This window comes from Phoenix dactylifera, chromosome 3 (assembly GCF_051530095.1).
Source record: "Phoenix dactylifera cultivar Ajwa chromosome 3, Ajwa_hap1_PhDact_Kaust_v1.1, whole genome shotgun sequence".
In the NCBI taxonomy this organism is placed as follows: Eukaryota; Viridiplantae; Streptophyta; class Magnoliopsida; order Arecales; family Arecaceae; genus Phoenix; species Phoenix dactylifera.
The window spans coordinates 5,131,765-5,275,943 of NC_143192.1; positions in this window are offsets into that span (position 1 = coordinate 5,131,765).

Genomic DNA, 144,179 nt, shown 5'->3' on the forward strand with positions numbered 1-144,179 from the left:
TAGGTTCTATTCTGTCTGGTAGTGAGATATATTGCGATCTCTATCACAATATCATTGAAAACTCCTTTCAATGGGTTGGAACAATTCCAACTCTTCTCATTCGGGTTCACTGATCACCAAGTGAATGCCTTTGAGTCTCACAATCCACCAGTGACACCTAGCAGCATGTAGTGGCAACCCAGCAGAATGGAATGATGAACCTCTAGGTGTAGTTAGTGTATGATACAATCCCTCTATCGTAGATCCCGACAAGACGGAGGTCATGGATAACTCGTCAAACCCCTATCGTCTGTCATATGTCAAAATTTATTCGACTTAAGTTCGAGAGTGGAAAACTCCTTTTTCACTATACATACTACCCCGGCCGAGGATTTACGAACTCAGTCTCATAAATCACATAGGATCTCTCTTAACCTATCAAGGTCGATAGATTCCATCTAGATGCACCCCTACTCCTACAATAAACCTACTGCAGCCAATCTGCACCACAAGAACCCAATTGGCTAGGGCTCATGTTTATGTGCTCGTCAAACTACAGCAACCTCACTGTGAATAGCCGAGGCATCGCAGGTCAAAGGACCAGTCATACAACTGCAGCATCAAGTAAGTCACTGACGAGTGGATAGACATCCAAGTGACTACTTGCTATGGCCACGTTCAGTACCCTTGTTCTCTAACAAGCACTTGCACAATTGCTCCAGTGTCGCCTGTGGACTCAAGACTCGTCCATCAAAGAAAGCGATCTGTGCACTAATCTCAGTGGATCGATCACCGTCCTCGTGATGATCCATCGATCAGGAGCAATTCAGAAATTAATCACCAATGACACATGCCTCAAATTCTCAACTCTTGAGAATATGCGTCATCATCTTATTAATTTCTTGGACGATTCATGGACACATAAGAACATGAATGAAAAGAATTCCCATTCTAATAAATTCATTATTAGGTCAAGTACAAATTTATGTCCCAGAACTAAATAATGTGTCAGTCAAATTGGCTTCTAGGGCATACTTCTAACAATGGCTATGTAACGCGATCCTCAACATGATCATCAACATAATCATCTTCATAGTGTGGTCTAAAGAAGTTCGATCCTCGACAAAAGCCAAATACATGGTCGAGAGATCTACTTACCTTATCAATTCTTCTATCTCAATATCTTGGTATTCATTTCATCAATGTGGCTCTTCATGAACATCAGCCCTAGACTGATTCTAATTTTGGTTCTATCTCTATTTCTTCTTCCGACCACCAGCCATCTATTTATATCAAAGTTCGAGTACCATGAAGCAATGAGGCTTCAACACGAACAATGCACACAACAGTCGTAGTTATATAGAGAGAAGCACAATGAACAAGAAGAGAAAAGTGTAGGATAAACTTCACATAGTCTTTAATGGAAAAGTCATTGGCGAGAAGCTAATATTGCTGTGATCTTCATCTATGAATGCATTGGCTCCTACGAGGCTTGGTGTGGTCCAACTGATTGTACTTGCTAGGCATATCCTTCTCTACAACAGAATAGAAATTGGAAGGGAGATGGGAGCATTCGAAACTTTTATTCTAAAATCTGCGTAATGGTAGAACAACAAATATAAAAAAATAAATCAATAAAAAAATAGAAGATTTTAAAAATGAGGAAAGAAAATTATATACTTCTAACAAGATAATGGTAGCCTTGTATATTATAATACCTATCCTCAAGTCTACATAATTAGTCATATCAATTTGTATAAAGATATGCACATTGGACAATCTGCCATTATGTTCAGAACCATGTTCTAGGAGGAGGTTATGGGTTCGAATTTTAGGAAGGTTGTATTTTAAGGATTTTAACTCATGATTTCTAGAAAATCTAAAGTTATGATACCATGATAACAATATGTCAGATTGCAAAAGCTTAAGCTAATAGCAAAAGGGTCACCAATGTAAATTAGACTTGATAAACAATATTATACAACTGACAACATTTTCTTAGCAATCCATATGCCCTTGTAAAAATCCAGTAACTCGATCATAAGGACTTCATAATCCACCAAGTGGTTAAACTAACAAGAAAAATCAGAACCACCAAAGAAAAGAACTAGATCAAAAGAATGAAACAAAACAACATTCATATAGTCCAATTTCATACATCATTGATACATCAAATCATTGAAAACACAACACAAAATGATTGATAAAACTAAAATAAACTCTAGAGTTAATTAGGTCTACACCAAGGAGGGGGAGGAAAAAGAGAAAAGTAAAAGATAATGGATAGATTTAGAAGCCTTGTCCATGTTGTTATCGATATCAATTGTCTAGTAGATAGTGCATCTAGAGCCTGAATAAAGCTTTCTTTCCCTTTTTATAGTAAAAGGGATACGCAATTGTAGAAATGACTATCTTTGTTAGTTAGTAACAATGGTTCTCGATATGACTATCTTACTTTTAAGTGTCCAAATTACTACTAATAGGAGTTAATTGCAGAAATAACCTTTCTCGAAAACTTTGGCCAAAATGCTTTACATTCTTTTTGATAGTGTTGTTAAGAGTGCTGTATAGGGGCCTAGGCGGTCTACCTATGCACTTGTAAAGCATAGATTACTTACATAGTAGCAGAGTAGACTTATATTAGAAGAAAAAAATAACTTTTTTTTGATTTGTACTTTCTTTCATTACCTTATTTTCACTATTATACTGAAATAATTTTTTATTTTACATAAATTGAAAGTGAAAATACATAACTTACAAGATGCTTTTACTTTGCTTATTCCTTTCCCTATTTCTTCTTACCTCGGAACCTCCTCCTTCGCATATGTATCACCAACTGGAGGCTCTTATGAAGCTTTCCAATACCTATTCTACTACTAGCAAGCCTTCAATATGCTGCCTAGTTGTTCAATGGCCCACTCTCATGTCATTCCTCTTGTTCTTGCTCTACTCATTGAAAAGATCATTTTCTTCTCTTGTCATGTTATTCCTCTTCTTCCCTTTTTATCCTTCTTTTTTGTTCATTACCCTTACAAAAATAGCTTATTGTATTTCTAGCCTTCGAAAATTACTATTTGCATATGTATCTCTTAAAACATCATATTTTTGCATGAATACATAAGCGGATATATTTTTAGTTGACGGTATTGAGAAGTAATCATTTTAAGAATAAAATAATTTTATCACCCCTGATGACCCAAAGATTGATTTAAAGATTGATTTTGATGATCACAAAACCTTGAAGTATAAATACTAATGATTGTGTTGCAAGAAGAAAAATAATTTGTTTTGCAAGGAACATAGCAAGTTGGAAAAATACAAGAAGGCCTCAAAAGCTCTCAAGAAAAGTTGGAAGAAAGCTACACTTTATTGACCCAAGTTTCAAGTTCAAATGATTCAAGTTAGAGGAGCAAATTCAAAGAAAGATTCAAAAGAATAGTCCTCGAGTCGACTTCTGAAAGTTTAGAGTCGACTCTGGCACTCTGGAGTTTCAAGAAACAGTGCTCGAGTCGACTCCGATACTCTACGAGTCGACTCCGACTGAGAACAAACAAAAAGATAGAGAGTTGATTTTCAGCGCTATAGTGCTCGAGTCGACTCCTACTTCAGCGCTACAGTGCTCGAGTCGACTCCTACTTCAGTGCTACAGTGCTCGAGTCGACTCCTACTTCAGCGCTACAGTGCGGAGTCGACTCCCAGCTACAGTGCCTGTTAGGGTTTCCCAGTGCCCTAGGGCGCAGCGGAAGATACGGGATTATAAAATTTTCTTATAAAACCCATTATATGAAACCCTAATAAGCCAAGATCACCTTAATAGTATAACCAAATAATGTAGAAAATATAATCTTGGTATAGAAGAATACCTATCACGCTATATCCAATATGTCTGAAGATGTCCTAAGGTGCCCAAATGTTCACCCTCCGATGTTGATCCACACAGGAATGGGTTCAAGACTCTAGCTCCACCAAAACTTGATTCTAATTGTTCAATCCTTCCAAAGGATTTAATTGGCTGATTTTCCTTCACTTCTTCCTTTCTACCTCTAAAACATTCACTAGCCTTTTTGTCCTAAAGAAGACCCTCTTGTCTTGGGTTAGGACAAAAGAGAGAGGCTTGTAAGAAAGAAGGGATAAGGGAGAGAGAAGGAGAGGCTTTTTCTTGGATGATCTTTAGAACCCCAAGGCACCTCCTATTTATAAGAGATGGAGGGATGCATCATAAAGGGATGCATCCCATCCACACACCTCATCATGATGAGGCATGTGCCAAGAGATGCATCCCATCATGATGGGGTGCTAAGGAGAAGGGTGTATCAACTTCTTTCTCACATCTCCCTCTTAAATCCTGATGATCCAAGGGCCCAAATGCAGTGAACCAAAGCCAATGGTCCAGATCTAGGTGCCATCTAATGGTCCAGATCAAGACATCATCATCCAGGGTGCCATCCAATGGTCCAGAAGTAAGATGCCATCACCGATGGTCCAGATTCAGGCGCTGAGCAACGGTCCAGATCTTTCATCCAGAGAGCCATCCAGTGGTCCAGATTCAGGCGCTGAGCAACGGTCCAGATCTTTCATCCAGAGAGCCATCCAGTGGTCCAGATTCAGGCGCTAACCAGTGGACCAGATCCTTCATCCAGGAAGCCATCCAATGGTCCAGATGAAGGCGCCAACCAGTGGACCAGATCCTTCATCCAGGAAGCGATCCAATGGTCCAGAAGTGAAGGCCCTATCAAACCCAATCCAATTGGGTTTAACCAACTTAAAGAAAACATTAAACCTAATCAAATCAGGTCTAATTAAAGCCAAATGGGTTTCAACTCTTGGCTAACCCATATTAGGTCATGATCTAATCATATTAGATCAACCTAATCTAAGAATCATATTCGAATTTAATTCGAATCAGGAGCTAGGGTTTGCAACACGTGCTAGCATGTTCATCTTGCAAACATGATCTAATCCAATTAGACCCTTGATCAATTCCCTTGTGTGTGACCCATTGGGTTCCTTATCTTAGCCAGCAGTAGGTGCAGGTGCAAGTTGACCTAACCTGATTAGAATACCTCTAATCCAATTTAGGTTCAATTTAGTGCTAAACCTGACTTAGCAATCAGAACCTTTCTGATGCTTTGATCTAATCAAACTCTTTGATCCGATCAACCCACAAGACATGATTGACGTCTAGCAACGTATCATGTCTACCCGGAAGATGAGGAATGTATTGGACAAATCCAAACATACCCTTCAGTGGAAAGTTACTGTGCAATTCAATCCCTCAGTCATACTACATCCTGAATAAGTGCTCGAGTATGGATCAATATCAAACTCAATCACTTATTCATGTCTCTCTCAATCTTTTATATGATAATTCAAACAATGAAACATTAGAAACTCTTTCTAATATTCATTTTGCTTTGATCAAAGGCTTCGTGAATCATCATAAGATTAGAGTAAGTAGGATGTTACCTTCTCTTACTAGAAGTGACTGATTCCTTGTTGACCTACTCACAACCTTCGTACAAAATCCACCATATCCAGAATACCCCGTACACAACGCAATGTCGTGAATGAGGGTAAACCAAAACATAGCTTCAAGTGCACAAGGTACCATGGTGATCTCAGGTCTAAGGATCACTTGCACAACTCCCACTATGAGAACCATCTTTTGATAATTAAGTAAGAATCCATAAGATGTTCTCATGGCTGGTCATTTCAGTGAACTCATTCCTCTAATGAGCACCCACATCTTTGTATTAGTGTCTCACACAAGTGATTGTGAGATCAATCACCCTCTACATTGAGCATACATAAGATGTGCCAGTCTTTCCGGTAATATTGATCCCCGACTCAATATACCAATTTGACTGGGAATATTCTAAATTAGGATTTTAGGATTTTAGGTCTCACTGGTATAATCTCATCATAACCCTAAAATCAATGTCCTAATTTATGGGGTTCATCATCCAATAATAAAATAGATAAGCAGCAAATGATGAAACACAATGCCTTTATTGATATATATCGAGTGTCAAAGTACATGATTTGGAGGATTACAAAGAGAAACCCATCAAATGATTGGCTTATAGGGCATCTACTCTTTCAATCTCCCACTTGCACTAAAGCCAATCGCCCTTATATTTTAACCCCATACAATCGAGGTGACGATTGAATTGCTGCTGTGGTAGAGCTTTAGTAAATGGGTCTGCTATATTGTTCTTTGTGTCTACTCGTTCAATCTTGACGTCTTGTCTTTCGATTATCTCTCGAACAAGGTGGAAGCGTCTCAAAATGTGCTTGGATCTATGATGAGACCTTGGTTCCTTAGCCTGTGCAACTGCTCCAGTGTTATCGCAATAAACTGGGACTGGTCCGACAATCTCAGGAACTACACCCAGCTCTGTGATGAACTTCTTCATCCAGACTGCTTCCTTAGCAGCTTCACTAACAGCTATGTATTCTGCCTCAGTGGTTGAGTCAGCTACAGTTTGCTGTTTGGAACTTTTCCAACTCACAGCTCCACCATTCAAAGTGAAGATATATCCAGAGATTGACTTGCTATCATCTGGATCAGATTGAAAGCTAGAATCTGAATAACCTTCTAGTTTCAATTCTGATCCTCCATAAATCAGAAAAACATCTCTAGTCCTTCTCAAGTATTTGAGAATGCTTTTCACAATTTTCCAATGATCCTCCCCGGGATCTGCCTGAAATCTACTTACCATACCTAAGGCATAAGCTACATCAGGCCTGGTACATAACATTGCATACATGATCGACCCTACTGCTGAAGCATAGGGAATAGAACTCATTCTAGTCCTCTCTTCAGATGTCTTAGGAGACATCTTCCTAGAGAGTTGTATGCCATGTCCTATGGGTAAGAAACCTTTCTTACTTCCATCCATGCTGAACCTCTTCAGCACATTATCAATGTACCTAGACTGGGACAAACCTAGCATCCTTTTAGATCTATCTCTATAGATCCTTATACCAAGTATATAGGATGCTTCACCCAAGTCTTTCATGGAAAATTTCTTTGATAACCAAGTCTTGACCGATTGCATCATTGGAACATCATTTCCAATGACCAATATATCGTCCACATATAATATCAAGAAGACAATAGCACTCCCATTAGTCTTCTTGTACACACAAGGTTCATCTATATTTTTAATGAAGGCAAACTCTTTGACTATCATATCAAAATGGATGTTCCAACTCCTAGATGCCTGCTTTAATCCATAAATGGATTTCTTAAGCCTACATACTTGATTTGCTCTCCCTTTTGAGACAAATCCCTCTGGCTGTGTCATATAAACCTCTTTCTCAAGGTGACCATTAAGAAAGGCGGTTTTGACATCCATCTGCCATATCTCATAATCATAGTATGCAGCTATAGCAAGGATAATCCGAATAGATTTGAGCATAGCTACTGGCGAAAAAGTTTCATCATAATCAATGCCTTGTTTTTGCCTGAAACCTTTTGCCACTAGCCTGGCCTTGTAGGTTTCTACTTGGCCATCAGCTCCTATCTTCTTCTTGTATACCCATTTGCACCCTATTGGAATCACTCCCTCAGGTGCATCAACCAAAGTCCACACTTGGTTTGTATACATAGAATCTATCTCGGATTTCATGGCGTCTAGCCATCTGTCAGAGTCCCTACTCTTGACAGCTTCCGAATAGGTCAGAGGGTCATCGTTATCAATGATGTGGGCTTCATCATTCTCAATGATAAATCCATACCTCTTAGGTGCATTTCGCACTCTTTCTAACCTTCGGAGAGGAGTAGTGTGTAGTGGTTGTACCTCTTCCATGGGTACATCTGGTTGAGGATTATTATGTGTCTCACCTTGTAGGTCTTGAACTTCATCAAGTTCAATTCTTCTATCCTTGCCTTTTTCTAAGAAAAACTCTTTTTCCAAGAAAGTGGCATGCCTAGCAACAAATACCTTTTGTTCGGTAGGATCATAGAAGATATATCCTAAACTGTCTTTAGGATAACCTACAAATATACATTTGTCCGATCTAGCACTTAGCTTATGTCCAAAATTTCTTTTGACATAAGCATGACAACCCCATATCTTAAGATACTTAAGATTAGGTTTCTTTCCTTTCCATATCTCATATGGAGTGCTAGATACAGACTTAGATGGTACTCTATTTAATAGTAATGCAGCAGTTTCTAGGGCATGTCCCCAAAAGAAAATTGGAAGATTTGTGAAGCACATCATGGACCGTACCATATCTAATAAGGTACGATTCCTTCTTTCAGCTACACCATTTAATTGTGGCGTATATGGAGGTGTCCATTCAGAGAGTATACCCTTTAATTTAAGATAGTCTAAAAATTCACTAGAAAGGTATTCTCCTCCTCGATCAGATCGAAGGATTTTAATACACTTTCCAGTTTGTTTTTCGACCATACTTTGATACTCTTTAAATTTATCAAAGGCTTCGGATTTATGTTTCATTAGATACACAAAACCGAACCTTGATAAGTCATCAGTAAATGTGATGAAGTAAGAGTATCCATCTCTAGCTTGAGTTGACATAGGACCGCACACATCAGTGTGTACGAGTTCTAACAACTCACTTGCCCTTTCTCCATGTCTCGAGAATGAAGACTTGGTCATTTTACCCATAAGACAAGATTCACAAGTTCCTAATGATTCAAAATCATAAGGGTCAAAGAATTTATCTTTATACAACTTATGTAACCTTGTCTCACTAATATGACCTAATCGGTAATGCCAGAGGAGGGTATTATTAATATTTTCTCTTTTTCTTTTATTATCTTTGCCAATATGAAACATAACATTATTAAGACATAATACTAAAAGACCATTTTCCATAGTGCCATGACAATAATACTCATTAGATAAAGAAATAGAGCAACCATTGCTCTTTCCATTTATTTCGAATCCTTTCTTAAGCAACAAAGGAATTGAAATTACATTTCTAATGATTTTTGGCATAAAATAACAGTCTTCTAGCTTCAAGAACTTTCCGGAGGGTAGCTCCAGTATGTAGGTGCCAACAGCTTCAGCCTGGATGGATTCTCCTCCAGCGCCATATAGCTCGAAGTCACCTTTCTTCAGTCTTCTAATTTTCTGCAGTCCACGCAAAGATTTGCATATGTGAGAACCACAACCGGTATCCAATACCCATGAATTAGAATCAGAAGAACTTAATGTCATATTGGCATGTAATAAAAACATACCTTTTGATGCAACACTTGCATCGGGCTTCACACTTGCAAGAAAGCTCTTGCAGTTCCTTTTCCAATGCCCCGTCTTGCCACAGTGGAAACAGGTACCGGGTCCAGAGATTTTCTTTCCCTTCTTCTTTTTGATGCGACTCTTAGGGTTTAGTTTTTTCTTTGAACCCTTGTTGCCCGACTTCTTCTTTGAGCTCTCACCAACAAGAAGGATCGGACCCTTGTCCTTCTTGATGTGAGACTCTGCTGTTTTCAGCATATTTAGAAGCTCAGGCAGGGAGGAATTCAGTTTGTTCATGTGATAATTCACGACAAACTGCGAGAATGAGTCGGGTAGTGATTGCAGGATCAAATCCTGACTGAGCTCACTGTCCATAGCAAAACCAAGTTGACTTAATCGAGTGATTAAGTCTATAACCTTTAAACAGTGGTCTTGCACAGATGATCCCTCGATCATTCTAGCACGGAACAACTGTTTAGATATCTCATATCTAGCAGTTCTGCTCTGCTCACCATATAACTCCTTTAAGTTAAGGAGTATGGAGTGAGTATCCATGCTATCATGCTGCCTCTGCAATTCATTATTCATAGAAGCAAGCATGATACATTTGACAGTCAAACTATCATTTTTCCACATACGATATGTGGCCAATTCCTCCTCAGTTGCATCTTCCCCTGCTGACCCTAGGTCAGGGGTTTCAAGAATGTAGGAAAGTTTTTCTTGTGTGAGAACAATCTTTAAATTTCTCAACCAATCCACATAGTTGGGACCAGTCAATTTGTTTGTATCTAAGATACCTCTAAGTGAGAGTGAAGATGCCATTTTTGCAGAATTAATCTATAATTACAAAGAACACTAATATAAGCAGACCAATCATGATGACATGTATTCAATCAGACAAGGACTTCTATCTAATTGTTACTCCCACTATTTTTATCGAATGTCATAACCCTCAAGTATGATGAACGAGAAAATACTAATTTTCTTAGTGGGGTTGAGATCCAAATTCCTTATAAAAGACCTTGTGGGAATCACAACAAGCCCTTATAAGTTCAAAGGTAGGAAACTCTTTCCAATTGTATCCCATGCAATTCCCAACTTTATTCTGTCCTCTAGCACACATATAGTCTTGTGGGAATCACAACAAACTATTGTGTCTAGTTAAGTCAAACCCTTCATTTTTATACAGTCATATTTGAATAATGCTGCCCTTGTGGGAATCACAACAAGGCAACATATTAAAATATGCCATATGCATCATATGCACCAAGATATTACAATATCAATCCCTAATACTAGCCTTGTGGGAATCACAACAAGCTAGCGTAGATATTGACATAATAATATCTAAGCATGAAGGAAGGACCTTTATAGTGTTATATCAGCAATTAGCTTTTCCATGGAGGTCAATCAAATAGTTGGCCAGGTAAGCAGATGGGAGGCTCTCCTTACTTAGTAAGGTCCTAATTAAATAACCACCTGTAGCCTCTTTCCTAGACACCAACTTAGTCAATTGATTCAGAATGGCTCAGCTTAAAACAATTAACACTACGACTTAATTATGAATTTAGTGAGGGCTTTCAAATAATAGTATCTTACTAACATTAAGCTCAACCATAAAGGACAATCAAATAATTGGCCAGGAAAGCAGGTGGGAGGCACCCCTCACTCAGAGAGTGAGGTCCTAATTAAGTAACCACCTGTGGCTTCCTTCCTAGACACCAACTGAGTCGATTGTTCCAGAATGGGTCAGCCCAAAGTTTTCATACTACTATATTGGTCTCATTGCATATTCTATAATTTAGTACTAGCAATTATACTGTGCTACAACATGAATATAACACTATCTCATAGCATAAACTAATCATGCATACAAACAACCTAGCTATCTCATAGCATCAAGATAATAGCATGTATTATCATTTGGTTAAACTGATTAAGGGTGGCTCTGATACCACTGTTAGGGTTTCCCAGTGCCCTAGGGCGCAGCGGAAGATACGGGATTATAAAATTTTCTTATAAAACCCATTATATGAAACCCTAATAAGCCAAGATCACCTTAATAGTATAACCAAATAATGTAGAAAATATAATCTTGGTATAGAAGAATACCTATCACGCTATATCCAATATGTCTGAAGATGTCCTAAGGTGCCCAAATGTTCACCCTCCGATGTTGATCCACACAGGAATGGGTTCAAGACTCTAGCTCCACCAAAACTTGATTCTAATTGTTCAATCCTTCCAAAGGATTTAATTGGCTGATTTTCCTTCACTTCTTCCTTTCTACCTCTAAAACATTCACTAGCCTTTTTGTCCTAAAGAAGACCCTCTTGTCTTGGGTTAGGACAAAAGAGAGAGGCTTGTAAGAAAGAAGGGATAAGGGAGAGAGAAGGAGAGGCTTTTTCTTGGATGATCTTTAGAACCCCAAGGCACCTCCTATTTATAAGAGATGGAGGGATGCATCATAAAGGGATGCATCCCATCCACACACCTCATCATGATGAGGCATGTGCCAAGAGATGCATCCCATCATGATGGGGTGCTAAGGAGAAGGGTGTATCAACTTCTTTCTCACATCTCCCTCTTAAATCCTGATGATCCAAGGGCCCAAATGCAGTGAACCAAAGCCAATGGTCCAGATCTAGGTGCCATCTAATGGTCCAGATCAAGACATCATCATCCAGGGTGCCATCCAATGGTCCAGAAGTAAGATGCCATCACCGATGGTCCAGATTCAGGCGCTGAGCAACGGTCCAGATCTTTCATCCAGAGAGCCATCCAGTGGTCCAGATTCAGGCGCTGAGCAACGGTCCAGATCTTTCATCCAGAGAGCCATCCAGTGGTCCAGATTCAGGCGCTAACCAGTGGACCAGATCCTTCATCCAGGAAGCCATCCAATGGTCCAGATGAAGGCGCCAACCAGTGGACCAGATCCTTCATCCAGGAAGCGATCCAATGGTCCAGAAGTGAAGGCCCTATCAAACCCAATCCAATTGGGTTTAACCAACTTAAAGAAAACATTAAACCTAATCAAATCAGGTCTAATTAAAGCCAAATGGGTTTCAACTCTTGGCTAACCCATATTAGGTCATGATCTAATCATATTAGATCAACCTAATCTAAGAATCATATTCGAATTTAATTCGAATCAGGAGCTAGGGTTTGCAACACGTGCTAGCATGTTCATCTTGCAAACATGATCTAATCCAATTAGACCCTTGATCAATTCCCTTGTGTGTGACCCATTGGGTTCCTTATCTTAGCCAGCAGTAGGTGCAGGTGCAAGTTGACCTAACCTGATTAGAATACCTCTAATCCAATTTAGGTTCAATTTAGTGCTAAACCTGACTTAGCAATCAGAACCTTTCTGATGCTTTGATCTAATCAAACTCTTTGATCCGATCAACCCACAAGACATGATTGACGTCTAGCAACGTATCATGTCTACCCGGAAGATGAGGAATGTATTGGACAAATCCAAACATACCCTTCAGTGGAAAGTTACTGTGCAATTCAATCCCTCAGTCATACTACATCCTGAATAAGTGCTCGAGTATGGATCAATATCAAACTCAATCACTTATTCATGTCTCTCTCAATCTTTTATATGATAATTCAAACAATGAAACATTAGAAACTCTTTCTAATATTCATTTTGCTTTGATCAAAGGCTTCGTGAATCATCATAAGATTAGAGTAAGTAGGATGTTACCTTCTCTTACTAGAAGTGACTGATTCCTTGTTGACCTACTCACAACCTTCGTACAAAATCCACCATATCCAGAATACCCCGTACACAACGCAATGTCGTGAATGAGGGTAAACCAAAACATAGCTTCAAGTGCACAAGGTACCATGGTGATCTCAGGTCTAAGGATCACTTGCACAACTCCCACTATGAGAACCATCTTTTGATAATTAAGTAAGAATCCATAAGATGTTCTCATGGCTGGTCATTTCAGTGAACTCATTCCTCTAATGAGCACCCACATCTTTGTATTAGTGTCTCACACAAGTGATTGTGAGATCAATCACCCTCTACATTGAGCATACATAAGATGTGCCAGTCTTTCCGGTAATATTGATCCCCGACTCAATATACCAATTTGACTGGGAATATTCTAAATTAGGATTTTAGGATTTTAGGTCTCACTGGTATAATCTCATCATAACCCTAAAATCAATGTCCTAATTTATGGGGTTCATCATCCAATAATAAAATAGATAAGCAGCAAATGATGAAACACAATGCCTTTATTGATATATATCGAGTGTCAAAGTACATGATTTGGAGGATTACAAAGAGAAACCCATCAAATGATTGGCTTATAGGGCATCTACTCTTTCAGTGCCGACAGACTATTATTCACAAGTGACTCCTGTTTCAGCCGAGTCGACTCCTACTTCAGCCGAGTCGACTCCAGCACGCTGGGAGGCATAACGGCTAGTTTTTTCTTGATTCCAACGGCTCTATTTTTGTCTCTAACGGCTAGATTTTTGTTTCCACTCCCTCTAAAGCTATAAAATCAAGAGGAGAGCTAGGAAAGAAGGTATGGAAGTGGGAGAGAATATTTAGGAAAGAGATTTCAAAGAGATTACAAGAGAAATCTTCCAAAAGCACAAAAGGGCCATTCAAAGTAAAAGAGAGAGAAGAAGAGCATCCAAGTGAATCCCAAAGCTTCCTCTCCAATTGTGTGCTGCCTCGGTGATCCTCTACTTCGTGCAAAATCAGAAGAGGGTCAAGTAAAGAAGAAGCCGAGTTCCTTCATCTACAAATTTGTTTTAGGGCTTCTTCTCTTTACTTTGCTTGTTTATATTTGCTATATTTGCTTATTTGAGAAGCTTGTATCTGATTTAAACTCTTGTTCTAATATCTTGTAACTTGATTCAATCAAGGGATTGAATCAAGGGGTTAAGGTTTGTTGGTGAGCCAAAGGAAAAACCAACGTTGCAAGGTTGTGGTTGGTGAGCCTTTGGAAAAACCAACTGGGTTGATTGTGAACCCGGAAAACAATCGTTGTAAGGTTGTGGTTGGTGAGCCTTTGGAAAAACCAACTGGGTTTGATTGTAAACCCAGAAAAGCAATCGGTTGGTTCTAGTCGGTGAGCCTGTGAAAACCGACCGAGTTCGTTGTGATCTCGCAAAACAACAAGTTGGGTTGTGAGCTTGTAAAACAACCGGCTGTAATCTGAGGGATTATAGTGAAATTTCCAAGAGGTCTTGGGGAGTAGATGTAGGTGCTGGGGTGCACCGAACCACTATACATCTTTGTGTTTGTGATGCCTTATCTCTTGTATTTCATGCCTTACATTCATTCTTGATTGTGTAATATCTCTAGCTTTGTTTTCTATAGAGTTATAAGTGATTGTTTAGAATTTGCTTAGCTTCCTCTCCATTCTTACCATACACATGGATTAAAATTGATCATACAACTATAAGTTAATTTTAGATCAATTGCACCCTAAGGCCATAGTATAATTGCTCTAGCTTAATTTTTCACTACTTTACTTGTAATTGCCTAGAGCTTAAGTAAATAACATCTTATCATTCCGCTGCATTCAATTCAAAGTAAAAATTAGAGAACATAATTTTTAGAAAATCCAATTCACCCCTCCTCTTGGGTTGTCACCTTGGGCAACAAGTAGTATCAGAGCAGGTGCTCTTCTATTAATTATAGTCTTAACCGACTAGAGCTAAAGATTATGACAATCCCACATAATACATTATTTGCCGAGGGACTTTCCATAAGCAAACCTCCACCTTTTGATGGAACTTACTATATTCAATGGAAAGCTAGAATGAAAATTTTTGTTCAATCACAAAACTATAAAATATGGAATATCATTATAAATGGCCCTCACACACTCTCTTAAGCTGTCAATGAAAAAGACTTAGCACAATTGAATACTAATGCTATGAACATTCTATATTGTGCTATCCATGAATCTATATTTCATAAGATTTCTGCATGCTTATCTGCTAAAGAAATCTGGGATACTTTAAGAAATATTTATGATAAATCTCAGATTAGTTCACATGTGCTTCAATTGCATACTAACAATGAGACTGCAGAATCTTCCACATTAGCCGAGTCGACTCCCAGTTTGTCCGAGTCGACTCCTAGAGAAAAACAATCTGAAAGGCAGAGACTCAGTCTTGGAGATCCTGTGAACGAGTCGACTCCCAAGTTAGCCGAGTCGACTCCGAGGCAGAACAGTTCAAAAGATAGAGAATTATCTTTTAGGCCTCTGAGAGCGAGACGTCTCCCGAAGATCTCGAGTCGACTCTCAAGTCAGTCGAGTCGACTCCAAGTAAACCCGAGTCGACTCGAGGAAGAAAGAACAACAAAAAAATTCAAAAGCTTCCTAAAGACAAAGAAGAAGAGGAAGCTAGATGAAAGAAAGAAAGAGTCAAACAAGAAAATGAAAGCTAGGAGCAACAATGATGATATTAGCTCCAAAGAACTACAAGAGGTAACTAACTTGTGCTTCATGGTACAAGAAGATAAGGTAAAATCTGAATCTACCTTTACATCAAATGATTTTCAAGAAGAATTTCCTTATGATGAATTATTAAATGCTTTTCATGATTTGTATGGTGAATGTAGAAAATTAGCTATGAAGAATAAAAATCTTAAGAAACTAAATCTGAAAATTTCAAAAGAAAGAAATTCTAGTGATGAAATACAAGATAAACTAAATTCTGAAAATGAAAGCTTAAGGTTAAATTTAGAACAATTGATTCAAAAAAATCAGAGTTTAATTAAAGAAAATCAAAACTTAAGTAAAGAAATTAACCAATTAAAATCTTTTATTAACAAATTCACTGTAAGTTCAGAAAGATTAAAAATGATGTTTGAAAGCCAATATGTTGCTTATGATAAATCAAAACTTGGCTTGACACCTTTACTTAACAATAAATCTCTAGAGAAAAAGGTTATCAATTCACCAAGCAAACCATTAAATAAGATAACTTATTTTAAACATGAAAAGAATGGGCATAACAACTTTACCTATCGTTCTAACATAATCAAATCAAATGGTAAAGTTATTACAATTAAACAAATTTGGGTTCCAAAAGGAACTATATGTTCTAACTCTCAAGGACCCAAGCAATCTTGGGTACCCAAAATGAAAATATGAGGATGTAGATGTAGGTGTGCCAAGATACCCATGGAACAAATAGAACTTTCATACAAATGGGTGTTCTAGACACACGTCAAAAAATGAAACTTAAAATATACTTATGAAAAGTAATTAAAAAATAATAATAATGAAATCAGTAACCCTTGCATCTCATCATTATTTTTGCTTTAGTATTTGATTACAATATGAATTGCAAGTATTGATCAATTTTGTGATATAAAAAATACTTTTAGAAATATAATCAAATCACTTCATTTTATAGTATGCTTTACTCACTATTGAATAAGTTGCTAAATGATTAATCAATTTATTAAGAATAACTCTATGAATTCTCTATATGCTTGATTGAGAGTTTTTATCCATGGCATTATTGTTTATCGATTATAGATATGAAAATGTGTACTTGGTATGCCTTTGAATATATGCACTATGAATACCAAGATTAAAGAAACCATCTTTGGCATATAAAATCAACTCATGCTAGTATGTACTTAATCTCAAAAGATCTTGCCATTGGCTTACTTAGATTATCTTCTGAAAGGTCAAAGTTTGCTATGCATGTTAACTAAGGAAACAACCAAAAATCAATTTCTAAATCTAAAGATGTTGTTTCCATTACTAAGTTTTCAAAAGCTTACATTAGTTTTGTTCTTGGCACTCAAATTGAAATATTTTCTACATTGGCACAAACTCACAAAAAGGGTTCAAATGAAAAAGGTTTGCAAACTATAAAAATAAAGAAGTATCATGGCATAGTTTTGAAAACCAATTTTGTATTAAGCCGTGCACAGAAAATAATAATGAATACAATTGTTTCTGCACCAAGAATACCATGAGTAAAATAGGATTAATAGAATCCTTGAAGAAATGAAAAAGGCAATGTTGTATGATGGTCATCTAAAAGCTATCATCATTGCTTGTCATCTATATGGTTTCTATTAGATCTATTTTTTGATGAAAACTCCATTTGATCTTTTGAAAAATAAAAAAAAATGATCTATTGCATATCTGTCATATTTTTTAGTAGTATATGTTATGCTTGATATGGTTTCTTGAAAATAATGCCAAATCTGATAAAGATATTTCTATCTTTGGATATCATTCATCAAGCAATGCATATAGAACATTCAATGAAAAGATTCTAGTTATAGAAATATCAATTCATTTTATTCTTTATGAGACTAATGATTTAGTATCAAGATACTGAAATCAAATTATATATGTATATGGTTAATCTTTTACATATAACAATCTGAAAACTTGTTAATAATTAGAACCAAATTGGATTTTTCAGAAATGCACTTAATAAAGAAAAATTGATGACTACTAAAGGACTAAATCAAGAAAAGATGAAATAGATCTTGATGAAATTCTTGCATGATTAGAAGTTAAGATCACCATTATCATTTGCTTACTTTATGAGCTTTATATTTTGTCAAATGAATGTGTAGAATGCACTCCTATGTGGTTATTTCATTAAAAAAAGGGTCTATGTAGAATAACCACCTTATTTGAAAACACTCATTACAAATATGATAAAGCAATATATGATTTGGAACAAGCATCAAAAGCATGATATAAAAGCTTGAGTAACTTTTTGATAAAAAGTAATAAATCTATACATTAAAAAGAAGAATTTGTGATATCTTGCTTACTCAAAGCATACATTGATGGCATCCTTTTTGGTTCTACTAATGAAGATTTATATGGAGATTTTACTAAGCTCATGCAAAGTGAGTTTGAAATATGTATAATGAATAAATTAACATTTTTTCTTGAACTCCAAATTAAGACAAACAAGAAAGGGGATCTTCATTGACCAAAGTTAGTCCACAAGAAAACTCTTATAGAAGATTGGCATGAAGAAGGTATGTCTATGACCCCATCTTGTAGAATTTGAAAAGGATGAGCAAAGTAAATCTATTATTTTAAAGCTATATTGAAGCATGATAGAATAAGTATTTTATCGTACAGCTAGTAGACCAGATTATATGCTCATTATGTGCCCTTGTGCAAGACTTCAATCTAACTCTAATGAATCATATTTTATTGATAACAAATAAATCATAATCTGAATTTTGATAGAAACAACTGTTTAAGATAAGTTGATTAAAACTTAGCTAGCGTGTCTTATTGATAATTATCTTAAGCAAATAAAATCTAAACTAAATTGATTTTGAAAATAAGAAATTGATTTGACCTTGATGAATCTTCCTATTGCTTCACATGCTTGTCCTTGAACCATCTTGGTTAATGAAACTATCTCTTTAGTTCAAGTGACATATGTTTGCTTATATTCAGGCAATCTCTTGAGTAAAGTGACTCAACATTCAATTATTATCATATCTTATGTTGAGTCACCTAGTTAAGAAATATGCTATATGAATGTTTTGTATCTCAAAGAAACTAATGACTTTCTTTCAAAAAAGAAAAGGATTTTGTTGATAATGCAGGATCTATGAGCAAGAAATAAGAAATTTCAACTTGAAGGACACCTCCATGAAAGGTACAATAAACATTCACATGCAAACAAGAGAGAGGACTTTCTTCAGCTAAAAGGTTACACATAAGAAATCTAGTAGGTATTCGACTTGAAGAATGCAGAATAAATCAGTAATTTTAGATACCTCTCTCATAAATTAGCTGAGCAAAGTCAATAACTTAAATCTTATTGTGGCATGGTTAAAATCTTTAATTATTAATTTCTTGATATCATGTCTATATATGTATTAATTGACTTATGCTTTTAGAAATTGATTCATGGTTTGCTCAAACTAAAATATTCCTTTGCCTATATCATAACCATGAAATACACAAGTATATGCTTAAAATGCTGATTTAAAATGACTTGTGAGAAGCTATGAATTCTTGAGCATAATAAAAATGTTGTTTGCATGATATACATCTATATGATACATAAGATTATTTCTTTATTCTGCTCTTTCATGTAAATTACTTGAGAATAACAAAAAGAGAGAGATAAAGAAAAGAAAATGGATATTATTCAAGAGAAGTAAAATCTAAGTAAAGGCAAATACTCCAATCTTAAGGAAAAGCAAAACAAGCATAATATATTCGGCACATTTGTGAGACTTGTGTGAGCATTCTTTTGGAAGGGATAAAATCTGTAATTAATTACACTTAAACAGGGAGAGTTTGAAGTGAACATTTTAACCTTTCTATATTGCTCATCATAGGGATGGTGCCAATGGGGAGGCTAGTGGTAGTACCCGGCACTATTTGACCCAACTATTCGGTGTAGGGTATATTAGGGACGGCACAAGAGGGAGGCTAGTGGTAGTACCTCGTGCCCCTTCCAACTCCACCGGATAGGGGGCAAATAGAGTATAGAGCATAAGAAAGTAAAAATGAAAGACAAAGTAAATGAAAGTAAATAAGAAGAATCAAGTCAAATTTTTAATCACTTAAAAACACACTTTAAGGATGAAATCAGTGCAAGATTATATTTAAATAGGGGGAGTTTATTTGAAAAGAATTGATTTTGATCATTGACATGCTTGTTCTTAATATTTTAATGCATGACTTAACACATAATATATTTTGCATGTGGCATGATGTCTTGAATTATGGGTTCTCAATATTTTGTAATGCTCCATGCTTGGACAATTTGATTAAATATTTGAAATACTACATAAAATTTTTTTTTGGTATTATTGAAATGAAATTTCAGATTTGTCGTTCATAATCATCTTTAAAATCTGAAAGTTGAATAAATTTGTAAAAAGGAGAAGAGAAGGATATCTCTATGTAGACAAAATGAATTGATTTTGTTTTATCCTTCAACTTGCCTAAATTTGGTATATAATGTTCTATTTCGTACCAAAACTCAACATTAAATACAAAGATTCTGAATATGCTCTAATATGTTTGAAATATGTGTTTTCAATCGTAATGATTTAAGATGAGCTACAATGTGGAAGATACATATCTCAAATTATGATTTTGAAAGCCTCTATTGAAAATCTTTATGAAATTCAGAATCTGATTTTGTATAAAAGCTTAAACTCAATATGATTTCTAGATAAAAACTACAGTTTAAGAAAAATAGAATAATTCTGATGCCTTGATTATTTGCCCCGATACGCATCTGAAACATATCATTTCTTATCTTTAAAGTGTACTAATATTGGTCTAAATGATGTGTCTTTCGATGATCTTGATTGCAAATAAATATTTTTAAATATATTATTTTATTTTGATATTGAAAAGAGTTATTGTGCTTCATGTATACATTGCTGAAAAACTATGATTAAGAAATTGAGTTCTATAAATATATATACCTCAATGATCATCTATATATTTTTCTCTCCTACATTCTTAAAGACTTCCATCAAAATATATATATAGAGTGAATGATCTTAAAGCTAGAAATATTTCAGCTCACTCAAATAATTCTTAAAAGAAAGAAAATGTAAATGCTTTTGAAAGAAATTGAGCTTCAAATGAATCATTTTCTGATTAATATTTCTATACATTTTCTCTAAGATTAAGAGAAAGCATAACTTGTTCTTGAAGGATTAGAAAGAGTAATTGCTACAAATTTTGAATAATTCTAGATCACTCTACATTCTCGATATCATAGAATTTCAGTTCTATTCCCGCTTATCATCAAAATCTGAAATTCAACAAAGAAAAGAATGATTAAAGAAAAATGCATCTTTTGAGGGGGAGCTTTAGATATTCAATCTAAATGCAAAAGGTTACATCCATTTGATGAATATCTTGAATGTTTTATGGATTGATTTTGATAAACCTCCTTGTGTTGCCATTGCTTGCCTTGAGTTGAGTTCTATAAAGGTTGTCTTATCTCAAACCTTGGGTATTATGAAAATATGCTGAAACTTATAGAAAATATATTTTCGAGATTGACAATTTTATTGAACATTATCTTTAAATTCTAAACTCTTAAATAGGAACGATCAATTAAGGAGGAGAAAGAAAATTTCAGAAGGAAAGATCATATGGAACTTAATCGCATAAATTCATAACTAAAGGAGAGAGAAAGAATACTAAATGAAAAGTGATCCTAATACTCTCCAATATGTATCATCTGAAATTTAATCTGAAAATCTTTACGATACACCTTGAGGCTTGTTATTTGGTTAGTATATCTTATGCATCAATCATAAACCAAATTGCAATTCAAATAGTTGATCTTAAGAGCCTCTAATTTAATGAAAAAGGGGGAGAATAATGTGTTGAATTTTCTTGAGTATCCCTTAGAAAATCTATTTTGAAATTCACTAATGAGTCCTAATTGGCTTGCTCTTTAGAACTTCAATTTTGTGCCAATTCATATTTTTATGTATCAAATTGTGCTTATTTTCTAAAGGAATAAAAGAAAGTCTTTAAAAGAGCTCTAAGATGTATCAAAAATTGCATGAATCCATATTTTGGTATTTGTGCCCCAATGCTCTTATTACCATAAAAGAACTTTGAAGTCATTAAGAATTAATGATCCAACATGATGATATATTTTTCAAGTATATAAGTTTTGATCTTATACTCTGAAAATTAATTAAATTGCTCTCATGTTGATAAAATACTTAATATATTGGGCAAAAGATCTTAAATGAACAAGCTTTCATACTTATTATTGAAGAGAGGTTAGATTTTCATTCGTGCTTTCTTTGAATATCATTTATGGTACTTCTTGAATTAACTTAAGAAAGATTCCACCTACACTTGATTTGAAAACTATCTTTGGAATCACATTCGATGTGTTCTCCTCTGAAATTATCTTAATTGGCTCTGGTCTATGCTCATTAATCTTTTTCTAACATTATTGTCTTGAGTTATATGATTCATATTCTTGCAATAATTTGACATGCAAATCAGAGTACAAAAAAAAAAAAAAAAATATTTGAGTATTCTTCTCTTTGTGCTTAATGTCTCACTATCTTTTTGATGTTGTCAAAAAGGGGGAGAAATATCTAAGTATATGCTCATAATGCTTTATATGTTGATTATGTTAAGTTGATTAAATCTAAAGCATTATCATGAAGTATATTTTAAAGATATATATTTTCTACTTCAAACAACTTAGCTATGCATTACTTCTAGAACACAATATATTTTATATTGCATATACTCCAAGTTTTGTCATCATCAAAAAGGGGGAGACTGATGACCCAAAGATTGATTTAAAGATTGATTTTGATGATCACAAAACCTTGAAGTATAAATACTAATGATTGTGTTGCAAGAAGAAAAATAATTTGTTTTGCAAGGAACATAGCAAGTTGGAAAAATACAAGAAGGCCTCAAAAGCTCTCAAGAAAAGTTGGAAGAAAGCTACACTTTATTGACCCAAGTTTCAAGTTCAAATGATTCAAGTTAGAGGAGCAAATTCAAAGAAAGATTCAAAAGAATAGTCCTCGAGTCGACTTCTGGAAGTTTAGAGTCGACTCTGGCACTCTGGAGTTTCAAGAAACAGTGCTCGAGTCGACTCCGATACTCTACGAGTCGACTCCAACTGAGAACAAACAAAAAGATAGAGAGTTGATTTTCAGCGCTACAGTGCTCAAGTCGACTCCTACTTCAGCGCTACAGTGCTCGAATCGACTCCTACTTCAGTGCTACAGTGCTCGAGTCGACTCCTACTTCAGCGCTACAGTGCGGAGTCGACTCCCAGCTACAGTGCCGACAGACTATTATTCACAAGTGACTCCTGTTTCAGCCGAGTCGACTCCTACTTCAGCCGAGTCGACTCCAGCACGCTGGGAGGCATAACGGCTAGTTTTTTCTTGATTCCAACGGCTCTATTTTTGTCTCTAACGGCTAGATTTTTGTTTCCACTCCCTCTAAAGCTATAAAATCAAGAGGAGAGCTAGGAAAGAAGGTATGGAAGTGGGAGAGAACATTTAGGAAAGAGATTTCAAAGAGATTACAAGAGAAATCTTCCAAAAGCACAAAAGGGCCATTCAAAGTAAAAGAGAGAGAAGAAGAGCATCCAAGTGAATCCCAAAGCTTCCTCTCCAACTGTGTGCTGCCTCGGTGATCCTCTACTTCGTGCAAAATCAGAAGAGGGTCAAGTAAAGAAGAAGCCGAGTTCCTTCATCTACAAATTTGTTTTAGGGCTTCTTCTCTTTACTTTGCTTGTTTATATTTGCTATATTTGCTTATTTGAGAAGCTTGTATCTGATTTAAACTCTTGTTCTAATATCTTGTAACTTGATTCAATCAAGGGATTGAATCAAGGGGTTAAGGTTTGTTGGTGAGCCAAAGGGAAAACCAACGTTGCAAGGTTGTGGTTGGTGAGCCTTTGGGAAAACCAACTGGGTTGATTGTGAACCCGGAAAACAATCGTTGTAAGGTTGTGGTTGGTGAGCCTTTGGAAAAACCAACTGGGTTTGATTGTAAACCCGGAAAAGCAATCGGTTGGTTCTAGTCGGTGAGCCTGTGAAAACCGACCAAGTTCGTTGTGATCTCGCAAAACAACAAGTTGGGTTGTGAGCTTGTAAAACAACCGGCTGTAATCTGAGGGATTATAGTGAAATTCCCAAGAGGTCTTGGGGAGTGGATGTAGGTGCTGGGGTGCACCGAACCACTATACATCTTTGTGTTTGTGATGCCTTATCTCTTGTATTTCATGCCTTACATTCATTCTTGATTGTGTAATATCTCTAGCTTTGTTTTCTATAGAGTTATAAGTGATTGTTTAGAATTTGCTTAGCTTCCTCTCCATTCTTACCATACACATAGATTAAAATTGATCATACAACTATTAGTTAATTTTAGATCAATTGCACCCTAAGGCCATAGTATAATTGCTCTAGCTTAATTTTTCACTACTTTACTTGGAATTGCCTAGAGCTTAAGTAAATAACATCTTATCATTCCGCTGCATTCAATTCAAAGTAAAAATTAGGGAACATAATTTTTAGAAAACCCAATTCACCCCCCCTCATGGGTTGTCACCTTGGGCAACAACCCCTTACAATAATATTCTTGAGGAATATATAACAAATGCAGGGATGTTAACATAAAAGGATAATTATGCCAAATGATATTCGGAAGGGTTATTTATTAGAATTGTTAGCCAAACATCTAATAGGAGGGGCATCCATGCAAAACCAGGATGTTTGAGGGGTGCGTATGTAAATAGTTACTTTCGGGGTGGATATTCAATAAGTTAGATTTGTAAATGTTTATGTGCAAAGAATCCTTATTTATATGCATGGTCAAACATGAATATTAACCATATTGTTTTTAAGGGCTTTTTGCATGGATGCCCTTCTAAATATTAGATTTTGCTTGAATATCCTTTCAAAATTAATATTTGCATGTATACCCTTGTAAAACTCTGTTATTGTACAAATACCCCTAATATAACAGTTATTTTAACGGTGTTAAAAAAATAATATTTATATTAATTAAAAATAAAATTAAATTTTGAAATGATGTTATAATCCTTACACCACTCCAACCCCCCACCGGCGCGTCTTACCCATCCCCTGCGAGCTCCTCGCCTCCGCCGTCCCCCCTCGCGTGCTCCCTGCCCCCCGCGCGGCGCGTCTTCCCCATCCCCCGCGAGCTCCCCCCCCTTCGTCTCCCCCGCGCGGCGCGTCTTCCCCACCCCCCGCGAGCTCCCCCCCCGCCGTTGTCCCCTCACCCCCCGCCGTCCCCCCCGTGAGCTCCCCCCTGCCGTCCCCCCCCGGGCTTCCCAACCACCGCGCCCGGCTTCCCCAACCCCCGCGGGCTTCCCCCCCGCCGCTCGGCATCCCCACCCCACCCCCTGTGGGCTTCCCCCCCGCCCCCGTGTATCAGGATCCTGATCGCGGGCGTTCGCGATGTAGCTTGCTCGCGATCTCCTTCCTATTCCTCCTAGTTCTGTAATCCAACCTATGATAAACAAAAATTCTTCTAACCGCAAAACTTATCTTTTGGTGCGATCTATCTTTCAAATCTTTCATATCTCTCCTATCTGTTGATTGTAAAAAAATATTTCAATATCATGTTACCCTCTCTTCCCTTTCATTGATTTATACTATTTTTCTTTTATTAATCTGAACCAAAAAAAATCATTACAAGTGTTAGAAGAACAATAATGATTATTGTAGCTGATTTTATTTCATTCCTATTTTTTACTGTGAACCTATATTGAAGCTCTATTTTTCGGTTTCTAGCTGCATACCATATATTTTATTTGAGAATAAATCCTATTATATATTTTTGTTATATTCATGATAAAGAAACAGGCCTCTCGTCATAGAACCAAATGCATTTCCTAATAAATACAGGATTATAAAGGCTATCACATTAATAAATGTATCTCAATTCTTTTCATCTACTAAGTTTTTTTTTGCATATATACCCTTCTAAATATAGAAAATTGTATGAATATCCTTGTAAAGTTACTATTTGCTTGTATACCCTTATAAAAATTTCTATTTGTATGCCTAACCATTAAGGGTATTTTAGTCATTTTAATTTGAAACCGCTAATTTTTTAACGGCGTTAGATGACATGGGTATATATGCAAAAATAAGAATAAAAAAGGGTAGAACAGCAAAACAAGTATTTTACGAGGGTATACATGCAAATATCAATTTTGGAAGGATATTCACGCAAAATCCGATATTTAGAAGGGTATCCATGCAAAAAACCTTGTTTTTAAAACTTTACCTTTTGTTTTGAAAATAGGTTAGTAAAGTTCCCAGTTGACTAGGCTTCGGTTAGATGTCCTGACAACCTTTCTTTTCAAAGAGTTAGGCTAAAAATCTTAAATAGGAATCATGATGTAATCTTTTTTTCTTATGATTAAGACATGATAAGCTATATTTTCATGTAAACACCAAATCATGTACTAAGTATGTTTCCAAATTTTCAAACTATTGGGTAATTGAGGTTTATGGCAAACTCAATGAGAAAATGGTTCCTTTGTATCTCGGTCGTGAGGACTTTACAATTCACCAAGTGATCGCACTAAAAAAAAATTTAAAAGAAATACCAAAGAGGAACTAGATCAAAAGAAAGAAATTAGATAAACCTTCATTAGTCGTATTTTATACATCGGTAGCTTAAAAAATTACATAAAATGATTAATTAGACCAAAATAAATTTTAGAGCAGGTTGGACCTTATAGAGCAAGTAAAAAGAAAAACATACCTAGAAGAATTTTGCAACTGAGGAAATGGTTAAATTTAGCAATAACTAACTTTGGACAGTGGCTACTAATAGATTTCTATATGAATAATGTCCTTCTAAGTATTCAAACAAATAGTTATGGCAGTTAATTGCAAAAATAACATCTATTGAAAGTTATTTTGTACAAAACTTTCTTGCGATGCTTATCCTAATAAGGATGACATATCATTTTTTGAATGACATAAAAAAATTAGGTTTACACATTCTTTATTAATTTGCATTATTCGATGCACCCTATTTTGGCCTTGCCAATTAGATATATAGAAATTCAAAGTTACTAAATAAATCCTAATAACAATTACCAAAAATTAATGAATTATAATATTTTAGTTTATAATTAATAATATTCCAAGTATATATCTACTAAAAATCTTATTTAATATGGTCGTGATATAAAGTGGAGCATGATTGCCATATGTCTCATTAAGTAGATTGTACTAAGGATAGAACCCTCTATAAAAAGGTCAACAGAGTCCAAGAAATGCAAGACAAGATGAGATTGGGAATAGAGATACTCACTGGTAGGTTTTTCTATATAGAGAGGGGAGATGAAGAAACTGTTAGTGGTTTGAAGTGAGAGATCGCAAAGAAAGAGGAATTTGAAGAAAGTAGGCTTTTGCTCACGCATAACAATGGTTGTCTGATGAAGGAAGATCAGCGCAGCCTTGTTGAATTTGGTTGCTATGAAGGCTGTATTCTTTATCTCAACTTTTTGCAGATTGATGGTTCTCCTAGGCCCACACCCTCTGAAGATTGTGTGACTATCAATTTTAAAGAATCTTAAAAGTATTCTACTTTTATTGACTTTTACATCATGTTTGAAAGGACCTTGTAAGAAGAGTCAATCTTTCAAATTTAATAATGTTATTTTAAGATTGAAACTTTGGTTTGAGTTAGAGCATACTACTAATTGATTTGGTATATTAGTTGTTAATTTCTTTGACTTTTGGTTTGATAAATATTTTTCCTGGATGTTCATATTTTTGAAGCCAATAGCATAGTTCTATTTTTCTAGTCCAATGGTACTAATAATATGCCACAATTATTGATTACAAGTGGCAAAATATATGTAACTTTTTATAAATTCAATATTTTTTTTATGCCAAGTCTATTTTGTCCCTATTTTCTTTCATGCTCTTGCTCGTACTTTTTATGATGGAGACTTTGGAATTTAAGAAGGGGATGAAAGACAAGGGCCATCAATATTCAATGAGAGAGACTCAAAGTCTTGTGTATGATAGAAAGAGGAGGTGAAGGCTACTAGTATCTACTTCCTAATATCTCCAATCCTTAGCACCTCCTCTTCTCAAATCCCATGTATTTCTTCTTTCATTTGAAATACTTATCTTCCTATCTCTCTCTCTTCTTGTCACATCTCCCTTCCTTATCTCTTTTGCTTAACAAGCACTTTCGCTAATTCCTCTTACATAATCAACACACCCCTTTTGGAAATCCCATGATCTTGCTCTTTCCTCCCTCCTCCCTTCCCATCTCTCACCCTTTCCTTTTTAATTTTTGTGGTTAAACGTTTGAGTCCTCTATGAATGTTCTTTCCTATGTTCAATTTGTGATTCTATGAAGTTTTAATCTTTTCTCCTTACTCCAGTAATTTTAAGGTATCAAAATTTTTCACTCTGATTCAACTTGTCTTCTACTTAAAATTTGCATTTCAATTTGTTTCTTTCCATATTATTGTGTTGTATAGAAGTTTCACCCTTAGCTATGATAGGTTGATACATAATGATAGATGGCGAATAGAGATCTATAATAGTGAGAGAGATACTAGTCCTAGGTTTCATTTTTTTTTAGTTACAACAGATTTAGAGGGCGAGTCTTGGTGTAATGGTATAAGATTACTCCATTATGACTTTAGGTTCCATAGGTTAAAAATACGGAAGCAACTTATCTGCACACAAGGGTAAGGCTGTATATATCTAACCCTCTCCATACCTTATAGTGGGAGGATCCTCATGCATTGGGGTCCCCTTAATAATAATGGATAGTATTGGTTAACAAACCACCTATTTATCCTTTGTATAACTAAGGGACAAGATTTAATTGTACAATTAATTCTTTTTTTAAGTATCTATACTAATACAAAACTCAATTTTTTTATAGAAATTCATCTAGACAATTTATAAATATATTGTTTGTTTTGGCTTGTACATATCTTAGAATTTTCAACTAACTGCATTCAACATGCAACATTCTAGGTACATTATAGAATAGCCTATCATAGCAATAATTGATATTTGCACTTGAGGATGCTTGGTATGTCATTTTTGTATTTCTATAAAGTATATTCCAATACCTTCTTATTTTAAGTTATTTTTGATTGTGACACATTCATCAAAAAAGATGGGTTATAGACGAGTTGCTTGATTAGATTAGGTTATAACAATTAGTTTGGTAACTGAGTTTAATTTTTGAACTAGGTGTTCAATTTTGGAGTAGATTTTGATTTTATGGGGTAAAATTATCGTTTGAAAAATACAAATAAAAATTATTTTGTCGAATTGGATGTCTATTTTTTATCAATTAGTTAGGAATTAGTATATGTTAGATTATAGTTTTTTGTAATATTTTATTTTATAGTAGGAAGGCAACAAATGAGAGTCTATACTTGGACATAATTTCTTCTTTCTTAGTCTAGAAAGCAACAATAGCATCTAAACAACAATAGTTTGTAGTGGCATGCAGTGTCATATCGAATCCTAAGTAAAGGACTTAAGATTTCTTTCATTATAAGTACTTGGCCATAACTGGCTATATTGATGGTTGCATAGTCCCCTACCTATAGTTAATCATGGCCCGTACATGTATGCTCTAGAGCAGTTTAGAGGAGAATAGAGAGGGAGCTTTTCTCCAAACTATTATTTTTTAATAATTTCATCTATATAACAATAAAATCTAAATAGTCTTTCTCTAGTTTTTTCATAGAGACTCCACAACTCCCTATCCTTTTGAAGCATCCCTTAGCCCTAGCCTCATTGCTATTTTTTTTTTTAGCTGAGAAGCCTCCTCTCCCTGTGCCCTTCACTTTTCTTCCCCACGCCCCTATTCTCTCCCCCCCTTCCTCCTTTTTCTTTCTTACGTGTTGTCTTGGCAAACCTCGTGTCCATGGTAATAGTAGTTTCGCCATCATAAATATTTGGTGGTTTGAGGCAACATGTTCAGGCTGAAAATATTTTTTTCTATCACACATATTACCATCTCATCTCTCTTTAGCTCCAAGACTTGTGGCAGTGGCTTGATGATTGGAGATTTCTCGTGGTCACCATTATTTGTGTAATGGCTAGATAATGACCTACTAACACAACCTATTAGATCAGCCCAATTAGAAGATTCTAAACCTCAACCTAAACCAACCTTATCCCTCTCTCTCTCTGTGTTTCTTTTGGTTCACACGTTTGCCTACCGCTACTCATGGTCACTTTTCTCTCATAATTCTCTCTTCAATCTACCATTTCTCTTTTACACATAACCTCTTAACCAAGCCCTCTTCCTCTCTCTATCTCCCTTGTAATCTCTCTCTCATAACTCTCTTTCTCATCTCTCTTCCATTTCTTTCTCACAGATCTTACCTTGCTCTTTTTTATGAGTTCTTTCACAAGAATGCGGAACTAGAATATCACATATTGAGGAAATATAGGGAGAGGAGCCCCTGTTATGTGATAACCATTTTTAAAAGTTGGGCAATTGCTATTGAGGATAACTTATATATATGCTCATTTTGAAGCTAACTTTGGGACCCATATTTTTGTACTAAATCTTTATTGATTTGGTCAATATATGGGTTAAAATGGGCTGAAAATTTGGCATAAGTTCTTTATTTAGCATGATTTTGGAGACATAACTTGATGTATACATATCCATTTAGGATGAAAAATACCTATTTCAAGGTGACTTCGAGAATTTATGCTTTGAGCTTTGGCTAATTTGATCACTACAAGAGATCGAAAATATAACTAAGATCTCTTGGCAAGATTAATTTGTAGGATTGGACAATTCAATAGAAATATAGATTGTTGGGATATGGTAATTTTAATTATATGGTGCTTGTGCAATGTTCAATAAGAAGTGTGAGTGTACTGTAGATAGAGTTGCAATCACTTTATTTTGCTATATATTTATGAGTATATGTGTAACAATCTAGACCACTTCCAAAAAGGCTAGACTTAAGATAGGATGGCAGCTGGCCAGATATTTTCGGATACCCAAACTATCCCGAACCCTAATAGTATCTATTTAGCAAAGCCCTATAGGATTTGGAAAGGGTTTGGGATTTAAAATTAAAACTTGTTAAGGTTCGGGCTGTAGGATTTTAAATGGATTCAGATACAGATAAGGCAAATTTTGTAGGTACCCGACCCCTTGCCATTCCTACCTTAAGGTATTATTAAGTACCTAAGATCGATCCGATTCATATCTAATGTAGGACTAAAGACACACCCACAAGGGTCCTCAAAAACTCCCCCAGTTTAAGCCTTGGCATCTGCATCAGGATAAAAGTTTAAATCTATTGCAAATCTAATTATAAGTACCACAAATCTAATTTACAAATTCCACAATTAGCTTGTAGTCGACCTAATAGACGCATGCTGCAGTGTTCTCTTATCCACATGGACCATTGGTTAGATCTACTCTGATACTATTTGTAACAATATAGGATCTTACTAAAAAATGCTTGTCAAAAAGGTGTTATTTGTGTTCTTTGATATTGAATAAGTACCCAAGATTTACCTAGTAGATAATAAATATGAGACTAAACACATGCCCACATGAATCTTCACATACTCCCTTGTTTAAACCCTAGTATCTTGCCAAGCTCATGGTCCAAATCTATTCAAATCTAATTACAAGTACCACAAATCTAATCACAAACACTTATGGTCAACCTAAAATGGACCCATGTTGCAGCTGTCTCTTAGTCTATATGGGTCATAGGTCGGATCTGCTATGATATAATTTGTAACAACTCAGTGCCTCATCTAAAAAAGCTAGTCGTAAGATGTTATTAAGTATCCAAGATCTACGTAGTGCATAGCCAATAAGAGACCAGACACATGCCTCCATGGATCCTTACAATATGAGTTCTCATTTATTTAATTAATTTTGTATTGGCATTATTATTTTGATATGTTGAGATGTTGAGATATTTTTTGTTGTTCACAAGTATTTTTGAGGCAAGTTCTCTCTTTATGTACTCTTTAATCTATTAGAATTTTAGAATTGTATTTTTTCTATAAGACACTTTTTTGTGGAAGTTTTATTACATGTTTTATTGAAGTGGTTGCATTCTTCGTATTAGTGAGTGTATACATAATGTAGTTCACATGGCATGGGATCAATTATGTATAAAAGGGATTATAGAATAAAAACTTCATGAGTTTTTGATAAAAATGAGTTTTATTGATAGATTTAATTGTGTTATTATTATTGGGACTATTGTTATGGATTTTTGTGTGACATTTTTATAGTTGATTGATGCCTGTCATTAGGCAAATCATGACAACCGATTGAAGCCTATCATGGGGCAAATCATGATCGTGTAACAGAAGATGCTTGTCATAGGGTGAATCATGACATTGGTTGCCTAATATCATGAAGAAAATGGACAACAAACTGAAAGTTAAATAAGTTATTTATCATGATGTATTATTTAAACATGTCCAAACTTGGAAATTGCAAATTATTTTAGCTATTGAGTTAGTGGTAATCTTCATATTGTATGCATAGCCATTATTTGTGTATTATCATACTTCTATACTTGTTATTTTAATAAAACAAAATGTATATTGAATTGGTTTTTTTTTTTAAATTGGTGAATTTCTCTTTAAATTGAAGTGTGTACAATTAAGAATTTATTCGTTGTTAAGCTTATAGCTTTCTTCTTTTCCAGATGATCGAATCAGTAAAACTCAGTTGTCTCGAGGATGCAGTTGGAGTATTATCAAACTTTCTTTCATTTGAGACCTTGTTGGTCAGAACCTTGTATTGTAGTTGTTCGACTGGTATTATATCATCATGTGGAACTATTATTTAATCCATACCAAATGTTGGTATCGTTATGCTTGTGTTAAATATTTTTTTTTATTACTTTAAGATTTGGATGCTCATAGACCTTAAGCTAGGTTATGTGCAGGAAGTTATTTAGATCCTTTCCATATATATCTTTGTCTAGCTGACATTGTATTTAGTTGATTGATAGATTAGGCTTGAGATACTTTACAGGGCTGAGCCTTGCGAGGTGTCTACCCTGTCGGCAGTATCATGTTAGGGCATGATAGATGGTGTTTAATCGTTGGTGGTAGTAAGGATGCCAGTTTCAACATATTTTTGATTAGATTTTTAAATTTGACTGGTTCAAATTTGAATTTCAAATTGATAGATATTATAGTGCTCTGGGGTCCCCTCAAACCAAGACTCATAGGTACCACTAGATTTGAGATAAATATATATTACTATAGAAGGAGTTTTAGAAGAAAAATCATGTTCGAATTGTGGTTACCAATCGACAACATTAGAGTGGCTATTTAAATCCCCACTAATGGCTATGACTATGCCATTAGATGACTGTACTTAACTAGAATTAAGCTAAACAAGAAATTTCAATAAGGATATATGTGGACTTTTGGCTAGGTGGTATATTGGGTTAAAAATTAGCCTCGGCTTTAGGTCGGGCTTTAGGCTTGGTTTAAAATGTCTCAGGATTGAATTCAGGTTTACGTTATGGAGGCCAAACAGAAATCAGGCCTAACCTGAAGCTCGCCACTAAACTCCGCCCCCCACCCATCCTGATCCCACTCCCTTGATAAATTATTTGTTAGACTAAGTTCACATGGACTAGTCCAACCAGAAAGCAACACGTGGAATAGTAATTACTTTTTCGTCTTTTTTTTTCTTTATATGTGTAATAGCAATATGCACCATGATGAATTTAGCAGCAGTGCAAAGTGTACGCGGTTCAACTAATAAGGTTTCCTAAAATGCTTATCTAGGGTGCTATAACTAGGCCTTGACTGTGCACTAGGATGTTACCAACAGTATTAGTACCCTAATAAAGCCATGTTTTACATATGCCATACCTCTTTGAAGTATTGATAAAGTATTTTTATTTTATTCATGGATGTTTTTGGACAATTGACAATAGCATGTGATGCCTATTTGGTATTAGGTATCCAAGATCTATAGGAACAAATAGGAAACATTGTTGTTTGATGGGTAATTGATGGAGAACAAAGACTCCAGATCCCTATTCCTTAAAACTATGTTTGGATGGTGAAATGGGAATGGAATAAGCTAGTTATTCTATCTTATTCCATGTTTCGTTCACAACCAAACACTCCTACTTGGCCATTTAGTATAGGCCAATTTTGTCCCCAAAAAAAAAAAATCTACCTCAAGGTCCCTAGAACCATGCGGTGAATGAAGTCGAGGTTCCAGAGCTTCCTGGCTTATCAAGGTCCCCAGATCGCCTCAAACCATTGCCTGCTCCTGAACTCTATAGCATATTACATCAGCCATCGACCCCCGTTCTTCTTTAAGAAGATGTGGTTGTCGTACCCCAAATCCTAGAACATTGTCTGAGAGGCTTGGACGATGCCGGTGCGAGGTGATGTCATGTAGAGGGTTTCGTGCAGGCTGGAGCTTACCAAGCGCAGACTCCGCAGGTGAAACTGCAAGGTAGTAGAGGATATAATTAGAAGGCCAGAGGAGGTGGAGGTGTCTATTGCTGAGCTTTTAGGGAGGGAGGATAGTATGGGTGGGCTGCCGGAGGCCGACTTGGGTGTACTGCGGCACAAACTTGCCATGCACCACTCCTTACTAAGGCAGCAGGAGATGTTCGGGAGACAGAAGTCCCAGATCCCATGGATGAAGGAGGGCAACAGGAACACCCGCTTCTTCCACCGGAGGACCATCATTAGGAGGTAGAGGAGTATGATTCGTTCCTTGATGTTTTTCCGCAATTTAGTTGTCTAGTTGTTTTGTTGTCTGATTCTAGTTCTGTCTTCTTCATGATCAGCAGCCATCTGTCTCCGCTTAAATTTCATGATTTAATTCCATTTGTCAATTCATACATCGCAATCCTAATTCGGAGTCAAGAAAAGTAGAATACTAAGTAAAAGGTGGGAAAACAGGATTATTTGTAAAGGTAATTGCTGTAGAATTCTATAGCAAGAGCTGAACTTTTCGTTCTAATTATCATAGTTGGAAGATGGAGATCAAAAGAACACGCCGTGACAGTCTTGAATAGTGGAATACTAAGTAAATGGTGGAAAAAATGGGATTATTTCATGAAGATACTTGTATGAAATTCTACGGCAACAGTTGAAGTTTTGGCTGCAATCATCGATGTTGTAAGATGGAAATCAAAAGAACGGAGAATAAATTTGGTATTCAACACAGAAATATAGAGAACTGTCTTGTGTTGGAGCTTGATGAATGGTAGAATTGGCACCTGATTCTCACCCACAAGCAGGGGAACAAAATCTCTTGTATAAATGGATGAAGTGGATGAACCTAGGGAAATGCTTGAGAGCATTTTCTATGCTGTGCATACATGTAGATGTATGCACACCACAGAATTCTGGTGTATATAACATGAAAGGTAACTGCATGGACTTTTTTTTGCCTACTGCTTCAATCTATTCTAGGGGTGCAATTGAGCCGAGCTGAGTTGAGCGCATGCATATGCAATTTTTCTTACTCGAGCTCGACTCGAGCTCGGTAGTAGGTAAGTGGAGTCGAGCTCGGATCCGACTCGAGCTCAAGCAACCCGTTTGCGCCCCTAATCCATTCGGAGACAGACTTATGAATAGACTCGAGATGCACTTGTCTCTTTGAAGAACAATTTAACAATATTGAAGGCACGCACCATCTTGGAAAGGCGATCCACAAGAACAAAAACAGGATCCAATCCCTCTGTGTTCTTCTGGCAATTCCAAGAACACAATCTACATCATGCTTCATCTTGGACCAAGAGTAGCCACTGTAGACCAAAGCAAATATTTAGTCCTTGCCGAAGTGACCTTGTCCATGGAGCCCCTCAATGATCTTCTCCCTCAATGAGCAATTTGGAATGCAAAGCTGGACTCCTCTAAATATATGACCATCTTTTACTTTGTAGTCAAGGCCTCTTGCAAGACTACACTTCAGCCATCAAGCTCTTTAAACACTGGTCCTCTGCATACGGATCTCTGAAAGAGTCCAAACCAATCGCTCGGACCTTCATGACAGTAAGCAGTCATGCCCTCCTCCTAGAAGCAAAAAACTACCCAATTCAAAGATCCTAACCTATGCTTTGGAGGTGGTACTCCTGCAGACAGAAAGTTCACCTAACTCACACACCGATTACCCAGCATATCCTTCCCTTGAACATTCCTCAAAGTCTCCTGATCGATGAGTAGAATAAACACTTGATGTCAAAGCCTCTAATGCCAGAGAGCTTGAACAACCACATAAAATTAAGCATCATGAGTAGGTGAATATAGCTTCTCAATGAAGAATGTTATGTGCCTTCCTTCTTGACTGAGAATATATAGGTCCAACTTCCTTTGAAGAAGCATCACACTCCACCACAAGACTTCATTGAAATTAGGAAGAGCTAAAGACTGGTGTGGCTCAAATCTCTTGATTTTGATTTTGTCCAAGCTCGCCGGCCCTCTGGTGTCCATTGGAAAGACTTTTCCTTCGAACAATCAATGGTTGGTGCCATCAAACTGCGAAATCCTCGAAACTGTGGTGCCATGCATCCATGGCAACTACATATCACCGAACTTCTTCAAAATACTTTTACTCAATCGAAAACAATACCAAACATCCACTATCTATGGTTATATCACTTCCCTTCTGTACATCAGATATCTCCCTTCAATCCCCTTCATCTCCTACATTGTCAACTTCATCATAGGTTGGGCCCATATCATCCTCATGTACATCAGATCCTTCATTACCTTCAACTAATAGCTATTATTTTGGAGGAAAAATTGACCTTTTATGCACTTATTTCATATATGAGCTATCTTTCCATAACTGTAACAACGGAGATTTGAACCACTATCTTGAGTCTTTTTGGCCACCTCGGCATGGTAGGATATCAGGTCTTCCCCGACTAGGATTTCTTTAAACATCAGCTCCATGCATCTCTTTTGATCTACTATCTTGTCCAATAGATTGGAACATCCTTTGGTTTTGCTGCTTCTCTTCAATAATAGCATGATCATATGCCTCATGCACAGTCCAAGTGCAGATTGAGGGTGTCTTGGATTGATTGGTGCAGCCCACCTATGTATATGGTCATCTATTGCTCCATCACCATAAACTTGTTTCTAGCAATGAACTGATAGTGTGCTTCAATGTAATCACAATTAATAGATCTGTTGCCATGTTGAAAATTCTAGAGGCGTTGGTACAAGTTTTGGGTATAGTTGAAAGGTAGATGTTGTGTGGTTTGCCCCTCCACTCATGATCTTTTCTAGAATTGCTCCCACCAAGCTAAAGCTTGGTCTCTAAATTTTCAGGATACCAGCTTCACCTTCTTCTCTTCTAGGACACATCCTTGTATTCAATGATGCATGCGAAGGTGTTCAACCAATCCAATATCTTTGTCACCCCATCCGAAAGGTCCCTAACGTATAACTCCTTCAAGGATTGGATTGTCAAATCAGATGGCTATGTAACGCGATCCTCAACATGATCATCAACATAATCATCTTCATAGTGTGGTCTAAAGAAGTTCGATCCTCGACAAAAGCCAAATACATGGTCGAGAGATCTACTTACCTTATCAATTCTTCTATCTCAATATCTTGGTATTCATTTCATCAATGTGGCTCTTCATGAACATCAGCCCTAGACTGATTCTAATTTTGGTTCTATCTCTATTTCTTCTTCCGACCACCAGCCATCTATTTATATCAAAGTTCGAGTACCATGAAGCAATGAGGCTTCAACACGAACAATGCACACAACAGTCGTAGTTATATAGAGAGAAGCACAATGAACAAGAAGAGAAAAGTGTAGGATAAACTTCACATAGTCTTTAATGGAAAAGTCATTGGCGAGAAGCTAATATTGCTGTGATCTTCATCTATGAATGCATTGGCTCCTACGAGGCTTGGTGTGGTCCAACTGATTGTACTTGCTAGGCATATCCTTCTCTACAACAGAATAGAAATTGGAAGGGAGATGGGAGCATTTGAAACTTTTATTCTAAAATCTGCGTAATGGTAGAATAACAAATATAAAAAAATAAATCAATAAAAAAATAGAAGATTTTAAAAATGAGGAAAGAAAATTATATACTTCTAACAAGATAATGGTAGCCTTGTATATTATAATACCTGTCCTCAAGTCTACATAATTAGTCATATCAATTTGTATAAAGATATGCACATTGGACAATCTGCCATTATGTTCAGAACCATGTTCTAGGAGGAGGTTATGGGTTCGAATTTTAGGAAGGTTGTATTTTAAGGATTTTAACTCATGATTTCTAGAAAATCTAAAGTTATGATACCATGATAACAATATGTCAGATTGCAAAAGCTTAAGCTAATAGCAAAAGGGTCACCAATGTAAATTAGACTTGATAAACAATATTATACAACTGACAACATTTTCTTAGCAATCCATATGCCCTTGTAAAAATCCAGTAACTCGATCATAAGGACTTCATAATCGACCAAGTGGTTAAACTAATAAGAAAAATCAGAACCACCAAAGAAAAGAACTAGATCAAAAGAATGAAACAAAACAACATTCATATAGTCCAATTTCATACATCATTGATACATCAAATCATTGAAAACACAACACAAAATGATTGATAAAACTAAAATAAACTCTATAGTTAATTAGGTCTACACCAAGGAGGGGGAGGAAAAAGAGAAAAGTAAAAGATAATGGATAGATTTAGAAGCCTTGTCCATGTTGTTATCGATATCAATTGTCTAGTAGATAGTGCATCCAGAGCCCGAATAAAGCCTTCTTTCCTTTTTTATAGTAAAAGGGATACGCAATTGCAGAAATGACTATCTTTGTTAGTTAGTAACAATGGTTCTCGATATGACTATCTTACTTTTAAGTGTCCAAATTACTACTAATAGGAGTTAATTGCAGAAATAACCTTTCTCGAAAACTTTGGCCAAAATGCTTTACATTCTTTTTGATAGTGTTGTTAAGAGTGCTGTATAGGTGCCTAGGCGGTCTACCTATGCACTTGTAAAGCATAGATTACTTACATAGCAACAGAGTAGACTTATATTAGAAGAAAAAATAACTTTTTTTTGATTTGTACTTTCTTTCAATACCTTATTTTCACTATTATACTGAAATAATTTTTTATTTTACATAAATTGAAAGTGAAAATACATAACTTACAAGATGCTTTTACTTTGCTTATTCCTTTCCCTATTTCTTCTTACCTCGGAACCTCCTCCTTCGCATATGTATCACCAACTGGAGGCTCTTATGAAGCTTTCCAATACCTATTCTACTACTAGCAAGCCTTCAGTATGCTGCCTAGTTGTTCAATGGCCCACTCTTATGTCATTCCTCTTGTTCTTGCTCTACTCATTAAAAAGATCATTTTCTTCTCTTGTCATGTTATTCCTCTTCTTCCCTTTTTATCCTTTTTTTTTGTTCATTACCCTTACAAAAATAGCTTATTGTATTTCTAGCCTTCGAAAATTACTATTTGCATATGTATCTCTTAAAACATCATATTTTTGCATGAATACATAAGCGGCTATATTTTTAGTTGACGGTGTTGAGAAGTAATAATTTTAAGAATAAAATAATTTTATCACCCCTTACAATAATATTCTTGAGGAATATATAACAAATGCAGGGATGTTAACATAAAAGGATAATTATGCCAAATGATATTCGGAAGGGTTATTTATTAGAATTGTTAGCCAAACATCTAATAGGAGGGGCATCCATGCAAAACCAGGATGTTTGAGGGGTGCGTATATAAATAGTTACTTTCAGGGTGGATATTCAATAAGTTAGATTTGTAAATATTTATGTGCAAAGAATCCTTATTTATATGCATGGTCGAACATGAATATTAACCATATTGTTTTTAAGGGCTTTTTGCATGGATACCCTTCTAAATATTAGATTTTGCGTGAATATCCTTTCAAAATTAATATTTGCATGTATACCCTTGTAAAACTCTGTTATTGTATAAATACCCCTAATATAACAGTTATTTTAACGGTGTTAAAAAAATAATATTTATATTAATTAAAAATAAAATTAAATTTTGAAATGATGTTATAATCCTTACACCACTCCAACCCCCCCCGGCGCGTCTTATCCATCCCCTGCGAGCTCCTCGCCTCCGCCGTCCCCCCCCGCGTGCTCCCCGCCCCCCGCGCGGCGCGTCTTCCCCATCCCCCGCGAGCTCCCCCCTTCGTCTCCCCCGCGCAGCGCGTCTTCCCCACCCCCCGCGAGCTCCCCCCCGCCGTTCTCCCCTCACCCCCCGCCGTCCCCCCCGTGAGCTCCCCCCCGCCGTCCCCCCCCGGGCTTCCCAACCACCGCGCCCGGCTTCCCCAACCCCTGCGGGCTTCCCCCCCGCCGCTCGGCATCCCCACCCCACCCCCTGTGGGCTTCCCCCCCGCCCCCCGCGTATCAGGATCCTGATCACGGGCTTTCGCGATGCAGCTCGCTCGCGATCTCCTTCCTATTCCTCCCATGTTGCCCAGATAGACAACCCAAGAGGGGGGGTGAATTGGGTTTTAAAATAATTTGGCTATTAAAACTTTTGTGGATAACTAATTAATGCTTTTGCGTGATGATTAATTAGTTTCTATGTGCGGTGAATGAAATGCGAGAGATAGAGAGAGACAAACAATCACAAACACAATATTTTATAGTGGTTCGGAGCTAACCCTTGCTCCTACGTCCACTCCCCAAGTCTCACTTGGGAATTCACTATAACCCCTTGGATTACAGCCGGTTGTTTTTCAAGCTCACAACCAAACTTGTTGTTTTACGAGCTCACAACGAACTCGGTTGGTTTTCCCAGGCTCACCGACTAGAACCACCCCGATTGTTTTCCCGGGATCACAATCGAACCCTTACACGCGTTGGTTTTACACTCGGCTCACCAACCAACCTCTATACCTTTGATTCAATCCCCCGATTGAACCAAGCAAAGACAAGATGGAAGTAAAAAAGGAGTAACAGAAAAACAGAGCTTCTCAAAAGCAGATAAATAACAATATAAACAAAAGAGAAGTTAGAAGCCCTCAAACACGTTCGAGTTGGAGTAGAGTAGGGCTTCTTGAACTTCGGGTCTCCTCTTGAATGTCTGGTCGACTTGAATGCATGAGGAGATCTCTTTCAATGTTGGGAAGAAGTAGGTGGATGCAGTTAATGTTGCTCTTCCCTCTTTTCCGTTGAAAACCAGGTTGCAGAGATTGAAAGCTTGATTACTTTGAGTGGAATGGTTGTTCTCTGCTTTGCTACAGTCCTCTGTGGCTATTTAAACCAACCCCCACGGAAACTAGCCGTTAGAGACCTTTTTCTGCCCGTTCTGCACACTCTGCACAGCCTGACAACATGTCCGTTGGTGGGTTGGAGTCGACTCGCGCGATCAGGAGTCGACTCGGCTGTAGCGGGAGTCGACTCATGCTTTTCTGGAGTCGACTCGGCAACTGTTTCGGATTTGAATTAAAGTAGCCTCTTCGACTGGGAGTCGACTCGTCTTGATCCGGAGTCGACTGGCCAACTTCTGGAGCTGACTTGGCATTTTCGGAGTCGGCTCATCCCATGAAGTCCACGGAGCCAATTTTCAACTTGGCCAACTCGAGTCGACTCGACTGTCCTGGGAGTCGACTCGGCGCTCAGAGCCCGAACTCCCGATCTTCTGTCTTTTGGCTCGTCCAGTCTTGGAGTCGACTCGAACTTCTCCGAAGTCGACTCGGCTCTCAGTTTCCGAAACTAAGTCTTCTGTGTTTTTAGTGAAGTGCTGCCTTGGAGTCGACTCGAGCTGTCTGAAAGTCGACTCGAATCTCAGAGACAGCAAATTGGTCTTCTGTCTTCTTTGGGGTCGCGGTGTCTCGGAGTCGACTCGCGTATTGCGGGAGTCGACTCGAATCTCAGAGTCCGAAAAACGTTCTCTGACTTTTTCCTTGTGTTCCTCTGAGAGTCGACTCTCACTTTCTTTGGAGTCGACTTGCCAACCATCGGAGTCGACTCGCGTTCCACTGGAGTCGACTCGAATCTCAGACCCGAAAACTGCTCTCTGACTTTTCTTCTGTAACTCCTTGGAGTCGACTCATACTACTCCGGAGTCGACTCGGTAAACATCGGAGTCGACTCGCGCACTACAGGAGTCGACTCGCTGACAGGTTTTGAGTTGATGCTTTCTGCTCGTCTGTCTGTTCTCAGTCGGAGTCGACTCGTACTGGTCTGGAGTCGACTCGAGCCCGTGCCAGTGATTCTGATACGCTTGGAGTCGACTCGTAATACTCTGGAGTCGACTCGAGTCTCAGACTTTGGTTCAAACTGACTTCTTAACTTATCCAAAATATTATGAACCAAGTCTTGAGACACTTAGACAAGATTTTCACTGAAACACTTAATTGAATTCATTAGTAAACATAAGATATACTCAAATGCTTTGAGCTCATCAAAATCAAATAGGGGTTTCAATCAATCACTCCACAATCTCCCCCTTTTTGATGATGACAAAACTTTGAGTATATGTAAAGTGAATTGCTCAATAAACAAGGAAATAAAATCCATAAATGAATTCAAATGTCTGGTAATTTAATATATCCAAGCTTGAAAGGTGTGAAACAATAAATTTTGGAGTTAAAGCTCCCCCTTTCATTTGGAATTATATAAGCCTTCATATCATGCAATCAATTGTTTGGCTTATATATATTTAATGATTTGGCTTTCTTAAAAATATTCAGATTCTCCCCCTCAACATATGCATTCTACTTATGATTTGATTTTAAATTTTTGATTTTTAGAGGAAAAATCTGTCAACTTGTTCTTGAGTAGGATTCAGCTAATCTCCGAATATCCCTTGAATAGATTCTGGAGATTACTCCATTAGGAGCCCCAAAAGAGAGATAATGAGCCTTGAGGTACCAAATCCACTAAGAACAAATTATGTTTTAATTTTTGATTCTCATTTTGATTTCTTTTATGTTGATTCCATTTACATATCTATTCAATATTTCTCCCCCTTTTTGTCATCGTATCAAAAAGGAGGTGAGCAGTACACACAATCAATCATAGATCAAATTGAACAGGAATTGAAGAGAACATGTCTACTCATTGTATTGATTTGTATGTAAATACATTTGAGAATACAATAAGTAAAGCAAAACAATACATGTCAAAATACAAAATGATATCTAGGGCTTCCTCAAAGAGGATGTGGCTCCCCGAGGCATGCGGTCAGCAAGTGCTTGGACCGCATTGGTGACGTGCTCTAGCTGGCGGATGATGGCCGAGGTGGCCCTGCTATGCATCGTGTCGAGCTCGGTCACCGACTTCTGCAGTGCGTCCAGCTTGTCGATGAGCACATTCGCCAAGCGCTCGGCCCCCTGAGTAGTGGTGCTCATGTCCTTCCGGATGTCATCGCGCATCTTCCGAGTGATGCCCGTGACCTCACTCATACTGGAGAACTGAGCCTGAATCAAACTCCTCACATTGTAGATCTCTTCCCGTACATGGGCCGTCATGTCAGTCACGGCTGTCAAGGAAGGGACCAACTCAGAAGATGTGGGTGCAGGAGTGGGAGCTGGCACTGAACCTCGGAGCTCCCGAAGCAGATCATCCCGCAGATCTCGGACTATCTCCTGCCGCAGCTTCCGGAGCTGCTCAGGAGCGATGCGGACCTCCATGGGTGGTGGAGCCGAGGAGGAGGGTCCGGCGGAGGTGGTAGGAGCAGAAGTGGATGGAAAGTCCGGTAAGTCAGGATAGTCAGAATCTGGCTCAGGACTAGGGGAGTGTCTGGTGGCCTGTGTGGTGATGGAGGACTTCCTAACCCATGTCCCCTCTATCTTCCGAAACCCCATCCTGTGTAGGGTCCCCGGACGCATGCGATCAGTCCATCGCAATGCGCGAAAGGGTTCCCCCTCAGGGATAGGAATCTCGTACTCCCTAAACAACAGAGTGAATACCATACCGTAGGGTAGGGTGAGCCTAGGTCTGTCTAGTGGCTCACACAGGTATCGATAAATGAGTTTGGGGAAGTTGATTGGGGTGTCCTGAAGCATGTAGAACATGAGAGCTAGGTCTCTCTCAGATACAAAATCAAATCTCCCGGTCTTAGGGAAGATGGACCTAGACAATATACTCAGGAGGATCCGCACCTCAATCGGAAGTGAGCTAGCGGATACCTCGTCTAAGGGTGACTGGGGTGGATGCCCTAGAATGACCGTAAGGGCCTCAACCCTGTCCTCGGGGTGTGTGGGAGCCACCCCTACTTGTGGAAGGTGGAGGATGTGGGCAATAAGATCCTCCGTAATGAACAGAGGGACACCGGCTACCGTGCCCTCGATACCCCCATCTCCCCGATGGACGGTACCGTAAAACTCTCTAACTAATCCAGGGTAAGTTGGGAGATCTAATGTGAGGAAATACTCTAAGCCCTGGACACGCAATCTCTCACCTATGGTGAAACCCTCCCGGGAGAGATAGTCGAAATCGACATATCTCCCGGTGGTGACGGCCTTCCCGGCGCACGGCCTCGCGGGAACCGCCCTCGGCGGGGAACGAGCCGGAGGTTGTTGCCTCGCGGGATCGTGCCGAGCCTTGGAGCACCTCTCGGGACCGGCCTCGGGTCGGGACCTCTTCCGGACGACGGCTTTACGAGGCATTAGGACCTAGATTGGGAGGAAAACCCTAAGGGACGGTGAATGGTTGACGGAAAAGGCTTGGGGACGACCGGGGACGACCTAGGAGTCAGCTCTAGGGCTTGTGAACAGTGGCGGCGGAGAATAGAAGTGTTTTCGAAACGACAAAATTAGGGTTAAAAAGTCGGATCCCGACTGCGAGTCGACTCCACTGAGTCGCGAGTCGACTCGACCTCGAGTCGACTCCAGAATATGCACGAGTCGATTCCTCCTCGGCTGCCATCAATCTCGAGTCGACTCCCGCAAATGCGCGAGTCGACTCCCCCTCAGGAGCCGACTCTGAAACTTACTCGAGTCGTCTCTAACTTTGGCACGCACCTAAAAATCATGTTATGTTCGTGCCGAATGAGGGAAAATCGCTAAATTATGATCTGATTTGTTGATCATTGAAAAGAAACTCTATTTTAACCACAATCTAATCATCAAAATCAACGAATCTAGTAGAAACTACCACTAGGATGGATCAATCACTCCTAATCCCCTCCTAAGCACACTAAACCTCTCTTCACTTAGGGGTTTTGTAAAAATGTCTGCTAATTGATCATCAGTACAAACAAATTGTAGTGTCACATCACCATTCAGTACATGATCTCTTATGAAGTGATGTCTTATCTCAATGTATTTAGTTCTTGAATGCTGAATTGGATTTTTAGTTAGATTAATGGCACTTGTATTATCACAGTTAATAGGTATTTTATCTTGTTTAATGCCATAATCTTCTAATTGTTGTTTGATCCACAAGATTTGAGCACAACAACTCCCGGCTGCAACATATTCAGCTTCAGCAGTAGATAATGCAACCGAGTTTTGTTTCTTGCTAAACCATGAGATTAGGTTTTCTCCTAGAAATTGACAAGACCCGCTGGTACTTTTTTTATCAAGCTTACATCCAGCGAAGTCTGAATCTGTGTATCCTATTAGGTTTAGGCTAGATTCTTTAGAATACCATAACCCTATGTTCTTTGTTCCTATTAGGTATTTAAAGATTCTCTTTACTGCAATTAGATGTGATTCCTTAAGATTAGCCTGATATCTAGCACACATGCAAATACTGAACATAATATTAGGTCTACTTGCAGTAAGATACAATAAAGATCCTATCATACCTCTATATAGTTTCTGATCTACAGATTTACCTGATTCATCTTGGTCTAATTTGCATGATGAGCTCATGGGGGTGCTGATTGATTTGTTTCCCTCCATATCAAACTTCTTGAGCATCTCCTTGATGTATTTGGCTTGATTGATGAAGATGCCTCCTTCAGATTGTTTGATTTGAAGTCCAAGGAAGTAATTCAGCTCTCCCATCATGCTCATCTCAAATTCACTCTGCATCAAGTTAGCAAATTCTTCGCAGAGACGATTGTTAGTAGCACCGAAAATAATATCATCAACATAAATCTGTACTAACAACATATCTTTGTTTTTCTTCTTTAGAAACAATGTAGTATCTACATTACCCCTAGAGAACTCATGTTCTAATAGGAATTTGCTAAGCCTCTCATACCATGCTCTAGGTGCTTGTTTTAAACCATAAAGTGCTTTGTTCAATTTATAAACATGATTAGGGTATTGATGATTTTCAAAACCAGGAGGTTGTTCTACATATACCTCCTCATTAATATACCCATTTAAAAATGCACTTTTTACATCCATTTGAAATAACTTAAAGTCCTTAGAGCATGCAAAAGCTAGCAAAAGTCTAATTGCTTCAAGTCTAGCTACCGGAGCAAAGGTTTCATCAAAATCTATACCTTCTTCTTGATTATAACCCTTGGCTACTAATCTAGCCTTATTCCTTATTACAGTACCATTTTCATCAAGTTTATTTTTATAAATCCATTTGGTACCTATAATTGAATATTCAGTAGGTCTTTCAACTAGATTCCATACTTTGTTTCTAGTAAATTGGTTTAATTCTTCTTGCATTGCATTTATCCAATTTACATCTTTTTCAGCTTCTTCTATGTGTTTGGGCTCAAAATGAGAAACAAAGGCTAGATGATTATTTAAGTTCCTAAGGGATGCCCTAGTCCTAATAGGTCGAGATGGATCATCTAGAATTAATTCCTTAGGATGCCCGTGAGCATACCTCCAAGCTTTAGTTAGTCCATGATCCACAATAGCCTCTTGGCTTGATGATGCCTCTTCAATTAATTTTTGATTATCATCTTGTAATGTCATCTCATCTATCTTTTCTTCAAGAATTTCAGCATCATCATCAAAATTAACTCTCTTACTAGAGGAGATATCACTCGAGTCATCAAAAACAACATGTATAGATTCTTCTATGACTAGGTTCTTTTATTAAAGACTCTATAGGCTTTACTAGTTGTGGAGTAACCTAAGAATATGCCCTCATCAGATTTAGAGTCAAATTTACCTAGATTATCTTTCCCATTATTATGAACAAAACACCTACATCCAAAAACATGAAAGTAATTAACTTTTGGTTTTCTGTTTTTCCAAAGTTCATAAGGTGTTTTCTTTATAATGGGTCTTAATAAAACTCTATTTAATATATGACAAGAAGTATTAATGGCTTCTCCCCAAAAGTACTTAGGGAGGTTACTTTCACATAACATAGTTTTAGCCATTTCCTCTAGAGTTCTATTTTTCCTTTCCACAACTCCATTTTGTTGTGGTGTCTTAGGTGCAGAAAAATTATGGGTTATCCCCTTTTTACTACAAAACTCATCAAATGACTGATTTTCGAATTCGGTACCATGGTCACTTCTAATAGCTATTACTGAGGTATCTCTAGCATTGGTTACTTCTTTATGGAATTTCTTAAAAACAGAAAATGCTTGATCCTTATGTGCTAGGAACATGACCCATGTGTACCTAGAATAATCATCTACAATAACTAGACCATATTTATTTCCACCTAGGCTTGTTGTTCTAGTTGGTCCGAATAGGTCCATGTGCAATAATTCTAGAGGTCTAGAGGTAGAGACACATTTTATGGATTTAAATGAGTTTCTAGATTGTTTGCCAAATTGACATGCTTCACATATTTTATTCTTTTCAAATTTTTAATTTTGGCAAACCTATCACGGAATCTCTTTTAACTAGTTTAGTTATTGTGTCCATGCTTGCATGACCTAACTTACGGTGCCATAACCAACTAGCATCATTATCCTTAGTTTCATTAACAACTAAACATTGGTTATGTTTGGCAAGATCTTCAAGGTCTACAACATACACATTCCCACGTCTAATTCCTTTAAAGACTAAACTATTGTCATTTGGGTTTGTTATAATGCATAGTGATGGTTTAAACATAACATCATACCCTTTATCACATAATTGACTAATGCTTAATAGGTTATGCTTAAGACCATCAACATATCTAACATTATCAATAAAAATAGAAGGGGTAATTTGAACTTTACCAATACCAATGATGTGACCTTGGTTGTTGTCTCCAAAAGTCACAGCACCTCCCTTCTTAGCTTCAAGGGTGAAAAATTGATCCTTGTCACCCGTCATGTGTCTTGAGCAGCCACTATCCAAGTACCAGCAATTTTTGTTGACCTTGGCTGCAAGACACTCCTACACAAGCAGATCATATAATCTTAGGTACCCAAGTTTTCTTGGGTCCTTCATGGTTAGTCATATTGGTTCCTTTTGGAACCCATACCCTTTTAATTTTTCTTTTAGTTTTCCCTTTCCTATAGTCACATACATTTGCCTTATGTCCTATAGTTCCACAACAAAAGCAGATTACTTTCTTAGTTTTTCTTTCTCCAGCTTTAACAAAGAAGTTACTAAGAAGTTTTTGTTTATTTTTTGGATTATACCCTAAACCTGCTCTATTAAATACTGCTCGTTGACTATTTAGTATCATGTTCAATTTTTCAGAACTATATGTAAACTTTTCTACCAAAGGTTTGTACTTTTCAAGTTCTTTAGTTAGAGTTTGTTTTTCGGTTTTTAGAATGTTTAAATCTTTTATGAGATTCTCGTTTAAGTTTTGTTTATTGTTGTTAAGTTCTGAAATTTTCTTAGTTAATTTTTCATTATCTTTACTCAAGGTATTAGTCTTTTGAGTTAAGAGTTGATTGCTTGTCTTAAGTTCTAAATTTTCTTTGATAAGAACATCTTTATTCTTAACTAATGAATCATACTTACGGATATAAGTTTGGTTAGTTACTTTTAGTTCTTTGTTTTTAGCATTTATAGCCTTATATTCAATCATTAGTTCATTAAAAGCATCATAAAGCTCATCAAAAGTAAAATCTAAAGGCGATTCGGACGTTACCTCATTTTTATTGGCCATGAAGCAGAAATTGGCCTTTTTCTCTTGTTCCTCATCCGATGAAGAGGATGATGAGTCAGAGTCGGATAGTGTTGTGACAAGAGCCTTCTTCTTCTTGTACTTGCTCCCCTTCTTCAGTAAAGGGCACTCAGCTCTTATGTGACCCGGCTTCTTGCACTCGTAACATCCAATCCCCTCATTTTCCCTTTCCTTACCTTTATCCTTGCGATAGAAATTTGAGGGGCCTCTCCTTTGATGATAGGACTTCTTGTGGTTGATGAATTTTCTGAACTTGCGCACAAGAAGAGCCTCACCATCATCTCCCTCAAGCTCTTCTTCTTCACTACTGCTGCTGCAAGACAAGTCTTTATTAGATGATGTAGATTTAAGAGCTATTACCTTTTTCTTATGGGAGGACTCTTCTTCGCTGTGCTGCTTCATTGTGAGCTCGTGAGTCATTAGGGATCCAAGGAGCTCTTCAAGTGGAAGCTTGTTCAAGTCTTTAGCTTCTTGGATTGCCGTCACCTTGGCTTCCCATGACCTTGGTAGACAGCGAAGAATTTTCCTGACAAGCTCACTGTTAGTATAGTTCTTGCCAAGGCTTTTTATGCCATTGACAATGTCAGTAAACCTAGTGAACATGCATGTGATTGTTTCATTAGAATCCATTTTAAATAATTCATACTTATGAACCAATATATTTATTTTGGATTCTTTGACTTGATTCGTGCCCTCATGGGTCACTTCAAGTCAGTCCCAAATCTCTTTTGCAGAATTGCAAGTAGAGACCCTATTGAATTCATTTCTATCTAAGGCACAATAAAGCACATTCATAGCTTTAGAATTTAGTTGTGCCTTTCTCATGTCATGTTCATCCCAATCCTTTTCTAGTTTGGGTACAGTGACCCCCTCTACATAAATGGATGGGATGTATGGCCCATTTGCTACAATGGTCCACATCTCATAGTCTTGGGCTTGGATGAATATTCTCATCCTAGCCTTCCAATATGAGTAGTCAGATCCATTAAAGAATGGGGGTCTTTGGGTGGACTGACCCTCAATGTGGGAAGATCCAAATGGGGTTGTCATTTTGATCTTTGACTCTTAGGGTAGAAGAGTTTAGGCTCTGATACCACTTGTTGCCCAGATAGACAACCCAAGAGGGGGGTGAATTGGGTTTTAAAATAATTTGGCTATTAAAACTTTTGTGGATAACTAATTAATACTTTTGCGTGATGATTAATTAGTTTCTATGTGCGGTGAATGAAATGCGAGAGATAGAGAGAGACAAACAATCACAAACACAATGTTTTATAGTGGTTCGGAGCTAACCCTTTCTCCTACGTCCACTCCCCAAGTCTCACTTGGGAATTCACTATAACCCCTTGGATTACAGCCGGTTGTTTTCCAAGCTCACAACCAAACTTGTTGTTTTACGAGCTCACAACGAACTCGGTCGGTTTTTCCAGGCTCACCGACTAGAACCACCCCGATTGTTTTCTCGGGATCACAATCGAACCCTTACACGCGTTGGTTTTACACTCGGCTCACCAACCAACCTCTATACCTTTGATTCAATCCCCCGATTGAACCAAGCAAAGACAAGATGGAAGTAAAAAAGGAGTAACAGAAAAACAGAGCTTCTCAAAAGCAGATAAATAACAATATAAACAAAAGAGAAGTTAGAAGCCCTCAAACACGTTTGAGTTGGAGTAGAGTAGGGCTTCTTGAACTTCGGGTCTCCTCTTGAATGTCTGGTCGACTTGAATGCAGGAGGAGATCTCTTTCAATGTTAGGAAGAAGTAGGTGGATGCAGTTAATGTTGTTCTTCCCTCTTTTCCGTTGAAAACCAGGTTGCAGAGATTGAAAGCTTGATTACTTTGAGTGGAATGGTTGTTTTCTGCTTTGCTACAGTCCTCTGTGGCTATTTAAACCAACCCCCACGGAAACTAGCCGTTAGAGACCTTTTTCTGCCCGTTCTGCACACTCTGCACAGCCTGACAATATGTCCGTTGGTGGGTTGGAGTCGACTCGCGCGATCAGGAGTCGACTCGGCTGTAGCGGGAGTCGACTCATGCTTTTCTGGAGTCGACTCGGCAACTGTTTCGGATTTGAATTAAAGTAGCCTCTTCGACTGGGAGTCGACTCGTCTTGACCCGGAGTCGACTCGCCAACTTCTGGAGCTGACTTGGCATTTTCGGAGTCGGCTCATCCCATGAAGTCCACGGAGCCAATTTTCAACTTGGCCAACTCGAGTCGACTCGACTGTCCTGGGAGTCGACTCGGCGCTCAGAGCCCGAACTCCCGATCTTCTGTCTTTTGGCTCGTCCAGTCTTGGAGTCGACTCGAACTTCCCCGGAGTCGACTCGGCTCTCAGTTTCCAAAACTAAGTCTTCTGTGTTTTTAGTGAAGCGCTGCCTTGGAGTCGACTCGAGCTGTCTGGGAGTCGACTCGAATCTCAGAGACAGCAAATTGGTCTTCTGTCTTCTTTGGGGTCGCGGTGTCTCGGAGTCGACTCGCGTATTGCGGGAGTCGACTAGAATCTCAGAGTCCGAAAAACGTTCTCTGACTTTTTCCTTGTGTTCCTCTGAGAGTCGACTCTCACTTTCTTTGGAGTCGACTTGCCAACCATCGGAGTCGACTCGCGTTCCACTGGAGTCGACTCGAATCTCAGACCCGAAAACTGCTCTCTGACTTTTCTGTCTGTAACTCCTTGGAGTCGACTCATACTACTCCGGAGTCGACTCGGTAAACATCGGAGTCGACTCGCGCACTACAGGAGTCGACTCGCTGACAGGTTTTGAGTTGATGCTTTCTGCTCGTCTGTCTGTTCTCAGTCGGAGTCGACTCGTACTGGTCTGGAGTCGACTCGAGCCCGTGCCAGTGATTCTGATACGCTTGGAGTCGACTCGTAATACTCTGGAGTCGACTCGAGTCTCAGACTTTGGTTCAAACTGACTTCTTAACTTATCCAAAATATTATGAACCAAGTCTTGAGACACTTAGATAAGATTTTCACTGAAACACTTAATTGAATTCATTAGTAAACATAAGATATACTCAAATGCTTTGAGCTCATCAAAATCAAATAGGGGTTTCAATCAATCACTCCACATCCCAGTTCTGTAATCCAACCTATGATAAACAAAAATTCTTCTAACCGCAAAACTTATCTTTTGGTGCGATCTATCTTTCAAATCTTTCATATCTCTCCTATCTGTTGATTATAAAAAAATATTTCAATATCATATTACCCTGTCTTCCCTTTCATTGATTTATACTATTTTTCTTTTATTAATCTGAACCAAAAAAAAATCATTACAAGTGTTCGAAGAACAATAATGATTATTGTAGCTGATTTTATTTCATTCCTATTTTTTACTGTGAACCTATATTGAAGCTCTATTTTTTGGTTTCTAGCTGCATACCATATATTTTATTTGAGAATAAATCCTATTATATATTTTTGTTATATTCATGATAACGAAACAGGCCTCTCGTCATAGAACCAAATGCATTTTCTAATAAATACAGAATTATAAAGGCTATCACATTAATAAATGTATCTCAATTCTTTTCATCTACTAAATTTTTTTTTGCATATATACCCTTCTAAATATAGAAAATTGTATGAATATCCTTGTAAAGTTACTATTTGCTTGTATACCCTTATAAAAATTTTTATTTGTACGCCTAACCATTAAGGGTATTTTAGTCATTTTAATTTGAAACCGCTAATTTTTTTATGGCGTTAGATGACAAGGGTATATATGCAAAAATAAGAATTGTTGCCCAAGGTGACAAGCCAAGAGGGGGGGGGGGTGAATTGGTTTCTTTTAAATTTAACTAACTTAATTAAGTTAAATGAATGATTAGTAAGCTAAAACAAATCACAATACAAACAACACAAAGTATAGTGGTTCGGTGCTCTCCTTAGCACCTACGTCCACTCCCCAAGCGACCCCTTGGGAATTCACTATAATCCCGCGGATTACAGTTGGATTGTTTTCCGGGCTCACAATCCAAAAACCTTTACACTTTGGTTTTCCGGGTTCACCAAAAACCTATGTTGGTTTTACGGGCTCACCAACGAACCTTTCCAATTGGTTTTTCGGGTTTACCAATCAACCTATTCCGTTGGTTTTGCGGGCTAACCAACCAACCTTTACAAGTAGTTTAACAAATAAAGAAGGAAGATTTAAACTCCTAGATGAGCAAATAAAACAATATAATCAACAAAGAAGAGTTTAGAAAGTATTTATCGCTTGTAGTGACTTCTCTCTTCTTTGTCAAGGATGCTTCACTCTTCAAGGGAGGATGGAGCTCTTGATGACTCTTTGAATCTGCTCAACCCCTTTCTTTGATTCTTAAATGAAGCACTTGGATGAAGAAGATTAGGGCACTTTCTCTTTCTTGTGTACTCTTTGATATTCTTTGGAAAGGATGTTCTATCTGATGAATAGTGCCCCTTTAAATAGTTTCCTACCTCCATTGGACAAGCCCCAATGGTTAGAATTCAAAAACTAGCCGTTACTCACTGTTGGAAGGACAAAAAGTACATCTGCAGAACTAGCCGTTATGCTTCTGCCCGTGTTTGGGTCGGCTCAACCTGTCCTTGGGTCGACCCAACTTTCACTTGGATCGACTCAAACATTCCTTGGGTCGACCCTCTCAGAATCCACAGAAACTTGAAATTCAGCCTTCCTTCACTTGGGTCGACCCAACCTTTCTTTGGGTCGACTCAAGGTTCAGTTGGGTCGACTCAACTTCTTCTTGGGTCGACCCTAACAGGGTTTCCAGAGAACCTTTTCTGTCTTCTGTTCTGTCTTGCCTTTGGGTCGACCCTCTCAGGGTTTGGGTCGACTCAAGCTTGGGTCGACTCAACTATATCTTGGGTCGACCCTCTCAGTAAATCCAGAGAACCATTTTCTGTCTTCTGTTTGAGGATCTTAATGTTTGGGTCGACTCATGCTTTCCTTGGGTCGACCCAACTCACTGTTCATTTGTGCCATTTTTGCAGAAGTGTGCCAAATGCTTTCTTGATGTGCCGGGGTCGACCCAATCATCCTTTGGGTCGACTCAATCCACACTTTGCTGCATCTCAAGGTTAGATTCATTCAAATAAACAATGAAATGTATCTATATCAATTTATCCAAATATACTGAGAGTAATAGACTTATAAATGAAGTATCGATTTAACTTATAACATACTCTAGATAATTGCTTGTTAATCATCAAAATAACACTATCATCCTCAAGAATAAAAAAGGGTAGAACAGCAAAACAAGTATTTTACGAGGGTATAAATGCAAATATCAATTTTGGAAGGGTATTCACGCAAAATCCGATATTTAGAACGGTATCCATGCAAAAAACCCTTGTTTTAAAAACTTTACCTTTTGTTTTGAAAATAGGTTAGTAAAGTTTCTAGTTGACTAGGCTTCGGTTAGATGTCCTGACAACCTTTCTTTTCAAAGAGTTAGGCTAAAAATTTTAAATAGGAATCATGATGTAATCTTTTTTTCTTATGATTAAGACATGATAAGCTATATTTTCATGTAAACACCAAATCATGTACTAAGTATGTTTCCAAATTTTCAAACTATTGGGTAATTGAGGTTTATGGCAAACTCAATGAGAAAATGGTTCCTTTGTATCTCGGTCATGAGGACTTTACAATTCACCAAGTGATTGCACTAAAAAGAAAATTAAAAGAAATACCAAAGAGGAACTAGATGAAAAGAAAGAAATTAGATAAACCTTCATTAGTCGTATTTTATACATCGGTAGCTTAAAAAATCACATAAAATGATTAATTAGACCAAAATAAATTTTGGAGCAGGTTGGACCATATAGAGCGAGTAAAAAGAAAAACATACCTAGAAGAATTTTGCAACTGAGGAAATGGTTAAATTTAGCAATAACTACCTTTGGACAGTGGCTACTAATAGATTTCTATATGAATAATGTCCTTCTAAGTATTCAAATAAATAGTTATGGCAGTTAATTGCAAAAATAACATCTATTGAAAGTTATTTCGTACAAAACTTTCTTGCGGTGCTTATCCTAATAAGGATGACATATCATTTTTTGAATGACATAAAAAAATTAGGTTTACACATTCTTTATTAATTTGCATTATTCGATGCACCCTATTTTGGCCTTGCCAATTAGATATATAGAAATTCAAAGTTACTAAATAAATCCTAATAACAATTACCAAAAATTAATGAATTATAATATTTTAGTTTATAATTAATAATATTCCAAGTATATATCTACTAAAAATTTTATTTGATATGGTCGTGATATAAAGTGGAGCATGATTGCCATATGTCTCAATAAGTAGATTGCACTAAGGATAGACCCCTCTATAAAAAGGTCAACAGAGTCCAAGAAATGCAGGACAAGATGAGATTGGGAATAGAGATACTCACTGGTAGGTTTTTCTATATAGAGGTGGGAGATGAAGAAACTGTTAGTGGTTTGAAGAGAGAGATCGCAAAGAAAGAGGAATTTGAAGAAAGTAGGCTTTTGCTCACGCATAACAATGGTTGTCTGATGAAGGAAGATCAGCGCAGCCTTGTTGAATATGGTTGCTATGAAGGCTGTATTTTTTATCTCAACTTTTTGCCGATTGATGGTTCTCCTAGGCCCACACCCTCTGAAGATTGTGTGACTATCGATTTTAAAGAATCTTAAAGGTATTCTACTTTTATTGACTTTTACATCATGTTTGAAAGGACCTTGTAAGAAGAGTCAATCTTTCAAATTTAATAATGTTATTTTAAGATTGAAACTTTGGTTTGAGTTAGAGCATACTACTAATTGATTTGGCATATTAGTTGTTAATTTCTTTGACTTTTGGTTTGATAAATATTTTTCTTGGATGTTCATATTTTTGAAGCCAATAGCATAGTTCTATTTTTCTAGTCCAATGGTACTAATAATATGCCACAATTATTGATTACAAGTGGCAAAATATATGTAACTTTTTATAAATTCAATGTTTTTTTTTTTTATGCCAAGTCTATTTTGTCCCTATTTTCTTTCATGCTCTTGCTCGTACTTTTTATGATGGAGACTTTGGAATTTAAGAAGGGGATGAAAGACAAGGGCCATCGATATTCAATGAGAGAGACTCAATGTCTTGTGTAGGATAGAAAGAGGAGGTGAAGGCTACTAGTATCTACTTCCTAATATCTCCAATCCTTAGCACCTCCTCTTCTCAAATCCCATGTATTTCTTATTTCATTTGAAATACTTATCTTCCTATCTCTCTCTCTTCTTGTCACATCTCCCTTCCTTATCTCTTTTGCTTAACAAGCACTTTCGCTAATTCCTCTTACATAATCAACACACCCCTTTTTGAAATCCCATGATCTTGCTCTTTCCTCCCTCCTTCTTCCCATCTCTCACCCTTTCCTTTTTAATTTTTGTGGTTAAACATTTGAGTCCTCTATGAATGTTCTTTCCTATGTTCAATTTGTGATTCTATGAAGTTTTAATCTTTTCTCCTTACTCCAGTAATTTTAAGGTATCAAAATTTTTCACTCTGATTCAACTTGTCTTCTACTTAAAGTTTGCATTTCAATCTATTTCTTTCCATATTATTGTGTTGTATAGAAGTTTCATCCTTAGCTATGATAGGTTGATACATAATGATAGATGGTGAATAGAGATCTATAATAGTGAGAGAGATACTAGTCCTAGGTTTCATTTTTTTTAGTTACAACAGATTTAGAGGGCGAGTCTTGGTGTAATGGTATAAGATTACTCCATTATGACTTTAGGTTCCATAGGTTAAAAATATGGAAGCAACGCCTCTGCACACAAGGGTAAGGCTGTATATATCTAACTCTCTCCATACCTTATAGTGGGAGGATCCTCATGCATTGGGGTCCCTTTAATAATAATGGATAGTATTGGTTAACAAACCACCTATTTATCCTTTGTATAACTAAGGGACAAGATTTAATTGTACAATTAATTCTTTTTTAAGTATCTATACTACTACAAAACTCAAATTTTTTATAGAAATTCATCTAGACAATTTATAAATATATTGTTTGTTTTGGCTCGTACATATCTTAGAATTTTCAACTAATTGCATTCAACATGCAACATTCTAGGTACAATATAGAATAGCCTATCATAGCAATAATTGATATTTGTACTTAAGGATACTTGGTATGTCATTTATGTATTTCTATAAAGTATATTCCAATACCTTCTTATTTTAAGTTATTTTTGATTGTGACACATTCATCAAAAAAGATGGGTTATAGACGAGTTGCTTGATTAGATTAGGTTATAACAATTAGTTTGGTAACTGAGTTTAATTTTTGAACTAGGTGTTCAATTTTGGAGTAGATTTCGATTTTATGGGGTAAAATTATCGTTTGAAAAATCAAATAAAAATTATTTTGTCGAATTGGATGTCTATTTTTTATCAATTAGTTAGGAATTAGTATATGTTAGAGTATAGTTTTTTGTAATATTTTATTTTATAGTAGGAAGGCAACAAATGAGAGTCTATACTTGGACATAATTTCTTCCTTATTAGTCTAGAAAGCAACAATAGCATCTAAACAACAATAGTTTGTAGTGGCATGCAGTGTCATATCGAAGTACTTGGCCATAACTGGCTATATTGATGGTTGCATAGTCCCCTACCTATAGTTAATCATGGCCCGTACATGTATGCTCTAGGGCAGTTTAGAGGAGAATAGAGAGGGAGCTTTTCTCCAAACTATTATTTTTTAATAATTTCATCTATATAACAATAAAATCTAAATAGTCTTTCTCTAGTTTTTTCATAGAGACTCCACAACTCCCTCTCCTTTTCAAGCATCCCTTAGCCCTAGCCTCATTGCTATTTTTTTTTTAGCCGAGAAGCCTTCTCTCCCTGTGCCCTTCTCTGTTCTTCCCCTCGCCCCTATTCTCTCCCCCCCTTCCTCCTCTTTCTTTCTTATGTGTTGTCTTGGCAAACCTCGTGTCCATGGTAATAGTAGTTTCGCCATCATAAATATTTGGTGGTTTGAGGCAACATGTTCATGTTGAAAATATTTTTTTCTATCACACATATTACCATCTCATCTCTCTTTAGCTCCATGACTTGTGGCAATGGCTTGATGATTGGAGATTTCTCTTGGTCACCATTACTTGTGTAATGGCTAGATAATGACCTACTAATACAACCTATTAGATCAGCCCAATTAGAAGATTCTAAACCTCAACCTAAACCAACCTTATCCCTCTCTCTGTGTGTTTCTTTTGGTTCACACGTTTGCCTACCGCTACTCATGGTCACTTTTCTCTCATAATTCTCTCTTCAATCTACCATTTCTCTTTTACACATAACCTCTTAACCAAGCCCTCTTCCTCTCTCTACTCCCTTGTAATCTCTCTCTCATAACTCTCTTTCTCATCTCTCTTCCATTTCTTTCTCACAGATCTTACCTTGCTCTTTTTTATGAGTTCTTTCACAAGAATGCGGAACTAGAATATCATATATTGAGGAAATATAGGGAGAGGAGCCCCTGTTATGTGATAACCATTTTTAAAAGTTGGGCAATTGTTATTGAGGATAACTTATATACATGCTCATTTTGAAGCTAACTTTGGGACCCACATTTTTGTACTAAATCTTTATTGATTTGGTCAATATATGGGTTAAAATGGGCTGAAAATTTGGCATAAGTTCTATATTTAGCATGATTTTGGAGACATAACTTGATGTATACATATCCATTTAGGATGAAAAATACCTATTTCAAGGTGACTTCGAGAATTTATGCTTTGAGCTTTGGCTAATTTGATCACTACAAGAGATCGAAAATATAACTAAGATCTCTTGGCAAGATTAATTTGTAGGATTGGACAATTCAATAGAAATATAGATTGTTGGGATATGGTAATTTTAATTATATGGTGCTTCTGCAATGTTCAATAAGAAGTGTGAGTGTACTGTAGATAGAGTTGCAATCACTTTATTTTGCTATATATTTATGAGTATATGTGTAATAATCTAGACCCCATCCAAAAAGGCTAGACTTAAGATAGGATGGCAGCTGGCCAGATATTTTCGGATACCCAAAGTATCCCGAATCCTAATAGGATCTATTTAGCAAAGCCCTATAGGATTTGGAAAGGGTTTGGGATTTAAAATTAAAACTTGTTAAGGTTCGGGCTGTAGGATTTTAAATGGATTCAGATACAGATAAGGCAAATTTTGCAGGTACCCTACCCCTTGCCATTCCTACCTTAAGGTATTATTAAGTACCTAAGATCTATCCGATTCATATCTAATGTAGGACTAAAGACACACCCACAAGGGTCCTCAAAAACTCCCCCAGTTTAAGCCTTGGCATCTGCATCAGGATAAAAGTTTAAATCCATTGCAAATCTAATTATAAGTACAACAAATCTAATTTACAAATTCCACAATTAGCTTGTAGTCAACCTAATAGATGCATGCTGCAGTGTTCTCTTATCCACATGGACCATTGGTTAGATCTACTTTGATACTATTTGTAACAATATAGGATCTTACTAAAAAATGCTTGTCAAAAAGGTGTTATTTGGGTTCTTTGATATTGAATAAGTACCCAAGATTTACCTAGTAGATAATAAATATGAGACTAAACACATGCCCACATGAATCTTCACATACTTCCTTGTTTAAACCCTAGTATCTTGCCAAGCTCATGGTCCAAATCTATTCAAATCTAATGGACCCATGTTGCAGCTATCTCTTAGTCTATATGGGTGATAGAACTGATCTGCTATGATATAATTTGTAACAACTCAGTGCCTCATCTAAAAAAGCTAGTCGTAAGATGTTATTAAGTATCCAAGATCTACGTAGTGCATAGCCAATAAGAGACCAAACACATGCCTCCATGGATCCTTACAATATGAGTTCTCATTTATTTAATTAATTTTGTATTGGCATTATTATTTTGATATGTTGAGGTGTTGAGATATTTTTTGTTGTTCACAAGTATTTTTGAGGCAAGTTCTCTCTTTAAGCTTGTGTTAAATATTTTTTTTTATTACTATAAGATTTGGATGCTCATAGACCTTAAGCTAGGTTATGTGCAGGAAGTTATTTAGAACATTTCCATATATATCTTTGTCTAGCTGACATTGTATTTAGTTGATTGATAGATTAGGCTTGAGATACTTTACAGGGCTAAGCCTTGCGAGGTGTCTACCCTGTCGGCAGTATCATCTTAGGGCATGATAGATGGTGTTTAATCGTTGGTGGTAGTAAGGATGCCAGTTTTGACATATTTTTGATTAGATTTTTAAATTTGACTGGTTCAAATTTGAATTTCAAATTGATGGATATTATAGTGCTCTGGGGTCCCCTCAAACCAAGACTCATAGGTACCACTAGATTTGAGATAAATATATATTACTACAGAAGGAGTTTTAGAAGAAAAATTATGTTCGAATTGTGGTTACCAATCGACAACATTAGAGTGGCTATTTAAATCCCCACTAATGGCTATGACTATGCGCATTAGATGACTATACTTAATTAGAATTAAGCTAAACAAGAAATTTCAATAAGGATATATGTGGACTTTTGGCTAGGTGGTATATCGGGTTAAAAATTAGCCCCGGCTTTAGGTCGGGCTTTAGGCTTGGTTTAAAAGGTCTCAGGATTGAATTCAGGTTTAGATTATAGAGGCCAAATAGAAATCAGGCCTAACCTGAAGCTCGCCACTAAACTCCGCCCCCCACCCATCCTGATCCCACTCCCTTGATAAATTATTTGTTAGACTAAGTTCACATGGACTAGTCCAACCAGAAAGCAACACGTGGAATAGTAATTACTTTTTCCTCTTTTTTTTTTCCTTATATGTGTAATAGCAATATGCACCATGATGAATTTTGCAGCAGTGCAAAGTGTACGCGGTTCAACTAATAAGGTTTTCTAAAATGCTTATCTAGGGTGCTATAACTAGCCTTGACTGTGCACTAGGATGTTACCAACAGTATTAGTACCCTAATAGAGCCATGTTTTACATATGCCATACCTCTTTGAAGTATTGATAAAGTATTTTTATTTTATTCATGGATGTTTTTGGACAATTGACAATAGCATGTGATGCCTATTTGGTATTAGGTATCCAAGATCTATAGGAACAAATAGGAAACATTGTTGTTTGATGGGTAATTGATGGAGAACAAAGACTCCATATCCCTATTCCTTAAAACTATGTTTGGATGGTGAAATGGGAATGAAATAAGCTAGTTATTCTATCTTATTCCATGTTTTGTTCACAACCAAACACTCCTACTTGGCCATTTAGTATAGGCCAATTTTGTCCCCAAAAAAAAAATCTACCTCAAGGTCCCTAGAACCATGCGGTGAATGAACTCGAGGTTCCAGAGCTTCCTGGCTTATCAAGGTCCCCAGATCGCCTCTAACCATTGCGGTAGAATTTCATACAAGTATCTTCATGAAATAATCCCATTTTTTCCACCATTTACTTAGTATTCCACTGTTCAAGACTGTCACGACGTGTTGTTTTGATCTCCATCTTCCAACTACGATAATTAAAATGAAAAGTTCAGCTCTTGCTATAGAATTCTACAGCAATTACCTTTACAAAAAATCCTGTTTTCCCACCTTTTACTTAGTATTCTACTTTTCTTGACTCCGAATTGGGATTGGGATGTATGAATTGACAAATGGAATTGAATCAAGAAACTTAAGCGGAGACAGATGGCTGCTGATCATGAAGAAGACAGAACTAGAATCAGACAACAAAACAACTAGACAACTAATTGCTGAAAAACATCAAGGAACGAATCATACTCCTCTACCTCCTAATGATGGTCCACCGGTGGAAGAAGCGGGTGTTCCTGTTGCCCTCCTTTAGCCATCAAGCTCTTTAAACACTGGTCCTCTGCATACGGATCTCTAAAAGAGTCCAAACCAATCGCTCGGACCTTCATGACAGTAAGCAGTCATGCCCTCCTACTAGAAGCATCAACTACCCAATTCAAAGATCCTAACCTATGCTTTGGAGGTGGTACTCCTGCAGACAGAAAATTCACCTAACTCACACACCGATTACCTAGCATATCCTTCCCTTGAACATTCCTCAAAGTCTCCTGATCGATGAGTAGAATAAACAATTGATGTCAAAGCCTCTAATGCCAGAGAGCTTGAACAACCACATAAAATTAAGCATCATGAGTAGGTGAATATAGCTTCTCAATGAAGAATGTTATGTGCCTTCCTTCTTGACTGAGAATATATAGGTCCAACTTCCTTTGAAGAAGCATCACACTCCACCACAAAACTTCATTGATATTAGGAAGAGCTAAAGACTGGTGTGGCTTAAATCTCTTGATTTTGATTTTGTCCAAGCTCGTCGGCCCTCTGGTGTCCATTGGAAAGACTTTCCCTTCGAACAATCAATGGTTGGTGCCATCAAACTGCGAAATCCTCGAAACTGTGGTGCCATGCATCCATGGCAACTACATATCACCGAACTTCTTCAAAATACTTTTACTCAATCGAAAACAATACCAAACATCCACTATCTATGGTTATATCACTTCCCTTCTGGAACCAAGAAAGCTTATAAGGCCAGGGATGCTTCTCTATAGGTAGAGTTACTTTGTTATAGCCTCTTGAGATGTGACATTCTCCTAGCTTTCCCTATTCATTACGACCTTGCAAACTTAGCCATAAGACTATTTCTGATAACAAGCGACTTATCAATATCTCCCTTCAATCCCCTTCATCTCCTACATTGTCAACTTCATCATAGGTTGGGCCCATATCGTCCTCATGTACATCAGATCCTTCATTACCTTCAACTAATAGCTATTATTTTGGAGAAAAATTGACCTTTTGTGCACTTATTTCATGTATGAACTATCTTTCAATAACTGTAACAACGGAGATTTGAACCACTATCTGGAGTCTTTTTGGCCACCTCGGCATGGTAGGATATCAGGTCTTCCTCGACTAGGATTTCCTTAAACATCAGCTCCATGCATCTCTTTTGATCTACTATCTTGTCCTCTAGATTGGAACATCCTTTGGTTTTGCTGCTTCTCTTCAATAATAGCATGATCATATGCCTCATGCACAGTCCAAGTGCAGATTGAGGGTGTCTTGGATTGATTGGTGCAGCCCACCTATGTATATGGTCATCTATTGCTCCATCACCATAAACTTGTTTCTAGCAATGAACTGATAGTGTGTTTCAATGTAATCACAATAGATCTGTTGCCATGTTGAAAATTCTAGAGGCGTTGGTACAAGTTTTGGGTATAGTTGAAAGGTAGATGCTGTGTGGTTTGCCCCTCCACTCATGATCTTTTCTAGAATTGCTCCCACCAAGCTAAAGCTTGGTCTCTAAATTTTCAGGATACCAGCTTCACCTTCTTCTCTTCTAGGACACATCCTTGTATTCAATGATTCATGCGAAGGTGTTCAACCAAGCCAGTATCTTTGTCACCCCATCCGAAAGGTCCCTAATGTATAACTCCTTCAAGGATTGGATTGTCAAATCAGATGGCTATGTAATGCGATCCTCAACATGATCATCAACATAATCATCTTCATAGTGTGGTCTAAAGAAGTTCGATCCTCGACAAAAGCCAAATACATGGTCGAGAGATCTACTTACCTTATCAATTCTTCTATCTCAATATCTTGGTATTCATTTCATCAATGTGGCTCTTCATGAACATCAGCCCTAGACTGATTCTAATTTTGGTTCTATCTCTATTTCTTCTTCCGACCACCAGCCATCTATTTATATCAAAGTTCGAGTACCATGAAGCAATGAGGCTTCAACACGAACAATGCACACAACAGTCGTAGTTATATAGAGAGAAGCACAATGGACAAGAAGAGAAAAGTGTAGGATAAACTTCACATAGTCTGTAATGAAAAAGTCATTGGCGAGAAGCTAATATTGCTGCGATCTTCATCTATGAATGCATTGGCTCCTACGAGGCTTGGTGTGGTCCAATTGATTGTACTTGCTAGGCATATCCTTCTCTACAACAGAATAGAAATTGGAAGGGAGATGGGAGCATTTGAAACTTTTATTCTAAAATCTGCGTAATGGTAGAACAACAAATATAAAAAAATAAATCAATAAAAAAATAGAAGATTTTAAAAATGAGAAAAGAAAATTATATACTTCTAACAAGATAATGGAAGCCTTGTATATTATAATACCTGTCCTCAAGTCTACATAATTAGTCATATCAATTTGTATAAAGATATGCACATTGGACAATCTGCCATTATGTTCAGAACCATGTTCTAGGAGGAGGTTATGGGTTCGAATTTTAGGAAGGTTGTATTTTAAGGATTTTAACTCATGATTTCTAGAAAATCTAAAGTTATGATACCATGATAACACTATGTCAGATTGCAAAAGCTTAAGCTAATAGCAAAAGGGTCACCAATGTAAATTAGACTTGATAAACAATATTATACAACTGACAACATTTTCTTAGCAATCCATATGCCCTTGTAAAAATTCAGTAACTCGATCATAAGGACTTCATAATCCACCAAGTGGTTAAACTAACAAGAAAAATTAGAACCACCAAAGAAAAGAACTAGATCAAAAGAATGAAACAAAACAACATTCATATAGTCCAATTTCATACATCATTGATACATCAAATCATTGAAAACACAACACAAAATGATTGATAAAACTAAAATAAACTCTAGAGTTAATTAGGTCTACACCAAGGAGGGGGAGGAAAAAGAGAAAAGTAAAAGGTAATGGATAGATTGAGAAGCCTTGTCCATGTTGTTATCGATATCAATTGTCTAGTAGATAGTGCATCTAGAGCCCAAATAAAGCCTTCTTTCCCTTTTTATAGTAAAAGGGATACGCAATTGCAGAAATGACTATCTTTGTTAGTTAGTAACAATGGTTCTCGATATGACTATGTTACTTTTAAGTGTCCAAATTACTACTAATGGGAGTTAATTGCAGAAATAACCTTTCTCGAAAACTTTGGCCAAAATGCTTTACATTCTTTTTGATAGTGTTGTTAAGAGTGCTGTATAGGTGCCTAGGCGGTCTACCTATGCACTTGTAAAGCATAGATTACTTACATAGCAGCAGAGTAGACTTATACTAGAAGAAAAAATAACTTTTTTTTGATTTGTACTTTCTTTCATTACCTTATTTTCACTATTATACTGAAATAATTTTTTATTTTACATAAATTGAAAGTGAAAATACGTAACTTACAAGATGCTTTTACTTTGCTTATTCCTTTCCCTATTTCTTCTTACCTCGGAACCTCCTCCTTCGCATATGTATCACCAACTGGAGGCTCTTATGAAGCTTTCCAATACCTATTCTACTACTAGCAAGCCTTCAATATGCTGCCAGTTGTTCAATGGCCCACTCTCATGTCATTCCTCTTGTTCTTGCTCTACTCATTAAAAAGATCATTTTCTTCTCTTGTCATGTTATTCCTCTTCTTCCCTTTTTATCCTTTTTTTTTGTTCATTACCCTTACAAAAATAGCTTATTGTATTTCTAGCCTTCGAAAATTACTATTTGCATATGTATCTCTTAAAACATCATATTTTTGCATGAATACATATGCGGTTATATTTTTAGTTGACGGTGTTGATAAGTAATCATTTTAAGAATAAAATAATTTATCACCCCTTACAATAATATTCTTGAGGAATATATAAGAAATGCAGGGATGTTAACATAAAAGGATAATTATGCCAAATGATATTCGGAAGGGTTATTTATTAGAATTGTTAGCCAAACATCTAATAGGAGGGGCATCCATGCAAAACCAGGATGTTTGAGGGGTGCGTATGTAAATAGTTACTTTCGGGGTGGATATTCAATAAGCTAGATTTGTAAATGTTTATGTGCAAAGAATCCTTATTTATATGCATGGTCGAACATGAATATTAACCATATTGTTTTTAAGGGCTTTTTGCATGGATACCCTTCTAAATATTAGATTTTGCATGAATATCCTTTCAAAATTAATATTTGCATGTATACCCTTGTAAAACTCTGTTATTGTACAAATACCCCTAATATAACAGTTCTTTAACGGTGTTAAAAAAATAATATTTATATGAATTAAAAATAAAATTAAATTTTGAAATGACGTTATAATCCTTACACCACTCCAACCCCCCCCCGGCGCGTCTTCCCCATCCCCTGCGAGCTCCTCGCCTCCGCCGTCCCCCCCGCGAGCTCCCCGCCCCCCGTGCGGCACGTCTTCCCCATTCCCCGCGAGCTCCCCCCCTTCGTCCCCCCCGCGCGGCGCATCTTCCCCACCCCCCACGAGCTCCCCCCCCCCCCGGCCGTTCTCCCCTCACCCCCCGACGTCCCCCCTGCGAGCTCCCCCCCGCCGTCCCCCCCGTGGGCTTCCCAACCGCCATGCCCGGCTTCCCCAACCCCCGCGGGCTTCCCCCCCGCCGCACGGCATCCCCACCCCACCCGCTGTGGGCTTCCCCCCCGCCCCCAACGTATCAGGATCCTGATCGCGGGCGTTCACGATGCAGCTCGCTCGCGATCTCCTTCCTATACCTCCCAGTTCTGTAATCCAACCTATAATAAACAAAAATTCTTCTAACCGCAAAACTTATCTTTTGGTGCGATCTATCTTTCAAATCTTTCATATCTCTCCTATCTGTTGATTATAAAAAAATATTTCAATATCAAGTTACCCTCTCTTCCCTTTCATTGATTTATACTATTTTTCTTTAATTAATCTGAACCAAAAAAAAATCATTACAAGTGTTAGAAGAACAATAATGATTATTGTAGCTGATTTTATTTCATTCCTATTTTTTACTGTGAACCTATATTGAAGCTCTATTATTTGGTTTCTAGCTGCATATCATATATTTTATTTGAGAATAAATCCTATTATATATTTTTGTTATATTCATGATGAAGAAACAGGCCTCTCGTCATAGAACCAAATGCATTTCCTAATAAATACAGGATTATAAAGGCTATCACACTAATAAATGTATCTCAATTCTTTTCATCTACTAAGTTTTTTTTGCATATATACCCTTCTAGATATAGAAAATTGTATGAATATCCTTGTAAAGTTACTATTTGCTTGTATACCCTTAAAAAAATTTCTATTTGTACGCCAAACCATTAAGGGTATTTTAGTCATTTTAATTTGAAACCGCTAATTTTTTAACGGCATTAGATGACATGGGTATATATGCAAAAATAAGAATAAAAAAGGGTAGAACAGCAAAACAAGTATTTTACGAGGCTATACATGCAAATATCAATTTTGCAAGGGTATTCACGCAAAATCCGATATTTAGAAGCGTAACCATGCAAAAAACCCTTGTTTTTAAAACTTTACCTTTTGTTTTGAAAATAGGTTAGTAAAGTTCCCAGTTGACTAGGCTTCGGTTAGATGTCCTGACAACCTTTCTTTTCAAAGAGTTAGGCTAAAAATCTTAAATAGGAATCATGATGTAATCTTTTTTTCTTATGATTAAGACATGATAAGCTATATTTTCATGTAAACACCAAATCATGTACTAAGTATGTTTCCAAATTTTCAAACTATTGGGTAATTGAGGTTTATGGCAAACTCAATGAGAAAATGGTTCCTTTGTATCTCGGTCGTGAGGACTTTACAATTCACCAAGTGATTGCACTAAAAAGAAAATTAAAAGAAATACCAAAGAGGAACTAGATCAAAAGAAAGAAATTAGATAAACCTTCATTAGTCGTATTTTATATATCGGTAGCTTAAAAAATTACATAAATGATTAATTAGACCAAAATAAATTTTGCAGCAGGTTGGACCTTATAGAGCGAGTAAAAAGAAAAACATACCTAGAAGAATTTTACAACTGAGGAAATGGTTAAATTTAGCAATAACTACCTTTGGACAGTGGGTACTAATAGATTTCTATATGAATAATGTCCTTCTAAGTATTCAAATAAATAGTTATGGCAGTTAATTGCAAAAATAACATCTATTGAAAGTTATTTCGTACAAAACTTTCTTGCGGTGCTTATCCTAATAAGGATGACATATCATTTTTTGAATGACAAAAAAAAATTAGGTTTACATATTCTTTATTAATTTGCATTATTCGATGCACCCTATTTTGGCCTTGCCAATTAGATATATAGAAATTCAAAGTTACTAAATAAATCCTAATAACAATTACCAAAAATTAATGAATTATAATATTTTAGTTTATAATTAATAATATTCCAAGTATATATCTACTAAAAATCTTATTTGATATGGTCGTGATATAAAGTGGAGCATGATTGCCATATGTCTCAATAAGTAGATTGCACTAAGAATAGACCCCTCTATAAAAAGGTCAACAGAGTCAAAGAAATGCAGGACAAGATGAGATTGGGAATAGAGATACTCACTGGTAGGTTTTTCTATATAGAGGTGGGAGATGAAGAAACTGTTAGTGGTTTGAAGAGAGAGATCGCAAAGAAAGAGGAATTTGAGGAAAGTAGGCTTTTGCTCACGCATAACAATGGTTGTCTGATGAAGGAAGATCAGCGCAGCCTTGTTGAATATGGTTGCTATGAAGGCTGTATTCTTTATCTCAACTTTTTGCCGATTGATGGTTCTCCTAGGCCCACACCCTCTGAAGATTGTGTGACTATCGATTTTAAAGAATCTTAAAGGTATTCTACTTTTATTGACTTTTACATCATGTTTGAAAGGACCTTGTAAGAAGAGTCAATCTTTCAAATTTAATAATGTTATTTTAAGATTGAAACTTTGGTTTGAGTTAGAGCATACTACTAAATGATTTGGTATATTAGTTGTTAATTTCTTTGACTTTTGGTTTGATAAATATTTTTCCTGGATGTTCATATTTTTGAAGCCAATAGCATAGTTCTATTTTTCTAGTCCAATGGTACTAATAATATGCCACAATTATTGATTACAAGTGGCAAAATATATGTAACTTTTTATAAATTCAATGTTTTTTTTTATGCCAAGTCTATTTTGTCCCTATTTTCTTTCATGCTCTTGCTCGTACTTTTTATGATGGAGACTTTGGAATTTAAGAAGGGGATGAAAGACAAGGGCCGTCAATATTCAATGAGAGAGACTCAAAGTCTTGTGTAGGATAGAAAGAGGAGGTGAAGGCTACTAGTATCTACTTCCTAATATCTCCAATCCTTAGCACCTCCTCTTCTCAAATCCCATGTATTTCTTCTTTCATTTGAAATACTTATCTTCCTATCTCTCTCTCTTCTTGTCACATCTCCCTTCCTTATCTCTTTTTCTTAACAAGCACTTTCGCTAATTCCTCTTACATAATCAACACACCCCTTTTTGAAATCCCATGATCTTGCTCTTTCCTCCCTCCTCCCTTCCCATCTCTCACCCTTTCCTCTTTAATTTTTGTGGTTAAACGTTTGAGTCCTCTATGAATGTTCTTTCCAATGTTCAATTGGTGATTCTATGAAGTTTTAATCTTTACTCCTTACTCCAATAATTTTAAGGTATCAAAATTTTTCACTCTAATTCAACTTGTCTTCTACTTAAAATTTGCATTTCAATCTGTTTCTTTCCATATTATTGTGTTGTATAGAAGTTTCATCCTTAGCTATGATAGGTTGATACATAATGATAGATGGTGAATAGAGATCTATAATAGTGAGAGAGATACTAGTCCTAGGTTTCATTTTTTTTTAGTTACAACAGATTTAGAGAGCGAGTCTTGGTGTAATGGTATAAGATTACTCCATTATGACTTTAGGTTCCACAGGTTAAAAATACGGAAGCAACGCCTCTGCACACAAGGGCAAGGCTGTATATATCTAACCCTCTCCATACCTTATAGTGGGAGGATCCTCATGCATTGGGGTCGCCTTAATAATAATGGATAGTATTGGTTAACAAACCACCTATTTATCCTTTGTATAACTAAGGGACAAGATTTAATTGTACAATTAATTCTTTTTTTAAGTATCTATACTACTACAAAACTCAATTTTTTTATAGAAATTCATCTAGACAATTTATAAATATATTGTTTGTTTTGGCTTGTACATATCTTAGAATTTTCAACTAACTACATTCAACATGCAACATTCTATGTACAATATAGAATAGCCTATCATAGCGATAATTCATATTTGTACTTAAGGATGCTTGGTATGTCATTTATGTATTTCTATAAAGTATATTTCAATACCTTCTTATTTTAAGTTATTTTTGATTGGGACACATTCATCAAAAAAGATGGGTTATAGACGAGTTGCTTGATTTGATTAGGTTATAACAATTAGTTTGGTAACTGAGTTTAATTTTTGAACTAGGTGTTCAATTTTGGAGTAGATTTTGATTTTATGGGGTAAAATTATCGTTTGAAAAATACAAATAAAAATTATTTTGTCGAATTGGATGTCTATTTTTTATCAATTAGTTAGGAATTAGTATATGTTAGAGTATAGTTTTTTGTAATATTTTATTTTATAGTATGAAGGCAACAAATGAGAGTCTATACTTGGACATAATTTCTTCTTTCTTAGTCTAGAAAGCAACAATAGCATCTAAACAACAATAGTTTGTAGTGGCATGCAGTGTCATATCGAATCCTAAGTAAAGGACTTAAGATTTCTTTCATTATAAGTACTTGGCCATAACTGGCTATATTGATGGTTGCATAGTCCCCTACCTATAGTTAATCATGGCCCGTACATGTATGCTCTAGAGCAGTTTAGAGGAGAATAGAGAGGGAGCTTTTCTCCAAACTATTATTTTTTAATAATTTCATCTATATAACAATAAAATCTAAATAGCCTTTCTCTAGTTTTTTCATAGAGACTCCACAACTCCCTCTCCTTTTCAAGCATCCCTTAGCCCTAGCCTCATTGCTATTTTTTTTTTAGCCGAGAAGCCTCCTCTCCCTGTGCCCTTCTCTTTTCTTCCCCTCGCCCCTATTCTCTCCCCCCCTTCCTCCTTTTTCTTTCTTACGTGTTGTCTTGGCAAACCTCGTGTCCATGGTAATAGTAGTTTCGCCATCATAAATATTTGGTGGTTTGAGGCAACATGTTCAGGTTGAAAATATTTTTTTCTATCACACATATTACCATCTCATCTCTCTTTAGCTCCATGACTTGTGGCAATGGCTTGATGATTGGAGATTTCGCGTGGTCACCATTATTTGTGTAATGGCTAGATAATGACCTACTAACACAACCAATTAGATCAGCCCAATTAGAAGATTCTAAACCTCAACCTAAACCAACCTTATCCCTCTCTCTCTGTGTTTCTTTTGGTTCACACGTTTGCCTACCGCTACTCATGGTCACTTTTCTCTCATAATTCTCTCTTCAATCTACCATTTCTCTTTTACACATAACCTCTTAACCAAGCCCTCTTCCTCTCTCTATCTCCCTTGTAATCTCTCTCTCATAACTCTTTTTCTCATCTTTCTTCCATTTCTTTCTCATAGATCTTACCTTGCTCTTTTTTATGAGTTCTTTCACAAGAATGCGGAACTAGAATATCACATATTGAGGAAATATAGGGAGAGGAGCCCCTATTATGTGATAACCATTTTTAAAAGTTGGGCAATTGCTATTGAGGATAACTTATATATATGCTCATTTTGAAGCTAACTTTGGGACCCACATTTTTGTACTAAATATTTATTGATTTGGTCAATATATGGGTTAAAATGGGCTGAAAATTTGGCATAAGTTCTATATTTAGCATGATTTTGGAGACATAACTTGATGTATACATATCCATTTAGGATGAAAAATACCTATTTCAAGGTGACTTCGAGAATTTATGCGTTGAGCGTTGGCTAATTTGATCACTACAAGAGATCGAAAATATAACTAAGATCTCTTGGCAAGATTAATTTGTAGGATTGGACAATTCAATAGAAATATAGATTGTTGGGATATGGTAATTTTAATTATATGGTGCTTGTGCAATGTTCAATAAGAAGTGTGAGTGTACTGTAGATAGAGTTGCAATCACTTTATTTTGCTATATATTTATGAGTACATGTGTAACAATCTAGACCCCATCCAAAAAGGCTAGACTTAAGATAGGATGGCGGCTGGCCAGATATTTTCGGATACCCAAACTATCCCGAACCCTAATAGGATCTATTTAGCAAAGCCCTATAGGATTTGGAAAGGGTTTGGGATTTAAAATTAAAACTTGTTAAGGTTCGGGCTGTAGGATTTTAAATGGATTCAGTTACAGATAAGGCAAATTTTGCAGGTACCCTACCCCTTGCCATTCCAACCTTAAGGTATTATTAAGTACCTAAGATCTATCCGATTCATATCTAATGTAGGACTAAAGACACACCCACAAGGGTCCTCAAAAACTCCCCCAGTTTAAGCCTTGGCATCTGCATCAGGATAAAAGTTTAAATCTATTGCAAATCTAATTATAAGTACCACAAATCTAATTTACAAATTCCACAATTAGCTTGTAGTCAACCTAATAGACGCATGCTGCAGTGTTCTCTTATCCACATGGACCATTGGTTAGATCTACTCTGATACTATTTGTAACAATATAGGATCTTACTAAAAAATGCTTGTCAAAAAGGTGTTATTTGGGTTCTTTGATATTGAATAAGTACCCAAGATTTACCTAGTAGATATAAATATGAGACTAAACACATGCCCACATGAATCTTCACATACTCCCTTGTTTAAACCCTAGTATCTTGCCAAGCTCATGGTCCAAATCTATTCAAATCTAATTACAAGTACCACAAATCTAATCACAAACACTTATGGTCAACCTAAAATGGACCCATGTTGCAGCTGTCTCTTAGTCTATATGGGTGATAGGCCTGATCTGCTATGATATAATTTGTAACAACTCAGTGCCTCATCTAAAAAAGCTAGTCGTAAGATGTTATTAAGTATCCAATATCTACGTAGTGCATAGCCAATAAGAGACCAAACACATGCCTCCATGGATCCTTACAATATGAGTTCTCATTTTTTTAATTAATTTTGTATTGGCATTATTATTTTGATATGTTGAGGTGTTGAGATATTTTTTGTTGTTCACAAGTATTTTTGAGGCAAGTTCTCTCTTTATGTACTCTTTAATCTATTAGAATTTTAGAATTGTATTTTTCCTATAAGACACTTTTTTGTGGAAGTTTTATTACATGTTTTATTGAAGTGGTTGCATTCTTCATATTAGTGAGTGTATACATAATGTAGTTCACATGGCATGGGATCAATTATGTATAAAAGGGATTATAGAATAAAAACTTCATGAGTTTTTGATAGTGAGTTTTATTGATAGATTTAATTGTGTTATTATTATTGGGACTATTGTTATGGATTTTTGTGTGACATTTTTATAGTTGATTGATGCCTGTCATTAGGCAAATCATGACAACCGATTGAAGCCTATCATGGGGCAAATCATGATCGTGTAACAGAAGATGCTTGACATAGGGTGAATCATGACATTGGTTGCCTAATATCATGAAGAAAATGGACAACAAACTGAAAGTTAAATAAGTTATTTATCATGATGTATTATTTAAACATGTCCAAACTTGGAAATTGTAAATTATTTTAGCTATTGAGTTAGTGGTAATCTTCATATTGTATGCATAGCCATTATTTGTGCATTATCATACTTCTATACTTGTTATTTTAATAAAAGAAAATGTATATTGAATTGGTTTTTTTTTTTAAAACTGGTGAATTTCTCTTTAAATTGAAGTGTGTACAATTAAGAATTTATTCGTTGTTAAGCTTATAGCTTTCTTCTTTTCCAGATGAACGAATCAGTAAAACTCAGTTGTCTCGAGGATGTAGTTGGAGTATTATCAAACTTTCTTTCATTTGAGACCTTGTTGGTCAGAACCTTGTATTGCAGTTGTTCGACTGGTATTATATCATCATGTGGAACTATTATTTAATCCATACCAAATGTTGGTATCGTTATACTTGTGTTAAATATATTTTTTTTATTACTTTAAGATTTGGATGCTCATAGACCTTAAGCTAGGTTATGTGCAGGAAGTTATTTAGATCCTTTCCATATATATCTTTGTCTAGCTGACATTGTATTTAGTTGATTGATAGATTAGGCTTGAGATACTTTACAGGGCTGAGCCTTGCGAGGTGTCTACCCTGTCGGCAGTATCATGTTAGGGCATGATAGATGGTGTTTAATCGTTGGTGGTAGTAAGGATGCCAGTTTCGACATGTTTTTGATTAGATTTTTAAATTTGACTGGTTCAAATTTGAATTTCAAATTGATGGATATTATAGTGCTCTGGGGTCCCCTCAAACCAAGACTCATAGGTACCACTAGATTTGAGATAAATATATATTACTATAGAAGGAGTTTTAGAAGAAAAATCATGTTCGAATTGTGGTTACCAATCGACAACATTAGAGTGGCTATTTAAATCCCCACTAATGGCTATGACTATGCCATTAGATGACTGTACTTAACTAGAATTAAGCTAAACAAGAAATTTCAATAAGGATATATGTGGACTTTTGGCTAGGTGGTATATCGGGTAAAAAATTAGCCCCAGCTTTAGGTCGGGCTTTAGGCTTGGTTTAAAAGGTCTCAGGATTGAATTCAGGTTTAGATTATGGAGGCCAAACAGAAATCAGGCCTAACCTGAAGCTCGCCACTAAACTCCGCCCCCCACCCATCCTGATCCCACTCCCTTGATAAATTATTTGTTAGACTAAGTTCACATGGACTAGTCCAACCAGAAAGCAACACGTGGAATAGTAATTACTTTTTTCTCTTTTTTTTTCTTTATATGTGTAATAGCAATATGCACCATGATGAATTTAGCAGCAGTGCAAAGTGTACGCAGTTCAACTAATAAGGTTTCCTAAAATGCTTATCTAGGGTGCTATAACTAGGCCTTGACTGTGCACTAGGATGTTACCAACAGTATTAGTACCCTAATAAAGCCATGTTTTACATATGCCATACCTCTTTGAAGTATTGATAAAGTATTTTTATTTTATTCTTGGATGTTTTTGGACAATTGACAATAGCATGTGATGCCTATTTGGTATTAGGTATCCAAGATCTATAGGAACAAATAGGAAACATTGTTGTTTGATGGGTAATTGATGGAGAACAAAGACTCCAGATCCCTATTCCTTAAAACTATATTTGGATGGTGAAATGGGAATGGAATAAGCTAGTTATTCTATCTTATTCCATGTTTCGTTCGCAACCAAACACTCCTACTTGGCCATTTAGTATAGGCCAATTTTGTCCCCCCAAAAAAAAAATCTACCTCAAGGTCCCTAGAACCATGCGGTGAATGAACTCGAGGTTCCAGAGCTTCCTGGCTTATCAAGGTCCCCAGATCGCCTCTAACCATTGCCTGCTCCTGAACTCTATAGCATATTACATCAGCCATCGACCCCCGTTCTTCTTTAAGAAGATGTGGTTGTCGTACCCCAAATCCTGGAACATTGTCTGAGAGGCTTGGACGATGCCGGTGCGAGGTGATGTCATGTAGAGGGTTTCGGGCAGGCTGGAGCTTACCAAGCGCAGACTCCGCAGGTGAAACTACAAGGTAGCAGAGGATATAATTAGAAGGCCAGAGGAGGTGGAGGTGTCTATTGCTGAGCTTTTGGGGAGGGAGGATAGTATGGGTGGGCTGCCGGAGGCCGACTTGGGTGTACTGCGACACAAACTCGCCATGCACCACTCCTTACTAAGGCAGCAGGAGATGTTCGGGAGACAGAAGTCCCAGATCCCATGGATGAAGGAGGGCAACAGGAACACCCGCTTCTTCCACCGGAGGACCATCATTAGGAGGTAGAGGAGTATGATTCGTTCCTTGATGTTTTTCAGCAATTTAGTTGTCTAGTTGTTTTGTTGTCTGATTCTAGTTCTGTCTTCTTCATGATCAGCAGCCATCTGTCTCCGCTTAAATTTCATGATTCAATTCCATTTGTCAATTCATACATCCCAATCCTAATTCGGAGTCAAGAAAAGTAGAATACTAAGTAAAAGGTGGGAAAACAGGATTATTTGTAAAGGTAATTGCTGTAGAATTCTATAGCAAGAGCTGAACTTTTCGTTCTAATTATCGTAGTTGGAAGATGGAGATCAAAAGAACACGCCGTGACAGTCTTGAATAGTGGAATACTAAGTAAATGGTGGAAAAAATGGGATTATTTCATGAAGATACTTGTATGAAATTCTACGGCAACAGTTGAAGTTTTGGCTGCAATCATCGATGTTGTAAGATGGAAATCAAAAGAACGGAGAATAAATTTGGTATTCAACACAGAAATATAGAGAACTGTCTTGTGTTGGAGCTTGATGAATGGTAGAATTGGCACCTGATTCTCACCCACAAGCAGGGGAACAAAATCTCTTGTATAAATGGATGAAGTGGATGAACCTAGGGAAATGCTTGAGAGCATTTTTTATGCTGTGCATACATGTGGATGTATGCACACCACAGAATTCTGGTGTATATAACATGAAAGGTAACTACATGTGGATGTATGCATTTTTTTTGCCTACTGCTTCAGTCTATTCTAGGGGTGCAATTGAGCCGAGTTGAGTTGAGCGCATGCATATGCATTTTTTCTTACTCGAGCTCGGTAGTAGGTAAGTGGAGTCGAGCTCGGATCCGACTCGAGCTCAAGCAACCCGTTTGCGCCCCTAATCCATTCGGAGACAGACTTATGAATAGACTCGAGATGCACTTGTCTCTTTGAAGAACAATTTAACAATATTGAAGGCACGCACCATCTTGGAAAGGCGATCCACAAGAACAAAAACAGGATCCAATCCCTCTGTGTTCTTCTGGCAATTCCAAGAACACAATCTACATCATGCTTCATCTTGGACCAAGAGTAGCCACTGTAGACCAAAGCAAATATTTAGTCCTTGCCGAAGTGACCTTGTCCATGGAGCCCCTCAATGATCTTCTCCCTCAATGAGCAGTTTGGAATGCAAAGCTGGACTCCTCTAAATATATGACCATCTTTTACTTTGTAGTCAAGGCCTCTTGCAAGACTACACTTCAGCCATCAAGCTCTTTAAACACTGGTCCTCTGCATACGGATCTCTGAAAGTGTCCAAACCAATCGCTCGGACCTTCATGACAGTAAGCAGTCATGCCCTCCTCCTAGAAGCAAAAAACTACCCAATTCAAAGATCCTAACCTATGCTTTGGAGGTGGTACTCCTGCAGACAGAAAATTCACCTAACTCACACACCGATTACCCAGCATATCCTTCCCTTGAACATTCCTCAAAGTCTCCTGATCGATGAGTAGAATAAACACTTGATGTCAAAGCCTCTAATGCCAGAGAGCTTGAACAACCACATAAAATTAAGCATCATGTGTAGGTGAATATAGCTTCTTAATGAAGAATGTTATGTGCCTTCCTTCTTGACTGAGAATATATAGGTCTAACTTCCTTTGAAGAAGCATCACACTCCACCACAAAACTTCATTGAAATTAGGAAGAGCTAAAGACTGGTGTGGCTCAAATCTCTTGATTTTGATTTTGTCCAAGCTTGCCGGCCCTCTGGTGTCCATTGGAAAGACTTTCCCTTCGAACAATCAATGGTTGGTGCCATCAAACTGCGAAATCCTCGAAACTGTGGTGCCATGCATCCATGGCAACTACATATCACCGAACTTCTTCAAAATACTTTTACTCAATCGAAAACAATACCAAACATCCACTATCTATGGTTATATCACTTCCCTTCTGGAACCAAGAAAGCTTATAAGGCCAGGGATGCTTCTCTATAGGTAGAGTTACTTTGTAATAGCCTCTTGAGATGTGACATTCTCCTAGCTTTCCCTATTCATTACGACCTTGCAAACTTAGCCATAAGACTATTTCTGACAACAAGCGACTTATCAATATCTCCCTTCAATCCCCTTCATCTCCTACATTGTCAACTTCATCATAGGTTGGGCCCATATCATCCTCATGTACATCAGATCCTTCATTACCTTCAACTAATAGCTATTATTTTGGAGGAAAAATTGAAATTTTGTGCACTTATTTCATGTATGAGCTATCTTTCCATAACTGTAACAACGGAGATTTGAACCACTATCTTGAGTCTTTTTGGCCACCTCGGCATGGTAGGATATCAGGTCTTCCTCGACTAGGATTTATTTAAACATCAGCTCCATGCATCTCTTTTGATCTACTATCTTGTCCTCTAGATTGGAACATCCTTTGGTTTTGCTGCTTCTCTTCAATAATAGCATGATCATATGCCTCATGCACAGTCCAAGTGCAGATTGAGGGTGTCTTGGATTGATTGTTGCAGCCCACCTATGTATATGGTCATCTATTGCTCCATCACCATAAACTTGTTTCTAGCAATGAACTGATAGTGTGCTTCAATGTAATCACAATAGATCTGTTGCCATGTTGAAAATTCTAGAGGCGTTGGTACAAGTTTTGGGTATAGTTGAAAGGTAGATGCTGTGTGGTTTGCCCCTCCACTCATGATCTTTTCTAGAATTGCTCCCACCAAGCTAAAGCTTGGTCTCTAAATTTTCAGGATACCAGCTTCACCTTCTTCTCTTCTAGGACACATCCTTGTATTCAATGATGCATGCGAAGGTGTTCAACCAATCGAGTATCTTTGTCACCCCATCCGAAAGGTCCCTAACGTATAACTCCTTCAAGGATTGGATTGTCAAATCAGATGGCTATGTAACGCGATCCTCAACATGATCATCAACATAATCATCTTCATAGTGTGGTCTAAAAAAGTTCGATCCTCGACAAAAGCCAAATACATGGTCGAGAGATCTACTTACCTTATCAATTCTTCTATCTCAATATCTTGGTATTCATTTCATCAATGTGGCTCCTCATGAACATCAGCCCTAGACTGATTCTAATTTTGGTTCTATCTCTATTTCTTCTTCCGACCACCAGCCATCTATTTATATCAAAGTTCGAGTACCATGAAGCAATGAGGCTTCAACACGAACAATGCACACAACAGTCGTAGTTATATAGAGAGAAGCACAATGAACAAGAAGAGAAAAGTGTAGGATAAACTTCACATAGTCTTTAATGGAAAAGTCATTGGCGAGAAGCTAATATTGCTGCGATCTTTAAATTGGCTCCTACGAGGCTTGGTGTGGTCCAACTGATTGTGCTTGCTAGGCATATCCTTCTCTACAACAGAATAGAAATTGGAAGGAAGATGGGAGCATTTGAAACTTTTATTCTAAAATCTGCGTAATGGTAGAACAACAAATATAAAAAAATAAATCAATAAAAAAATAGAAGATTTTAAAAAGGAGGAAAGAAAATTATATACTTCTAACAAGATAATGGTAGCCTTGTATATTATAATACCTATCCCCAAGTCTACATAATTAGTCATATCAATTTGTATAAAGATATGCACATTAGACAATCTGCCATTATGTTTAGAACCATGTTCTAGGAGGAGGTTATGGGTTCGAATTTTAGGAAGGTTGTATTTTAAGGATTTTAACTCATAATTTCTAGAAAATCTAAAGTTATGATACCATGATAACAATATGTCAGATTGCAAAAGCTTAAGCTAATAGCAAAAGGGTCACCAATGTAAATTAGTCTTGATAAACAATATTATACAACTGGCAATATTTTCTTAGCAATCCATATGCCCTTGTAAAAATCCAGTAACTCGATCATAAGGACTTCATAATCCACCAAGTGGTTAAACTAACAAGAAAAATTAGAACCACCAAAGAAAAGAACTAGATCAAAAGAATGAAACAAAACAACATTCATATAGTCCAATTTCATACATCATTGATACATCAAATCATTGAAAACACAACACAAAATGATTGATAAAACTTAAATAAACTCTAGAGTTAATTAGGTCTACACCAAGGAGGGGGAGGAAAAAGAGAAAAGTAAAAGGTAATGGATAGATTTAGAAGCCTTGTCCATGTTGTTATCGATATCAATTGTCTAGCAGATAGTGCATCTAGAGCCCGAATAAAGCCTTCTTTCCCTTTTTATAGTAAAAGGGATACGCAATTGCAGAAATGACTATCTTTGTTAGTTAGTAACAATGGTTCTCGATATGACTATCTTACTTTTAAGTGTCCAAATTACTACTAATAGGAGTTAATTGCAGAAATAACCTTTCTCGAAAACTTTGGCCAAAATGCTTTACATTCTTTTTGACAGTGTTGTTAAGAGTGCTGTATAGGTGCCTAGGCGGTCTACCTATGCACTTGTAAAGCATAGATTACTTACATAGCAGCAGAGTAGACTTATATTAGAAGAAAAAATAACTTTTTTTTGATTTGTACTTTCTTTCATTACCTTATTTTCACTATTATACTGAAATAATTTTTTTATTTTACATAAATTGAAAGTGAAAATACATAACTTACAAGATGCTTTTACTTTGCTTATTCCTTTCCCTATTTCTTCTTACCTCGGAACCTCCTCCTTCGCATATGTATCACCAACTGGAGGCTCTTATGAAGCTTTCCAATACCTATTCTACTACTAGCAAGCCTTCAATATGCTGCCTAGTTGTTCAATGGCCCACTCTCATGTCATTCCTCTTGTTCTTGCTCTACTCATTAAAAAGATCATTTTCTTCTCTTGTCATGTTATTCCTCTTCTTCCCTTTTTATCCTTTTTTTTTGTTCATTACCCTTACAAAAATAGCTTATTGTATTTCTAGCCTTCGAAAATTACTATTTGCATATGTATCTCTTAAAACATCATATTTTTGCATGAATACATATGCGGTTATATTTTTAGTTGACGGTGTTGAGAAGTAATCATTTTAAGAATAAAATAATTTTATCACCCCTTACAATAATATTCTTGAGGAATATATAACAAATGCAGGGATGTTAACATAAAAGGATAATTATGCCAAATGATATTCGGAAGGGTTATTTATTAGAATTGTTAGCCAAACATCTAATAGGAGGGGAATCCATGCAAAACCAGGATGTTTGAGGGGTGCGTATGTAAATAGTTTCTTTCGGGGTGGATATTCAATAAGTTAGATTTGTAAATGTTTATGTGCAAAGAATCCTTATTTATATACATGGTCGAACATGAATATTAACCATATTGTTTTTAAGGACTTTTTGCATGGATACCCTTCTAAATATTAGATTTTGCGTGAATATCCTTTCAAAATTAATATTTGCATGTATACCCTTGTAAAACTCTGTTATTGTACAAATACCCCTAATATAACTGTTATTTTAACGGTGTTAAAAAAAATAATATTTATATTAATTAAAAATAAAATTAAATTTTGAAATGACATTATAATCCTTACACCACTCCAACCCCCCCGGCGCGTCTTCCCCATCCCCTGCGAGCTCCTCGCCGCCGCCGTCCCCCCCCCCCCGAGCTCCCCGCCCCCCGCGCGGCGCGTCTTCCCCATCCCCCGCGAGCTCCCCCCCTTCGTACCCCCCCTGTGCGGCGCGTCTTCCCCACCCCCCGCGAGCTCCCCCCCCGCCGTTCTCCCCTCACCCCCCGCCGTCCCCCCTGCGAGCTTCCCCCCACCGTCCCCCCCGTGGGCTTCCCAACCACCGCGCCCGGCTTCCCCAACCCCTGCGGGCTTCCCCCCCGCCGCTCAGCATCCCCACCCCACCCCCTGTGGGCTTCCCACCCCGCCCCCCGCGTATCAGGTTCCTGATCGCGGGCGTTCGCGATGCAGCTCGCTCGCGATCTCCTTCCTATTCCTCCCAGTTCTGTAATCCAACCTATGATAAACAAAAATTCTTCTAACCGCAAAACTTATCTTTTGGTGCGATCTATCTTTCAAATCTTTCATATCTCTCCTATCTGTTGATTATAAAAAAATATTTCAATATCATGTTACCCTCTCTACCCTTTCATTGATTTATACTATTTTTCTTTTATTAATCTGAACCAAAAAAAATCATTACAAATGTTCGAAGAACAATAATGATTATTGTAGCTGATTTTATTTCATTCCTATTTTTTACTGTGAACCTATATTGAAGCTCTATTTTTTGGTTTCTAGCTGCATACCATATATTTTATTTGAGAATAAATCCTATTATATATTTTTGTTATATTCATGATAAAGAAACAGGCCTCTCGTCATAGAACCAAATGCATTTCCTAATAGATACAGGATTATAAAGGCTATCACATTAATAAATGTATCTCAATTCTTTTCATCTACTAAGTTTTTTTTTCCATATATACCATTCTAAATATAGAAAATTGTATGAATATCCTTGTAAAGTTACTATTTGCTTGTATACCCTTATAAAAATTTTTATTTGTACGCCTAACCATTAAGGATATTTTAGTCATTTTAATTTGAAACCGCTAATTTTTTTACGGCGTTAGATGACAAGGGTATATATGCAAAAATAAGAATAAAAAAGGGTAGAACAGTAAAACAAGTATTTTACGAGGGTATAAATGCAAATATCAATTTTGGAAGGGTATTCACGCAAAATCCGATATTTAGAAGGGTATCCATGCAAAAAACCCTTGTTTTTAAAACTTTACCTTTTGTTTTGAAAATAGGTTAGTAAAGTTCCCAGTTGACTAGGCTTCAGTTAGATGTCCTGACAACCTTTCTTTTCAAAGAGTTAGGCTAAAAATCTTAAATAGGAATCATGATGTAATCTTTTTTTCTTATGATTAAGACATGATAAGCTATATTTTCATGTAAACACCAAATCATGTACTAAGTATGTTTCCAAATTTTCAAACTATTGGGTAATTGAGGTTTATGGCAAACTCAATGAGAAAATGGTTCCTTTGTATCTCGGTCGTGAGGACTTTACAATTCACCAAGTGATCGCACTAAAAATAAAATTAAAAGAAATACCAAAGAGGAACTAGATCAAAAGAAAGAAATTAGATAAACCTTCATTAGTCGTATTTTATACATCGGTAGCTTAAAAAATCACATAAAATGATTAATTAGACCAAAATAAATTTCGGAGCAGGTTGGACCATATAGAGCGAGTAAAAAGAAAAACATACCTAGAAGAATTTTGCAAATGAGGAAATGGTTAAATTTAGCAATAACTACCTTTGGACAGTGGCTACTAATAGATTTCTATATGAATAATGTCCTTCTAAGCATTCAAACAAATAGTTATGGCAGTTAATTGCAAAAATAACATCTATTGAAAGTTATTTCGTACAAAATTTTCTTGTGGTGCTTATCCTAATAAGGATGACATATCATTTTTTGAATGACATAAAAAAATTAGGTTTACACATTCTTTATTAATTTGCATTATTCGATGCACCCTATTTTGGCCTTGCCAATTAGATATATAGAAATTCAAAGTTACTAAATAAATCCTAATAACAATTACCAAAAATTAATGAATTATAATATTTTAGTTTATAATTAATAATATTCCAAGCATATATCTACTAAAAATCTTATTTGATATGGTCGTGATATAAAGTGGAGCATGATTGCCATATGTCTCAATAAGTAGATTGCACTAAGGATAGACCCCTCTATAAAAAGGTCAACAAAGTCCAAGAAATGCAGAACAAGATGAGATTGGGAATAGAGATACTCACTGGTAGGTTTTTCTATATAGAGGTGGGAGATGAAGAAACTGTTAGTGGTTTGAAGAGAGAGATCGCAAAGAAAGAGGAATTAGAAGAAAGTAGGCTTTTGCTCACGCATAACAATGGTTGTCTGATGAAGGAAGATCAGCGCAGCCTTGTTGAATATGGTTGCTATGAAGGCTGTATTCTTTATCTCAACTTTTTGCCGATTGATGGTTCTCCTAGGCCCACACCCTCTGAAGATTGTGTGACTATCGATTTTAAAGAATCTTAAAGGTATTCTACTTTTATTGACTTTTACATCATGTTTGAAAGGACCTTGTAAGAAGAGTCAATCTTTCAAATTTAATAATGTTATTTTAAGATTGAAACTTTGGTTTGAGTTAGAGTATACTACTAATTGATTTGGTATATTAGTTGTTAATTTCTTTGACTTTTGGTTTGATAAATATTTTTCCTGGATGTTCATATTTTTGAAGCCAATAGCATAGTTCTATTTACACCGGGCTAACAACGAACCCTACAACCCCCAATTTCACCTAGGCTTGGGACGCCTTTTCCTTGTTCCAAATCCCTTGACTGGAACAAGCACAATAATGAAAAGTTTTACAAGGATTCAAAAGCTCTTAAGAAGCAAATAAAACAGTGAGAAATAATAAAACCCGGAAGAACCCTTTTAGCCGTTGGAAGCGTGGGAAGTGGTGGTTCTTCCGATGTGGATTGCGTTGGCTTGAATGTGAGCTTTGAATGCCGAGCGGGAGAGAGTAGTTGAGCACGAAATCAGTTGGGAAGCTTGAAGGCACTTGATTTCTTCACTTGAATGCACTAACTCCCTTGAACCTCTTTTTCTTTCTTCTCTCTTGAATGATCTTATGTTAGGTTGGTGAGAAGTTGTTGGAAGGCACTTAAGAGCTCCCTTTTATAGCCCAAAAAGCAAATATAGCCGTTAGACACAAAGAAAGAAACGTTTGAAATTCAAACAAACCTGCAAAGAGGTGTCAGTCGCGTCCCAGGCGCTCCGGAGACGTCTCCGCTTCAACGCGAGACGTCTCGGCTGTAAGATTTTTCTTTTGACGTTGTTTGGGGTCGACTCGGCGCTTTACGGGGACGACTCTGATGATAAACCGTTTGAATGCTTGTTTTTCTGTTTTTCTTAGAGGGTCGCCTCGGCACTTTACGGGGACGTCTCGGGATGTTTGCACTTTTTGCATGGGGACGACTCTGCTGCCTCGGGGACGACTCCGCTGTTTTATCTTCGAAAAACAAGTCCTCTGGAATTCTCTGAGAGAGTCGACTCCGCTTTTTCAGGGGACGTCTCCGCTGCCTTATCATCGAAAAAGACATCCTCTGGAATACCCTGAGAGAGTCGACTCCGCTACCTCGGGGACGACTCCAGAAGTCTGCTTTTTACTCGCGGGGACGACTCCGCGTCCTGTGGAGACGACTCGCGCACATCCCTTGAAATCGGCCTTTCTGCCGCCTCTGAGAGAGTCGACTCCGACCCTGCGAGACGCCTCGCCAGGTGCCGGGGACGTTTCCAGACGTGCCAGTTCTTCCTGTTTGTGCCAGAGACGTCTCTGAGACAACCCGGAGACGTCTCGGCTGTCCCTGATCTATTTTCTTCAACTAAAAAATTCTTCAATAAATCCTTAAAAATTATGGAAACTTGCCTAGACATTTCTTAACAATATTATTAATTAATCACCTGAAATTCTCAAATAAATTGTTAAGATAAATGGAATTATACTCTAGTGTTTTGTATTCATCAAAATCCATTAGGGGGTCAACAATCTCCCCCTTTTTGATGATGACAAAACACTGAGTATATGCAAAATTCAAAATTTAAACATATACACAGTATTTGATCAGATGTACAAGTATAATGTTTTGATTTGAGCTAGATACAGTGTGCATAATTCAAAATCGTCAACTTTCAGTTCTATCCTTATGCATAAGATTGATCTTAATAGCTCTTAAGCAATTTTAGCATATCAACTGAATTTGAATCAAGTTAAAATTTAAATTAATGAAATATTGATGCTAAAGAAAATTGAAGGCTAAGTTCTTTTTGACTCCCCCTTTCTTTTCCAGAAGGAAAATTATCTTAAAGCCAATATTCTTCAATTTTATCTTTTTCTAATTCAATTTTTTAAGTATGAGCGTAAATTTTGCATTCCATATTTAGGTTCTACTCCATATACTCCATATATATATATCTACTCAATACACTCCATAAATTTTGCATTCCAATATATCCAATATCCATATTGGTTCTACTCCATATACTCCATATATATATATATCTACTCAATACACTCCATAAATTTTGCATTTCAATATATCCAATATCCATATTGGTTCTACTCCCCCTTTTTGTCATCAACAATGAAGGAGACAAATTATCCTTAGGTACTTAAAACTCAATTCCTAGTAGAATTCAGCATATTACCATGATCCACTCAAGGATATTCAAGTTATTTTTATTAAAGAATTCAGCATTCATTTCACTCCCTCTTTGTTTTGGAATTCATTTCAGACTCCTCTTTTTGTTTAAAATAGTTATCACAAGATGTGCTCCCCCTGTTTTATATGCATTGATAAATTGTGTCAAATTTGAACACTTAAGGTATGTTATGAGATTTTTATGGCACAACACAGAATCACATACACAAGGTTTGATTCCACAGGATTTGAAACAAACACAAGATTTCAAAAGAAATTGTATGTTATTCATATGTCATTGCAATCATTTGAAGGCATTACAAGGTTAAAAAAAAAGAGGAAATCATTACAAGTATTGATTCCTAATACAAAAGAAGTGTCAAAATGAGCCTAGGGTTTTACAAAAACAGATGAACTCTAGATGTCTACAAAATGTCCCTCATCGGTGACGTTGCTCATAAGCCCTAGCAGCTGCATCTATAAATGCATTAATTGAATCTAGCAGTGTTCTGAACTGATCTCCCTGAGACTGATGGAAGGCTTCAAATTCAATGCTTGCCCTTTCAATTCTTCCTCTAAGTTGGGCAACCACAGTGCCCACATTGCCTCCAGGGCTTGTCAATTCTTGAAGGCTTTTTGATATGCTCTTCAAGTCATCCTGTAGCTCAATTGATCTGAAGAATTGGGTGGCACTCACATGAACTAGTTCTGTCGCTGTAGCTTCTATCTGAGCTCTAATTTCCTTCAACTCTTGTAGAAGCCCTTCATGTGAGGTTCTGATGGGGGCCAACTCAGCAGAAATCATCGATCTCATCTCCTCCCTCATCTGCTGGCATATCACAGATGCGAAAGTGCGCATCTGTTCTTCTGATAGGGAGAAGGGCCCACTGACTGGAGGAGGAGGAGGCACAGATGTGGAAGGTCCAGCTGAGCTGGAGGGTACATCAGGGAAGGCCATGTGGCTATGTGGAGGAGAGTGGTGGTCAGGCTCCTGATGTGGGATCTCGGGCTCTAAGGTTTGAGATTTTCTTTTTGGTACCTTGACCCAAGACCCATCTACCTTGTGAAACTCCATTCTACGCATTGTGCTTTCATTATAGTAGTCGGTGTTTCTCAAGGGTTTTGCAGGCTCATTTTCTGGAATTTGAACCTTGAAATGTTTGAATACTAGGGTAAAGATCATCCCATAGGGTATGCTAAACCTAGAATACCTATGACATATAGAAATGTAGTTCAGCATAAGTCTAGGGAGATTTAGGGGAATCCCTAGTAGGATGTGGTGCATGATGACTAAATCTCGCTCCGAAATAAAATCGAAGTGACCGGTTTTTGGAAACAAGACCTGGTTGACAATACTCAAAAGTAGTCTCATCTCGGCATTTAGGTCTTGTGAGTTAACCACATCAAGAGGGCCGCAGTCCTCTCGTCCTAAAACTAGGTTTTGGGCTATTTTCCTTTGGGGATGTGAGGTCGGAGCCTCACCGTCTTTAGGGATTTGTAATACACTAGATAGGGTATCCTCATTGATCTCTATCAATGTCCCTCGGACATAGGCAGTGTACCCCGAGTCCCCTAAGGCCATATTACTAAACATCTCTCTAACTAGACCGGGGTAGGTTGATGTGTTGAGAGTACAAAGATATTCCCAACCTTGGGCACGGAGTCTCTCTCCAATAGAGAACCCCTCACTCTCTAAAAAATGGAAATCTATAAACCTACCCGTGGTTACTGTGCGATTCGCACAGAAAATGGTCGTGGTTGGCGGAGCAATCAGAGGAGACGGTGCGGAAGGTTCTTCCCTCCGTTCCTCGGCGTCGGTCGCTACCCTAGGACGCCTCCCACTTGTTCTCCTAGCTCTTTTAGGTGCCATGGCTCGGAAATCCTAGGGAAATGGGGAGTTTTGGTTCGGTTTGAGGTGGAGAGAAAAATGGAGGCTAGGGTTTTGTATTTTGTTGGGGACGAAGGAGATAGCTCGGGTCGGCTCGAGCTGTTTCGACCTATTTTAAAAACCCTCGTTCGGTCCCCGAGACGTCTCCGCGACTAACGCGAGACGTCTCGCCGGGGGGACGTCTCTCCGATTTGCCAGAGACGTCTCCGACACTGAAAAATTTCAGACTGAATTCTATCTTTTTCCAATTTATTTTATTTAACCACACTAATCAACATGATTTCTTTTGGTGAATATAGAGTGAGTTTGTTTGTGATCCTTCCCTTTAATAATATACCCTATAAAAGTTTGATAATAATTTTTTGAATTATTAATATTGAAATGAGGAATGTTTGACCAAATTTCGAATACCTATGAAATAGGCTCTAAAAATATCTCCATGAAGAGTCCAAGGGAGGGTAACCATCCTCCGGAAAGTCAAACAGTTCGTCATTTAACTTAGATAGATTCATGCTTTCACTTAATAGATACTAGGTTTGCTATTTGTGACTTTGAGGTGGATTATTAGTTTGAGTAGCAAAGCATTGCAATACAAGTTCAATTTATTTGCTAGGATCATACAAGCTCAAAGCATTCCTTAAATAGTTGAACCTATCTTTACAAAGGGGCTTTGTAAAGATATCGGCCAATTGATTTTCAGTACATACATACTCAATCATCACATCATTTTTCAGCACATGATCCCTAATAAAGTGATGCCTAATCTCTATATGTTTTGATTTTGAGTGTTGGACAGGATTTTTTGTTAAATTAATTGCGCTTGTATTATCACATCTAATTGGTATATTGTCCATTTTGATACCGAAGTCTTCAAGTTGTTTCTTAATCCATAGAACTTGGGCACAACAGCTTCCAGCTGCAATGTACTCAGCCTCAGCTGTGGACAAGGCAACTGAATTCTGTTTCTTGCTAAACCAAAAAACCAAATTAGCACCCAAGAATTGACATGTGCCACTTGTGCTTTTTCTGTCGAGTTTGCACCCGGCAAAATCAGCATCGGAATAAGCAATTAAATTTATGTCAGATTGTTTAGAATACCATAAGCCTACATTAGATGTCCCTACTAGATATCTAAAAATTCTTTTAACAGCTTGCAAGTGTGATTCCTTAGGACATGCTTGGTATCTAGCACACATACAAACACTGAATAATATGTCTGGTCTACTAGCAGTAAGGTAAAGTAAAGAGCCTATCATACCTCTGTACAATTTGCAGTCTATACTTTTACCTTTTTCATCTTTGTCAAGCTTGCAACTTGAGCCCATGGGTGTGCTGATTTCCTTTGCATCCTTCATCTTGAATTTTTCCAACATTTCCTTGATATATTTGGACTGACTGATGAAGATGCCTTCCTCTGATTGTTTTATTTGTAGCCCAAGGAAGAAGTTGAGCTCACCCATCATGCTCATTTCAAATTCTCCCTGCATAAGCTTGGCAAACTCTTGACAAAGACTATCATTAGTAGCACCAAAAATTATATCATCCACATAAATTTGTACAAGCAATAAGTCATTTTCTTTTCTTTTAATGAAGAGGGTTTTGTCTACATTTCCTCTCTTAAATTTATTTTCAATTAGAAAATTACTTAATCTTTCATACCATGCCCTAGGGGCTTGCTTCAGTCCATACAATGCTTTATGTAATTTATAAACATAATCTGGATGTAAGTGATTTTCAAAACCTGGAGGTTGTCCTACATAAACTTCCTCCATTATATAACCATTTAAAAATGCACTTTTTACATCCATTTGATAGAGTTTAAAATCCATGAAGCAAGCATATGCCAAAAGTAGCCTAATAGCCTCTAACCTAGCAACAGGAGCAAAAGTTTCATCAAAATCTATTCCTTCCTCCTGATTATAGCCTTTGGCAACTAGTCTAGCTTTGTTTCTTATAACTATTCCATCTTCATCTAGTTTATTTCTATACACCCACTTGGTGCCTATGATTGAAACATTAGGGGGTCTTTTCATTAGAGTCCAAACTTGATTTCTTTCAAATTGATTTAATTCCTCTTGCATAGCATTTATCCAATTTTCATCCTTTTCGGCTTCCTCTAGTGACTTAGGCTCTATTTGTGAAACGAAAGCAAGATAATTACTAGTATTTCTTAGAGAGGATCTTGTCCTTACCCTTTGTGAGGGATTACCAAGGATTAAATCCCTTGGATGACCATGTGCATACCTCCATTCCTTCGGAAGATCTTGATTTCTTGCTTGAGGTTGATCTTTTTCATCTTGCTGAATTGTATCTTCCTTGACTTCATCTTCAAGTTGTTTGTCTTGTATGGAGAACTCCTTCATTCTGTCTTCAAGTATACCTACATCACTATCTTCTTCTTTTCTAGAGGAATCTCCATTAGCTTCATCAAAAACAACATGAATGAATTCTTCAACAACGAGAGTTCTCTTGTTGAAGACCCTGTATGCTCTACTAGATGAGGAATAACCTAAGAAGATCTCCTCATCTGATTTAGCACTAAATTTACTTAGATTGTCCTTTCCATTGTTTAAAATAAAACACCGGCAACCGAAAATATGAAAGTAACATATATTTGGCTTCTTATTATTTAGCAACTCATAAGGTGTTTTCTTTAAAATAGATCTGACTAATGCACGGTTTAAAATGTGACATGCAGTATTTATCGCTTCAGCCCAAAAATATTTTGGTAGATCCGATTCGCACAACATGGTACGAGCCATATCTGCTAGTGTGCGATTCTTCCTTTCTACCACCCCATTTTGTTGGGGTGTCCTAGGGGCCGAGAAATTGTGATTGATACCATTTTCGTCACAAAATTTTTCAAAGTGTTGATTTTCAAACTCGGTACCATGATCACTCCTAATTGCTTTTAGTTTAAGATTGAGTTCATTCGAAACCCTATTATGAAACTTGATAAAAGCGGGAAAGGACTCATCTTTATGTGCAAGAAATGAAACCCATGTAAAACGTGAAAAATCATCAACAATTACAAGACCAAATCCATGTGAATTAGTTCTAAGGGTTTTGATGTTGAGATTATGTTCTTAGACTTGAAAGAACTTCTTGTTTGTTTCCCTAATTGACATGCAGCACAAATTTTGTTCTTTTCAAAGTCTATTTTTGGTTGTCCTTTGACTAGATCTTTTGTAATTAATTTAGAGATTAAATCCATGCTAGCATGCCCTAACCTACGATGCCATAACCAACTAGTCTCATTAACTTTGGGATCCATGGCTACAAGACATTGGCCATCCTTCATGGTGAGATCATCAAGATCTACCATGTAAACATTTCCATGCCTATGTCCTGTGAGTATGATCTCATTGTCAATTGGACTACTAATTATGCATAGTGATGATTCAAATGACACTTTAAAGCCCTTGTCACAAAATTGACTTATACTTAATAAATTATGTTTTAGTCCATTAACTAACAATACATTGTCAATAAAAGAGGAGGGTGATATGGAGATTTTACCAACACCAACGATTTGACCTTTAGCATTATCTCCAAATGTGACTACTCCTCCTTCTTTTGATTTCAAGGTGACGAAGAGACTCTTGTCACCGGTCATATGCCTTGAGCAACCACTATCAAGATACCACATTCTCTTTCTATTTCCGGCTGCAAGGCATACCTGCAAAATAATCAAGTGATGCTCTTAGGTACCCAAGTCTTCTTGGGTCCTTCTTGGTTAGTATAGTTGGTTCCCTTAGGCACCCATACTTTAGTTATGTTTTTACCTCTTACAAATGTACTCTTGTTAGTTTGAATCTTTCTTTGAATGCAAGAGTAGGCTTTATGTCCACTTTTTCCACAATGAAAGCATGTAGGTTTTTCAGATTTGACATCTTTTGCTTTCACAAAGAAATTCTTTAGATACTTTTGTTGCTTGTTAGTTTTATATCCTAATCCGGCTTTATTAAAAACAGCTCTTTGATTTGAAAGAATAAGACTTAATTTTTCAGAGCTTTGTGTAAATTTTTCAACAATTGGTTTGTACTTATGTACCTCATTCTTAAGATTCAAATTTTCTTTAACTAGTTCTTCCTTATCCTTTTTAAGGGATTCAACATGTTGTGCAAGTGAGGTATTATTATCGAGTAGGGATTTTACTTTTAGATTTAATTCCTTAATTAGTGTTTTTGCCGTTTCATTTTCAATGCTGAGTTTTGAATTTTTATTTTCTAGGTCAATGGTATTAACATTTTTGAAGCTCTCCTTTCCAATCAATAGGTTTTCAATATCATCCTTTAGTTTTTGATTGGAGGCTTTTAATTCTTTATTCTTTGCTCCTAATATACTACAATCACTCATGAGTTCTTGAAAAGCTTCATATAATTCTTCTAAAGTAAAATTTGTAGTTGAGCTATGACTTACCTCATCGTCTTCGAATGCCATGAAGCACAAATTGGCGGTCTCTTCCTTCTCTTCCTCGGAGGATGATGTGTCACTATCATCCCATGTTGCTTTCAATGCCTTCTTCTTCTTCTTTCCAAAATGCTTCTTCTGTTGAGGGCATTCGGAACGGATGTGTCCCGGTCTCTTGCAATCATAACAAATGATTGGGTCTCTTTCCTTTTCTTTTTCCTTTTCCCAATCATTTCTCCCTCCAAACTTCTTTCTTGGGAAGGGTTTCTTTCTTCTCATGAATTTCTTAAATTTCCTTACTATTAAACCTGTTGACCCCCTAATGGATTTTGATGAACACAAAACACTAGAGTATAATTCTATTTATCTTAACAATTTACTTGAGAATTTTAGGTGATTAATTGAGAATATTGTTAAGAAATGTCTAGGCAAGTTCCCATAATTTTTATGAATTTATTGAAGAATTTTTTGAGTTGAAGAAAACAGATCAGGGACAGCCGAGACGTCTCCGGTTTGTCCTAGAGACGTCTCTGGCACAAACAGGAAGAACTGGCACGTTTGGAGACGTCCCCGGCACCTGGCGAGGCGTCTCGCAGGGTCGGAGTCGACTCTCTCAGTAGCGGAGTCGACTCTCTCAGTGGCGGCAGAAAGGCTGATTTCAAGAGATGCGCGCGAGCCGTCTCCACAGGACGCGGAGTCGTCCCCGCAAGTAAAAAGCAGACTTCCCGAGTCGTCTCCGAGGTAGCGGAGTCGACTCTCTCAGGGTTTTCCAGAGGATGTCTTTTTCGGTGATAAGGCAACGGAGACGTCCCCTGAAAGAGCGGAGTCGACTCTCTCAGAGAATTCTAGAAGACTTATTTTTCGGAGATATAACGGCGGAGTCGTCCCCAAGGCAGCGGAGTCGTCCCCATGCAAAAAGCGCAAACAAGCCGAGACGTCCCCGTAAAGTGCCGAGGCGACCCTCTCAGAAAAACAGAAAAACAAGTATTCAAACAGCTCATTTCCAGAGTCGTCCCCATAAAGCGCTGAGTCGACCCCAAACATCGTCAAAAGTAAAATCTTACAGCCGAGACGTCTCGCGATGAAGCGGAGACGTCTCCGGAGCACCTGGGACGCGACTGACAACTTTTGCAGGTTTGGTTTGAATTTCAAATCTCTTTAACTTTATCTCTAACGGCTATATTTGCGTTTTGGGCTATAAAAGGGAGCTCTTAAGTGCTTTCCAACAACTACTCACCAACCCAACACAAGATCATTCAAGAGAGGAAAGAAAAAGAGGTTCAAGGGAGTCAGTGCATTCAAGTGAAGAAATCAAGTGCCTTCAAGTTTCCCAACTGATTTCATGCTCAACTACTCTCTCCCGTTCGGCATTCAAAGCTCACATTCAAGCCAACGCGATCCACATCGGAAGAACCACCATTTCCCACGCTTCCAACGGCTAAAAGGGTTCTTCCGGGTTTCATTGTTTATCAATGTTATATTTGCTTATTTAGAGCTTTCAAATCTTTTGTAAAACTTTTTCAATATTGTGCTTGTTCCAGTCAAGGGACTTAGAACAAGGGAAAGGCGTCCCAAGCCTAGGTGAAATTGGGGGTTATAGGGTTCGTTGTTAGCCCGGTGTAAAACAATGAGTTGGGTAGTGAACTCGCAAAACTACCGTACTGTAATCTTGGATTATAGTGGAAATTCCCAAAGGTGCTTTGGGGAGTGGATGTAGGAGCAGTGGAAGCTCCGAACCACTATAAAAGCTTGTGTTTGCGATTGTCTGTTTTCATACCTTTATTTTTACTTTAGCTCATACATTTGTGTGTTTTATTTTTAATTAGACAAAAAGTTTTAAAACACCCAATTCACCCCCCTCTTGGGTGACCATCTCTGGGCAACAAGTGGTATCAGAGCGGGTGCTCTGTATATTTCTTGAAGACCTAACCGTCTTAGCTAAAGATCTAGATGGCAACACCCTTCAACAATGTTCCTGCTGAGGGGCAGGCAACTAATAGACCTCCACTCTTCAATGGGACAAATTATACCTATTGGAAGACTAGGATGAGGATCTTTATTCAAGCACAAGATTATGCCTTGTGGAGGGTTATAGTTAAGGGACCACAAGAACCATCACACATGGTGAATGGCATTCAAGTTCCCAAACCTGAGGAGGATTGGGATGAGAATGATAATAGGATGGTTCAACTCAACTCTAGAGCCATGAACTCATTATTCTGTGCTCTAGATGTGAATGAGTTCAATAGAGTTTCAACCTGTACTTCCGCCAAGGAAATATGGGATAGACTTGAAGTTACCCACAAGGGTACAAATCAAGTCAAAGAATCTAAAGTGAACATTCTAGTTCACAAATATGAGCTATTTAAGATGGAACCTAATGAAACCATCACATGCATGTTTACACGCTTCACCGATATAATTAATGGTCTAAAGAGTTTGGGTAAATCTTATACTAATCCGGAACTTGTGAGTAAAATTCTCAGGTCTTTGCCGAAAGCATGGGAAGCAAAGGTCACGGCAATCGTAGAAGCCAAAGACCTCAACACTTTGGGACTAGAACAACTATTGGGTTCATTGATGACGCATGAGCTCACAATGAAGCAACATGAAGAAGAGTTGCCAAAGAAAAGGACAATCGCACTCAAGGCCACTTCGAGTGTGTGTGAAGAAGAAAGTAGTGAGAGCGAAGAAGAAAGCGAAGATGAGGATTTGGGTTTGATAGTGAGGAAGTTTAAGAAATTCATGAGAAGAAAGAAACCCTTCCCAAGGAAAAAGTTTGGAGGGAGAAATGATTGGGGAAAAGAAAAAGAAAAAGAAAGAGACCCAATCATATGCTATAATTGCAAGAGACCGGGACACATTCGTTCCGAATGCCCTCAACAAAAGAAGTACTTTGGGAAGAAGAAGAAGAAGGCATTAAAGGCAACTTGGGACGATAGTGACACATCCTCCTCCGAGGAAGAGAAGGAAGAGACCGCCAATTTGTGCTTCATGGCGTTCGAAGATGACGAGGTATGTCAAAACTCAACTATAAATTTTACTTTAGAAGAATTGTATGAAGCTTTTCAAGAACTTATGAGTGATTGTAGTATGTTAGGAGCAAAGAATAAAGAATTAAAAGCCTCCAATCTAAAACTAAAGGATGATATTAAAAATCTATTGATTGAGAAAGAGAGCGTTGAAAATGTTAACACCATTGATCTAGAAAATAAAAATTCAAAACTTAGCATTGAAAATGAAACGGCAAAAACACTAATTAAGGAATTAAATCTAAAAGTAAAATCCCTACTCGATAATAATACCTCACTTGCACAACATGTTGAATCCCTTAAAAAGGATAAGGAAGAACTAGTTAAAGAAAATTTGAATCTTAAGAATGAGGTACATAAGTACAAACCAATTGTTGAAAAATTTACACAAAGCTCTGAAAAATTAAGTCTTATTCTTTCAAATCAAAGAGCTGTTTTTAATAAAGCCGGATTAGGATATAAAACTAACAAGCAACAAAAGTATCTAAAGAATTTCTTTGTGAAAGCAAAAGATGTCAAAACTGAAAAACCTACATGCTTTCATTGTGGAAAAAGTGGACATAAAGCTTACTCTTGTATTCAAAGAAAGATCCAAACAAACAAGAGTACATTTGTAAAAGCTAAAAACATAACTAAAGTATGGGTGCCTAAGGGAACCAACTACACTAACCACGAAGGACCCAAGAAAACTTGGGTACCTAAGAGCTTTACATGATCATTTTGCAGGTATGCCTTGCAGCCGAGAATAAAAAGAGAATGTGGTATCTTGATAATGGTTGCTCAAGGCATATGACCGGTGACAAGAGTCTCTTCGTCACCTTGAAATCAAAAGAAGGAGGAGTAGTCACATTTGGAGACAATGCAAAAGGTCAAATCATTGGTGTTGGTAAAATCTCCATATCACCCTCCTCATTTATTGACAATGTATTGTTAGTTAATGGACTAAAACATAATTTATTAAGTATAAGTCAATTTTGTGACAAGGGTTTTAAAGTGTCATTTGAATCTTCACTATGCATAATTAGTAGTCCAGTTGACAATGAGATCATACTTACGGGACATAGGCATGGAAATGTTTACATGGTAGATCTTGATGATCTCACCATGAAGGATGGCCAATGTCTTGTAGCCATGGATCCCAAAGTTAATGAGACTAGTTGGTTATGGCATCGTAGGTTAGGGCATGCTAGCATGGATTTAATTTCTAAATTGATTACAAAAGATCTAGTCAAAGGACTACCAAAAATAGACTTTGAAAAGAACAAAATTTGTGCTGCATGCCAATTAGGAAAACAAACAAGAAGTTCTTTCAAGTCTAAGAACATAGTCTCAACATCAAAACCCCTAGAACTAATTCACATGGATTTGTTTGGACCCACTAGAACTGCTAGTCTAGGGGGTAAGAAATTTGGTCTTGTAATTGTTGATGATTTTTCACGTTTTACATGGGTTTCATTTCTTGCAAATAAAGATGAGTCCTTTTCCGCTTTTATCAAGTTTCATAATAGAGTTTCAAATGAACTCAATCTTAAACTAAAAGCAATTAGGAGTGATCATGGTACCGAGTTTGAAAATCAGTACTTTGAAAAGTTTTGTGACGAAAATGGTATCAATCACAATTTCTCGGCACCTAGGACACCTCAACAAAATGGGGTGGTAGAAAGGAAGAATCGCACACTAGCAGATATGGCTCGTACCATGTTGTGCGAATCGGATCTACCAAAGTACTTTTGGGCTGAAGCAATAAATACTTCATGTCATATTTTAAACCGTGCTTTAGTTAGATCCATCTTAAAGAAAACACCTTATGAGTTGATAAAAAGTAAGAAACCAAACATAAGCTATTTTCATGTTTTCAGTTGTCGATGCTTTATTTTAAACAATGGAAAGGACAATCTAAGCAAATTTAGTGCTAAATCAGATGAGGGGATCTTCTTAGGTTATTCCTCATCTAGTAGAGCATACAGGGTCTTCAACAAGAGAACTCTCGTTGTTGATGAATCCATTCATGTTGTTTTTGATGAAACTAATGGAGATTCTTCTAGAAAAGAAGAAGATAGTGATGCAGGTATACTTGAAGACAGAATGAAGGAATTCTCCATACAAGACAAGCAACTTGAAGATGAAATCAAAGAAGATACAATTCAGCAAGATGAAGAAGATCAACCCCAAGCAAGAAATCAAGATCTTCCTAAGGAATGGAGGTATGCACATGGTCATTCAAGGGATCTAATCCTTGGTGATCCTTCGCAAGGGGTAAGGACAAGATCCTCTCTAAGAAATACTAGTAATTATCTTGCTTTCGTTTCACAAATAGAGCCTAAATCACTAGAAGAAGCCGAAAAAGATGATAATTGGATGAATGCTATGCAAGAGGAGTTAAACCAATTTGAAAGAAATGAAGTTTGGACTCTAATGAAAAGACCCCCTAATGTTTCAATTATAGGCACCAAATGGGTATATAGAAATAAACTAGATGAAGATGGAATAGTAATAAGAAACAAAGCTAGGCTAGTGGCCAAAGGATATAATCAGGAGGAAGGAATAGATTTTGATGAAACTTTTGCTCCTGTTGCTAGGTTAGAGGCTATTAGACTACTTTTGGCATATGCATGCTTCATGGATTTTAAACTCTATCAAATGGATGTAAAAAGTGCATTTTTAAATGGTTATATAATGGAGGAAGTTTATGTAGGACAACCTCCAGGGTTTGAAAACCACTTACATCCAGATTACGTTTATAAATTGCATAAAGCATTGTATGGACTTAAGCAAGCCCCTAGAGCATGGTATGAAAGATTAAGTAATTTCCTAATTGAAAATAAATTTAAGAGAGGAAATGTAGACAAAACCCTCTTCATTAAAAGAAAAGGAAATGACTTATTGCTTGTACAAATTTATGTGGATGATATAATTTTTGGTGCTACTAATGATAGCCTTTGTCAAGAGTTTGCCAAGCTTATGCAGGGAGAATTTGAAATGAGCATGATGGGTGAGCTTAACTTCTTCTTTGGGCTACAAATAAAACAATCAGAGGAAGGCATCTTCATCAGTCAGTCCAAATATATCAAGGAAATGTTGGAAAAATTCAAGATGAAGAATGCAAAGGAAATCAGCACACCCATGGGCTCAAGTTGCAATCTTGACAAAGATGAAAAAGGTAAAAGTATAGACTGCAAATTGTACAGAGGTATGATAGGCTCTTTACTTTACCTTACTGCTAGTAGACCAGATATATTATTCAGTGTTTGTATGTGTGCTAGATACCAAGCATGTCCTAAGGAATCACACCTGCAAGCTGTTAAAAGAATTTTTAGATATCTAGTAGGGACATCTAATGTAGGCTTATGGTATTCTAAACAATCTGACATAAATTTAATTGCTTATTCCGATGCTGATTTTGCTGGGTGCAAACTCGACAGAAAAAGCACAAGTGGCACATGTCAATTCTTGGGTGCTAATTTGGTTTCTTGGTTTAGCAAGAAACAAAATTCAGTTGCCTTGTCCGCAGCTGAGGCTGAGTACATTGCAGCTGGAAGCTGTTGTGCCCAAGTTCTTTGGATTAAGCAACAACTTGAAGACTTCGGTATCAAAATGGATAATATACTAATTAAATGTGATAATACAAGTGCAATTAATTTAACAAAAAATCCTGTCCAACACTCTAAATCAAAGCACATAGAGATTAGGCATCACTTTATTAGGGATCATGTGCTGAAAAATGATGTGATGATTGAATATGTATGTACTGAAAATCAATTGGCCGATATCTTTACAAAGCCCCTTTGTAAAGATAGGTTCAACTTCTTAAGGAATGCTTTGAGCTTGTATGATCCTAGCAAATAAATTCAACTTGTATTGCAATGCTTGGCTACACAAACTAGTAATCCACCTCAAGGTCCATAAGTGAAAGCATGAATCCATCTAAGCTAAATGACGAACTGTTTGACTTTCCGGAGGATGGTTACCCTCCCTTGGACTCTTCATGGAGATATTTTCAGAGCCTATTTCATAGGTATTCGAAATTTGGTCAAACATTCCTCATTTCAATATTAATTATTCAAAAATCATTATCAAACTTTTATAGGATGTATTATTAAGGGGGAGGATCACAAACAAACTCACTCTGTATTCACCAAAAGAAATCATGTTGATTAATATGGTTAAATAAAATAAATTGGGAAAAGGTTACAAATCAGTCTGAAATTTTTCAGTGCCGGAGACGTCTCTGGCAAATCGCAGAGACGTCCCCCCGGCGAGACGTCTCGCATCAGTCGCGGAGACGTCTCGGGGACCGAACGAGGGTTTTTTAAAATAGGTCGAAACAGCTCGAGCCGACCCGAGCTATCCCTTTCATCCCCGACAAAAACAAAAACCCTAGCCTCCATTTTCTCTCCAACACAAACCCTAGCCTCTTTCTCCTCATTTCCCTAGGTTTTCCATTTAATGGCACCTAAAAGAGCTAGGAGGACTGGTGGGAGGCGTCCTAGGGCAGCGACCGACGGTGAGGAACGGAGGGAAGAGCCTTCCGCGCCGTCTCCTCCGGTTGCTCCGCCAACCGCGACCATTTCCTGTGCGAATCACACAGTAACCACTGGAAGGTATATAGATTTTCATTTTCTAGATAGTGAGGGGTTCTCTATTGGAGAGAGACTCCGTGCCCAAGGTTGGGAACACCTTTGTACCCTCAATACATCGACCTACCCCGGCCTAGTTAGAGAACTATTTAGCAATATGGCCTTAGGGGACTTAGGGTACACTGCACATGTCCGGAGGACGTTGGTAGAGATTAATGAAGATGTCCTATCTAGCGTTTTGCAAATCCCTAAGGACGGTGAGGCTCCTACCTCACATCCCCAAAGGGAAATAGCCCTAAACTTGCTTTTAGGATGAGAGGACTGCGGCCCTCTTGATGTAGTGAACTCACAAGACCTAAATGCCGAGATGAGACTACTTTTGAGTATTGTCAACCGGGTCTTGTTTCCAAAAACCGGTCGCTTCGATTTTGTTTCGGAGCGAGACCTAGTTATCATGCACCACATCCTACTAGGGATTCCCCTAAACCTCCCTAGACTTATGTTGAACTACATTGCTACATGTCATAGGTATTCTAGGTTTAGCATACCTTATGGGATGATCCTTACCCTACTCTCCAAACATTTCCAAGTACCCATTCCAGAAAATGAACCTGCAAAACCCTTGAGAAACACCGACTATTATAATGAGAGCACAATGCGAAGAATGGAGTTTCATAAGGTAGATGGGTCATGGGTCAAGGTACCAAAGAGAAAAGCTCAAACCCTAGAGCCTGAGATCCCACTTCAGGAGCCTGACCACCACTCTCCTCCACATAGCCACACGGACTTTCCTGATGTACCCTCCAGCTCAGCTGGACCTTCCACATACATGCCACCACCTCCTCCAGTCAGTGGGCCCTACTCCCTATCAGAAGACCAGATGTGCACTTTAGCATCTGTAATTTGCCAGCAGATGAGGGAGGAGATGAGATCGATGATCTCTACTGAGTTGGCCCCCATCAGAGCCTCACATGAAGGGATTCTACAAGAACTGAAGGAAATTAGAGCTCAGATAGAAGCTACAGCGCAAGAACTAGTTAGTGTGAATGCCACCCAAGCCTTCAGATCAATTGAGCTACAAGACAGCTTGAGGACCATTTCAAATAGCCTTCAAGAACTGACAAGCCCTGGAGGTAATGTGGGCACTGTGGTTGCCCAACTTCGAGGAAGAATTGAAAGGGCAAGCATTGAATTTGAAGCACTAGTGGCAGCCTTTCATCAATCCCAGGGAGAGCAGTTCAAAACATTATTAGATTCCATCAATGCATTTATAGATGCAGCTTGTAGGGCTTATGAGCAACGTCGCCGATGAGGGACATTTTGTAGACATCTAGGGTTCTTCTTTTGTAAACCCTAGACTCATTTTGAAACACTTTTTGTATTAGAGATGAATACTTGTAATGATCTCCTCTTTTAACTTTGTAATGACTTCAAAGGTTTACAATGATATATGAATGACATACAATTTCTTTTGAAACCTTGTGTATATTTCTGACTCTGTGTATGTGACTCTATGATGTGCCTTAAAGATCTCATAACATATCTTAAGTGCTCAAATTTGACACAATTTATGAATGCATACAAAACAGGGGGAGCACAATGACTTTTACAAAGGTCTGAAATGAATTACTTTTACAGGGGAGCACAACCTGAATATCAAAGGGGGAGTGAAATGAATTCTGAATTCATTAATAAAACAATAGATAGTGGGAGCATAACTTGAATATCTTTGAGTGATTCATTGTAATATGCTGAATTCCCCTAGGAATTGTGTTTTAAGTACCTACGTATAATTTGTCCCCTTCATTGTTGATGACAAAAAGGGGGAGTAGATATATAGAACTTATATATGGAGAAGAATATTGGCTTTAAGATAATTGCCCTTCTGGAAAAGAAAGGGGGAGTCAAAAAGAACTTAGCTTTCAATTATCTTTAGCATCAATATCTCATTTTAACTTGATTCAAATTCAATTGATATGCTAAAATTGCTTAAGAGCTATTAAGATCAATCTTATGCATAAGGATAGAACTGAAAATTGACTATTTTGAATTATGCACACTGTATCTAGCTCTAATCAAAATATTATACTTGTACATCTGATCAAATACTGTGTATATGTTTAAATTTCGAATTTTGCATATACTCAGTGTTTTGTCATCATCAAAAAGGGGGAGATTGTTGACCCCCTAATGGATTTTGATGAATACAAAACACTAGAGTATAATTCCATTTATCTTAACAATTTACTTGAGAATTTTAGGTGATTAATTGAGAATATTGTTAAGAAATGTCTAGGCAAGTTTCCATAATTTTTATGAATTTATTGAAGAATTTTTTGAGTTGAAGAAAACAGATCAGGGACAGCCGAGACGTCTCCGGTTTGTCCCAGAGACGTCTCTGGCACAAATAGGAAGAACTGGCACGTTTGGAGACGTCCCCGGCACCTGGCGAGGCGTCTCACAGGGTCGGAGTCGACTCTCTCAGTAGCGGAGTCGACTCTCTCAGTGGCGGCAGAAAGGCTGATTTCAAGAGATGCGCGCGAGTCGTCTCCACAGGACGCGGAGTCGTCCCCGCAAGTAAAAAGCAGACTTCCCGAGTCGTCCCCGAGGTAGCGGAGTCGACTCTCTCAGGGTTTTCTAGAGGATGTCTTTTTCGGTGATAAGGCAGCGGAGATGTCCCCTGAAAGAGTGGAGTCGACTCTCTCAGAGAATTCCAGAAGACTTGTTTTTTGGAGATATAACGGCGGAGTCGTCCCCAAGGCAGCGGAGTCGTCCCCATGCAAAAAGCGCAAACAAGCCGAGACGTCCCCGTAAAGTGCCGAGGCGACCCTCTCAGAAAAACAGAAAAACAAGTATTCAAACGGCTCATTTTCAGAGTCGTCCCCATAAAGCGCCGAGTCGACCCCAAACATCGTCAAAAGTAAAATCTTACAGCCGAGACGTCTCGCGATGAAGCGGAGACGTCTCCGGAGCACCTGGGACGCGACTGACAACTTTTGCAGGTTTGGTTTGAATTTCAAATCTCTTTAACTTTATCTCTAACGGCTATATTTGCGTTTTGGGCTATAAAAGGGAGCTCTTAAGTGCTTTCCAATAACTACTCACCAACCCAACACAAGATCATTCAAGAGAGGAAAGAAAAAGAGGTTCAAGGGAGTCAGTGCATTCAAGTGAAGAAATCAAGTGCCTTCAAGTTTCCCAACTGATTTCGTGCTCAACTACTCTCTCCCGTTCGGCATTCAAAGCTCACATTCAAGCCAACGCGATCCACATCGGACGAACCACCATTTCCCACGCTTCCAATGGCTAAAAGGGTTCTTCCGGGTTTCATTGTTTATCAATGTTATATTTGCTTATTTAGAGCTTTCAAATCTTTTGTAAAACTTTTTCAATATTGTGCTTGTTCCAGTCAAGGGACTTGGAACAAGGGAAAGGCGTCCCAAGCCTAGGTGAAATTGGGGGTTATAGGGTTCGTTGTTAGCCCGGTGTAAAACAACGAGTTGGGTAGTGAACTCGCAAAACTACCGTACTGTAATCTTGGATTATAGTGAAAATTCCCAAAGGTGCTTTGGAGAGTGGATGTAGGAGCAGTGGAAGCTCTGAACCACTATAAAAGCTTGTGTTTGCGATTGTCTGTTTTCATACCTTTATTTTTACTTTAGCTCATACATTTGTGTGTTTTATTTTTAATTAGACAAAAAGTTTTAAAACACCCAATTCACCCCCCTCTTGGGTGACCATCTCTGGGCAACAAAACCCAAGTCCTCATCTTCGCTTTCTTCTTCACTCTCACTACTTTCTTCTTCACACACACTCGAAGTAGCCTTGAGTGCGATTGTCTTCTTCTTTGGCAACTCTTCTTCATGTTGCTTCATTGTGAGCTCATGCGTCATCAATGAGCCCAATAGTTATTCAAGTCCCAATGTGTTGAGGTCTTTAGCTTCCACGATCGCCGTGACCTTCGCTTCCCATGCTTTTGGCAAGGACCTGAGAATTTTACTCACAAGTTCTGGGTTAGTGTAGGATTTTCCCAAATTCTTTAGACCATTTATTATATCAGTGAAGCGTGTGAACATGCATGAGATGGTTTCGTTGGGTTCCATCTTAAATAACTCATACTTGTGAACTAGAATGTTCACTTTAGATTCCTTGACTTGATTTGTACCCTCGTGGGTAACTTCAAGCCTATCCCATATTTCTTTAGCGGAACTACATGTGGAGACTCTATTAAATTCATTCACATCTAGAGCACAAAATAATGAGTTCATGGCTCTAGCATTGAGTTGAACCATCCTGTTATCATTCTCATCCCAATCCTCCTTAGGTTTGGGAATTTGAATGCCATTAACCATGTGAGATGGTTCGTGTGGTCCCTTGATTATGATCCTCCACAAGGCATAATCTTGTGCTTGAATAAAGATCCTCATTCTAGTCTTCCAATAGGTATAATTTGTCCCATTGAAGAGTGGAGGTCTATTGGTTGCCTGCCCCTCAGCAGGAACATTGTTGAAGGGTGTTGCCATCTAGATCTTTGGCCAAGACGGTTAGGTCTTCAGGAAATACACAGAGCACCTGCTCTGATACCACTTGTTGCCCAGAGATGGTCACCCAAGAGGGGGGTGAATTGGGTGTTTTAAAACTTTTTGTCCAATTAAAAATAAAACACACAAATGTATGAGCTAAAGTAAAAATAGAGGTATGAAAACAGACAATCGCAAACACAAGGTTTTATAGTGGTTCGGAGCTTCCACTGCTCCTACATCCACTCCCCAAAGCACCTTTGGGAATTTCCACTATAATCCAAGATTACAGTCCGGTAGTTTTGCGAGTGCACTACCCAACTCGTTGTTTTACACCGGGCTAACAACGAATCCTACAACCCCCAATTTCACGTAGGCTTGGGACGCCTTTTCCTTGTTCCAAATCCCTTGACTGGAACAAGCACAATAATGAAAAGTTTTACAAGGATTCAAAAGCTCTTAAGAAGCAAATAAAACAGTGAGAAATAATAAAACCCGGAAGAACCCTTTTAGCCGTTGGAAGCGTGGGAAGTGGTGGTTCTTCCGATGTGGATTGCGTTGGCTTGAATGTGAGCTTTGAATGCCGAGCGGGAGAGAGTAGTTGAGCACGAAATCAGTTGGGAAGCTTGAAGGCACTTGATTTCTTCACTTGAATGCACTAACTCCCTTGAACCTCTTTTTCTTTCTTCTCTCTTGAATGATCTTATGTTAGGTTGGTGAGAAGTTGTTGGAAGGCACTTAAGAGCTCCCTTTTATAGCCCAAAAAGCAAATATAGCCGTTAGACACAAAGAAAGAAACGTTTGAAATTCAAACAAACCTGCAAAGAGGTGTCAGTCGCGTCCCAGGCGCTCCGGAGACGTCTCCGCTTCAACGCGAGACGTCTCGGCTGTAAGATTTTTCTTTTGACGTTGTTTGGGGTCGACTCGGCGCTTTACGGGGACGACTCTGATGATGAACCGTTTGAATGCTTGTTTTTCTGTTTTTCTGAGAGGGTCGCCTCGGCACTTTACGGGGACGTCTCGGGATGTTTGCACTTTTTGCATGGGGACGACTCCACTGCCTCGGGGACGACTCCGCTGTTTTATCTTTGAAAAACAAGTCCTCTGGAATTCTCTGAGAGAGTCGACTCCGCTTTTTCAGGAGACGTCTCCGCTGCCTTATCATCGAAAAAGACATCCTCTGGAATACCCTGAGAGAGTCGACTCCGCTACCTCGGGGACGACTCCAGAAGTCTGCTTTTTACTCGCGGGGACGACTCCGCGTCCTGTGGAGACGACTCGCGCGCATCCCTTGAAATCGGCCTTTCTGCCGCCTCTGAGAGAGTCGACTCCGCCTCTGAGAGAGTCGACTCCGACCCTGCGAGACACCTCGCCAGGTGCCGGGGACGTCTCCAGACGTGCCAGTTCTTCCTGTTTGTGCCAGAGACGTCTCTGAGACAACCCGGAGACGTCTCGGCTGTCCCTGATCTATTTTCTTCAACTAAAAAATTCTTCAATAAATCCTTAAAAATTATGGGAACTTGCCTAGACATTTCTTAACAATATTATTAATTAATCACCTAAAATTCTCAAATAAATTGTTAAGATAAATGGAATTATACTCTAGTATTTTGTATTCATCAAAATCCATTAGGGGGTCAACAATTTTGTCCCTATTTTCTTTCATGCTCTTGCTCGTACTTTTTATGATGGAGACTTTGGAATTTAAGAGGGGGATGATGTTAGATGTTTGCCCTAGAAGCCAATCTGGCTGACACATTGTTAATTCTAGGGACATAATTTTGTACTTGACTATTTATTATTGAATAAATAAAAGGCATCTTTTCATTCATATTAATTATGTGTCTATGAATCGTCCAAGAAATTAATAAGATGATGATGCATATTTTCAAGAGTTGAGAATTTGAGCCATGTATCATTGGTGATTAATTTCTAAATGCTCCTGATCAATGGATCATCACGAGGACGGTGATCGATCCGATCAGTGCACATATCACTTTCCTTCTGGATGGACGAGACTTGAGTCACAGTGTAGGGACACTGAAGTGATAGTGCAGGTGCTTGTTAGAGAACAAGGGTACTGAGCGTGACCAAGACAAGAAGTTACTTGGACGTCTATCCACTCGTCAGTGACTTGCTTGATGTTGCAGTAGTATGACTGGTCCTTTGACCTGCGGTGCTTCGGCTACTCACAGTGAGGTTATTGTAGTTTGACTACACGTATACATGGTCTCTAGTCATATGGGTCCTTGTAGTGTAGATTGGCTGCAGTAAGTTCACTGTAGGAGTAGGGTATGCACTTACATGGAATCTATCGACCTTGATAGAAGAGGAGTGATCTTATGTGATTTGTTAGACTGAGTTCTAAGACCTTGGCCAGGGCAGTAATATAAAGTGGAGAAAGAGTTTTCCACTATCGAACTCGAGTCAAATAAATCTTGACATATAACAGACGAAGAGGTTTGACGAGTTATCCATGACCTCCGTCCTGTAGGGATCCACGATAGAAGGACTGTATCACATGATAACTGCACCTAGAGGTTCATCATTCTATTCTGCTGGGTAGCCACTACATGCTGCTAGGTGTCACTGGTGGATGGTGGGACTCATAGGGATTATCTCGATGATTGATAAGCCCTAATGAGTAGAGTTGGAATCGTTCCGACCTATTGAAAGGAGTTTTCAATGATATTGTGATAGAGATCACAATATATCTCACTACCAGTCAGAGTAGAACCTATGGGGTCACACACACTAGAGGCATTGACCGATCCGATGGTTGAATCGTGATTAGGAATCACAAGTAATCAATTCGATTGATAATAAGCTGAAGAAGGAACAAAGAGAATTAATTAATTGGACTTAAAACAAGAGTCCTACTTGGAGTAGGATTTCTAGAGTCCTAATTGGATTAGGACTAGAAATCCTACTTGGACTGAGATTCCTACTTGGACTGGGATTCCTACTTGGACTGGAAATCCTATTTGGAGTAGGACTGGGATTCCTACTTGGAGTAGGATTCCTACAATCCTAATTAGATTAGGAGTTTTGAATTAAATTTGGATTCCTACTTGGAGTAGGATTCCTAGAGTCCTAATCGGATTAGGACTTCGAGTTCAAATTAGAGTCCTAATTGGATTAGGACTAGAATTAAACAAGTCCTAATTGGATTAGGATTTCTTAAGTCCTAATTAATTATTAATCTAATGAATCAACATGACTCCTAATTGGATTAGGATTGAAGAGTTCAATTGAGTCATGGTTCATTCAAGTTCTAATTGGATTAGGACTAGCATAGATTGAACCCAATTGATTCATGATTTGGACTAAACCAAATAGGAGCCCTAGATGCCTTTATAAGGCTTTGAAAGGAGGTGCCCTAATAAAAAGTGAAGCCCTCCTCCTCTCCATCACGTGGCCACCCTCCTCTCCTCTCTTTTCAGCCACCAACAACAAAGGGAAGAAAAGGATCTTGGTGGCCTCCTTCTTCCTCCACCGTTTGGTTCTAATGCAAGGAAGAAAAAGAAGGCTGCAGGGCTTCGTTCCTCTTCTTCTCTTCATCCTTCTTCTTCCTCCTCCCAAGCACAATCAAGGATTGATTGAAAGGGAGGATATCAGCCATCAAAGTTATCTCTGCAAGGGAGCTAGCACCCCGGGGAGATAGAAAGCTTGGATCGGTTTTCTGCTTCGTGTGGATACCCGTAGAGGCCGGGCACTTGAACGGCTTCAAGCGAACCTTCATCCTAAACCACGAACTTCAGTTTGCGGTGATCATCTACCCGCACAAGGTGAAGATCTGATTTCCTAATTATTTAAAAAGTTTTAATCCTAATCCATCTACGAACGGTTTTTGAAACAACGTTCATGAGATGAACGTATGACCCCGTGCATGCCTCTTCCGCTGCATCTGAAAAATTTTAATTTTCTGCGGCATGTGCGGGTTTTCTAACAGTGGTATCAGAGCCTAGGCTTCGTAGATTAAGGTAAGGATTAATTATTAGTAGGCTTATTAGATCTGAAAATTGAAAGATTATGCATGCTGAAAATTTTCTGCATGCTGAAAATTTTCTGCATGCAGATTTTTTCTAGGGTGCTGATTTTTGCATGCTAATTTTTATGTGATAAGATGATGATTCTAATTGCATTGTTAATGAGATTACAAAGTTTAGAATCATGATTAGCATGATCAGCAACCTATGTCATGAGATAATCAGTTAGTTTTCAGATCTGAAAATTATAATTGCTGCATGTGGTGATGATCATAGGATTCAAACCCTTTTGGTATCAAATGTAATGACCTGCGATGTGATCTGTGATGTCATGTAATTTTTCAGATGCTTGCATGCATCTTATTTGATGTTTTGAGAGGCCTGCGTGCCTTCTAAAAGGAGATGTAATTTATTATTATTTTTAGTTTACATCTGGTTGTATTTCTGTGATGTGATGTACGTCAACGATCAAGTTGAAGACAAGACATGAGATGAACAGGTGATCTAAGCGGTTGATGGCGATTGGATCAAGAGTTGATCAAGGATCGAATCAAGGAGGCTTGGAACCAATTCAAGAGTTGAAGACCAGTTGATCGATTGACGTGCATGTGCTTGTAATACGACCTAACTAGAATCCATGATCATCACCTATTTAAAGTTTAGCTTTAATTATTGCTGCGATTATAACTGCCTGCAATGTGCCGTTTGCATGTGATGTGAATGAGAGTCGGGTAGATAGGTTTACATGTGATGTAGCAAACCCAATTGAGACCTTAATTAAAATCTCCTCAATCAAGTCAAGAGTGAACCAACATGAGCAAGTCATATTAGATTAATTGATCTAATTGGTGTCTAGGAAAGCATGAAAGGTGGTTACTTAATTAGGACCTTACTCTCTGAGTAAGGGGAGCCTCCCACCTACTTACCTGGCCAATTGTTCGATTACCTCTTATGAAGAGCTCAAGTTGCAAACACTAAGACCTGATTAACCAATATTAAGTCAATAGGTCTTCCACTGTAGTAGAGCTGCTAAGGCCTTTCTGATGTTGATTTGTCTCGGCTGGATACAGTGGTCAAGTTGCATCGGGGGGCTAGACCTCTCTATAGACATGAGATGTTGTAGGGTAAAGGTGGGGTTGGGCACCAATAACTGTTAGGTGAGGACCCAATGACGACTTTATTTCTACGGTTATACGGTGGGTCTGACTTAACTAAGAAATGGAACCAATAACTGTTAGGTGAGGTTTTCATGACTTAGAGACCAAGTAGCACTGCAACATGCTTGAGAAGCATTGTACAAGAGTTGTACATTCATCAATCTATGTGTCACCAATAACTGTTAGGTGAGGTGGCATGTAAATCGATGGGACCGCAGTACCCACTAGAAACCCTAGTCGTGTGGAATTTCCGTTTTCCTACCAGGGGAGTGTGAGGAATTCGAGAAAATAGTGGGAGTTGCATTTGTTCTAAAAGACCTTAGAACAGATTAGGATCAAGTACAAAAGTCTAACTAGAATCTTTACTCTCTAAGGATTATAAAGTCAGCTTCTAGACTCTTAACTCATATCCTATAGAACAACCGTTTGACCAAACCCAATTATAAAGATTGGCTCAGCAAATTTCAAAAATAGTTTTGAATTGTGAGAAATTCGGGTATATGCTAGACCATGGAATCCCCATGTTACCAATCCGTCCGATCACTGATCAGCGTAAGACGCTTGTTAAGTGGACGAAAATGACAATAAAGTTAGGTGTTGCACAATGGCATCCATGTCCAATGCATTACAATGCCAGCATGAGAACATGAAGACTGCCAGGAACATATTAAATCACCTGCAAGAGTTGTATGGTGATCAGAGTCACGCAGCTCGGTTTGAAGTGTCCAAGAGGCTCTTGAAAGCCAAGATGCACGATGGGCAGTCTGTCCATGATCATGGTTTGACCATGATAAAGGACTTAGAGAAGCTTGAGAAGCTTGGCATGACCATGCACAAGGAATTGCAAACGGATTTGATCCCGCAATCCCTTCCAACTTCATATGAATAGTTTATAGTAAACTACCATATGAACAAGGTTGTATGCACTAAAATAGAATTGTTAAATAAATTGGTAACTACCTTAGGGACCTTGAAGAAGTTCAAGGGGCATCGTTTTCGCTGTCAAGTTGGTTTCTACTTTCAAGAGAGAGTCTATTTGGAAGAAGAAGAAGCCTGCGAAGAAGCAGAAGACTAAGAAAACACCAAGTAAGGAAGTTCCAAGAAAAAGGCCAATTGCAAGGAAAAGTGTTTCCATTGCATCATGGATGGCCATTGGAAGAGGAACTGTCCTACATACATGGGAAGCATAAAGAACATGAAGGGTGACAGACCTTCAGAAGGTATGTCAGATATGCTCAGGATACTTAGGGACTGTTACCTATTGCTAGCAGAAATTTGATTTCTGTATTTTATTTAGCACAGAAAGATTTTTATTTATTTAAAAATTAAATTGATTCAACATGGTTTTAAGATTGACAGTCTCTATCACATACATATGGATGTATCTGTGAATATATCTGAGCAAACAGTGAATACCATAGGATCTAATAGATCCAAAAATGAGATAAATCTAAAGTATTTAAGGCACCTCAGGCTTAGCCATATAGGAGAAGACAGAATAAACAAATTGGAGAAACATGAGCTTTTGGGCTCATTGACTTTCGAGTCATATTTGATTTGTGAATTCTGCCTTCAAGGAAAGATGGCCAAATTATTCTTTGTAGGACACAGGGAGGTCCACTCAAATACTTACCCTAGTACACACTGATGTGTGTGGCCCATTCGATGTGCAGGCTAGGGGTTGTAATTTTTTACTTCATTTTACTGATGATTACTCACGGTATGGATATGTGTATGAGACACAAATATGAAACTTTTGAAAGGTTCAAAGAGTTTAAATATGAAGTAGAAAAATATATAGAAAAACTCACTAAGGTTCTTCGATCAGATCGAAGAGGTAAATACCTTAGTGGAGAGTTCCGTGATTATCTCAAGAAGAATGGTATAGTTTTATAATGGACTCCTCCTGGTACACCTCAGTTCAACGGAGTGTCGGAGAGGAGGAATCGGACTCTATTGGATATGGTCCGATCCATGATGAGCTTCACTGATTTACCCTTGTTTCTTTAGATAGATGCCCTATTTTTAGCTATTTACTTATTGAATAGAATTCCCTCTAAAGTCCGTTCCTACCACACCATATGAGATATGACATGGTAAGAAGCCGAGTCTTGGTCATCTCAAGATTTGGGGATGTCCGGCCCACGTCAAGCGACAACAGGCGGACAAGTTAGAGGATAGGACAATTAATGCTCGTTTTATTAGGATATCCTGAAAGAGTTATTAGGATACGATTTTTTCATCTCAAAGGATCACAAAGTGTTTGTGAGACGCCATGCTATCTTCATGAAAATAGTTTATCCTTGATAGAGGCAGTGGGAGGAAAATTGAGCTTGAAGAGAAAGTCTCTGAAAAGCAACGAGCGAACCCATTAATACAGAGCCAGTACACGATGTCCCTCAACCACCTCGCAGATCAAGTAGGGTCTCCCATCCTCCCGATAGATACTTAGGTATACTAGAAGAGGATACCGAGGAAATATTCCTAGTGGGAGATAGGGATCACACGCAGGATCCCAAAACCTACGACGAGGCGATATCTGATATCGATTCCGAAAAATGGATGGAAGCTATGAAGTCAGAGTTAGACTCTATGCATTCCAACCAAGTCTGGACCTTAGTAGATCCACCAGAAGGTATTGTACCTATTGGATGCAAATGGATCTACAAAAGGAAGATAGGTTCAGATGGAGAGGTAGAGACCTATAAGGCAAAGCTTGTGGCGAAAGGGTATAGTCAGCGCGAGGGCATTGACTATCAGGAGACCTTTTCACCTGTAGCGATGCTGAAATCCATCCGAACATTGCTTGCCATTGCAGCATTTCATGATTATGAAATCTGGCAGACGGATGTGAAAACAGCTTTCCTGAATGGATATCTTGATGAAAACATCTATATGAAACAGCCTTTGGGTTTCACTTCCAGTGATGGAGATCACAAGGTCTGCAAGCTGCAAAAGTCCATATATGGACTAAAGCAAGCATCTCGGAGTTGGAACACTCGTTTCGATGACGCAATCAAAACGTTTGATTTCATCAAAAACGAAGAGGAACCATGTGTTTACAAAAGGGTTAGTGGGAGTGCTGTTGTATTTCTCGTACTGTACGTGGACGACATCCTCCTGATAGGAAATGATATTTCCATGCTAACCTCGGTCAAGGTCAGGTTGTCAAAAAGGTTCTCCACGAAAGACCTTGGGGAAGCATCCTATATTTTGGGAATAAAGGTCTATAGAGATGGATCTAAAATGATGCTTGGCCTATCACAGAAGATGTACATAGAGGAAGTGCTGAAAAAGTTCAGCATGAAAAACTCTAAAAGGAGTCTCTTACCCCTAAGGCATGAAATTAATCTCTCCAAGAAGATGTGCCCCAACACATCTGAAGAGATTCAATGCATGAGCAAGATCCCCTATGCATCAGCAATAGGGAGCCTCATGTATGCCATGCTATGTACAAGACTTGATATAGTAAATGCTGTGAATGTCACGAGCATATGTCAATCAGATCCAGGCAAAAAGCACTGGATAGCTGTGAAGAACAGTCTTAAGTACTTGAGAAGAACTAAGGATATGTTCTTGGTTTTTGGAAGAAGATCAGAGTTGAAGGTAGAAGGATGCACACATATTGATGATAGAAAGTCTACATCAAGATATGTGCAATGGTGGTTCAGTAAGTTGGAAGAGTTCCAAACAACCAATCATTATAGATTCTACCTTAGAAGCTGAATGTTAAGCCGTATCTAAGGGTGCAGTGGAAACCTTCTAGTTAAAAGTTCATTGCAGAGTTAGGTGTAATGTCATTAGATGTCATAACACTTTACTGCGATAACATTGGCACCATAGCACTAGCTATGGAGCGAAGGTCTCATCAGAAGTCCAAGCACATAGAGCGGCGCTTCCACCTCATACGCGACTATATTGAGAAGAAATATGTAGAGGTGCAGAGAGTAGACTCCACGGATAACATGGCAGACCCGTTCACTAAGCAGCTAAGTCAGCAAAAGACTGAAGCCCACCTTGAGAAGATGGGGCTTAGATATATGACTGATTGGCTTTAGTGCAAGTGGGAGATTGTTAGATGTATGCCCTAGAAGCCAATCTGGCTGACACATTGTTAATTCTAGGGACATAATTTTGTACTTGACTATTTATTATTGAATAAATAAAAGGCATTTTTTCATTCATATTAATTATGTGTCTATGAAACGTCCAAGAAATTAATAAGATGATGATGCATATTTTCAAGAGTTGAGAATTTGAGCCATGTATCATTGGTGATTAATTTCTAAATGCTCCTGATCAATGGATCATCACGAGGACGGTGATCGATCCGATCAGTGCACAGATCACTTTCCTTCTGGATGGACGAGACTTGAGTCACAGTGTAGGGACACTGAAGTGATAGTGCAGGTGCTTGTTAGAGAACAAGGGTACTGAGCGTGACCAAGACAAGAAGTTACTTGGACGTCTATCCACTCGTCAGTGACTTGCTTGATGTTGCAGTAGTATGACTGGTCCTTTGACCTGCGGTGCTTCGGCTACTCACAGTGAGGTTATTGTAGTTTGACTACACGTATACATGGTCTCTAGTCATATGGGTCCTTGTAGTGTAGATTGGCTGCAGTAAGTTCACTGTAGGAGTAGGGTATGCACTTACATGAAATCTATCGACCTTGATAGAAGAGGAGTGATCCTATGTGATTTGTTAGACTGAGTTCTAAGACCTTGGCCAGGGCAGTAATATAAAGTGGAGAAAGAGTTTTCCACTATCGAACTCGAGTCAAATAAATCTTGACATATAACAGACGAAGAGGTTTGACGAGTTATCCATGACCTCCGTCCTGTAGGGATCCACGATAGAAGGACTGTATCACATGATAACTGCACCTAGAGGTTCATCATTCTATTCTGCTGGGTAGCCACTACATGCTGCTAGGTGTCACTGGTGGATGGTGGGACTCATAGGGATTATCTCGATGATCGATAAGCCCTAATGAGTAGAGTTGGAATCGTTCCGACCTATTGAAAGGAGTTTTCAATGATATTGTGATAGAGATCACAATATATCTCACTACCAGTCAGAGTAGAACCTATGGGGTCACACACACTAGAGGCATTGACCGATCCGATGGTTGAATCGTGATTAGGAATCACAAGTAATCAATTCGATTGATAATAAGCTGAAGAAGGAACAAAGAGAATTAATTAATTGGACTTAAAACAAGAGTCCTACTTGGAGTAGGATTTCTAGAGTCCTAATTGGATTAGGACTAGAAATCCTACTTGGACTGAGATTCCTACTTGGACTGGAATTCCTACTTGGACTGGGAATCCTATTTGGAGTAGGACTGGGATTCCTACTTGGAGTAGGATTCCTACAATCCTAATTAGATTAGGAGTTTTGAATTAAATTTGGATTCCTACTTGGAGTAGGATTCCTAGAGTCCTAATCGGATTAGGACTTCGAATTCAAATTAGAGTCCTAATTGGATTAGGACTAGAATTAAACAAGTCCTAATTGGATTAGGATTTCTTAAGTCCTAATTAATTATTAATCTAATGAATCAACATGACTCCTAATTGGATTAGGATTGAAGAGTTCAATTGAGTCATGGTTCATTCAAGTTCTAATTGGATTAGGACTAGCATAGATTGAACCCAATTGATTCATGATTTGGACTAAACCAAATAGGAGCCCTAGATGCCTTTATAAGGCTTTGAAAGGAGGTGCCCTAATAAAAAGTGAAGCCCTCCTCCTCTCCATCATGTGGCCACCCTCCTCTCCTCTCTTTTCAGCCACCAACAACAAAGGGAAGAAAAGGATCTTGGTGGCCTCCTTCTTCCTCCACCGTTTGGTTCTAACGCAAGGAAGAAAAAGAAGGCTGCAGGGCTTCGTTCCTCTTCTTCTCTTCATCCTTCTTCTTCCTCCTCCCAAGCACAATCAAGGATTGATTGAAAGGGAGGATATCAGCCATCAAAGTTATCTCAGCAAGGGAGCTAGCACCCCGGGGAGATAGAAAGCTTGGATCGGTTTTCTGCTTCGTGTGGATACCCGTAGAGGCCGGGCACTTGAACGGCTTCAAACGAACCTTCATCCTAAACCACGAACTTCAGTTTGCGGTGATCATCTACCCGCACAAGGTGAAGATCTGATTTCCTAATTATTTAAAAAGTTTTAATCCTAATCCATCTACGAACGGTTTTTGAAACAACGTTCATGAGATGAACGTATGACCCCGTGCATGCCTCTTCCGCTGCATCTGAAAAATTTTAATTTTCTGCGGCATGGGCGGGTTTTCTAACAGATGAAAGACAAGGGCCATCAATATTCAATGAGAGAGACTCAATGTCTTGTGTAGGATAGAAAGAGGAGGTGAAGGCTACTAGTATCTACTTCCTAATATCTCCAATCCTTAGCACCTCCTCTTCTCAAATCCCATGTATTTCTTCTTTTCATTTGAAATACTTATCTTCCTATCTCTCTCTCTTCTTGTCACATCTCTCTTCCTTATCTCTTTTGCTTAACAAGCACTTTCGCTAATTCCTCTTACATAATCAACACACCCCTTTTTGAAATCCCATGATCTTGCTCTTTCCTCCCTCCTCCCTTCCCATCTCTCACCCTTTCCTTTCTAATTTTTGTGGTTAAACGTTTGAGTCCTCTATGAATGTTCTTTCCTATGTTCAATTTGTGATTCTATGAAGTTTTAATCTTTTCTCCTTACTCCAGTAATTTTAAGGTATCAAAATTTTTCACTCTGATTCAACTTGTCTTCTACTCAAAATTTGCATTTCAATCTGTTTCTTTCCATATTATTGTGTTGTATAGAAGTTTCATCCTTAGCTATGATAGGTTGATACATAATGATAGATGGTGAATAGAGATCTATAATAGTGAGAGAGATACTAGTCCTAGGTTTCATTTTTTTTAAGTTACAACAGATTTAGAGGGCGAGTCTTGGTGTAATGGTATAAGATTACTCCATTATGACTTTAGGTTCCATAGGTTAAAAATACAGAAGCAACGCCTCTGCACACAAGGGTAAGGCTGTATATATCTAACCCTCTCCATACCTTATAGTGGGAGGATCCTCATGCATTGGGGTCCCCTTAATAATAATGGATAGTATTGGTTAACAAACCACCTATTTATCCTTTGTATAACTAAGGGACAAGATTTAATTGTACAATTAATTCTTTTTTAAGTATCTATACTACTACGAAACTCAAATTTTTTATAGAAATTCATCTAGACAATTTATAAATATATTGTTTGTTTTGGCTCGTACATATCTTAGAATTTTCAACTAACTGCATTCAACATGCAACATTCTAGGTACAATATAGAATAGCCTATCATAGCAATAATTGATATTTGTACTTAAGGATGCTTGGTATGTCATTTATGTATTTCTATAAAGTATATTCCAATACCTTCTTATTTTAAGTTATTTTTGATTGTGACACATTCATCAAAAAAGATGGGTTATAGACGAGTTGCTTGATTAGATTAGGTTATAACAATTAGTTTGGTAACTGAGTTTAATTTTTGAACTAGGTGTTCAATTTTGGAGTAGATTTTGATTTTATGGGGTAAAATTATCGTTGGAAAAATACAAATAAAAATCATTTTGTCGAATTGGATGTCTATTTTTTATCAATTAGTTAGGAATTAGTATATGTTAGAGTATAGTTTTTTGTAATATTTTATTTTATAGTAGGAAGGCAACAAATGAGAGTCTATACTTGGACATAATTTCTTCTTTCTTAGTCTAGAAAGCAACAATAGCATCTAAACAACAATAGTTTGTAGTAGCATGCAGTGTCATATCGAATCCTAAGTAAAGGACTTAAGATTTCTTTCATTATAAGTACTTGGCCATAACTGGCTATATTGATGGTTGCATAGTCCCCTACCTATAGTTAATCATGGCCCGTACATGTATGCTCTAGAGCAGTTTAGAGGAGAATAGAGAGGGAGCTTTTCTCCAAACTATTATTTTTTAATAATTACATCTATATAACAATAAAATCTAAATAGTCTTTCTCTAGTTTTTTCATAGAGACTCCACAACTCTCTCTCCTTTTCAAGCATCCCTTAGCCCTAGCCTCATTGCTATTTTTTTTTTAGCCGAGAAGCCTCCTCTCCCTGTGCCCTTCTCTTTTCTTCCCCTCGCCCCTATTCTCTCCCCCCTTCCTCCTTTTTCTTTCTTACGTGTTGTCTTGGCAAACCTCTGTTGGGAACCCGCCCATGCCGCAGAAAATTCAAAAAAATCAGATGGCAGCGGAATCAGCATGTGCGGGATCGACGTTCATCGCATGAACGTTGTTTCATGAACCGTTTGTAGATAGATAAGAATTAAAAACTTTTAAATAGCATTAGAAGATCAGATCTTCACCTTTGTGCGGGTAGATGATCACCGCAAACTGATGATCGTGGTTTAGGATGAAGGTTCGCTTGAAGCCGTTCAAGTGCCCGGCCTCTACGGGTATCCACACGAAGCAGAAAACCGATCCAAGCTTTCTATCTCCCCGGGGTGCTAGCTCCCTTGCAGAGATAACTTTGATGGCTGATATCCTCCCTTTCAATCAATCTTTGATTGTGCTTGGGAGGAGGAAGAAGAAGGATGAAGAGAAGAAGAGGAACGAAGCCCTGCAGCCTTCTTTTTCTTCCTTGCGTTGGAACCAAACGGTGGAGGAAGAAGGAGGCCACCAAGATCCTTTTCTTCCCTTTGTTGTTGGTGGCTGAAAAGAGAGGAGAGGAGGGTGGCCACGTGATGGAGAGGAGGAGGGCTTCACTTATCATTAGGGCACCTCCTTTCAAAGCCTTATAAAGGCATCTAGGGCTCCTATTTGGTTTAGTCCAAATCATGAATCAATTGGGTTCAATCTATGCTAGTCCTAATCCAATTAGAACTTGAATGAACTCTTCAATCCTAATCCAATTAGGAGTCATGTTGATTCATTAGATTAATAATTAATTAGGACTTAAGAAATCCTAATCCAATTAGGACTTGTTTAATTCTAGTTCTAATCCAATTAGGACTCTAATTTGAATTCGAAGTCCTAATCCGATTATGACTCTAGGAATCCTACTCCAAGTAGGAATCCAAATTTAATTCAAAACTCCTAATCTAATTAGGATTGTAGGAATCCTACTCCAAGTAGGAATCCCAGTCCTACTCCAAATAGGATTCCCAGTCCAAGTAGGAATCCCAGTCCAAGTAGGAATCTCAGTCCAAGTAAGATTCCTAGTCCTAATCCAATTAGGACTCTAGGAATCCTACTCCAAGTAGGACTCTTGTTTTAAGTCCAATTAATTAATTCTCTTTGTTCCTTCTTCAGCTTATTATCAATCGATTTGATTACTTGTGATTCCTAATCACGATTCAACCATCGGATCGGTCAATGCCTCTAGTGTGTGTGACCCCATAGGTTCTACTCTGACTGGTAGTGAGATATATTGTGATCTCTATCACAATATCATTGAAAACTCCTTTCAATGGGTCGGAACGATTCCAACTCTACTCATTAGGGCTTATCGATCATCGAGATAATCCCTATGAGTCCCACCATCCACCAGTGACACCTAGCAGCATGTAGTGGCTACCCAGCAGAATAGAATGATGAACCTCTAGGTGCAGTTATCATGTGATACAGTCCTTCTATCGTGGATCCCTACAGGATGGAGGTCATGGATAACTCGTCAAACCCCTTCGTCTGTCATATGTCAAGATTTATTCGACTCGAGTTCGATAGTGGAAAACTCTTTCTCTACTTTGTATTACTGCCATGGCCAAGGTCTTAGAACTCAGTCTAACAAATCACATAGGATCACTCCTCTTCTATCAAGGTCGATAGATTCCATGTAAGTGCATACCCTACTCCTACAGTGAACTTACTGCAGCCAATCTATACTACAAGGACCCATATGACTAGAGACCATGTATACGTGTAGTCAAACTACAATAACCTCACTGTGAGTAGCCGAAGCACCGCAGGTCAAAGGACCAGTCATACTACTGCAACATCAAGCAAGTCACTGATGAGTGGATAGACGTCCAAGTAACTTCTTGTCTTGGTCACGCTCAGTACCCTTGTTCTCTAACAAGCACCTGCACTATCACTTCAGTGTCCCTACACTGTGGACTCAAGTCTCGTCCATCCAGAAGGAAAGTGATCTGTGCACTGATCGGATCGATCACCGTCCTCGTGATGATCCATTGATCAGGAGCATTTAGAAATTAATCACCAATGATACATGGCTCAAATTCTCAACTCTTGAGAATATGCATCATCATCTTATTAATTTCTTGGACGATTCATAGACACATAATTAATATGAATGAAAAGATGCCTTTTATTTATTCAATAATAAATAGTCAAGTACAAAATTATGTCCCTAGAATTAATAATGTGTCAGCCAGATTGGCTTCTAGGGCATACATCTAACAACCTCGTGTCCATGGTAATAGTAGTTTCGCCATCATAAATATTTGGTGGTTTGAGGCAACATGTTCAGGTTGAAAATATTTTTTTCTATCACACATATTACCATCTCATCTCTCTTTAGCTCCAAGACTTGTGGCAGTGGCTTGATGATTGGAGATTTCTCGTGGTCACCATTATTTGTGTAATGGCTAGATAATGACCTACTAACACAACCTATTAGATCAGCCCAATTAGAAGATTCTAAACCTCAACCTAAACCAACCTTATCCCTCTCTCTCTGTGTTTCTTTTGGTTCACACGTTTGCCTACCGCTACTCATGGTCACTTTTCTCTCATAATTCTCTCTTCAATCTACCATTTCTCTTTTACACATAACCTCTTAACCAAGCCCTCTTCCTCTCTCTATCTCCCTTGTAATCTCTCTCTCATAACTCTCTTTCTCATCTCTCTTCCATTTCTTTCTCACAGATCTTACCTTGCACTTTTTTATGAGTTCTTTCACAAGAATCCGGAACTAGAATATCACATATTGAGGAAATATAGGGAGAGGAGCCCCTGTTATGTGATAACCATTTTTAAAAGTTGGGCAATTGCTATTGAGGATAACTTATATATATGCTCATTTTGAAGCTAACTTTGGGACCCACATTTTTGTACTAAATCTTTATTGATTTAGTCAATATATGGGTTAAAATGGGCTGAAAATTTGGCATAAGTTCTATATTTAGCATGATTTTGGAGACATAACTTGATGTATACATATCCATTTAGGATGAAAAATACCTATTTCAAGGTGACTTCGAGAATTTATGCTTTGAGCTTTGGCTAATTTGATCACTACAAGAGATCGAAAATATAACTAAGATCTCTTGGCAAGATTAATTTGTAGAATTGGACAATTCAATAGAAATATAGATTGTTGGGATATGGTAATTTCAATTATATGGTGCTTGTGCAATGTTCAATAAAAAGTGTGAGTGTATTGTAGATAGAGTTGCAATCACTTTAATTTGATATATATTTATGAGTATATGTGTAACAATCTAGACCCCATCCAAAAAGGCTAGACTTAAGATAGGATGGCAGCTGGCCAGATATTTTCGGATACCCAAACTATCCCGAACCCTAATAGGATCTATTTAGCAAAGCCCTATAGGATTTGGAAAGGGTTTGGGATTTAAAATTAAAACTTGTTAAGGTTTGGGCTGTAGGATTTTAAATGGATTCAGATACAGATAAGGCAAATTTTGCAGGTACCCTACCACTTGCCATTCCTACCTTAAGGTATTATTAAGTACCTAAGATCTATCCGATTCATATCTAATGTAGGACTAAAGACACACCCACAAGGGTCCTTAAAAACTCCCCCAGTTTAAGACTTGGCATCTGCATCAGGATAAAAGTTTAAATCTATTGCAAATCTAATTATAAGTTCCACAAATCTAATTTACAAATTCCACAAACAATTAGCTTGTAGTCAACCTAATAGACGCATGTTGCAGTGTTCTCTTATCCACATGGACCATTGGTTAGATCTACTCTGATACTATTTGTAACAATATAGGATCTTACTAAAAAATGCTTGTCAAAAAGGTGTTATTTGGGTTCTTTGATATTGAATAAGTACCCAAGATTTACCTAGTAGATAATAAATATGAGACTAAACACATGCCCACATGAATCTTCACATACTTCCTTGTTTAAACCCTAGTATCTTGCCAAGCTCATGGTCCAAATCTATTCAAATCTAATTACAAGTACCACAAATCTAATCACAAACACTTATGGTCAACCTAAAATGGACCCGTGTTGCAGCTGTCTCTTAGTCTATATGGGTCATAGGCCGGATCTGCTATGATATAATTTGTAACAACTCAGTGCCTCATCTAAAAAAGCTAGTCGTAAGATGTTATTAAGTATCCAAGATCTACGTAGTGCATAGCCAATAAGAGACCAAACACATGCCTCCATGGATCCTTACAATATGAGTTCTCATTTATTTAATTAATTTTGTATTGGCATTATTATTTTGATATGTTGAGGTGTTGAGATATTTTTTGTTGTTCACAAGTATTTTTGAGGCAAGTTCTCTCTTTATGTACTCTTTAATCTATTAGAATTTTAGAATTGTATTTTTCCTATAAGCCACTTTTTTGTGGAAGTTTTATTACATGTTTTATTGAAGTGGTTGCATTCTTCGTATTAGTGAGTGTATACATAATGTAGTTCACATGGCATGGGATCAATTATGTATAAAAGGGATTATAGAATAAAAACTTCATGAGTTTTTGATACTGAGTTTTATTGATAGATTTAATTGTGTTGTTATTATTGGGACTATTGTTATGGATTTTTGTGCGACATTTTTATAGTTGATTGATGCCTGTCATTAGGCAAATCATGACAACCGATTGAAGCCTATCATGGGGCAAATCATGATCGTGTAACAGAAGATGCTTGTCATAGGGTGAATCATGACATTGGTTGCCTAATATCATGATGAAAATGGACAACAAACTGAAAGTTAAATAAGTTATTTATCATGATGTATTATTTAAGCATGTCCAAACTTGGAAATTGTAAATTATTTTAGCTATTGAGTTAGTGGTAATCTTCATATTGTATGCATAGCCATTATTTGTGTATTATCATACTTCTTTACTTGTTATTTTAATAAAAAAAATGTGTATTGAATTGGTTTTTTTTTTTTAAAATTGGTGAATTTCTCTTTAAATTGAAGTGTGTACAATTAAGAATTTATTCGTTGTTAAGCTTATAGCTTTCTTCTTTTCCAGATGAACGAATTAGTAAAACTCAGTTGTCTCGAGGATGCAGTTGGAGTATTATCAATCTTTCTTTCATTTGAGACCTTGTTGGTCAGAACCTTGTATTGTAGTTGTTCGACTGGTATTATATCATCATGTGGAACTATTATTTAATCCATACCAAATGTTGGTATCGTTATGCTTGTGTTAAATATTTTTTTTTATTACTTTAAGATTTGGATGCTCATAGACCTTAAGCTAGGTTATGTGCAGGAAGTTATTTAGATCCTTTCCATATATATCTTTGTCTAGCTGACATTGTATTTAGTTGATTGATAGATTAGGCTTGAGATACTTTACAGGGCTGAGCATTGCGAGGTGTCTACCCTGTCGGCAGTATCATGTTAGGGCATGATAGATGGTGTTTAATCGTTGGTGGTAGTAAGGATGCCAGTTTTGACATGTTTTTGATTAGATTTTTAAATTTGACTGGGTCAAATTTGAATTTCAAATTGATGGATATTATAGTGCTCTGGGGTCCCCTCAAACCAAGACTCATAGGTACCACTAGATTTGAGATAAATATATATTACTACAGAAGGAGTTTTAGAAGAAAAATCATGTTCGAATTGTGGTTACCAATCGACAACATTAGAGTGGCTATTTAAATCTCCACTAATGGCTATGACTATGCCATTAGATGACTATACTTAACTAGAATTAAGCTAAACAAGAAATTTCAATAAGGATATATGTGGACTTTTGGCTAGATGGTACATCGGGTTAAAAATTAGCCTCGGCTTTAGGTCGGGCTTTAGGCTTGGTTTAAAAGGTCTCAGGATTGAATTCAGGTTTAGGTTATGGAGGCCAAACAGAAATCAGGCCTAACCTGAAGCTCGCCACTAAACTCCGCCCCCCACCCATCCTGATCCCACTCCCTTGATAAATTATTTGTTAGACTAAGTTCACATGGACTAGTCCAACCAGAAAGCAACACGTGGAATAGTAATTACTTTTTCCTCTCTTTTTTTTCTTTATATGTGTAATAGCAATATGCACCATGATGAATTTAGCAGCAGTGCAAAGTGTACGCGGTTCAACTAATAAGGTTTCCTAAAATGCTTATCTAGGGTGCTATAACTAGGCCTTGACTGTGCACTAGGATGTTACCAACAGTATTAGTACCCTAATAAAGCCATGTTTTACATATGCCATACCTCTTTGAAGTATTGATAAAGTATTTTTATTTTATTCATGGTTGTTTTTGGACAATTGACTATAGCATGTGATGCCTATTTGGTATTAGGTATCCAAGATCTATAGGAACAAATAGGAAACATTGTTGTTTGATGGGTAATTGATGGAGAACAAAGACTCCAGATCCCTATTCCTTAAAACTATGTTTGGATGGTGAAATGGGAATGGAATAAGCTAGTTATTCTATCTTATTTCATGTTTCGTTCACAACCAAAGACTCCTACTTGGCCATTTAGTATAGGCCAATTTTGTCCCCAAAAAAAAAATCTACCTCAAGGTCCCCAGAACCATGCGGTGAATGAACTCGAGGTTCCAGAGCTTCCTGGCTTATCAAGGTCCCCAGATCGCCTCTAACCATTGCCTGCTCCTGATCTCTATAGCAGATTACATTAGCCATCGACCCCCGTTCTTCTTTAAGAAGATGTGGTTGTCGTACCCCAAATCCTGGAACATTGTCTGAGAGGCTTGGACGATGCCAGTGCGAGGTGATGTCATGTAGAGGGTTTCGTGCAGGCTGGAGCTTACCAAGCGCAGACTCCGCAGGTGAAACTGCAAGGTAGTAGAGGATATATTTAGAAGGCCGGAGGAGGTGGAGGTGTCTATTGCTGAGCTTTAGGGGAGGGAGGATAGTATGGGTGGGCAGCCGGAGGCCGACTTGGGTGTACTGCGGCACAAACTCGCCATGCACCACTCCTTACTAAGGCAGCAGGAGATGTTCTGGAGACAGAAGTCCCAGATCCCATGGATGAAGGAGGGCAACAGGAACACCCGCTTCTTCCACCGGTGGACCATCATTAGGAGGTAGAGGAGTATGATTCGTTCCTTGATGTTTTTCAGCAATTTAGTTGTCTAGTTGTTTTGTTGTCTGATTCTAGTTCTGTCTTCTTCATGATCAATAGCCATCTGTCTCTGCTTAAATTTCTTGATTCAATTCCATTTGTCAATTCATACATCTCAATCCCAATTCGGAGTCAAGAAAAGTAGAATACTAAGTAAAAGGTGGGAAAACAGGATTATTTGTAAAGGTAATTGCCGTAGAATTCTATAGCAATAGCTGAACTTTTCGTTTTAATTATCGTAGTTGGAAGATGGAGATCAAAAGAACACGCCGTGACAGTCTTGAATAGTGGAATACTAAGTAAATGGTGGAAAAAATGGGATTATTTCATGAAGATACTTGTATGAAATTCTACGGCAATAGTTGATGTTTTGGCTGCAATCATCGATGTTGTAAGATGGAAATCAAAAGAACGGAGAATAAATTTGGTATTCAACACAGAAATATAGAGAACTGTCTTGTGTTGGAGCTTGATGAATGGTAGAATTGGCACCTGATTCTCACCCACAAGCAGAGGAACAAAATTTCTTGTATAAATGGATGAAGTGGATGAACCTAGGGAAATGCTTGAGAGCATTTTCTATGCTGTGCAAACATGTGGATGTATGCACACCACAGAATTCTGGTGTATATAACATGAAAGGTAACTGCATGGACTTTTTTTTGCCTACTGCTTCAGTCTATTCTAGGGGTGCAATTGAGCCGAGCTGAGTTGAGCGCATGCATATGCAATTTTTCTTACACGAGCTCGGTAGTAGGTAAGTGGAGTCGAGCTCGGATCCGAATCGAGCTCAAGCAACCCGTTTGCGCCCCTAATCCATTCGGAGGCAGACTTATGAATAGACTCGAGATGCACTTGTCTCTTTGAAGAGCAATTTAACAATATTGATGGCACGCACCATCTTGGAAAGGCGATCCACAAGAACAAAAACAGAATCCAATCCCTCTGTGTTCTTCTGGCAATTCCAAGAACACAATCTACATCATGCTTCATCTTGGACCAAGAGTAGCCACTGTAGACCAAAGCAAATATTTAGTCCTTGCCGAAGTGACCTTGTCCATGGAGCCCCTCAATGATCTTCTCCCTCAATGAGCAGTTTGGAATGCAAAGCTGGACTCCTCTAAATATATGACCATCTTTTACTTTGTAGTCAAGGCCTCTTGCAAGACTACACTTCAGCCATCAAGCTCTTTAAACACTGGTCCTCTGCATACGGATCTCTGAAAGAGTCCAAACCAATCGCTCGGACCTTCATGACAGTAAGCAGTCATGCCCTCCTACTAGAAGCATCAACTACCCAATTCAAAGATCCTAACCTATGCTTTGGAGGTGGTACTCCTGCAGACAGAAAATTCACCTAACTCACCCACCGATTACCCAGCATATCCTTCCCTTGAACATTCCTCAAAGTCTCCTGATCGATGAGTAGAATAAACACTTGATGTCAAAGCCTCTAATGCCAGAGAGCTTGAACAACCACATAAAATTAAGCATCATGAGTAGGTGAATATAGCTTCTCAATGAAGAATGTTATGTGCCTTCCTTCTTGACTGAGAATATATAGGTCCAACTTCCTTTGAAGAAGCATCACACTCCACTACAAAACTTCATTGAAATTAGGAAGAGCTAAAGACTGGTGTGGCTCAAATCTCTTGATTTTGATTTTGTCCAAGCTCGCCGGCCCTCTGGTGTCCATTGGAAGGACTTTCCCTTCGAACAATCAATGGTTGGTGCCATCAAACTGCGAAATCCTCGAAACTGTGGTGCCATGCATCCATGGCAACTACATATCACCAAACTTCTTCAAAATACTTTTACTCAATCGAAAACAATACCAAACATCCACTATCTATGGTTATATCACTTTCCTTCTGGAACCAAGAAAGCTTATAAGGCCAGGGATGCTTCTCTATAGGTAGAGTTACTTTGTAATAGCCTCTTGAGATGTGACATTCTCCTAGCTTTCCCTATTCATTACGACCTTGCAAACTTAGCCATAAGACTATTTCTGACAACAAGCGACTTATCAATATCTCCCTTCAATCCCCTTCATCTCCTACATTGTCAACTTCATCATAGGTCGGGCCCATATCATCCTCATGTACATCAGATCCTTCATTACCTTCAACTAATAGCTATTATTTTGGAGGAAAAATTGATCTTTTGTGCACTTATTTCATGTATGAGCTATCTTTCCATAACTATAACAACGGAGATTTGAACCACTATCTTGAATCTTTTTGGCCACCTCGGCATGGTAGGATATCAGGTCTTCCTCGACTAGGATTTCTTTAAACATCAGCTCCATGCATCTCTTTTGATCTACTATCTTGTCCTCTAGATTGGAACATCCTTTGGTTTTGCTGCTTCTCTTCAATAATAGCATGATCATATGCCTCATGCACAGTCCAAGTGCAGATTGAGGGTGTCTTGGATTGATTGGTGCAGCCCACCTATGTATATGGTCATCTATTGCTCCATCACCATAAGCTTGTTTCTAGCAATGAACTGATAGTGTGCTTCAATGTAATCACAATAGATCTGTTGCCATGTTGAAAATTCTAGAGGCGTTGGTACAAGTTTTGGGTATAGTTGAAAGGTAGATGCTGTGTGGTTTGCCCCTCCACTCATGATCTTTTCTAGAATTGCTCCCACCAAGCTAAAGCTTGGTCTCTAAATTTTCAGGATACCAGCTTCACCTTCTTCTCTTCTAGGACACATCCTTGTATTCAATGATGCATGCGAAGGTGTTCAACCAATTCAGTATCTTTGTCACCCCATCCGAAAGGTCCCTAATGTATAACTCCTTCAAGGATTGGATTGTCAAATCAGATGGCTATGTAACACGATCCTCAACATGATCATCAACATAATCATCTTCATAGTGTGGTCTAAAGAAGTTCGATCCTCGACAAAAGCCAAATACATGGTCGAGAGATCTACTTACCTTATCAATTCTTCTATCTCAATATCTTGGTATTCATTTCATCAATGTGGCTCTTCATGAACATCAGCCGTAGACTGATTCTAATTTTGGTTCTATCTCTATTTCTTCTTCCGACCACCAGCCATCTATTTATATCAAAGTTCGAGTACCATGAAGCAATGAGGCTTCAATACGAACAATGCACACAACAGTCGTAGTTATATAGAGAGAAGCACAATGAACAAGAAGAGAAAAGTGTAGGATAAACTTCACATAGTCTTTAATGGAAAAGTCATTGGCGAGAAGCTAATATTGCTGCGATCTTCATCTATGAAGTCATTGGCTCCTACGAGGCTTGGTGTGGTCCAACTGATTGTACTTGCTAGGCATATCCTTCTCCACAACAAAATAGAAATTGGAAGGGAGATGGGAGCATTTGAAACTTTTATTCTAAAATCTGCGTAATGGTAGAACAACAAATATAAAAAAAATAAATCAATAAAAAATAGAAGATTTTAAAAATAAGGAAAGAAAATTATATACTTCTAACAAGATAATGGTAGCCTTGTATATTATAATACCTGTCCTCAAGTCTACATAGTTAGTCATATCAATTTGTATAAAGATATGCACATTAGACAATCTGCCATTATGTTCAGAACCATGTTCTAGGGGGAGGTTATGGGTTCGAATTTTAGGAAGGTTGTATTTTAAGGATTTTAACTCATGATTTCTAGAAAATCTAAAGTTATGATACCATGATAACAATATGTCAGATTGCAAAAGCTTAAGCTAATAGCAAAAGGGTCACCAATGTAAATTAGACTTGATAAACAATATTATACAACTGACAACATTTTCTTATCAATCCATATGCCCTTGTAAAAAAACAATAACTCGATCATAAGGACTTCATAATCCACCAAGTGGTTAAACTAACAAGAAAAATCAGAAACACCAAAGAAAAGAACTAGATCAAAAGAATGAAACAAAACAACATTCATATAGTCCAATTTCATACATCATTGAAAACACAACACAAAATGATTGATAAAACTAAATTAAACTCTAGAGTTAATTAAGTCTACACCAAGGTGGGGGAGGAAAAAGAGAAAAGTAAAAGGTAATGGATAGATTTAGAAGCCTTGTCCATGTTGTTATCGATATCAATTGTCTAATAGATAGTGCATCTAGAGCCCGAATAAAGCCTTCTTTCCCTTTTTATAGTAAAAGGGATACGCAATTGCAGCAATGACTATCTTTGTTAGTTAGTAACAATGGTTCTCGATATGACTATCTTACTTTTAAGTGTCCAAATTACTACTAATAGGAGTTAATTGCAGAAATAACCTTTCTCAAAATCTTTGGCCAAAATGCTTTACATTCTTTTTGATAGTGTTGCTAAGAGTGCTGTATAGGTTCCTAGGCGGTCTACCTATGCACTTGTAAAGCATAGATTACTTACATAGCAGCAGAGTAGACTTATATTAGAAGAAAAAATAACTTTTTTTTTATTTGTACTTTCTTTCATTACCTCATTTTCACTATTATACTGAAATAATTTTTTATTTTACATAAATTGAAAGTGAAAATACATAACTTACAAGATGCTTTTACTTTACTTATTCCTTTCCCTATTTCTTCTTACCTTGGAACCTCCTCCTTCGCATATGTATCACCAACTGGAGGCTCTTATGAAGCTTTCCAATACCTATTCTACTACTAGCAAGCCTTCAATATGCTGCCTAGTTGTTCAATGGCCCACTCTCATGTCATTCCTCTTGTTCTTGCTCTACTCATTAAAAAGATCATTTTCTTCTCTTGTCATGTTATTCCTCTTCTTCCTTTTTTATCCTTTTTTTTTGTTCATTACCCTTACAAAAATAGCTTATTGTATTTCTAGCCTTGGAAAATTACTATTTGCATATGTATCTCTTAAAACATCATATTTTTGCATGAATACATATGCGGTTATATTTTTAGTTGACGGTGTTGAGAAGTAATCATTTTAAGAATAAAATAATTTTATCACCCCTTACAATAATATTCTTGAGGAATATATAACAAATGCAGGGATGTTAACATAAAAGGATAATTATGCCAAATGATATTCGGAAGGGTTATTTGTTAGAATTGTTAGCCAAACATCTAATAGGAGGGGCATCCATGCAAAACCAGGATGTTTGAGGGGTGCGTATGTAAATAGTTACTTTCGGGGTGGATATTCAATAAGTTAGATTTGTAAATGTTTATGTGCAAAGAATCCTTATTTATATGCATGGTCGAACTTGAATATTAACCATATTGTTTTTAAGGGCTTTTTGCATGGATACCCTTCTAAATATTAGATTTTGCGTGAATATTCTTTCAAAATTAATATTTGCATGCATACCCTTGTAAAACTCTGTTATTGTACAAATAACCCTAATATAACAGTTATTTTAACGATGTTAAAAAATAATATTTATATTAATTAAAAATAAAATTAAAATTTGAAATGACGTTATAATCCTTACACCACTCCAACCCCCCCGGTCGCGTCTTCCCCATCCCCTGCAAGCTCCTCGCCTCCGCCGTCCCCCCCGCGAGCTCCCCCCCGCCGTTCCCCCCGCGAGCTCCCCCCCCCCCCCCGCCGTTCTCGCCTCACCCCCCGCCGTCCCCCCCGCGAGCTCCCCCCCGCCGTCCCCCCCGTGGGCTTCCCAACCGCCGCGCCCGGCTTCCCCAACCCCTGCGGGCTTCCCCCCCGCCACTCGGCATCCCCACCCCACCCCCTGTGGGCTTCCCCCCCGCCCCCCGCGTATCAGGATCCTGATCGCGGGCGTTCGCGATGCAGCTTGCTCGCGATCTCCTTCCTATTCCTCCCAGTTCTGTAGTCCAACCTATGATAAACAAAAATTCTTCTAACCGCAAAACTTATCTTTGGGTGCGATCTATCTTTCAAATCTTTCATATCTCTCCTATCTGCTGATTGTAAAAAAATATTTCAATATCATGTTACCCTCTCTTCCCTTTCATTGATTTATACTATTTTTCTTTTATTAATCTGAACCAAAAAAAAATCATTACAAGTGTTCGAAGAACAATAATGATTATTGTAGCTGATTTTATTTCATTCCTATTTTTTACTATGAACCTATATTGAAGCTCCATTTTTCGGTTTCTAGCTGCATACCATATATTTTATTTGAGAATAAATCCTATTATATATTTTTGTTATATTCATGATAAAGAAACAGGCCTCTCGTCATAGAACCAAATGCATTTCCTAATAAATACAGGATTATAAAGGCTATCGCATTAATAAATGTATCTCAATTCTTTTCATCTACTAAGTTTTTTTTTGCATATATACCCTTCTAAATATAGAAAATTGTATGAATATCCTTGTAAAGTTACTATTTGCTTGTATACCCTTATAAAATTTTTTATTTGTACGCCTAACCATTAAGGGCATCTTAGTCATTTTAATTTGAAACCGCTAATTTTTTTACGGTGTTAGATGACAAGGGTATATATGCAAAAATAAGAATAAAAAAGGGTAGAACAGCAAAACAAGTATTTTACGAGGGTATAAATGCAAATATCAATTTTTGAAGGGTATTCACGCAAAATCCGATATTTAGAAGGGTATCCATGCAAAAAACCCTTGTTTTAAAAACTTTACCTTTTGTTTTGAAAATAGGTTAGTAAAGTTCCCAGTTGACTAGGCTTCGGTTAGATGTCCTGACAACCTTTCTTTTCAAAGAGTTAGGCTAAAAATTTTAAATAGGAATCATGATGTAATCTTTTTTTCTTATGATTAAGACATGATAAGCTATATTTTCATGTAAACACCAAATCATGTACTAAGTATGTTTCCAAATTTTCAAACTATTGGGTAATTGAGGTTTATGGCAAACTCAATGAGAAAATGGTTCCTTTGTATCTCGGTCATGAGGACTTTACAATTCACCAAGTGATTGCACTAAAAAGAAAATTAAAAGAAATACCAAAGAGGAACTAGATCAAAAGAAAGAAATTAGATAAACCTTCATTAGTCGTATTTTATACATCGGTAGCTTAAAAAATCACATAAAATGATTAATTAGACCAAAATAAATTTTGGAGCAGGTTGGACCTTATAGAGCGAGTAAAAAGAAAAACATACCTAGAAGAATTTTGCAACTGAGGAAATGGTTAAATTTAGCAATAACTACCTTTGGACAATGGCTACTAATAGATTTCTATATGAATAATGTCCTTCTAAGTATTCAAACAAATAGTTATGGCAGTTAATTGCAAAAATAACATCCATTGAAAGTTATTTCGTACAAAACTTTCTTGTGGTGCTTATCCTAATAAGGATGACATATCATTTTTTGAATGACATAAAGAAATTAGGTTTACACATTCTTTATTAATTTGCATTATTCGATGCACCCTATTTTGGCCTTGCCAATTAGATATATAGAAATTCAAAGTTACTAAATAAATCCTAATAACAATTACCAAAAATTAATGAATTATAATATTTTAGTTTATAATTAATAATATTCCAAGTATATATCTACTAAAAATCTTATTTGATATGGTCGTGATATAAAGTGGAGCATGATTGCCATATGTCTCAATAAGTAGATTGCACTAAGGATAGACCCCTCTATAAAAAGGTCAACAGAGTCCAAGAAATGCAGGACAAGATGAGATTGGGAATAGAGATACTCACTGGTAGGTTTTTCTATATAGAGGTGGGAGATGAAGAAACTGTTAGTGGTTTGAAGAGAGTGATCGCAAAGAAAGAGGAATTTGAAGAAAGTAGGCTTTTGCTCACGCATAACAATGGTTGTCTGATGAAGGAAGATCAGCGCAGCCTTGTTGAATATGGTTGCTATGAAGGCTGTATTCTTTATCTCAACTTTTTGCCGATTGATGGTTCTCCTAGGCCCACACCCTCTGAAGATTGTGTGACTATCGATTTTAAAGAATCTTAAAGGTATTCTACTTTTATTGACTTTTACATCATGTTTGAAAGGACCTTGTAAGAAGAGTCAATCTTTCAAATTTAATAATGTTATTTTAAGATTGAAACTTTGGTTTGAGTTAGAGCATACTACTAAATGATTTGGTATATTAGTTGTTAATTTCTTTGACTTTTAGTTTGATAAATATTTTTCCTGGATGTTCATATTTTTGAAGCCAATAGCATAGTTCTATTTTTCTAGTCCAATGGTACTAATAATATGCCACAATTATTGATTACAAGTGGCAAAATATATGTAACTTTTTATAAATTCAATGTTTTTTTTTATGCCAAGTCTATTTTGTCCCTATTTTCTTTCATGCTCTTGCTCGTACTTTTTATGATGGAGACTTTGGAATTTAAGAAGGGGATGAAAGACAAGGGCCATCAATATTCAATGAGAGAGACTCAATGTCTCGTGTAGGATAGAAAGAGGAGGTGAAGGCTACTAGTATCTACTTCCTAATATCTCCAATCCTTAGCACCTCCTCTTCTCAAATCCCATGTATTTCTTCTTTCATTTGAAATACTTATCTTCCTATCTCTCTCTCTTCTTGTCACATCTCCCTTCCTTATCGCTTTTGCTTAACAAGCACTTTCGCTAATTCCTCTTACATAATCAACACACCCCTTTTTGAAATCCCATGATCTTGCTCTTTCCTCCCTCCTTCTTCCCATCTCTCACCCTTTCCTTTTTAATTTTTGTGGTTAAACGTTTGAGTCCTCTATGAATGTTCTTTCCTATGTTCAATTTGTGATTCTATGAAGTTTTAATCTTTTCTCCTTACTCCAGTAATTTTAAAGTATCAAAATTTTTCACTCTGATTCAACTTATCTTCTACTTAAAATTTGCATTTCAATCTGTTTCTTTCCATATTATTGTGTTGTATAGAAGTTTCATCCTTAGCTATGATAGGTTGATACATAATGATAGATGGTGAATAGAGATCTATAATAGTGAGAGAAATACTAGTCCTAGGTTTCATTTTTTTTCAGTTACAACAGATTTAGAGGGCGAGTCTTGGTGTAATGGTATAAGATTACTCCATTATGACTTTAGGTTCCATAGGTTAAAAATACGGAAGCAACGCCTCTGCACACAAGGGTAAGGCTGTATATATCTAACCCTCTCCATACCTTATAGTGGGAGGATCCTCATGCATTGGGGTCCCCTTAATAATAATGGATAGTATTGGTTAACAAACCACCTATTTATCCTTTGTATAACTAAGGGACAAGATTTAATTGTACAATTAATTCTTTTTAAAGTATCTATACTACTACAAAACTCAAATTTTTTATAGAAATTCATCTAGACAATTTATAAATATATTGTTTGTTTTGGCTCGTACATATCTTAGAATTTTCAACTAAGTGCATTCAACATGCAACATTCTAGGTACAATATAGAATAGCCTATCATAGCAATAATTGATATTTGTACTTAAGGATGCTTGGTATGTCATTTATGTATTTCTATAAAGTATATTCCAATACCTTCTTATTTTAAGTTATTTTTGATTGTGACACATTCATCAAAAAAGATGGGTTATAGACGAGTTGCTTGATTAGATTAGGTTATAACAATTAGTTTGGTAACTGAGTTTAATTTTTAAACTAGGTGTTCAATTTTGGAGTAGATTTTGATTTTATGGGGTAAAATTATCGTTTGAAAAATCAAATAAAAATTATTTTGTCGAATTGGATGTCTATTTTTTTTCAATTAGTTAGGAATTAGTATATGTTAGAGTATAGTTTTTTATAATATTTTATTTTATAGTAGGAAGGCAACAAATGAGAGTCTATACTTGGACATAATTTCTTCTTTATTAGTATAGAAAGCAACAATAGCATCTAAACAACAATAGTTTGTAGTGGCATGCAGTGTCATATCGAATCCTAAATAAAGGACTTAAGATTTCTTTCATTATAAGTACTTGGCCATAACTGGCTATATTGATGGTTGCATAGTCCCCTACCTATAGTTAATCATGGCCCGTACATGTATGCTCTAGAGCAGTTTAGAGGAGAATAGAGAGGGAGCTTTTCTCCAAACTATTATTTTTTAATAATTTCATCTATATAACAATAAAATCTAAATAGTCTTTCTCTAGTTTTTTCATAGAGACTCCACAACTCCCTCTCCTTTTCAAGCATCCCTTAGCCCTGGCCTCATTACTATTTTTTTTTTAGCCGAGAAGCCTTCTCTCCCTGTGCCCTTCTCTGTTCTTCCCCTCGCCCCTATTCTCTCCCCCCCTTTCTCCTCTTTCTTTCTTATGTGTTGTCTTGGCAAACCTCGGGTCCATGGTAATAGTAGTTTCGCCATCATAAATATTTGGTGGTTTGAGGCAACATGTTCATGTTGAAAATATTTTTTTCTATCACACATATTACCATCTCATCTCTCTTTAGCTCCATGACTTGTGGCAATGGCTTGATGATTGGAGATTTCTCTTGGTCACCATTACTTGTGTAATGGCTAGATAATGACCTACTAATACAACCTATTAGATTAGCCCAATTAGAAGATTCTAAACCTCAACCTAAACCAACCTTATCCCTCTCTCTCTGTGTTTCTTTTGGTTCACACGTTTGCCTACCGCTACTCATGGTCACTTTTCTCTCATAATTCTCTCTTCAATCTACCGTTTCTCTTTTACACATAACCTCTTAACCAAGCCCTCTTCCTCTCTCTACTCCCTTGTAATCTCTCTCTCATAACTCTCTTTCTCATCTCTCTTCCATTTCTTTCTCACAGATCTTACCTTGCTCTTTTTTATGAGTTCTTTCACAAGAATGCGGAACTAGAATATCACATATTGAGGAAATATAGGGAGAGGAGCCCCTGTTATGTGATAACCATTTTTAAAAGTTGGGCAATTGCTATTGAGGATAACTTATATATATGCTCATTTTGAAGCTAACTTTGGGACCCACATTTTTGTACTAAATCTTTATTGATTTGGTCAATATATGGGTTAAAATGGGCTGAAAATTTGGCATAAGTTCTATATTTAGCATGATTTTGGAGACATAACTTGATGCATACATATCCATTTAGGATGAAAAATACCTATTTCAAGGTGACTTCGAGAATTTATGCTTTGAGCTTTGGCTAATTTGATCACTACAAGAGATCGAAAATATAACTAAGATCTCTTGGCAAGATTAATTTGTAGGATTGGACAATTCAATAGAAATATAGATTGTTGGGATATGGTAATTTTAATTATATGGTGCTTGTGCAATGTTCAATAAGAAGTGTGAGTGTACTGTAGATAGAGTTGCAATCACTTTATTTTGCTATATATTTATGAGTATATGTGTAACAATCTAGACCCCATCCAAAAAGCTAGACTTAAGATAGGATGGCAGTTGGCCAGATATTTTCAGATACCCAAACTATCCTGAACCCTAATAGGATCTATTTAGCAAAGCCCTATAGGATTTGGAAAGGGTTTGGGATTTAAAATTAAAACTTGTTAAGGTTCGGGCTGTAGGATTTTAAATGGATTCAGATACAGATAAGACAAATTTTGCAGGTACCCTACCCCTTGCCATTCCTACCTTAAGGTATTATTAAGTACCTAAGATCTATCCGATTCATATCTAATGTAGGACTAAAGACACCCCCACAAGGGTCCTCAAAAACTCCCTCAGTTTAAGCCTTGGCATCTGCATCAGGATAAAAGTTTAAATCCATTGCAAATCTAATTATAAGTACCACAGATCTAATTTACAAATTCCACAATTAGCTTGTAGTCAACCTAATAGATGCATGCTGCAGTGTTCTCTTATCCACATGGACCATTGGTTAGATCTACTCTGATACTATTTGTAACAATATAGGATCTTACTAAAAAATGCTTGTCAAAAAGGTGTTTTTTGGGTTCTTTGATATTGAATAAGTACCCAAGATTTACCTAGTAGATAATAAATATGAGACTAAACACATGCCCACATGAATCTTTACATACTCCCTTGTTTAAACCCTAGTATCTTGCCAAGCTCATGGTCCAAATCTATTCAAATCTAATTACAAGTACCACTAATCTAATCACAAACACTTATGGTCAACCTAAAATGGAACCATGTTGCAGCTGTCTCTTAGTCTATATGGGTGATAGGCCCGATCTGCTATGATATAATTTGTATCAACTCAGTGCCTCATCTAAAAAAGCTAGTCGTAAGATGTTATTAAGTATCCAAGATCTACGTAGTGCATAGCCAATAAGAGACCAAACACATGCCCCCATGGATCCTTAAAGCAATATGAGTTCTCATTTATTTAATTAATTTTGTATTGGCATTATTATTTTGATATGTTGAGGTGTTGAGATATTTTTTGTTGTTCACAAGTATTTTTGAGGCAAGTTCTCTCTTTATGTACTCTTTAATCTATTAGAATTTTAGAATTGTATTTTTCCTATAAGACACTTTTTTGTGGAAGTTTTATTACATGTTTTATTGAAGTGGTTGCATTCTTCGTATTAGTGAGTGTATACATAATGTAGTTCACATGGCATGGGATCAATTATGTATAAAAGGGATTATAGAATAAAAACTTCATGAGTTTTTGATATTGAGTTTTATTGATAGATTTAATTGTGTTATTATTATCGGGACTATTGTTATGGATTTTTGTGTGACATTTTTATAGTAGATTGATGCCTGTCATTAGGCAAATCATGACAACCGATTGAAGCCTATCATGGGGAAAATCATGATCGTGTAACAGAAGATGCTTGTCATAGGGTGAATCATGACATTAGTTGCCTAATATCATGAAGAAAATGGACAACAAACTGAAAGTTAAATAAGTTATTTATCATGATGTATTATTTAAACATGTCCAAACTTGGAAATTGTAAATTATTTTAGCTATTGAGTTAGTGGTAATCTTCATATTGTATGCATAGCCATTATTTGTGTATTATCATACTTCTATACTTGTTATTTTAATAAAACAAAATGTATATTGAATTAGTTTTTTTTTTTTAAAGTGGTGAATTTCTCTTTAAATTGAAGTGTGTACAATTAAGAATTTATTCGTTGTTAAGCTTATAGCTTTCTTCTTTTCCAGATGAACGAATCAGTAAAACTCAGTTGTCTCGAGGATGCAGTTGGAGTATTATCAATCTTTCTTTCATTTGAGACCTTGTTGGTCAGAACCTTGTATTGTAGTTGTTCGACTGGTATTATATCATCATGTGGAACTATTATTTAATCCATACCAAATGTTGGTATCATTATGCTTGTGTTAAATATTTTTTTTTTATTACTTTAAGATTTGGATGCTCATAGACCTTAAGCTAGGTTATGTGCAGGAAGTTATTTAGATCCTTTCCATATATATCTTTGTCTAGCTGACATTGTATTTAGTTGATTGATAGATTAGGCTTGAGATACTTTACAGGGCTAAGCCTTGCGAGGTGTCTATCCTGTCGGCAGTATCATGTTAGGGCATGATAGATGGTGTTTAATCGTTGGTGGTAGTAAGGATGCCAGTTTTGACATGTTTTTGATTAGATTTTTAAATTTGACTGGTTCAAATTTGAATTTCAAATTGATGGATATTATAGTGCTCTGGGGTCCCCTCAAACGAAGACTCATAGGTACCACTAGATTTGAGATAAATATATATTACTACAGAAGAAGTTTTAGAAGAAAAATCATGTTCGAATTGTGGTTACCAATCGACAACATTAGAGTGGCTATTTAAATCCCCACTAATGGCTATGACTATGCCATTAGATGACTATACTTAATTAGAATTAAGCTAAACAAGAAATTTCAATAAGGATATATGTGGACTTTTGGCTAGGTGGTATATCGGGTTAAAAATTAGCCCCGGCTTTAGGTCGGGCTTTAGGCTTGGTTTAAAAGTTCTCAGGATTGAATTCAGGTTTAGATTATGGAGGCCAAACAGAAATCAGGCCTAACCTGAAGCTCGCCACTAAACTTCGCCCCCCACCCATCCTGATCCCACTCCCTTGATAAATTATTTGTTAGACTAAGTTCACATGGACTAGTCCAACCAGAAAGCAACACGTGGAATAGTAATTACTTTTTTCTCTTTTTTTTTCCTTACATGTGTAATAGCAATATGCACCATGATGAATTTAGCAGCAGTGCAAAGTGTACGCGGTTCAACTAATAAGGTTTCCTAAAATGCTTATCTAGGGTGCTATAACTAGGCCTTGACTTTGCACTAGGATGCTACCAACAGTATGAGTACCCTAATAAAGCCATGTTTTACATATGCCATACCTCTTTGAAGTATTGATAAAGTATTTTTATTTTATTCATGGATGTTTTTGGACAATTGACAATAGCATGTGATGCCTATTTGGTATTAGGTATCCAAGATCTATAAGAACAAATAGGAAACATTGTTGTTTGATGGGTAATTGATGGAGAACAAAGACTCCAGATCCCTATTCCTTAAAACTATGTTTGGATGGTGAAATGGGAATGAAATAAGCTAGTTATTCTATCTTATTCCATGTTTCGTTCGCAACCAAACACTCCTACTTGGCCATTTAGTATAGGCCAATTTTGTCCCCAAAAAAAAAAATCTACCTCAAGGTCCCTAGAACCATGCGGTGAATGAACTCGAGGTTCCAGAGCTTCCTGGCTTATCAAGGTCCCCAGATCGCCTCTAACCATTGCGGTAGAATTTCATACAAGTATCTTCATGAAATAATCCCATTTTTTCCACCATTTACTTAGTATTCCACTGTTCAAGACTGTCACGGCGTGTTGTTTTGATCTCCATCTTCCAACTACGATAATTAAAATGAAAAGTTCAGCTCTTGCTATAGAATTCTACAGCAATTACCTTTACAAAAAATCCTGTTTTCCCACCTTTTACTTAGTATTCTACTTTTCTTGACTCCGAATTGGGATTGGGATGTATGAATTGACAAATGGAATTGAATCAAGAAATTTAAGCGGAGACAGATAGCTGCTGATCATGAAGAAGACAGAACTAGAATCAGACAATAAAACAACTAGACAACTAAATTGCTGAAAAACATCAAGGAACGAATCATACTCCTCTACCTCCTAATGATGGTCCACCGGTGGAAGAAGCGGGTGTTCCTGTTGCCCTCCTTCAGCCATCAAGCTCTTTAAACACTGGTCCTCTGCATACGGATCTCTAAAAGAGTCCAAACCAATCGCTCGGACCTTCATGACAGTAAGCAGTCATGCCCTCCTACTAGAAGCATCAACTACCCAATTCAAAGATCCTAACCTATGCTTTGGAGGTGGTACTCCTGCAGACAGAAAATTCACCTAACTCACACACCGATTACCCAGCATATCCTTCCCTTGAACATTCCTCAAAGTCTCCTGATTGATGAGTAGAATGAACACTTGATGTCAAAGCCTCTAATGCCAGAGAGCTTGAACAACCACATAAAATTAAGCATCATGAGTAGGTGAATATAGCTTCTCAATGAAGAATGTTATGTGCCTTCCTTCTTGACTGAGAATATATAGGTCCAACTTCCTTTGAAGAAGCATCACACTCCACCACAAAACTTCATTGAAATTAGGAAGAGCTAAAGACTGGTGTGGCTTAAATCTCTTGATTTTGATTTTGTCCAAGCTCGTCGGCCCTCTGGTGTCCATTGGAAAGACTTTCCCTTCGAACAATCAATGGTTGGTGCCATCAAACTGCGAAATCCTCGAAATTGTGGTGCCATGCATCCATGGCAACTACATGTCACCGAACTTCTTCAAAATACTTTTACTCAATCAAAAACAATACCAAACATCCACTATCTATGGTTATATCACTTCCCTTCTGGAACCAAAAAAGCTTATAAGGCCAGGGATGCTTCTCTATAGGTAGAGTTACTTTGTAATAGCCTCTTGAGATGTGACATTCTCCTAGCTTTCCCTATTCATTACGACCTTGCAAACTTAGCCATAAGACTATTTCTGATAACAAGCGACTTATCAACATCTCCCTTCAATCCCCTTCATCTCCTACATTGTCAACTTCATCATAGGTTGGGCCCATATCGTCCTCATGTACATCAGATCCTTCATTACTTTCAACTAATAGCTATTATTTTGGAGGAAAAATTGACCTTTTGTGCACTTATTTCATGTATGAGCTATCTTTCCATAACTGTAACAACGGAGATTTGAACCACTATCTTGAGTCTTTTTGGCCACCTCGGCATGGTAGGATATCAGGTCTTCCTCGACTAGGATTTCTTTAAACATCAGCTTCATGCATCTCTTTTGATCTACTATCTTGTCCTCTCGATTGGAACATCCTTTGGTTTTGCTACTTCTCTTCAATAATAGCATGATCATATGCCTCATGCACAGTCCAAGTGCAGATTGAGGGTGTCTTGGATTGATTGGTGCAGCCCACCTATGTATATGGTCATCTATTGCTCCATCACCATAAACTTGTTTCTAGCAATGAACTGATAGTGTGCTTCAATGTAATCACAATAGATCTGTTGCCATGTTGAAAATTCTAGAGGCGTTGGTACAAGTTTTGGGTATAGTTGAAAGGTAGATGCTGTGTGGTTTGCCCCTCCACTGATGATCTTTTCTAGAATTGCTCCCACCAAGCTAAAGCTTGGTCTCTAAATTTTCAGGATACCAGCTTCACCTTCTTCTCTTATAGGACACATCCTTGTATTCAATGATTCATGCGAAGGTGTTCAACCAATCCAGTATCTTTGTCACCCCATCCGAAAGGTCCCTAACGTATAACTCCTTCAAGGATTTGATTGTCAAATCAGATGGCTATGTAATGCGATCCTCAACATGATCATCAACATAATCATCTTCATAGTGTGGTCTAAAGAAGTTCGATCCTCGACAAAAGCCAAATACATGGTCGAGAGATCTACTTACCTTATCAATTCTTCTATCTCAATATCTTGGTATTCATTTCATCAATGTGGCTCTTCATGAACATCAGCCCTAGACTGATTCTAATTTTGGTTCTATCTCTATTTCTTCTTCCGACCACCAGCCATCTACTTATATCAAAGTTCGAGTACCATGAAGCAATGAGGCTTCAACACGAACAATGCACACAACAGTCGTAGTTATATAGAGAGAAGCACAATGAACAAGAAGAGAAAAGTGTAGGATAAACTTCACATAGTCTTTACTGGAAAAGTCATTGGCGAGAAGCTAATATTGCTGCGATCTTCATCTATGAATGCATTGGCTCCTACGAGGCTTGGTGTGGTCCAACTGATTGTACTTGCTAGGCATATCCTTCTCTACAACAGAATAGAAATTGGAAGGGAGATGGGAGCATTTGAAACTTTTATTCTAAAATCTGCGTAATGGTAGAACAACAAATATAAGAAAATAAATCAATAAAAAAATAGAAGATTTTAAAAATGAGGAAAGAAAATTATATACTTCTAACAAGATAATGGTAGCCTTGTATATTATAATACCTGTCCTCAAGTCTACATAATTAGTCATATCAATTTGTATAAAGATATGCACATTAGACAATCTGCCATTATGTTCAGAACCATGTTCTAGGAGGAGGTTATGGGTTCGAATTTTAGGAAGGTTGTATTTTAAGGATTTTAACTCATGATTTCTAGAAAATCTAAAGTTATGATACCATGATAACAATATGTCAGATTGCAAAAGCTTAAGCTAATAGCAAAAGGGTCACCAATGTAAATTAGACTTGATAAACAATATTATACAACTGACAACATTTTCTTAGCAATCCAGATGCACTTGTAAAAATCTAGTAACTCGATCATAAGGACTTCATAATCCACCAAGTGGTTAAACTAACAAGAAAAATCAGAACCACCAAAGAAAAGAACTAGATCAAAAGAATGAAACAAAACAACATTCATATAGTCCAATTTCATACATCATTGATACATCAAATCATTGAAAACACAACACAAAATGATTGATAAAACTAAAATAAACTCTAGAGTTAATTAGGTCTACACCAAGGAGGGGGAGGAAAAAGAGAAAAGTAAAAGATAATGGATAGATTTAGAAGCCTTGTCCATGTTGTTATCGATATCAATTGTCTATTAGATAGTGCATCTAGAGCCCGAATAAAGCCTTCTTTCCCTTTTTATAGTAAAAGGGATACGCAATTGCAGAAATGACTATTTTGTTAGTTAGTAACAATGGTTCTCGATATGACTATCTTACTTTTAAGTGTCCAAATTACTACTAATAGGAGTTAATTGCAGAAATAAACTTTCTCGAAAATTTTGGCCAAAATGCTTTACATTCTTTTTGATAGTGTTGTTAAGAGTGCTGTATAGGTGCCTAGGCGGTCTACCTATGCACTTGTAAAGCATAGATTACTTACATAGCAGCAGAGTAGACTTATATTAGAAGAAAAAATAACTTTTTTTTGATTTGTACTTTCTTTCATTACCTTATTTTCACTATTATACTGAAATAATTTTTTATTTTAAATAAATTGAAAGTGAAAATACATAACTTACAAGATGCTTTTACTTTGCTTATTCCTTTCCCTATTTCTTCTTACCTCGGAACCTCCTCCTTCGCATATGTATTACCAACTGGAGGCTCTTATGAAGCTTTCCAATACCTATTCTACTACTAGCAAGCCTTCAATATGCTGCCTAGTTGTTCAATGGCCCACTCTCATGTCATTCCTCTTGTTCTTGCTCTACTCATTAAAAAGATCATTTTCTTCTCTTGTCATGTTATTCCTCTTCTTCCCTTTTTATCCTTTTTTTTGTTCATTACCCTTACAAAAATAGCTTATTGTATTTCTAGCCTTCGAAAATTACTATTTGCATATGTATCTCTTAAAACATCATATTTTTCCATGAATACATATGCGGTTATATTTTTAGTTGACGGTGTTGAGAAGTAATCATTTTAAGAATAAAATAATTTTATCACCCCTTACAATAATATTCTTGAGGAATATATAACAAATGCAGGGATGTTAACATAAAAGGATAATTATGCCAAATGATATTCGGAAGGGTTATTTATTAGAATTGTTAGCCAAACATCTAATAGGAGGGGCATCCATGCAAAACCAGGATGTTTGAGGGGTGCGTATGTAAATAGTTACTTTCGGGGTGGATATTCAATAAGTTAGATTTGTAAATGTTTATGTGCAAAGAATACTTATATATATGCATGGTCGAACATGAATATTAACCATATTATTTTTAAGGGCTTTTTGCATGGATACCCTTCTAAATATTAGATTTTACGTGAATATCCTTTCAAAATTAATATTTGCATGTATACCCTTGTAAAACTCTGTTATTGTACAAATACCCTAATATAACAGTTATTCTAACGGTGTTAAAAAAATAATATTTATATTAATTAAAAATAAAATTAAATTTTGAAATGATGTTATAATCCTTACACCACTTCAACCCCCACCCCGGCGCGTCTTCCCCATCCCCTGTGAGCTCCTCACCTCCGCCGTCCCCCCCCCCTCGAGCTCCCCGCCCCCCGCGCGGCGCGTCTTCCCCATCCCCCGCGAGCTCCCCCCCTTCGTCTCCCCCGCACGGCGCGTCTTCCCCACCCCCCGCGAGCTCCCCCCCCGCCGTTCTCCCCTCACCCCCCGCCGTCCCCCCCGCGAGCTCCCCCCCGCCGTCCCCCCCGTGGGCTTCCCAACCACCGCGCCCGGCTTCCCC